The sequence below is a fragment of the Leptidea sinapis genome, chromosome 15 (genome assembly GCF_905404315.1).
Source record: "Leptidea sinapis chromosome 15, ilLepSina1.1, whole genome shotgun sequence".
Lineage (NCBI taxonomy): Eukaryota > Metazoa > Arthropoda > Insecta > Lepidoptera > Pieridae > Leptidea > Leptidea sinapis.
In genome coordinates, this window is record NC_066279.1 from 9,365,146 (window position 1) to 9,509,324 (window position 144,179).

The following is a 144,179-nucleotide window of genomic DNA, read 5'->3' on the forward strand; positions in this document are numbered from 1 at the left end:
TATAACATTACTATTTTTATCCCTCCTCCATGTATTTCAATAAATATAGTTATAAAGATGCATAAATATTTTCTCACAATTATTCTATTATTGAATATTTATATTGTTTGGTTGCATATACGTTAAATTATTATAGAATTAAATATGCGAGTGCTACATAATTAATGTATCTTAAACACTTGGAAATGAAGTAAAATAAGATTATAACTCATTCTAAGGCTGCATTTAGTGCTCAACCGATGGCCAGCGCTGACGTCGCCGTCGGTCGAGCGTAGCGCGTATCCGTACGCTGACCACGACTGCTCAGCTGACAGAAAACTAGATTACGCGTGCATGCAATTGCAGTATATTATCGCCGTAGATTATGTATGCCGTTCGGACCGACGATTCTCGTCAGCGCGGCGTAGCTGTACGCGATTCATCAGCACTGGACTGTGCGCGTTCATATTGTTTTCATTGTTATAGATACGCTTAAAGGCCTGGACACACCTGTCATACAGCCTTCCGATCCGACTACGGTCATACAGCGGGACGACTGTATGATATGGGAATAAACAATGGTTTGGAATGCAGTAGGTCTCACCTGTCCGACACGCGACCCGTCCTACTCCCACCCGTCTACGATTCCGGTATCCCGTCATGCTCCGACATTGCAACATTAGTTACGAAAGCATTGTGTTTAATAAATCAGTTTACCTCAATTAGTTTGGTAAACTGACCTTTGAAACACCCGGTATTTATTCTTATCTATAGTAATTGACGAACGTAAGTGAGTCTATGATTAGAGAGTAGACTCGATCTGCATTTGGATTTTCTGTCTGTCTGTCTGTCTGTCCGTATGTCTGTCACGCGATACCGGCCGCAATTTTGAAGATATCGACTTGAAATTTGGCAAATTTTTGCTATCTTTTGTACTTGTATTATTTCAATTTGTTTTCAATCACGATTGCTAAAATGTTTCAACATTCGCGCAATATATTCGCAACCGTTTCAACTGGCGATTTCGAGTAGACTGGGTGTCAAATCTGAAAAGAGCAGGAAGTGGGCATGACACGTGTGCTCACCCCTTTCCGATCCCGCACCGATCAGATTCTTTAAGCAATATCGGACCGGAATCGGATCGGAAGGCTGCATGACAGGTGTGTCCAGGCCTTAACTGACGTCAGCGCTGACCGTCGCGGTCGGTCGAGCAATAAATGCAGCCGTAGAGAGTTTAGCACAATAAAATAGTGGTATATATTATATGTATAAACATAATTACATTAAAGAGCTTTGGTGTCTAGTTGACGCTCACGCGAAATAGTTACAATTATTACTAACATACTTTATTATGGCAATACACTTCATCGATGCCTTCATAATCACAACAGAGATTACATATATATTGATGAAGATTTTTCAGTGTTATTACAGAACTAATTAATTTAATAATAGAACATTGTGATACAAGGGTGGAAATTAGGTTCTTGGAAACGAACAGCTGTCATTAAAAAGCCCGATCCGAAGGCGAAGGTTTCTAGTGTCGTACATGTGTACAGCCTATTAGATTTTTGACTGAACTAATTTTGATGTGAAAATAATTAAATTAAAAATGTTTATTAAATTCATATACATTATTTAAAAGAATTTTGAGAATTCAATGCTATGACGTAGAGTTTTATTCATTTTTATACAAATCGATCCTTTTTTTATTTTATGTATGAAAACTCCTTGCTTCAATTCTTTTTATAAATTAAAAACTAAACTGTAAATGTAAGATCGAGCTTCTAAAAGCCAGATTTACTTTTAGAATCATAGTTATAACCTCTGAAAGTACGCCATGTTTAACAACTGTATTGAAAATGTTATTTTTTGTTTCGCTTCGCTTTAGACTTTCATTGTCTCAACTAATGCATTAAATTACATAGAAAAATGGTATAATGAAATCACTGAATAAAGATAAAACAGTTATAATCCGTGCAAATAATGAAACGAAACTAAAAAGGCTTCGCTACAGGTCAGTCTGACAGCGAAATAGGAATGGCAGATAGATGATGTTACATGTGCGAGGGAATCATTAGTGGCTGCCATTTGAGATTCGTTTCTTTATTGGCACGGGTTATATTGATCAACATCTATACACGCACTATACTCGTGGTCTACTAAATTCTTCATCTGATTTATATGCAATCTAGGAAGCTAGTTTGAATATAAAATAGTTAATACTAATTATTGAAAAGTACATAATTGTTAATCAATGTATAACTGGATAGTAAGGCGGGGTAATCGATGGTAAGTGATTGCCACATCTTGGGAAGTTCGGGGGTACTGGTGGTAAGTCCGCTTGCGTTCCGATGTGTAAAATCAAGTTCATTCCTATCACTATATGATAGATAAAGTGACAATGGAAGAGCCAGTATCCTGGAAAAAACGAACAGAATTTTATTAAATATTATATAATACACCTAAATAAAAAATAGGGTTACTGGAAACTAAAAGAGAAACGACCATATGCAGTGTTTGTTACATCAAAAAAATATTGTTTATCAATTCAAATATTATAATTATGCATGTTTTATATTTTCGCATATATGCATTTTGTTCTTATATATTTCTCCAAAACTACTTGATCAATATATAAATAGTTTCATCATTACATTGGTATATTATAAGCTATATTCTAGTCACAGTGAAAGAAAGGAAGAAGTCAATAATACACCAAATGATTTACTTATAAACAAATTGCACTGGCAGTTAATATTCATTTTTTGAATCATAATAATAAAAATAAATCGTTAAATGTTTAAGATTATTATCTTAAGACATTATTCGTCACTAGCGGCAATGATAAAATTGGTTTTTGAATCATTACATTTTATGTGGAAACGTGGTAGAACTAACAAATATCCCTCTGAGAAATAAATAGACGGTAGAAGGTAAACTTCTGAAAAGTTCCTGATTTAAAATAGTCATTGAAAAGTATTGTAAAAAATAATTAGTAATTAAATAATCGATTCATGTAAAGTGTATATTTATAAATATATAAAAAAAGAATTAGTATTATTGAAACCATTTCGAATTTCAGCATTTTCAATACTTATCAATGAGTATTTTTACTCAGGGGTAGACCACGGGTGATTGAGATGGATATAGAGTTTCAGGTGTATCAGGATAAAAGTAAGTGATGTGGCGAATATTCTCCTCTAATCTCCTTTTAAAATAATATTAGCAATAGTCTATGCGATAGCTTATGGTGCCGTTCGACGATTTTAGTTCCATGTGGCATAAAAATTTCCGAAAAATACCTCTTAGTTGTTGGCATTAGGGTTATCATTATAACCACCACGAACACATAATACGAACAATTTCTTAAGTTTCTAAAGTGATAACCCTCACTTCTAGGATTAATACACAAATAAAATTTGAAAAACAAAATTTTATGAACGATGCCAGACTCGAACCCTCGTCCTCCGGCGTTGGCGCCCTTGTAAATAACTACTAGATTTACAAGAGCGACAACTCAAAGTCAAAGTCAAAAGTCAAAATATTTTATTGACATATAATCAAAAGACTGTTCGTCAACGTCAATCACAAAAAATACAATTCAGATACATACATATTAATTACATAAAAGTTTAAACATATTTTCAAAACAATTCAAACCAGTGAAACAACACAAGGCATATAATCCATAAAAACAACTAAAATACTATTTAATTCCATATTGTAATAGCGTTTAATTTTAAATTAAAGATTTAAATTTATTTATTGATAATTCAGATACACTTTTTGTTAATTTATTGTAAAATTTAATACTCAATTTACTAGATAAATTGTGTAAATCAGGCCCCCACTGAAGTTTGGAATCTAATGTTATACCTAAAAATACTGCATTATCATTAATTCTGTGTCATTAATATTTACTTTTGTATGTACTTGCCTTACTAATTTAAATTTTATTCAATAATAAATTATTCATATTGAACCAGTTTGATACTCCTAACAAAGCATTATTTACTTCTTCACACTGATTTTGCTGACGTTTGATTTTCAATAAGAAGGATGTATCATCGGCAAATATGGCAGATCGTTAATATATACCAGAAACAGGAAAGGTCCCAGTATTGAGCCTTGAGGTACGCCCATTGAGACCAAGGAACCAGAGGATTGCTTTCCATTTATATTAACGAATTGGATTCTTCCTTGTAAATATGATTTTAATAGTTTCAGTGAGACTCCTCGTACTCCGTAATGATATAATTTATGAACAAGAGTCTCATGATGAACACAATCAAACGCTTTTGTCAAGTCACAAAAAACACCCAAAGCATCAAAACAATCTTCCCAAGCATCAAAAATATTCTTTATTAGATCGACACCAGCATCAATTGTTGATGAACCTCAAGTAAAACCAAATTGATTTCGATGCATTAAGTTGTTTACATAAAAATGTGTCGTCAACTGTAGTAAAATATTTTTTTCAAAAATTTTGCTTATAGTAGGTAAGACTAATATAGGTCTATAATTATTAGGATCAGTTACACGCCATATTTAAATAGTGGACTAATTTTGCTATATTTAAGTATACATTCTGGTACACTTTTCTTCATCATGGCAACAGCGGAGTCAAGTCAATTTCCTAATATACAAATATTGGGGTTGAGCAGGTTATCAACTGTAAAGTAGATCCTGTAGATGAAGCCACAACCATGCATACAAGAGTTGAACAAATCATACAAGGCTTTATAACGATACGTCACCCGAACGGTTAGCTCAGTTGGTTAGAGCACCGGCACGGAACGGAGTTTGAGGGTTCGAGTCCGGCATCATTCATAAAATTTTCTTTTTCAAATTTTATTTGTGTACATAATACGAGTGTATCGCCAGAAACAAAAATTTCTGCGGCGGCCATTTTGGGTTTAAAAATGATCCTAAATTCGTTCTCTGCACCCTCGAGAACCTCGGATATTTAAGAAATTATGATTTCAATGATATCCATATCATTGAAATCATAATTTGATGAATTATAAATAAAAGCTGGCAACGGCGTCTCTATCGTCTCGCTTTTTCGTTTCATCGAGTTTCATATCACAATGATTCTAAAGAATTTTCACTTCAATAATAATACAATAATAATATACTTGTGTCGCTTTTTTGAAGTGAATTGACGAGTAAATAGTTTGACTTTTGACTTTGTGTCAACAAGCAGTTGTTGTTTTGCATACGGTATTTCAGACGTTATTATTGTGTAACTAAGATGGCGACCTGCCACCATCACATCACGCGGGGTTGGTAATAGCATTTTTTTTCATTTATTTCAAAAAACAAAATTACATTGTGATATTTCAATAGCATTTCCTAACTACGCAGCAGTGTGGCGGCAGTAATTCTCTATTATAAAGCTTAGTGTTTTAGTGACCAATTGAATAGTCCCTACCAATTTTTCTTATTTTTATTTATTATGGATTGGATTATTACCTGGATTGTCAGCTTTCAGTCTCAGAACCACGTAACCATTGTTGGGTACGGCGATGGTATCTTTGAACGGCGGCAGATCATACTGCCGGTGTAGGAGTCCTTTTCTGTCCAAGTCCAGAGCATGTTTCAGGTTGATTTTCTTGATATTTTTGTCGGGAGATCGCCCCATACCGATCACATTGTATGGCGCGCCGTGAAGATGGAACGGATGCGATAGATTTGGAGATTGAACTGAAAATATTGATAGTTTGACGATAAATAAAGAGTAAATAAAGATTAAAAAAGAGGTGCGCAGAATGCTCAAAATACTATCTACGCGCCTCAACAGAGCTACTGGAAACCTAGAAGAGCTGGCAGCTATCGTGGAGGACTAGTATGCCTTTATATATTGTTGTATTGCTATACAATGCAGCAAATGTAACACAGTAATGATAGTTTTAATTTAATGTAATCATAGGTAGTATTGTAAATATAATTATAAGATTTATTTTGCTTATATTGTTATGGAAATAACCGGTTATTAGTACGGGACTATTCCCCGGGGTTATTAGTACTCTAAAAATAACATACCTTCATCAACAAGAACAATCTCAACAACAGAGTTCAGAGGCACATCAATCATATGGGTACATCTGCAGTCTACAGGACAGTCGGCCGGCCTATTATCTCCGTTGCAGAACAGTTCTGGTGATAGTTCGTGCATTTGGGACAGAGGTGGGGCCGGTGGCGCCACGTATGATATCTCGTCAACTAAACTCAACACATGATCTGCACCGGGAGCAACTGAAATTAATTTAATGATGAATCAATGACGTTGTATACATATAGACAAATAATTTCATATAAAGACAAAGCAGAAAGGAACATGCCACTAATTACACCATAATAAGCTCCGACTGCTTTAACTATACATTACCGCATTTACTCCAGTTGTTCAAAATATTCTTGGTCAATAAGCAGCAATTTAAAATATGTATTCAGCTGACGTTTGAGTCGGACAGTGACAGTTGACACACGAATAAAGAGAGAAGTGTGCTTACATTGTCTTAAAGCACACCTGAGCGAAGTTTTAAGCGAATGCAATGTCCTTCTATGTTTCATTAAAATTAAAATTCAAATATTTTTATTCAAAAGAGGATTCATAATCACTTATTGAACGTCAGAGGTCATTAAAATATAATGCCATGTAATATCGTACAATAAACATTTATAATGATAGAGCCTGAGGGTGTTTGTCATTGAGTTTAAAGATTTATTCCTTATTCCTTTATTCCTTATTTCAAATAATACTCAATATAAATATAGTCTCAATATAACAGACACAAACCTAAAACTGCGGCAGTCTGTTTTGAATGGCTTTTGACGTTCAGTAACAGATTTTGAATCTTACGAGTATTTTGAATAAAAAATTTTGAAAAGAACCGATGCGGGCTCATAAAATTATGTTTTCAAATTTTATTTGTTATGTGATTAATCCTAGAAGTGAGGGTTATCACTTAAAAAACATAACAAATTGTTTATATATTATTAGCTTAGTATTTATTAGCTTAGTTTAGTATTAAATACGTTACAGTAATATTCTTGCTAATAATTAACGTATAATGTAACTATTGAGAAAATATTCGGCTTTCAAATTTAAAAAAGCTTAATATATGCAGTTTTGGATACATATAGAAAGTAATCTTGGAAATTTATGAATTATATTAATAATAATTTATTAATATCAAATAAAAACATTTGAATGCAAAAACGTGAAAGTATTATAATAGAGATATAGCATGATAGGCTAATCTAATAAAGAAGTAGAAAAGAGCTCTCATAGATCCAATATTGATAAAAAAAAAAATGCTATCAAAACAGCACAAGGCGTTATATCTTAACACATATTGTCTCAAACCTCATTCAGAACGAAGAATAAATTTGATTGAATCATATTTACTACATCAGTATGTTGATCTGTAACTAACGTAGCAATTAAAATTTGGAGATATAAAAAAATTAATTAATGCTTTTGTAGAGCTAACAGCAATTTTGATGGTTCTGATGTTGCAAGTTAACTTTTACCATTATGAAGACACGTATAAGTAAATAAAAATAAGTTAAATTATTACCTAAATAATTCTTGTAGGTGTTTTCCTTAAATAGATCCTTGGGCTTGTAGAAATGGAATCTAAAAGGCAGAAATATCTTGACATCTGGTCTTTCTTGCAGTATACTTTTGTCTATGTCTTTTGCTGACTTCAAATTACTGACACATACAGCGTCATTTCGCTCCTTGTCACATACTGCGTCAAGCGGGTTTAGGACCTGAATACAGAAAGTCATATTTGTAAGAAATACTGTCTTTGTTTATTCGGTCATCTTTACAAATATTTCTAGGCAAATTAATTTAACTGTTTTAAATGAATGGACACAAGATGGACCCACGATCTGTGTGAACAACACAGGTCTCATATGACACGGTACATTAAAAAAAGGACGTACACCTCATAGGCTGGTACTGCTGGTAATATCAGGTGTTGCAAAAGAGTATTTATTTCGATGATAACTTCCAGCCAGCTGATCTTGTCCAAATTTATTTAGCCTTTATGTGTAACAAAATATATTTTCAGACCAGCCAAAAACAAACGATTGACACAACATGCTAAAACATACACAAAAAACTATCGTATAGCTAAAGCATGCGAGACATAACAATATCTCCGTCTCCACCGGAGACACAGCAAGATACAAAAGGTAGGCGAATCTATTGTGACTGTGTCTATACGAGAGTATATTTAAGTCTATACTAAATCAGACAGTAAAAGTGATTTATTTACATACTAAAAATATTCAAAAGATACAACCTGTATATCCGCTTCCTTCTACGTATATGTCTCCACAGTGTACACCCGCAATGTTGATATAAGCTACTATTTATATAACCAGGGTGTAACTTACTATTAGTAATTAATATTCAACTATAACTTTCTACTTGATAACTATACTTCAACTGTACAATATTATGAATTTTTCTTATGATTACTATATTACTAATTTTTCTTTGGTAATGTTGCCTCAAGATTATACAAATTATCGGGATTCGCTAAAGTGAAATTCGAGTTCGAACGCGGTAAAATAACCGCATAAGGAAAAATCGTAAAATTTACTTTATAAATTTTATTAAATCGTACAAAAATTTACAAATTTCTTAAAATAAATTGTTATAAATATACCAACTCTTTTTACTCTCTCTCTTACGAGTGTTTTAATAATACGTTTTAAGAAATAATTATTCTTTCTATCGGTCATCAGAATTTTAAACAGCTATGGTAACTTTAACCGAATAGGTTCTTATTTTCTATAATAAGGAATACTACACACTGAAATTTAATAGTGGCATTGTTATGACTTGAAATGTGTGGACTCAGCCTTACAGTCTTGGAATCTGTAAGTATACACATGTTTTCCTAAGTGTTTTATTATGTACGTGTATTTACAAGTATTGTCTATTCATTTATATATATATTTACAATAAAGTGCTGTACTCGTGTAGCATGCGTGTTAGAATTGTTAATACAATATGTTTAAATTTAATCTAATGTATTATTCACACCGACGCGCTAAAACCATCCATCCATTTAAAGACTAACTCCATTTGAAACTAATTGACTTAATAATGAAACACACAATGCAACAAGTTGTACTTTAGAAGCTAAATTAATTATTATCACTCAAGTTATTTTAATGCACAAAATGAGATTAATTATAGAAAATGACTGGATTGTTACACACGACAATGCTTGGGTTAGTATGTTATTCACCTTTTTATAAATATTATAATTTCAAAATACGAAATGGCAAGTTGAAACATAGAACGAATAGGTACTAGGAAAAACAATATCGAAATAACAAAGATACTCAACACGATGCGACGCATCAATAATACAGCAGCAATATGAACTAAATGAATCGGTACAAAATATTCTCACAAGAATCACCTTTAAATAATCTCATGCTATCAAACACCAGTTGAACATTCGAATATAAAATTAACAAAAAGAAAACAGACTCGAGCACTTCGAATCCGTTACACATCACACAAAACAGACATAAAATTATTTTACTACACTTAGTTAACTTAAAATCAACTGGTCCACCATTGATGCACGTACAAAAAGGAAAAATGTTTTTAGGAACCGATTTAGTTTGTTGTTATTGGAGGAAGGTGATCCCCGCAGGTGGGGAAGTTTGGAGGTACCGGTGGTAGGTCACCCTGTGTACCAACTTGCAGAACAACGTTCATGCCTATCACGATGTGGAAGAGGAAATGGCAGTGAAGAAGCCAAAATCCGGGATTCGTTGCTCTAAATCTCAAAATGACATAGCCGTTATTGGGGACAGCGATCGTATCCTTCGCGGGAGGCAGGTCTCCTTGTTTCAAATGACGCTCAAGCAGACCTCTCCTGTCAAGATCGAGAGCGTGTTTCAGGTTGATCTTCTTAACGTTGGTGTCTGGTGAACGACCAATACCGACAACGTTGTATGAATACCCGTGCAGGTGGAACGGATGGGATAGGTTCACAATTTGCACTGAAAGAGAAAAGTGTAATTAGAAAACGTTGTGTGGAAATAAAATCTGAAACGTCATGCAAACAAAGATGATACTGTTCATACCTTCGTCGACCAGGACAATCTCAACAACTGCATTCAGTGGTATATCAATCTTGTGGGTGCACATACAGTTTTGACCACAATCAGCGGGCCTGTTATCGCCATTACAAAACTGGTTGGGATTAATGTCGTCATATTGGCTAATGAGAGGGGCAGGAGGGGACATGTATGAGATTTCATCAATTAAACTGATCACATGATCTCCTTGTGGCGCCACTGTGAAAGTAAACGTATTCGTTTAAAACCGGTTAAAAGAAAAGCGTTAATCCTTCGACAGCATGCATGCAACGGCAACCTTACCTAAGTATCTGTTGTACGTGTTCGGCTGGAAGAGCATCTCTGGTCTGTATACGTAGAAACGGAATGGCAAGAATATTTTAACATCAGGCCGGTCTTGTAAGATGGCAGGATCAATGTGTTGAGCGTTTTTGAGTTGGCTGACGCAAATTGCGTCGTTCCTTGGTTCACTACATCTTGCGTCCAAAGGATTCATTACCTGAATAGTTAGTGAGGAAAAGGACGTGCAATTACTACAATTACGTGCTAACTCTACACTACAAAATTATTATTACCCATTGTATTTATATTATATTTGTTTTCTACTTCTCAATTTGCTAACCCAGAACACACTTTTATTAAATTAACTGTACAAATATTTTGCAATACATCATCAAATTAGACTATACCTTCAAAAATGAACACACCATCTATTTTTTCAACTCATGATAACAAAGACAAAAAACACTTATCAACTGAAAAATTCGAATTAAGATCAATTTTTTTAGAAAATCAAAAGTCCAAACGCAAAAGTCAATGAAATGAAATGTTGTGACATAAACACACGAGTGAATTAACATAAAGATTATCACATGATGAAGAATCATTTAACAAAGTGCTAATGTTGTTGTTCTCTTTGTGTTCTCTTTGTGTTAGAATGTACAATTTTATATTTGTAATCTTTGATTTCATACACCTTGCTTATCTACATATTTATATTGTATTGTGTTTTCTGTATCGTTTAAATCTAAATATAAACTCTTGGTTACATTTCATTACTACTCCTCTAACCATTAAGTTGTCAATTATTTTTACAAATCAATATACAAATCTTCTATATTAAATGCATTATTTGCAATAACGATCTTGTCAGCGCATTTTCAAATATTGACAACCGTTTAAAATGGTTTAAATATCAATGTTTAAGCAATCGTGCGCAACAAAATCTGTAAAGTTAAATCGAAGTTGTCGTGCTGACAAGAATTCGTAGTGCAATATCCGCCAATTAATATAGGCTACAGGTTTACCCTAAGGCGCTAAGTCTACATGCACTGACTGCAGTACTTAACGAAGTAATAACGATATCTGGTTCATCAATTGATTAACTTGTATTTACATTGTTAAATTAGAAGGTAAATTTAGGGAACTCACCACTCCTTGCGGTATGCCAACGTCGTAAGTCGGAGTAGTAGTGGACGGCTGGTAAGGGCCGCGAGCGTATCGTAATATTCCGAGCTGTTGAGCTCTTTTAATGCCACATTCTCCAAGACCACGTACTTGAATCCAGTACGCACCAGGGATATTGTTGGCTTCGATCACAAAATCATATCGTTCACCTGGAATTGGTGTTGTAAGACTAGTTTTAGAATCACGTTAATACTTTTGTAATAACTATACAGTTCTGCTCATAGTTTTAACAATAAAAGTGCAGAATGTTTGTGTTTTTGTTTGTGTCTTATGATGTCACTCAGCTAATCATGAAAATTTTAGCATACATTGGGTAGGAAACTACGTAGGATACAAATTTATTCCAAGAATTCCAAGATATTCTAAATATATTATAGCCTTCCATCAGCCATTCACATAATCTGACTGCACACAAATTTTCATCAAGATAGTGCAAGCCGTTCTTGAGTTATAAAAGGAAAGACAGATACACAAAAAAAATACACAATCATTTTTTTATCAATAAAAATCATATAAAATGTCACATAATGAATGTGAGATATATTAATAAATAAAATTATTCTGTAAATGTATAATGTTGCAAGAAAATTTGAAAACAACTAGGTAAGATACAGGTACATATGTAATTTTCATTTATTTATCTTTACTTAAAAATGGAGAGCCGATTTAATCCTTCGGTTATAACCGTATTAATATACGAAAACTACTGATCCGATCGGAATAATACTTCTACCATAAGATGCAGCGTGTTTCGGTGAAGGTTTTATTAAATGAAATGTTGGTTGTTGTGTTGCTTACTCGTATACGGAACATATATTTTTATGACATAGATATATCTATATATTCGTAATATAAATAATTCAGTCACATACAAATGATAATGTACTACATATGACAATGTAATACATCATATACTAGTTCTCTCATAAATTCTGCGCTGAACCTTTTCACTTCCGTTGCCACGCTGAGACACTGATCCGAACTGTCTCTACAATAATGTTATTTAACCACAGAAGTAATGAATACGTTATCATATCGGATGATGGTCGGTTGTCTCTTATTGAACTCACCTGAAAACGAGATAATGGTATTAACTTGTACAGGCTGAACTGGTTCTCCGTCAGTTGCAATCACTGTCAGGTTGTGTCCTTCGAACGTGACCTGAGCTGGGCAGACAGACGCAAATGCGTTAATCATTCTGAACCTGTATCTTCTTCCAGGAGTAATCGTGAATACTTCTAGCGGAGTGTTGGTCATGAATCCCGTATTAGGGTCTCGGAATTGTCCTTTCCCGTTTATTAACACATTTTCAGGGTCCTGACCCGTGTTCACAGCCAGACGGCCCGGGTACCTTTCGGCAGCATCTTCGTGAAGCCAGTCACTTATCAGCATTACGTGCGTTGTCAAATCGTAATCGTATAAATGACTGTTAGGGTCTTTTGATGGTGGTTGACGGACAACAATGCTTCCGTAAAGACCGTCCAATTTCTGAAGACCCGTGTGGGCGTGCCAGAAGTGTGTTCCCGCGTTCCCTTGCCATTGGTATCTGTAATAATAATATAATATTGACACACTTTTAAACAAACTATCTTACTCCAAACTAGGAATAGAGTGTACTCGTAAACTGACCCACTTACCACAAGGCTATATGGGTCGTCCTAATGTACGAGCTATGTTGTAGCGATAAATGTGACAAGTCTTTATGAATAGGTAGTATTTCTTAACGGATAAGTCTGTGTTATGATATTTTTCATGTGTTTGAGTTCTCCCTAAAGAGAGATTATTTAAGATTACTAAATAGTGTGACAACGGCCGTTGCCGACAAAACATAAAACATACATCTACACTCTTTCTGTGCTATCAATAAAGGCAAAGTAAAGTTATTCCAAATTTAAAACTTTTTTTTGTCTTTATCTTACCTTTGTCAGTACAGAATTATATGAAGGGAGAAGTCATCTCAATCTTGGAGTAACTTTACATTGCATTTATATAATCAGACAGTTTAAGTTTCAATGAAAGCCCCAATTGTTGATTATTTCGCTGATGAAACACCTCGTCGTATCCTGAGGGAATGCTGTGCCCTCTAAGTAGAAGAACATTATTAAATATTAATTAAGTGCAGTTCAAGGAACTTTCTTCTACGTGTGTCCAAACTATGTAATGAGCTACGTTATACCGTATTTCAATACATCATATTATCGTAGACAAAGCACTGGCTGAAATATTTGTGTCTTTATTGATTCTAAGAATGGTTGCAATCAGCAATAAAGTACGTATATCTGAAGGATCTTCAGATAAAAATGTCAAACATACGAGGATAATACGATCAAAGAAAATATCGATATATTTGTAACATTGACGTTCTATACAATTTATTATAGACAAATTACGTCACACAAAAACAAAGCTCAAAAATTTGGAACATGACACAAATAACGCCATAATAAGATTCAACTACTATATCTATATCTATACATTGCCGCATTTACTTCAATTATTTAAAATATTCTTGGTCAATAAACAGGAATGTAAAACATTTATTCACTTTAGGTTACGTATATTGAATTAAGAACCCGATTCGAACAGTGACAGTTGACACACGACTAAGTAGAAGAGTGTACTTACATTGTCTTTAAGCACATTTTTACCGTTCCGCTATCAGACTGCGAATGATATTATATATGTCATTGGTTTCTAAACATATTCACGCAAAACACACTGTCGTATTGATCAGACTAATTTTTTTATAAGAATGGTATATTATCACTCAGTAGCTAGGTTACTCTCACTAGCTAATGTTGGTTTGTGAAAGCTTGCTGGTAATAATAACTAGGCGTTACATTGTTACTTCTTATGCCATCAAACGTAGGCTGATCTCACCTGAATGTATTCCCCTGCTGTATGGGGCACTGAGTGACGAAGGGCACCCCGTCGTAGTACTGCGAGCCGCGCTGAGTGATCCCGTGCCAATGTAACGTCACCTCCATCCCCTCCATGTGGTTCTCCACATCGATGACCACCTTGTCGTTCTCACACACCTGTATGGAGGGTCCGGGCAACATTCTGTTGGCTGACAGAATACCACGCTCCACTCCGTCGGCCAACACACACTGACAGTGTGACCACACGACATTTGTGGCGTTTGGTGTGCACACTTGACAGGCACTGGAAATAATAATTGATTATTTAACAAAAACGGCTAGCTAAGCAGCTTATGGACGTGTGAGATTCAAACACTCTTATCATGATGGGTGTTACCGCTTAGCCCACAATCTGGATAGCTACACGTACATATATCTCGATATATTTTTTGAAAGTCAAAGTGATATAGGCTTAAATTAGCATCGGCAGAGTCGTCATTATAACATTATCTGTAATGTACAATAACAAATTATTTGTTTGAAAGGTTCTGCATCCAATATATGACCCATGTTCAAGTCTCCAGTGGTAACTCAATAATAGCAAAATAGAAAATTAACTTGAGATGTCGCTCTTTATAATCTATGCTTTGTTTTAGATTTTTTTTACATAATAATATAATATTATTCACATTGAAAACCAGTAATATGGGAAAAACTTGAAAATAACTAATTGTTAAAACTTATATTATGACAACTAAAACCGAAAGGGCATCAGGTTGTTTGAATATTTCAGTACGAATATATTAATAAATTCCGGTGGCGATATACGATCCGCCATCCTTAAAAGTGTGAGAGTTTAGTGCAAAATAAACGAAAACCCTTTTTTAAAAGCTCTGTAGTACTTGTAGTTAAGCTAATTTTATCACATTCAGCTAAGTTTTAAGTAAAGTCTAAGTTCGTTCTATAGACATATATGTGACATATATGTTTTTATATATTTTGCGTATCTCAATTAAAGTTTAAATGATTTTGATGTAATTTACTACGGGGGTGTTAAAATGGTGAAAGCTGATCTAAGTGTTCACTCTTCATCAGATGAGACTCAAACCTGTTTGTTCTTCTTCTATAAAAAAGATGATTTCAACTCGCCTTATAGCAGTAAAAATGTTTTTATAAGTTGTTGTTACTTATAACAACACTTCATAAGACTTTTGTCTTATATATATTTGTACCCATTATTTTCACTTTATAGCTATTTGCATATCGAAGTATCATCAACATGATCAACCTTTCGACACATATCAATTACAAGCTTAAACTATGTACCACCGTATTTACCGGCTCTGAACCGAATTACTTCATAACATGCATCGATGAGTAAGACTATGATGGTCTTAAATAATTAATACGACTTGACAGAGTCTCTTGTTGATAAACAATCGATGAACACATGCCAGGAATAATAGTTCAGTGTGCGTGACAAGCTACGTCTTACACTCACGATTTGTTTGTTACTTTGTGTTAGTGTGCGTGCATTGCTCAAAATAGAGGTTAGTTCACAGGTCTTCACAGCTGTCATAGTCTATCTAGACCTTAGATCAGACGTAAGAGATACGTTATTGAAAACGGATGAAATGATCCAAAATGACAGTATCAGTTACTTAAAACGTCATAAAATTATTACGTCGAACTGTAATCATTGTACAATAAGTTGACTTGTAACTTTTAAATTGTTTGTAAATTTAAAAGAAAATCTGTTGTGAAAAAGAGAATCTTATTTGAAAAAAAAAATGATTTAAGGTTGATGAAGATGACCGAAGACGACCGGTAATGCCCCAGATATGTTTTTGAAAATGTTGTCAATGTAAAATCTAAAATATATGTAATTTAAAACCTGTCACAATTTCTTCAAATTTAAACAACAATAATCATCTGTTCCGGACAGGGTTCTCTTCATATTTTTGATGTTTTCCAGGTTGTGGAAAAAATTCATGCTGGAAGCCGTAAGGTGACCACAATTAGTTTACATTTTGGCCGCACGCTAATGTGGCGCGTAATATACAAGTGCCCAGACAGTTATCGGTAGAAATAGGTGTGTTTGTAGCACCTACTGTTAGTTTGAAATGAAATTGATCACGAATGATATATTAACTAAAATTTAGGTACTAAATAATTATTAAGATTTTTAGTCGTTTCTTGCGGAGATACTAAAAATATTTCAAATATATAGTGCTTTTTTCAATTAATTTTTAGAATTATTTAAACGTATGAAAAAATATTGTGGAAAAATAACTATTAATTATTTCAATGTTTCGGTTGCATTGCAGACTGCATCACTAGATGCAATAATTTATTTAACTTCATTGTATAAAGAGTAAAATTTAGACAAACATTCTAAAATGTATTATTTTTATGTTAGTAATGTTTCACAATATTTTTCTAAGATAGCTTTCTGTACAACGATTAGGAAAATTTTATTATTCGTTGCATATATAGATTTTTACTTAAATCGTAACTTTCTATTAAATATAATAATAATAAATTACCAAAACACACATTCCACCCAATAACATTCACACATTGTATGCAGTGGCTAGTTAGACATTTAAATATTACACAAGATGGGAAGTTGCTCGCAGGAAATGCGTTGAATTTGAAAACTGTACGGTGGAAGCAATGTATTATATAATGGTTTAAGGTAACCGAGGTAATGATGATAAGTTAATTTGTTTGTTTGATAAGCTAACGCCCACCAATTATGTGAAAACGAGTTAATTGTGTGCAGAAGTATAACTGTTAAAAACTATCGTCGCTATGCACTGCTGGGGTTATTAATAACAGTGTTATGATAATTCAACAAATTAACCGTCCAAATAAAACGAGGAATCTCATTAAAAGAAAACATTTGCAGATTTTTTCCACATAAACATTCTCACTTGTTTTCTCCTTTATTTTTTCTCCTCCAACCTCATCGCGTTTCTGTAAATAAATTGAAAATTTTTAATCTTCCTTCAATCGTAAATCAACGATAGTCAGGAATCGATTTTCGATTTGTAGCTTTACTAACATCAAATCTTATTTTTTGGGTTACTCTTAGTCCGGAATAGGATAACAAGTAATAAAATATCGAAAAAGTCACAAAAAAATATTATTATAAAAACATTTATTTTCTCATACATTTTGTATGGATTGAAATTTTCATGACATCTCGAGAATAGAAAAAAATCAATGAAGGTTTTTGTTAGTTTCACGCTACTTGAGTAATAAAATACAACTGACAGTGCACGTCATGTTATTCAAGTTGACTGGTAGGTGCAATGACGTAATATAACATTCTATACATAAGATGTATAGCAAAGCAAAAGCAAGCACCGTGTTAGTATGGGCTCGACGTTGTGTTGCAGCGAGGCAGCCAGTAAACCTCAGAGATCAACAACTAGATAATTTTCGACGCACATGATGAAATTTATGAAGTACTGATTTGAACCGAGCAGTGTTTCGATACGATTGCAGTACTGATTACCGCTTGCATACTAGCATCACATTGGGTCGAAGGACGCATCACATTGGGTCGAAGGACGTTCTTTGCAAGTATTTTCCGGAGAAACGCCAGGATTGTGCTGCCTTAGTGAGAAACTACCGAATCAGACATTTTCTAGTAAACACTCAAAAATACAATGTTTGTTTGCAAATGTCTTCATTTGGGGCAGACATTGTCTAAGAACGACGTTTTAATCCGATATTCAGGGTATTAATTTATTTATATTCTTACACACAATACTCATCCTAGCTTATTGTTAAATATTGAAAGTTCTGGAATATCATTTTTGCGAGCGAGAGGTAATGCAAAACTAAATTTATATAAAGGTGACTATGTTTCTATTATCAATGATCTGAAAACTATTGATTGGAATCGAAGGCTATGCGTCCATGATGGTATGTATGGTATCTGAGTTCTATAAAATAATTAACAATATCATTAACAAATTTGTTCCTAAAACAACAAACACGAAATCTAAATATCCGGTATGGTTCAGCTCTTCCTTAATAAAATTGCTTGCTGAAAAAGAAAAATTACGTAAGAGGTTCCGAATATATATGAATCCTAGAGATGAATTAGAGTATCACATGATTAGAAAGCGTTGTCATAAACTTTATGATGATTGCTATACTAAATACAAGCGAAATATTGAAGAAAACATTCCAAATAATCCAAAATGTTTTTGGAGTTTTGTTAAAAATAAAAAAAGGAGGCCATTCAACACTTCCCTCTTGTATGAAAATGGATAATGTTACAGCACAAAAAGCAGCGGATATTTCCAATCTATTTTCATATAAATTTTCTTCTATATACACTTGTGGTCAGCGTCGCGTTCGCAGTTCTAGTCTAGTTGATATTGGAAATGTTCATTCTCTGATGTCCCTGAGCTTCAGTGAAGCTGAAATATCTCAGAAAATAAAAGGACTCGACATTAATAAAGGAGCTGGGCAAGACTCGATTCCTCCTCTCTTTGTTAAACGATGTAGGTTTGCAATATCATTACCCTTAACTATTATCTTCAATAGATCACTTAAAGAAGGTGTATTTCCTGAAGAATGGAAAAAGTCTCGTGTTGTACCTGTATATAAAAAGGGAGATGTTACCGACGTAAAAAATTACTGTCCTATATGCATTTTGTCTTGTTTTTTCAAGCTTTTTGAATCCGTCCTTCATCCTGTTATCTCTAAAAATATTGACAGTTTGATCTCCGTTGAGCAACATGGTTTCAGAAAGGGCCGTTCAATTTAAACGAACCTCATCTCTTTTGTCACCGAAGTATGTCAAGAATTGGACAATGGGCGCCAGATTGATGCGATATATACAGACTTCAGTAATGCCTTCGATAAAGTCAGTCACCCTTTATTGATTCAGAAGCTAAGTAATTATGGAATTGGAGGAAACTTACTGAAATGGTTCGAGTCATATCTTCATAATAGACTTCAGTCAGTAGCTGTAGGAGGCTTCATACATTGCGCGATCTGGTGTTCCCCAGGGATCCCACCTAGGACCGTTGCTCTTTTTGATATTTGTGAATGACGTTAGGAATCACATCAAATATTGTAAAGCATCTCTCTTCGCCGATGATTTAAAAATTTATAAAGTTATCAACTCTGCCTCTGAGGCTGCTTTGGTTCAAAGTGATCTCAATGGTATAAAATATTGGTGCCTATTAAATGGTATGATCCTAAATGTAAGCAAATGTTTTCGTATTAGGTACACTAGAAAAAAAAATCGCTTGTTACAGTGTATGAGCTCGATGGCGCACCATTAAAAGAAGTGCAGGAAATTCGTGACTTGGGGGTAACTATTGATAGCAAACTAACGTTTATTGCACAAGTTAATAAAGTAGTTACCACATCCGCACGAATGTTAGGATTTCTAAAGCAAAACTCGAATTGTTTCGGCTCCAAAACGAAAATTCTTCGCGAGTACAATAAGTTAAACGATACCAATTCAGAACTTGATATATTTGGTGGTGGGCTGGTCAGGTTTAAAGAAAGTGTTGTTAAACACTTAGCTGGTACTCAATCTGCATTTGTCAAATAAGTAGTTTTTCATTTTTGTATGTCGAGTTAGCCCGCAAATCTTTAATTTCTGATCCGTCTTGCTTTCGCCATGATCATTAACAAGGCCTCAAGGCCAATTCTTGATAGTTTGTGGTCTAAATCTAGAAAATCCATTTACCATGGTCAATCTAATATATATAAGAGATTTCCACGTATATAGTCACTCATCACGATATCTCTGGAACCATAAGGCGTAGAGACTCGAAATTTGGTAGGAATATTCCTTTCGTCGAGTCTACTCGACGACCTCTAGGTCAGCTAAGAATGAAATTCCATCGGCGAAAGTTTTGTTGCAACAGAACAACGTCTGTCGGGTCCACTAGTATTATATAAATAAATTTGTAACTAACCTATTCATAAATATGTTATAATTAATTAATTTTGATTGAATGATACAAAAATGTTTTATATGTTTTAAATTATTTCAATTTAATAATTTAGAAGTGCTAACCCTCACGTCTCTGCTAAAATAAAAATAAACTATAGTCTGTAATATTTGTTTGGATCAGCTCTGCTAGAGTCTATGACCATGTTATCTCAAATTCATTTATGCTGCATGTAAAGTCTAAAGTATTGTATTTATGTTTTAAATTATTTTAAAAATAAACGTTATCACTTACGCTCCCAGAACAGTGTAGAACTCCAATGTGAAATGGTAATAGCAAATTCTGGGCGGTTCATTCTCTCTGCAGGCTCTAGCGCATTCGTCCGGTGCAGAGAGCGCTGGATTCCTTCGAAGTTCAGCTGTAGCACTGCTGGTGAAGTCCAAATGCTTCAAAGATAGCTTTCCATTCGCGTTTCGAGCTATAGGTGGCAATGGATTATTCCTAAACGATCCACTTAAAGGACCATTACCACTTGTTTGAACAAATGGGTTTGGTGATGGCCCAATTGTGCTGGCTATAGAACCAAACGCTGCGAATGGATCATTTCCACTTGGATGTGTTTGGACTAATCCATGTGTTGATGCGAAACCATTTGAACTGTCACGGAATGGAGTCGCTGTTCCAGCTTGCCACCATGACGCTGATGTGGACTGATCATCGAGACTGCCTATCGTTTCTGAAACAAAACAAATCATGCATAAATCAACAATCAATGCATACTTTTGCGATGTTTTTTGGCACCAGAGTATGGTTCACCTGAAATAAAGTTATCTTTTGCAACAGAGGAAACACTCGCACACACAAACGTGTTGGTTTTCGCTCGCCTTTTACGGGGGTCTATCGACGTGTTTTTGGAACTTGGCAAGAACATTCATTCAAAAAATTTGTTTGTACTTTAGAAGAAAGTTGAAAACTGCACTGTTTGGGATCCAAGTGGTGATGAAAATATTTCAATTTTTATTTAACGCGATATTGAGAGTGTCGACAGGAATCAGGTCAAACAACGCTAGCAAGTGAAACATTCCACCTTTAAGTCTCCGAGTGATTGACGCAATGCGGTCTGTATTTCTACAATGGCCGCTTTACATCAATTGAGACATATAGTGACATTATATTCCTATAAAGCAACCGAAAGCAACTCGACAGTTCTTTTTGAGGAAGATTCTTTTCATCAATTTCAACAGTCATGCTCCCTTTTATATCTGTTATCACTCTAAATTCAAAAAGGCTTACCATATACAGTCGACTTAATTGACAGATTGCTAGACACTATTATCGCTTTACTTTATTCGTCAAGGTTCTTTAGCAATATTCAATGCTGTGCAATATTGGACAGATATGTAAGATAGATAAGCCTATGGCAATTCAACAGGTGCGTTTATGTAAATTTGTGTTATATCTTAAGCAGTGACCAGCGAGTGTTGTCACGAACATTTTGAAATACCTTAATTCGGACCGTGGTTTTGTATCTATCCTTTAATGCTAGGACTTTTACTTCCTCGTTAACGCAATATGTTATACTTAGGACAGTCACTTCAGCTATATTTTATCTAAAGTCGCTCTTAATTGAACATTTTGTTGTGCGATACAATCTGTTTATTCTATTACAAAGTCTTACCTAATCCGTTTAAAAGTTACAGTGTTACTATACTCTCCGTGGACTATTTATCGGCCTCTTTTTATTAACTGTTTCCCACTAACTTTGGGCTTGTGGTGGCCGTGAACCAATATTACCTCTTACTTCCTACTTAACAAATTATCTAATACACGATTCTGATTTATAAATCTACTTTATTTAGTACTTATGTATCCTGTTTCAGTGACTGTATTGCGAAACGCATAATAAGCAGTTTAGCTTCAAACTTTTCTGCGTTTGAAATCATTCGATCAGTTTAATTATTTTTATTGGCAGTAATAATACGTTTATTACCTTTAACACAAGGGCGTATTGGTGATTGACATCTATTTTATGCCATGTAACAGTTTTATTCGGCATATGAACGATAATACCCCGTTGTTTAAATTATTGTGTTTCAAAAGGTTTTAGATACAAAATTATCAATATTCAATGCATTTTTACGATGGGCCAAGTGTCTTTAAACATAAGAAATTATTTCTTTTCTTAGATCATAAGCAGTTCCTGTTTAAATTTGTCATATTGTATTAAGGGATCCCTGTAGATAGATCGTTCATCGTTTTGTTAATAATGATAGCCGTTTCAGCTTTTCCTTGTTTTAATGATATTTCTTTTATGTTTTTATATAATAAATCATAATCTTTCAATAACTACGTAATCTCATTGAACCACAACATATTTACCTACTCCAGTAAATTTAAAATGTCAATAACTATCATTTTATTCGTATTTTATACATTTTTTTTCTGGTATAATGACTCCTTTCTGTTCTTGTTCTATTACCTTTAAATCTACTAATATAAGAATAAATATATTCATGTAAAAATTTGACGAACCTAGGTTTAAAGATCATTTATAATATTAAGTATGCACGAGACAAATATACTCTGTAATACATTTCGCTAAACGGAACTTGAATAAATTAAAAGTGTCTGCATCTTTGAAATCTGAAGATAGTCCTTTGTCCAGTTTAGCATCCTCATAATATATATTTGTTTTCAGTCCATAATTGGTCCTTGGTAATTAATTGAAGATAGCTGAATCAAAAAATGACAGTCAAAATTAATAACAAACTCAGACTGTTAATAAATGCTTTATTTAAAAATCGTGACTAAAGTTTTGCTTTTTAGTTATATTATTAACCTTTATTTGTTATTTATCGATCGCACATATGTATTTTATGACGACAGCTGAATCAACAAATGACAATCAAAATTAATTACAAACTCGGAATATTTATAGGCGATTTATTTTAAAATGTTTTGTAATATGTATAGTTTTGTATTTTAAGTCAACCATACACTAACCTTTTTTTGTTTTTTACCAAAAGTAAATAATTATGCATTAATTGAGGACAGCTGAATCAACAAATGATAATCAAAATGGATTACACCCTAGGAATTATATTTATTATAATAATAATTATATTGAGTGTAACGAAAATATTTAATGTTATAATATTATTATTACATTGTTGCACGTAGGAACTAATAATAACATTTTAAAAGAATTTACTGTTCATAATAATTGTGTAGTACAAATAAAGAATTATAAGTTATTTGAAATGATTTTCGTGTCATTTTATTAATTGGTTTAAACAATTTCAGACTTCCTTGTACTTACAAATAATTAATGTCAACGAGCCATATGGTTAAAGTTAAGTCATAAAGCGTTAGGTTAAGTTAAATAACAATTAAGATGAAACATGTTATTTAAGTTACGTTAAATAGTTTTCTCTGTGGCGCAGTAGATAGAACCGTTTACTCTCACCACGGACCTCCGATTCAATGTGTTTTTGGTCTTTCAATTCATATGTGTGTTTATTCGTCACTTTTTAAGGTCGGCAACGCTCCTGTGATTCTGGTGTTACGAGAGAGTTTGGGCTCTGTCATCAGACGACCTGAATGTATTAAGTAATGCGACTAAAGTTTGCAAGTCAAAGTACAAGAACTGCTTGAATCTACATATTATAAATACTTTCGGCGGCGTCGTGAGGCGGGTCATTCCTACCCTACAATATGGTCGATGGAGGCGATGCGTCATGCTCGTAAACGGGCGCTACTTGTGGTGGCAGCATGATACTGTTACCAGAAACTCTGTTTCATGCATTATACTTAAAGTTATTATATTTATTTATAATCGCGACTAAAATGCTCGCATAATACTTATATTTATTAACAGTTGATGTATCTACTGTTGTCAGTAGGTATCTATTGTGGTTTTACTTAATAATTTACTATTAATTACTATACTTAAAATATTTGACGCTTAATTATTTTTGTTGCTTCATATATATTGGACATACATACATACATACTATTACATATTATATTGTTATTAATTGGAGATTTGTAAATGATTATTTAGCAGTAAATAGTAGCAGTGAGTGTCTTGCCACTTCTTCTTATTAAAGCTCAACCTTTTCAGAAGTGGAAGAGTAATTAGTAAAAATTAAAACTTTTGACTTTCATGTTTCATTGCCTTGACAAACTGATACACCTGATATTAAGCGATCACCTCCGCCCACATTATATTGTAACACCAGAGATATCACAGGAGCGTTGTCGGCTGTTTTGAAAGGTACCCATGACGTATCGTCCTGGAAACACCGCAAAAGGAAGCTCATTCCACAGCTTGGTTGTACGTGGAAGAAAGTTCCATGAAAACCGCACTGTGGAGGAACGCCAGATAACTAGTGACCGCTTTCCGAGGTGACTGATTTGATATTCCTTCTTTAAAGAAGTATATCATTAACACTCTTATTTTCTTGAGAACGGGTGGTGAATGAGTTTAGTTATATTATATTAAGAGGTTACCGTGGTAGCAAGTAACGTGGTACAAAGGCGATCACGTCACACTGAGCCGGCTGTCCTGAGACTGACAGATGAAACGTATCTTGTGCTGTAGTCACGTTAATAACATGAGAACATCATTGTCTGTCCGTGGTTGCGTCAACCGTATTCTTTAATAGAGCATTGTACTTTATACCTAATCTATATAACTGAAGTACCTACTCTTTTTTACACAAACTGTCAACCATGTTTTTGTTTAGATTAAATTTCATTATTGATCATATTAAATATCTTCTAATTGTTATTAGATAGTAGTCTTATTCTGTTATCTATCATTGCACCTATTGGTGCTTCGCCTACTTTCGATGAAGGAGAGTCTCGTAACTGTCCCATGATGACAGCAACAAGAGGCCTGACTTCACCGGATCAGTACCACTTGAAACGTAAGTATTCTGTGCTCTCTCTAGCACACCCGCACAGGTAACAGGCGTGAAGCACCAGCTTAACGCTTTAATGCCTCCCACAGGTTAGTGACGGGAACCGACACCACTTCCCCATTCTTCCACCACAATATAGTGAGCAGCAGTCGTGTTCTGGGTGGCCGCGGGCCCAGGTGCTCTTTTGAAATATAAGGGGATCCACTCCAACATAAGTACAAGGTGCTAAAAAAATATTTAAAAAGCGACGTTTTGTATTTAATCTGTCCTCTTTTAATAAATACTCTTTCAATGAAATCGGATGTAATTTATGGGTTCTATGAAAACTTGCTAACTCTATTCACATCCATATTTCAATATAATAACTAACAAAACTACGAACTACATAATTATAGAGTAACGCGACTGTTATAAAGGTGCTCGAAGCTATCACTATATCTTTCAATAACATTGTTAGTAATTTGTAATCGATATAAATGAATCGGTCGTAATCCCACGTGGCTTGAAGTTAGAGATGAATGACGTTAATTGTTATATGAACTGATAACTGTGGGTGCAATTATGAGGTGATAGAACATATTGTTGTGTATCGATTTGTTCAAAGATCTTATTTTGTTATTCCATTCTTTATGAATAGCATAATGGCTAACTTAGATTAATATCTCTATATATCACTTTATTAATCTTTGCCTCAAGACATACCACAGTGTCTGAAGACGTGTGTTGTGAGTGAAAACTTACGGTACGCAGACGAGGTTGCTAACTACGGGCCTGATGAGGAAGCTCATGATCGCTTAGAGGACAATGGAGAGGGCTATGCTCGGAGTTTCCCTGCGAGATCGAAACAGAAATGAGGAGATCCATAGGTGAACCAACGTTACCGACATAGCTAGAATTATTTCGAAACTGAAGTGACAGTGGGCACAGCACATAGCTCGACAGACAGTTGGCCGGTGAGGCAGAAGAGTCGAAACGAATGGCGACCACGTACACTAAGGCCCCCCACAAGATGATCGACGATCTAGTCATGGAATACGTTGGAAGAGGACCGATTATCTTGGAGATCTTTGGGGGAGGTATTTGTCCAGCAGTGGATGTCTTCCGGCTGATGATGATGATGATGAATGATTAAACTGAGCAAAAAAAATATTTTCCCATAGTTTTACTGAATTTCCAGATATCTGATCCCAATATTAACTGAACTGAACGGATATGAGGTACCAAACGTTGAAAGTTTCTAACTGGATCACTCAGATAGCACACATTTTAATTTATGTAGTTTGTCATTTATGGCTATGTTTTAAAAATTGTATGGCGATAGTGCAATGAAAAAATATTAGCGGCATTTGTTATGGTTCTCGTTACGACGGTTCAATCTGATAACTGTGTGTATTGATTCAGAGAGCTCAGACGTGGACCAGATGATCTCTGTGATGATGTTCGAGAAGGACACCCGGCGACTGTTACCGAAACTAATATTGACACATACGACAAGTTCATACTCTATCAGATATTGTTATGAGTCAATAGCAAAACAATTTTCATGTACACTTGAAGGTTGGTGCTGAGTGATGCCGTAAAATGATAAATAAATTTAACGTAGGATAGTCATTGGCTGCATATAATATTGTCATCGATCATACAACCTGTGTATATTGCTTTGAACCTGAAAAAAATGGCAATCGGCGGAATATCTCTTTAATTTGGAAATTACCCGACGAAGGTTAAAAAATTTGAAGTATTGCTAAAATTCAAATTCAAATATTTTTATTCAAAATAGAATTTTAAATCACTTATTGAACGACAAAAACTACCACACATTCTGAATAGACTGCCTTAATGTACAGACCTGAGAAGAACGGACGCAAAAAACTCAGCGGGCTTTTTTTATTAAAAGTGGATAACAATGTAATATCGTACAATAAAAATGTCTAGTGAAAGAGCCCGAGGGAGTCTGCTACATTCCCAGTCTGGAATATCATTAAGAAAACCGTTTATGTTATAATAATAATCTTTCCCACACAAACGTCTTTTAACAATTCTTTTAAATCTCGTAACACATTTGTTTTGTACAATTTTCTGGGATCATATTGTAAATGCATATACATCTCGCAATAAAAGACTTACTAACTCGACTTAACCGTGTAATAGGCATTACAAGTTTATCTTTGTTTCTCCTGGTAACTATATGATTTTCGCAGTTTCTAGCAAATTCCTCAATGTGCTTATGAGCATATAGAATATTATTAAGAATATATTATATAGAATAGTCCTCTTCAGCAGCACAAAGATGGTATTAATATCGGCTGCACTGCCCCATAACAATAAATGAATGTTTGCTTCTTTTGTTGGCAAAAGGGGACATTAATTACACTACAGTGTAAAGACTATGATAAAGCTCTGCATTTTTAACTGCGGTACTACAGTGACACACCAGTGACGCAGACAAAATGATGAGTTTTCGAAAAAGATTGTGAACCATGTCCTCGCAGGAAAGCCATCCTTCAACACGACATCGGCTCCTCATCGTCCGCTAAGATTTTAAAGGCCTAGAGGAAATAATAATTAATGTTCAATTTTTACTTTGTTACGATTTATGTACAAAAAAAAATTGGTGTAAAATCTTGCTGAATGAATTGAGTTCCACCGAAGAATCTTTTGCCTTGAATTGGGGAAAAAATAACCAACATATTACGAGAATTGGATAATGCGGTTCTCGACGCATATATTAATGGTTGTTTCACTTCAGTGATCGAACGGTTTTGTCGGCTGACGCATTCCTGAATTATGAAACTGTTAAGCAGGTCAAGACTATTTCAAGGAGAACAATAGATAATACGTAATATATGTTTGATATTACGAATATTACTGCCAAATACGTAGTAAATATAGTGAAACGGAATAAACCATACTAAAATATCACCTTATAAGTAAGATTAAAAACAAGAAGACTAAGTCTGTGGACATCGCCAGGGCAAAATGGAACAGATGGACACAGAGGTTTCTTTCATTAGAAAAACAAAATACTTACGTAGATGTCATACGTAAATAAGAAAAAAATATATTTTTCAGCAGATATCATTTGTTTTGCCCTACTAGGATAAGCATTTGTCATAATGCTTACGATAACAGCTGCTGGCCCCTAATGTTCATGGATCATGGTAAACTACACCAATATACGAACAAAGACAAATAATGTAGCACACCGCTCACCGATCACATTTTATAAAATGACGAAATAATTTAGGATTTACCAAATTGATATAAAAATATATACTCCTCCCACGTCTTCTCCGCTTGCGTTTATTAGTCATAAAATAATGACGCAATAATGTACACTATAATCGTAAATATAAAGTTTTATTGAACAGTAATCATTGTGTAGTAAATGGAGCTTTTACTAAACAATTGCACGCGCTCAAGCGTGAACAGTGAAAGTGTCCACTTTGGCGGACATTTTGAGAACAAACTGTTGTAAATAAGCTACATAATGCTGCTGACTAAGAGATGTTGAACTTTTTTTAATCGATTCTATTTTGGTTCCAAAAAACTCGCAATTGCTTTCCAATGGCTCACGTGGTGCTTGTCTGGTACTAGTAGTGACATATAGGAATAATAATACGGGTTAAAGTATGTAATTGCCGTTTTATTGTAATAGGTACTTCGAATTAACATAGAACCTTCATGGTTTGAGATTTTTGAGTCATACTTTTTCCACATGGACCGACGATCGTAGAGATCTTTGAGGGAGGCCTTTGTCCAGCAGTGGACGTCTTCCGGCTGATGCTAATGACGATGGTGATGAGCTGGATTCCACCACCTTGCAGCTCAGAGCCTTCCTCCAACTTATCTCTTGACCCCTGGTGTTGTGGATGTCTTGGGAACTGCCTCACCACTTCCCATGAGCTGAGTCTCTTTCCCGTTTGCCAAGTCTTAGAAAAAACTTTTCTCATATTAGAAGGTTCTCATCATAGTAGTTGTATCATCTATTTCAAAAACCAATTTTATTAGATAGTTTGTTCAACTTTCTCAATAATGTAACAAAAAGAAAACGTGGATAATGTTTATAATATATTATAAAGATTGTTTCAATGTGTTTCTGCTACGGTTAATTTTGATTATGAATCACTTTAGAAGAAATATTACACAGTGAGGGAAGTTAACTTAAATACTACACGATAGATACACTGTATTTATATTTAACTATTCTGATGCTTTGGTGTGGTATATGTTCGATCAGAACACTTTTAAAACTAATCAGGGAGCATGAATAGTTTTTAGAAGACATTAATATTGACTTCACAGTTAAATGTGCAAGCAGTAGTGATATAGTATTAGATACATCACAGTAAAACTTATTATTAAACTCATTTCGAAGCTTTTGCCTTAATTGAGGTTTTAAAATTATTTAGTATTGCAAGAAATTGCGAAGAGGTGGCTGTGATCACCTACCATCAGGTGACACCTATGTTACTTTGTCCTCCTCTTTCATATAAAACAGCGGGCTAGCCTCTGATATACATCTATATCAAAATATGGACCTATCTTGGGAAACGTTTTCAATTTGAATTTAAATATTTTGTAGATGTAGGAAGCTTTTGTAAACATTCTTTGCAATCTTAAAATGATTAGCAATCACCTTGTTAGTAATTACTGTGTTATAACACTGGTCAATATATCGCATTAAGTTAGTGTAGCAAATAACTTACAAGTAATTTAATATAAGGAAATGACAATAATAAAATGCTTTATTACTTTATAAATTAAGTGTAGCAATTTCCTTATTTTTGTAACACTTTCGCGAAACAAATTGCAATTCTACAATCTATATGGAAGCTGATTCAAATGCTTTTTATATAAATTCACATAACAAGCCCGCGCCTCTCGGATACGCCCCAGCGCGTTGACCACTTAGTCACCCGTCCGACTGACACATTATCTATTAATCATGGTATGTTTTGTTCATCTCTCGAGTTGGTATCAAATAATCCCAGAAGTGAGGGGAAATCATTTAAAATAACAAACTTTCAGTTGTGTAGAATCCTCATCACGCAAAACAAAACACACATATTATATCAATTTCAAACCAATTAATTTATGAGTAATGTTAACTGTTAAATTTAATTATTGTAACGAATGATTTACTTTTTTGCTAATTCATGTGAGTACTATATAAATGTATACACATTGTAGTGAAGGAAAACTGGAGAGAACCCGTATTATGTAAATGAATTTTTTTGAAAGATCAAATCTAAAAATAATGATTTTTATAAAGGAGGAGGTTCTCAACTTGATTGTTTTTTTATGTATGTACACCACTCCGATTTCGCTGAGATTTATGATTCGATTTTCGTGATTCTTCTTTAGTCGGTGAAGAATGTTTGTCATTTGGTCCCAAAATTTGACATAGTTCGGCCCAGTAGCTAGCTGCATAATAGTACCTACACTCATCACGCGAGACGGATAGCGGATAGCTTCGTCTAGAACCAAACAACCCAAGCGTTAAAAATATTAAGTACTACTTTGTTTAGGGCTTGGCTTCCGTCTTAAACCCGTCAATAGGTAGCACATACAAATACTAGTAGGTATTTTATTAATATTAATGGTATTATATTTGCATACGAGGTGTATTAAATTAAATCTTTCTGAAGTTATTTTATACTTTATAGTTTTTGAAGTCGGTTTATTTTAAACGTAGTTTTTTTTATCGCGAGTGTTACTCATTTATTTAATAACAATAATACAACGCGTGTAAAAGTATTTTCTTTAAATAAAATGTACAAAGATTGTTTGAGTTTTGGGTGAATCTTGAGTTGCGTTACTCGGATTATTTAGTAAAGAATGGTAAATGGAACTTTTTTCATTGCATAAGTGTGCATGTTGCAGGAAATGAACATGCGAGATGCGTGTCAGATTGCGTTTATTGTTTTTTTTCTTAATTCATGCATAATTGTTTCGACATAGCCCACTTGGTTCAGTGAACGCTCGCTGGGTGAAAATCACTTTATGCTTAACGAGCTATACTATCTTTACTGCATGTAAAACTATGAGGTATTAATTATTTTTATGTAAAAGATTTTTTTAAATAATTCTTCAAAGCGTCTGTGTCGCAATAGTTGTCTCTGTACACGGAGCCTCAGGTTCAATCCTGGTCCGCCACGTGCCAATGTGTTTTCAGTTTTCCAATTCTTATATATGTTTATTGGACGTTTTATAAGGTTAACGTGCCCTTGTGATTGATTGATTGATGGTGTAAGAGGAGAGTATCGTCTGCGGTGATCACCTACCGTCAGGTGATCCCGTATGCTTGTTTGTCCTAGTTTGTCCTCCTCTTCCATAAAAAAACTGGTTATGAGGCAAGATTAACTTTATTAAAATATTCATTTCGTCGTTCTTCTTAATATTGTTCATACATTTCGTTACATAATATAAACTAATATATTAACCGCTATTAAGCGTGATCATATTAAATTATTTACATTTAAAGTAAAAAACAACTAAATGATGTATGTGTCTTTTGGCGTATTCGTTTAAGTAAAAGTAAATATACATGAAAAACAACCAATTGAACATTACCCAACAACCGGCGTAACAGGCACTTAAGTAGCACGATAAAATAATACAGAAGTCATTAAAGAAAAAATAAAACAATATCAGTTGATTACGTGCAGGCAGTGTGTACTGTGTACTGTGTACTGTGTACTGTGTACTGTGTACTGTGTACTGTGTACTGTGTACTGTGTACTGTGTACTGTGTACTGTGTACTGTGTACTGTGTACTGTGTACTGTGTACTGTGTACTGCGGGCCACACCCACACACTGATTGAGTACTTAGTTGGAGTTTGTTATTAGTTATTAAAGTTATAACGCCTTCGTTAGATATTGTAATTATTGAAATAATTGTATTACTCTGGTTAACGCGTTAGAGAAACATTAGATTTATGTACAATGTGAAATTAAAGAATCGAACTATGTTTTAGAAGGTTATTTATTAGATATGGAAAAGTTAAATGCTTTAAATGTTTCTATGGATTTGTATGAAGAGCAAAAATAACTGACAAAGGTTAATTTTATAAATTAGACGCCCCGTGTCCATTGAACTAGGTACATTTAAGACTAGTGGCATTCTTCATCTTTACTATATTAGATATCAAAATAAAAACGTATATTACAGGAAAATCAGACTGAAATATAATCTGGATATCTATAACATGCCTACTTATATATGGGTTATCTTTAAATAAGAAAGATATAGGACTCTTTTAGAAAAGACAAATTCCTTGATGTTGACCAAACCGTTTAAGAAGAGAAGACCGTGATAATTGTCATGAAGACTTATTTTAGATAGTAGTTAAATATATTTAAAAAGCAACCAACATTTGTTGTAATAATTCTTGTAAGGCGCTGTCTCCACGAGCGAGAGAATCGCGGCGAAATTATCGTCGCGCCACGTATTTCTATACACTTTCTAGAAGCCGTCTCCACATGGCGATATTATCACTGCGATGCGACGAGTGACAACGAGCGCGCGAAACGTCGTTACATCGTCGCTAGCCCGTCGCGACTAGCAGCGGGCCCGCAGCGCGCTCGTGGCGCTCTCGCGACTAGCGCGCAGCGGGCGCACTGTCAAACGCAGCGTCATTTCAGCGTTGCCTCTCGTCAAGCAAGGACATTTCGACAAGTTTTTTAAACAATAGTACAATATTTGACATTGAAAAGTTTATACTTGAAGTGAGAGAGAGACCTGCCCTTTACGATGTTCAGTTGGCCGAGTATCGAAACAGAGAAATTAAAGCAAAGTCAATACTTTGCTTTAATTTCTTACCAATGGTATGACGTGGGAAGTGCTATGTTCACAGAGTGGGATGATCTAACGATCTAATCAAGGAAACGCGGCGATACCGATACGAGTCGCCGCGGAAACGCGGCGATACCGTTACGAGTCGCCGCGGAAACGCTGCGATTCCGTTACGATACGCGGCGAAATTATCGCTCGTTCGTGGAGATTCTCCGACGATATGAGGGCGGACTCGTCCCGATTCTCTCGCTCGTGAGACAGCGCCTAAGACTTAAGCGTCAGTTCGTTCAACTTACGTTCGCGATACAAACGAGTATATAATATTATATAATACGTTTTATATTTATTAAAATTTGTTTAATATACGTTTGGAAAATATTTGTATTTTTATAATCTTTAAGCTATTAGATATTAAGATTGCAATCTGATTACACAAATGAGAATACATCCTCATGGCCAAAAACAACTTAATGATGCACACAATATACAACTGTGATTAATGAAGTGTAATTGCATATCATGATATAACTAAGCCATATAATATGTGTATGGATTCTGAATCTAGAAATCATCCTACGCTTACGATTAAGGTAAATTTGAAGAACAGAAAAACGTTTAATTGAATTTATCAATATCATTGATTTGAATTTATTGCTAAAAGGAATATTCTTTTAAGGTTTCCGACCTGACGTCGATGACGTCACATCGTCGCTTTGTAACGGTGTGCAAAACAAGTATCACTAGGATATTATTATTAATAAATTAACAACGATTTATTTTATCTGTAATATTGATCGATGTAAAGGTGTTGTGATGCTGATTATTATTATAGTTATGAAAAATTAAAGAAATAATCTGAGTTAAGTACAAAAACTAAGTATTCATAATCCTGGCAGTACTATTATAGCGACACTGAACAACAGAAACTACAGAACTATTAATAGCAAAAGAAAAAATGTAATAATGAAATTTCAAAAACAATGCAGCGATAGCACGAAAACATCACATGTAACGGTATTGAAACTGCAAACCGTACTGGTGCAACAGGATGTGCACGAGGGGGTGAAAGGGAGAACGGGAGGAGAGTTCACGTTCCAGCGAGGTTCAGACTTCAGAGATCATGTCGCCGTGTAGTTTAACAGTTATTCGCAGTTAAGTCGGAAATTCATAATCTAAGGAAAAACTAGGTGATCTACATTGTATCTGGGAAGCCTTCTATATATTAATATAATTGATAACTATGGAAATATTCTCACGATTTTTCGCAGTTGTAGTAATGTTGGGTCGGCTTCATTATGGTGTTGCGTGAACACTTAGCACTGTACTGTATTGCATGAACGTACTCACCAACTAAGAGGCTGGAGATGTAGTTAATTTTTACTATGTTTGTTGATAAACATGTTTTAATTTATATTAATATAAATATTTATAACGACCGCTATAGCTCAGTGGAGTGACCCTGCTTACTGAGCTAGAAATCCCGGGTTCGCATCCCGGTAGGTGCAAACATTTATATAATATGATTGTTTGTTTCCGAGTAATGGATGTTAATAAGTTTGTATGTATTTATTTATTAAGGCTTACCAACTAGATATGTAACTTAACAAGTACGAATAAGATGAACATATTTTATAATCGTTACTATTTTTATATGTAACTTTATGGTATGTTTAAGTATATTGTTTTAATATATCGTTCTCTTGTGCCTGTAGTACAGGCTATGTCAAGTTTTGGGGCAAAATAATAATATGTATAAAGGTTTGTCAATATTATAATAATTAATCTTAAATATTACGTCATTTTAAAACAGACCAGTATAACACGAATACTAGATGAGAATGTTTATATATAAAAAGACTAATTGTTGAAAGTTGAATGTTTATTAGATCATTAATGAATACTATATTCGGTTTCCATTTATAAGACCCGCGTGATAAGAATGGCTCAGGCAGCCATATCAGTGACGTCATAGTTAAGCCTAGACCTGCCACAGGAGTCCTAAGTGAGAGTGATAAAGACGAACAGCAGTCAACTCTGATGTTGTCACTCGTATGTGCTGATAACATTACCTATCTTTATCAGTACACCTCACAAAAAGAAGTCAAATTGACGATGACAGAACAATGGATAAACAAACCCAGAAGTTGTACAATGACGTCAGACCTTGACCTCCAGGACACTAATAGATTTCGTTATTTTAAGGTCACATTTAGTATCGTTTACATTTTACAATATAATTTTGTTCTCTAGCGAGACAAGTTAAAAATGGACAGAATTTAAATTTATTTCCTTGGATAATTTAAACGTCTAGATACAGCCTCTTGCTGTAAGGCAACGCATAACAAAAGGTCACGTTTATTACTTTAGTGTGCATGACAGCCATTCGTACGTTGCTGAAAATATAAGTTATGAGTTGGCCACTATTTTCTTCAACGTGTTCACAGCCGTCATAATATATCTAGACGTATTTATTATCTAAACTTTTTAATTTATTGTAATTTTTTATTTTTAAAGTTTTCTCCCTCACTTCTGGGATTAAATATAAAATGAATGTAACAATTAACGTTCGACTCGCCTCTGGGGATACGCCCCAGCGCTCTCACAAATTAAGCCGCTACAGCTACTAACCGTCCGCGTGATCCGTAAATCTTGGTATGTTTGTTCAACTCTTGTGTTAACTAGTCACTCAGTTATAGAATAGCGTCTATCATTTGTTCGGAGTGTTCATGAGACACGAATGGAGACGAGCTTAACTAAGAAATATTATTTTAAATTAGACCTTAATTATGCTCATCTCGAGGTCAAGTGGTAAGTAGATACCACTATTATTGAAACCATGTCCTACTTGATAGAACTCGGCGATAAATATGGTTAGAAAAACTGTTCGTAATAGTTAATGTTAGAACAAAATCAAATATAAAGTTGTCTATGTATTTAAATGTTAACGTGTCGAATTTTTATCAGCTTTCAAGCCTTGATTCGAAAGTATGAGGAATCAACGATCAGAAATAGGAAAGAACTAGAAGTTTACTGAAGAGGAGCTGGTCCCGGTCCGAGCCTGTCAATCGTCAACGTGGACCTGGTCGTGAAGTATGTCGTTTGATCCAACGTATACCGCCTGTTGACGAAAAGCAAGAGAAAGCGATAGCATTGAAGGAAAAATAGTGTATAGAAATTACATAAAACATCTTCCAGGAAATACTGGTGTTTGAGTAATGCCTACCTATTTGTGAAATAAATATATTTTTATCATATAGAATCTCCATTCAAATTCAAATATTTTTATTCAAAGGCATAATATAAGTTTATGTCTGTTCCTGGTGTTAACATTATGTTTATGACAGTTTCTAGCAAATTCAGTTATGTGCCAATGAACATACATAACATTATCAAGAAAATATTGAAAAGCAACAGTCAAGATGTTAATTTATTTAAATTTGAATTTCTTTAACTTTGAATTTCTTTAACTTTAAATCTTAAAAAAGTGAAATATAAATATGAAAAATATAACGTGTTACGAGTATCTTAAAGTAAATTAACTGACTCTTATACTATGTGCTATATATTGTTGGAGTAAACAAGCACACAATAGTAGGCTTATTATGAGGTAACAATAGAACCTACTTCTGTACAAAACAGTTTGATTGCTTCATATTTTGCAAATCACATGTGAAACAAAATGATATTAAATGACACTGTTAACAGTTACGTGTTTATATCAATGTGTGCGGTAGAATATTGTTTTAATATTAAAAGTACTGAGGAGCTAACTCCAACTTCCAGGCTGAATGTATACAACTTGTTATCACAATCAGTTACAATAGATTCATTTTGCATTTCTAACTTGATGTATCTTCGTTTCAGATGTTTTGTTAAATAAGTATAAAGTATATGTTAAATAAGATTATCAACTGCCTAGAGTGTTTGTACGAATATTGTGAGCATCACTAAAGACACATTGTAATACTTTTACTTAATATACATTTTATAAAAAATAAACAAGAAGCCCGCCAAGTTTTGTTGCGGCCCTTCTTCTCAGTTCTGGGACATATATTTACGAAATGGTGGTAGTTTATGGCATTCAATAAGTGATTTCATATATAAATCCACTAATTATAACCAGCTTCATTAAATACCGTGTCCTACTCTTATCAGAAGTATACATGAATATTATAACATCGAATTAATTACCAAAGGCCGTCTACTTTTTAGTAGTTAAATTTGTTTCACAACACTCAAGTCCTCAACCTTAATTCGCACCACGTTTGTGATACTAAACCTTTGTTTCAAATCTCTCAGAGAGAACAATTGCTCTGTAAATTGAGCCCATTATAGCTTAGTTTTGATTGAGATTACATGAAAATTGTTATGTTAACTGGTCGGTGGACCACAATAGGGAAATAGTTTTCTCTATATCTTAATACTTCGTCACTATCATAATCATAAATTGTGAGTTTGAGAGCACTTCATTTTATTTATTGAATGGATCACCAAAGTAACAAACACTATTAACAGTGTTAATGTTAATTTGCATTATTTATAAAATCTAACTTTTCCTACAGTTAACGGTAACCACAGCATGTTTTTTGTTACAAAACTTATGAATAAGTAATTAAGAAAAGTATTGTATATAATATTAGTAGATTACATGTAATATTTATATTAATTACAGTTCTATGAAGGCAATATTAGACTAAGACTCCGATGTTGTGGCTGTGTCACATCTTATGAGCTTCAATTTAAAGTTGTTAAGGCCATCAAAATCAAGTCAGTATTTGGAATGAAAGATGGGAAATGTGCGGGTCGCAGGTGTTATTCACCTGCTAGTTCTATATCGGTTTTATAGAAACTTGACTCAAATAAATCGCATAGACGTCATGGAATTGTGGCAGGAAAATAATTTTTAATTAATTTGTAATATAGATAAAGTTGCATCATTAATTTCAACTATCGCTTTAAGTACGATTAGACGAGTAGCCTATTGAGACAGATTTAAGATTCAGAGAGTGAGAGAGAGAGTGTGGGTTCAAGCCCCACACAATATTTTTATTAATGTATTTTTATAATTTTATGAATAAGTAAGGCATAGTATGTCTAATTTGTTTTCTTTTCTGTCTAATTTTGTGAAAAAAGTTTCACTTGCATAACACACACTTACTTTAATATATTTTTAATAATTATATTGATATTTAAGTAAGAAAAAACTAATTTAATTAAAACTATATGAGTCACACAGGAATCGCAACCATTTAAATGTCTTACAGGTAGAAGACATCATCTATATAGACTGTGATAGTTGTGAAAACATCAAAATAAATAGCAACAAACTGTTAACCTCTATTTTCAGCAACGCTAAAACAAAGTGACATAAGTATGGCAATAATAAGACGTAGGTTGTAATTCACAATAAAATTATGGACCTGGCCAATTTTTCTTGCGTTGCCTTACAGCAGGAGGCTCTATCTACACGTGTAAATTATCTATAATTCGATGTTATCTTCTTTCTGCATGACATTGGTAATAAAATGAATGAAATAGAAAAGAAAAAAGAGTGGCAATGAGTTTCTTGCTACTTCTTCTCATTAGCTCAACCCTTTACGAAGTAGCGGAAGATTCAATAAGAAAAATATTTTATTTTATTTTTGACATTCATAAGTGTCGTTTCCGTGACCTACGTGAAGAAACTAATTTTGATTTGATTTTTGATTTGATTTGAAATAAGCAATACAGTGGTGACAACAATCGTACTTTAGAAAACAGAAGTAAATGAATCATTTAAATGTAACAGATGTTATTTGTATGACAGAACATTGATATTATTTAAACACAATCCATATATTATTACAAACTAATAATTTGTATATTACAGTCATTGTAAAATACTCTATTGTTTGAAAAGAGTGGCCGTTGTGTTTCTTGTATGTTCTTCTCACGAGCTCTACTTTTCCGAACATATGGTTAATTCAGTAATTTGAAAGAAATACTTAAAGTGACAATACAAAATCACTCAGTTTAAGAAAATTGAATAAAGTTTATTTAACGTAAAATTCCCTCAGTAGCCTCAAATCGAAATCGTTAATATATGAAAGGTTATATAATCATCAGATGATGCCTTGATAATCCGCCAATATTGTATTGTACGGGTAAATTTGGAACCTTCCTTGACCCGCCATTATACGCTCTCGTTACTCACGGCCATCTCTTACTCGGCCACACTTTTTACTCCAGATACAATTTGCCAGCACAGTGACAAAGCGGCTTATTAATGTTACATAAGAATACTTTTGATACAATTTTATAAAATATTAATTATTTAACGCGTTATGACGTAATCGTTGACTTTCACCACAGGAGCCCCGGTTCGATGCCAATGGGGATTACGATTTCATAAGCGTACTTTTAATTATTTACGGTGTGCGTGGATTGATGGATCTACTGTTACCCAATAACTCTACATTATATTAACTTTTTTGACTTACTCGTGTAAGGCATTAAGTATTTGTTGTTTAAGTAGGTATTTCTGTTGCATCACTATACATATATTGTAATTAAAATGATGAAGAAGCCGCAAATGTTGATTTAAAAGAGTGGCAATGACTTTCTTGCCACTTCTTCTCAACTTTTTCCGAAGAGCTGGCAAATGTAAAAATGAAAAGAAAACTTTTGACATTAATTAGTGTAATTTCCTTGACCTACATGATAATGTGAGTTTGACTTTTTATTGATTTTATTAAATGACTAGCTGACCCGACAGACGTTGTTCTGTTTATAATAAATAAAATAATGTTTTTTATGAATTTGTCAATAATATATCATAACGTCAAGAATTACTTCGTAAAATATGCACCCTGCTGTCGAATTCTCTCATAGAAATTATGTATGGACACATCAAAGGAAAAACAAATTTGTTATTTTTATTTAATTCCGAGCGTTTTCCTATTTATTCACCTTTTAAACCTTCTCTGGACTTCCACAAATAATTCGAGACCTATATTTTCCAAATCGGTCCAGCCGTTCTCGAGTTTTAGCGAGACTAACGAACAGCAATTCATTTTTATATATATAGATAGGTGATATATGAGTTAGAGCGATATATCTGTTACCTTATAACTGCCAACAACTCGCTGATAAGTTACAATATCGATTTAACTAACAAAAAACTCTTTGTACCTATCATGATAAATATCGACCCACATGACAGTTGTCATAGCAACAGTTGTTGCTATTAAATTAATGTTTGACAAATGTTTGACACGACGCATTAAATTATGACTGACTTAAAAGCCGTGAGTGTTGCGGAGGCTTGTTGCTAATTTGTGAGCGAAAGTAATGTTTGAATAATATTGAATGGGCTCTTGTTCACATACAGACACTTATATAATATTATAAGGTTAAACTATTGACACAATTTTTATATAAAAGAGATTATTTTACCGTCAAGTTTCATGTGGTGTTGCTTATGAGATAAACATGTCTCACATTAGTAATTGTGTTTCACCAAGGAAAGAGTTATCAGTTCCTAACGAGGGGCGGTATTTAAGTAACGATTTTTTATCAAAAAAAAAAGTGTGTGTGTCAGCTCCGACGCACGACTGGAATTTACCCCTCAAGAACTGGTACTAAACAAAATCAAGTCCAATGGAGTCGGTTACAAACAGACATACAGCAGAAGCTAATTAATTATGTGCATAGCTCATATAAATTGGTATGAACAATATTGATAATTCAATATTTAATAAATACAATGAACACATGTTAATAATATACAATACATGTCATGTTAATGTATGAATTGTAACTTAGTACCCACGTGCTAATCGGATTTTCCGGCACTATTATTTACACCACGTTCTTCCATAGTTTATAGAATTTTCAGTTAACTTTATGAAAGTATAATAATAAATCAATTTCAATAATATAATAAAGCTTCAAAATACAAGAAAGGAAAAATGATGTTTGTTATCCGTATCTCTCAGTAATACAACCAATATACGACCGAGCGTCTAGACTGTCACGCCAACTGAAAAGTGAAAGGTGCGAGGAATGATGCGCACCAAAAACCTTATCATCCCATTTGATGAGTAGGTTTTACTCTCCATATTTTTCTCATACCGGGTGCCTTACATGAAAATCGATTCTTAAGGAGTAAACTCCAAAAAAAAAAAAACAGAAGCCCGTTTAGTTTCTTGCGCCCGTTCTTGGCAATTACTTTCGAATGGGTCTTAGTTTTTAGGTGATGAGTGATTTAAAATAATATTTTGAGTAAAAATATTTGAATTAGACAAACGAGCACCTGATGGTATGTGATCCCCTCAGTATACATCCTTTTGTAACCACCAGAGGAATCACAAGAGCTTGGGCGATCTTATAAAGTGTCGAATAAATGTAAGTACATAAGAATTGAAAAACTGAAAACACGTTGATATGTGGAGGGCGAGGATTGAACCCGGGGCTCCGTGGTGAGAGTCAACGGTTCAACATATTGCGACACAGACGCTTTCATTTTACACACATAAGTGTTATATTTGACTTCTGAACTGAACTTTTAGTTATCCTATACTGCCTTACAAATAAGCTTGGTATAATGTTATTTCTCAGAACAAGTCAAGAATAATATGAATGTTTACAAATTATAAACATTTTGCTTATGATTGGTTTATTCTCAGGTATAACTTTATACCAAGTTTATTTGTAAGGGACTAAATGTTTTTAAATAAATTATTAAAATACATAGTTAACAAATCAATGTAGTATAATATTATAATTTTATCAATGAGTGTTATATCAAATGACGTAATTACCGCAATGGTTAGGTACCATATCAGTCTATTATCGAAGTTTACGTTAGTAATTGTTATAGTATTAACGTCGGTATAGCTGGCCGTTCAAGTAAATTACAGGGTGTATGTAATAAAATAATAACTGGCTTAGATGCCAGTACAACTGCGATATAAACAGTATTTGATAGTTTGTCCCAGAGCGTTCAATAGCTCTATCTGTTATTAATATTTAGATAAAACACTGTATATTAAGTGAATAGAAAATGTTCACGAAGCATCCTTACACAAACAATGAATTCAAGCTCTAAAGGTTGATGCATCCAATATAGAAAAATAAATTATATTTTTACAGTTTATTTTTTATTACTATTTTTGAAATATTTGATATTATTTAAACACGATTCTTATATTGGATGCAGCACCTTACAAACTTATTTGTATATTACAGGCATTGTAAAATACTCTGTATTGTATGAAAAGATTGACTGTTGAGTTTTTTGCATGTTCTTCTCACGAGCTCTGCTTTTTCCAAACATATTGCAGATTCAGTAATTTAAAAGAAATATGTATAGTAATGATTCTAAAGCACTTAGTTTAGGCATAATTTAATAAATTTAATTGACTTTGACTTTGAAAACAGAGGCTTTCACACAAGTGGATATTTAAATGATAAGAATATCTTAATCAAGTGGTGCATATGTTTTAAATAAATATAATAGTTGGGTCTGGGGTCAGCGTGGCCAGACTCCTCGGTGAAGAACACGTGTCACATGTTACTGTTAGACGTGCGGGCCAGGTTTAGGTGAATAATATGTAGACTACAAAATATGAGTGGAACTAACACTTAAGATAACTAATTACATTTTGAAAATTATGGTTCTTTAATTTAGATAGTTATTCGAGATCAAATCAGAAATGAGGAAATCCAAAGAAGAACTAAAATCACCTGAAACTGAAGTGGCAGTGGGCAGGGCACACAGCTCAATGGACAGATGGCTGGTGAGGCAGTATGGTCCTGGAATGGAACCTGCCAACACTGCGTCTACCGGAACGTGGCCCACAAGATGGACCGACGATCTGGTCAAGATCGCCGAAATACGTTAGATGAGGGCAGCGCAGGACCGATCGTCGGGGAGATCTTTGGGAGAGACCTTTATCTAGCAGTGGACGTCTTCACTTTTGAAAAATTTTGTACGAACGGTTTTGAAAATTGTGTTACCAATAGAAAGCACATCATTTGTGTATATCATAGGCTTTGTATTTATCCGAAAAATGAAAAGCGATTTTGTGGAAATCGGATTGCAAAGTGAGTCAGAGAACAGGGTCCAACCAAAACATTTATTAGAGCTGCCTTTACAATGAGGGATATAATATGATTGTGTTGTATATAATATGTACGTGGCGGTATTGTAACACCAAAATATAATATAGTAAGACTGGAAGATGTGGCGTGCAAGGTGAACCAACAAGCAAAATATTACAATATTTTAGTGTTGATGTCTTGATTTTGATTGTCTATGATAAAACACTGACGTATTAATATTAATAGCACACAACGGGGTACACTGTAAATAATATTAATATTAAATCAAGCAATCAACTGAGTAATTTCTCGCCAGACAAAACAAACTCAGGTCGTGGTCACTCGTTGCGATCTAGATTCGTAAATAATAGTTGTCAATGCCATAGCTTAAGTTATTACAACAATTGGCCATAATTTCCGCAACTATTACATTATTAAAATATTATGGCCATTGTCTTGTTTGTTACCTTAAGGACACTTTTCTTACGAAATGTTTTGTAATTTTGTATATTAACTAACTTATTTGTAACATACGTGCTAATATTATAATAGTTACAAATATATTGAACCTAGAGGGCTATCACGAATATTGTTATTGCGAATTTGATTGACGGATCTGAAGGCCCTCGGCTACGTTTGTTAGACGAAGTTTTACACAAAAATTAAATTAATAATGGCTTAAGAATGTACATTCAAAATGGACGCAAATAAACAATTTGGCAACGCTTAGAGAAGAAGTTGAAAATACAATTAATTGTGATTATCACGAATATTATTTACAGGACTTAATAAGTTGATATTAATTGTATAAATAATGTTTGAGATATAATAACAAAGTAAATATAAATATATTAAATTGTCGAAGCATATCGACTAATGTGACAAAGCTGAAGAGTAAATTACACATATTATTATCATAATAATAGTTATTACTCATGGCATCATAGCATGGTTACGCTTGAAACGACCAAAATACGATATAATATAAATAAATGCGACAAAATTAGAATAATTCATGAATCATGACTATGTCTAGATAACATCGTTTGTGACAGAGTCAGCCACGAGAACACCATTTGTATACATTTTGTAACTCCAAAATATGTATAATTTGTCACACGCTACAGCTCTTGCATTGCGCCTCGTATTGTAATCATTTTGACATAGACTTGCTCAATGTGCCCCGAATGAAGATACTGGAACAATGTCAATGAATACTAATGCTACATAATATATTATATGTCAATGATAGGGCGCAAGAAGGGGGTGGGGGGGGGGGGGGTACATATTTACATTTTATTTGTTCTTTTACAGAAATATTTCAAAACCAGCTGTTACCCGTGACTTCGGCCGCATTTAACATTGTTACCATGTTAGGTGGGGTTCCAATGTTGTCACATGTGTTTACATACACATATATATACAAAATAATCATAATATAATATCTCTAATCGTTAAGGCAGCGTTCGTAAGAATCGTTTCATCTCCGACTTACTTTGAAAATCCGACTACCACGAAGAAGACTTTTCATTTTTCGTATTAATCAATTTTAATGTGGTTTTCTATTGGTAACTAACCCTGCATCCTCACACACTGTACCTATTCATAATATTACTATAAATGTCAGAAAAAACTCTCCGTAAGGTTAATATGTAATCCCGGTTGCAATAGAGTTGGTCCAATCTCAAGTCCTAATACAATAACAAAATTTTTAAACAATTTGTTATGTTTTTAAAGTGATAACCCTCACGTCTAGGAATATATGAACGATGCGGGACTGTTAACGACTTGTCAATCAAAATCGGTTACAGTTATAATAGATTCGCTTTCTATCTTGATGTATCTCGGTTAGATATGTTATTCTCTCTCGCTTGTTTGTCTATACGTTGTTATATTGTAAGTATGTGGTATATTCTACAACAGTAATCAAATTGAGTGCAGGGTACAATGTTGTTTGTAAATAGTAGATGGGTATTAAGATTACTATGGCATACATTGCTTAGGTTTAAATGATATAAGATCGTAGTTCAGTGGCTTACTTTACTATTACTATGTTATTATTGAAGAATTTTAGGTAGCAGGTAGATTGCGTTATAGGCTTTATGCAAGTTAAAGCAGATTAAGGCCAAAATGTAATATTAATTTGCTATTTATGCAATATTTCAAAATAATAGGTATTTTTGGAATGCTCGGAAGGCCCATCTGGTGATAAGCGGCATAATCAGTTCATAAATTACTGTATGATTTGAGACGTAACGCTTCATAGAAAGTCTATGACGTAGCGTATCGCGATACTACCCTGTCTAGTACACTGCATTGACAATAATTATATTTTAACAACATATTAACAGCAAAATTTAATCTACTTTTAGAAATAAAATTATGTTTTGATATTTATTTAAATATATAATTATATAAAATTTACTACATTATTTACTCTTATTTTATTAATTTTACGAGTGTTTAATAATAATACTGGTTTTAGGGAGGCTTGATGGGTGAAACTACCTGCATATTGGGGACCCGCAATAGTTAGACATTTGAAACTGTAACTTTGAAACAATTTGGCTTTACTAGGGGACGTTCAACAACGGATGCAGGTGTTGTGCTAATCATGTATATTTTTGATGCCTGGGAGGAATCGCAGAATGCACTTGGCATCTTCTGTGATTTATCTAAGGCTTTTGATTGTGTTCAACATTCAACGCTGGTCAAGAAGCTATGTCACTATGGCATAAAAGAAACTGCGCTCGATCTTTTGACTACATATCTAATCAATAGAATTCAGAAGGTCGATGTAAATGGCTGGAGATCGCCTGGAACTCCTCTCAGTATGGGGGTACCACAAGGGTCTATTCTTGAACCATCTTATAGATAAAAAATATAAGGTTGTATTGTTTGCGGACGACACTTCACTGATTTTCAAAGTGAAAAGAAACCAAGCTATGTATGACAAAGTGAACGATATTCTAACTGATATCAGGTACTGGTTTGGCGCTAATAACCTATTGTTAAATAGCAAGAAAACTAAATATAATAAATTTGCCGCACCAAATGTCAGAAATGTGGAAGGGTTTTGTTAAACGGAGAGGTGATAAAACCGGTGGAATCTGCTATATTCCTTGGCATATCTCTAGATTCCAAATTACCTATAATATAATTTAATTAACTGACATAGATACGGCGCGACTAGTATACATTAGTTATTTCCATAGTATTATGTCCTATGGTATATTGCTATGAGGCAACGCTGCCGATATTAATACAATTTTTGTGCTGCAGAATATTATATGCTATAAATAGCGCGGTAAATACCCCTTGTATTTACCGCGCTATTTATAACCTAGATCCTAAAGAATCATTGAGAGCAAAATTCGAAGATTTAATATCTTGACTGTTGCTTCTCAATATATTCTTGATAATATAATGTATGTTTATAGGCACATAAGTGAATTTGCTAGAAACTGTCATAACCATAATATTGGCACCAGGAACAGACATAAACTTATAATGCCTGCTACTCGGCTAGTCAAGTTAGTAAAGTCTTTTGTGGGCAATGTGTATGCTTTTACAACAAGATCCCAGAAAATGTTCAAAACAAAAGAATAACGTTATTCAAAAGAATTGTTAAAAAGCTTTTGTGTGGTAAAGGTATAATGTGAATGACTTTCGTAATGATACCACAGATTGGGAATGGAGCGACCACTCTCAGGCTATTAAATAATAACATTTTTTCGATGAAAAAAAATAAGCCCGCTGAGTAGGTTGCGCCCATTCTTCTCAGGTCTGAGGCATTCGTTTTGGAATGAGTGGTAGTTTTTTTCATGGCATACATGACCTGCTCTGGTATTGCAGGAGAATGTGGTTGGAGTGATTACTTAACATCAGGCTACCTTCGTATCTTCCCCTTCCATAAAAATAGTACTGTCAACATAAGTCAACATAATTTTTCATAGTAAAAAATATAACATTGCGTAATATTGAGTAAAATATTATAAATTCGATAATATAACGCAATGAATTATTTCTAATGCTTACTGTACATACTTCACGCCTTTTAACTATACCAACGGCAGTTTCCTGCTGTTCTAGAACACAGCACTTACACATTCCAAGCACCCGGAATAAAATTATATATACTCCAAAATAATTGGTGCAAACATGTTATATAATACAGTTGTGCTAATCACTCGTCAAACAACAAAATCACCAATCGCACGCATCACAGAACACGTGCTAATCAATCAGTTTAAATTTTGCAGGCGGATAGCAACGTTCCAATTTTTCGGTGGCGATTAGAAATTTTCGTAACATTTTTGCAACAAGATTTAACGAGCAACAATCATCTTATGAGCAATTAAAATTACTTCACTTAATGAACACTTCACGCATCAGTAACTACGTTTGACTAAACTATATACAGCATGATGTATGATGTATGACCAATAATGTTGGTACTACAATATATATATATATATATATATATATATATATATGTATATATATATATTTAGTAGGTCTGCATATGCAGAAGGTAGACCCTCCTTATTCATCCAAGAATTGGCTACAACAAGTATAACTAGGAAATCTCTTTACAAACAACTAAAAGATGACGGCCTTTCAAAATATGTGTCAATTATTTTCTAGAATGATGAAAAAGCTGACCATTTACTGTTTCATTCCAAATTGGCCTACTAACATAAATAAGTTGGGTGTAGACCTGAGTCTCAACTCTCTGACAGACTTTGGTGCCACACGCAATCTCCTAGCAAATCCTTCAATTGTTGGAATGATAAGAGCTTTGGCTAATAATGGTCGGTCGATTAATCGTTTCGCTTCCCCTCTGAAAATTTTAATTTACATTAAAAATAACCACACACTGAAAGAAAATTTTTTGATCACGGGGGCTGTCGAGATACAGATTTATTTTTTCGTATATTTTTACATGGTTGCCATCGGCAGTGAATTTGTTGCTTACAAGAACCTTCAGTTACCAGTGCGTTCATTATGTGAATTCTACCTATTCTGTCCTCAAATCATGTAAGTCATGCCCATACAGTTTTAGATTATTCTAGTTTAAGGTGTGATTTTCTTTATAGCTTTTTTTCTGATCTATTTTTTACTAAGAGATATCTGGATGAAATTCGTACTTTAATAAAAAATACAGAGCCGCATGATACTCAAGCTTGAGTAGGAAAAGCAGGAAGAAGATGTCAGGGGTATATAACGGAGCTATCTAACGAGTATAACTAACAATTACGAGTTATTAGTAACGAATAAGAAGAAAAAATAAAATAGAACCCTTAAATATTTGACAACTAATTAAATTTTGTAGAATGCTAGAACGGTACTGAATTTAGAAGAGTCCTGCCTGGAGCTGCCAATTGTATGCCAATTGTACATGGCTAAGTTTAACTCGGTTCTCAAGAACTCATTAGCTGATCAAATTGATTTGAAGCAAGAGTTTGAAATTCAACAAAAATTCATCGCGTTTCATTAATGCAGATAATTCTATACTAACACTTAAGTATCGTTGAAACACCAATTATAAGCTACTAGAAGTATTGATGGCTATCTTGCGTTATACTTAAACCTGTGATTATCTCGTCATTAACTTCCGTTGACATTAAGCATACTTTAATTTCAAGACCGTCTATTACTATGTGTTGAAATAATGCGGTATTGGAGATGTATGTATTGTATATACATGTTTATCTGTATATTTTGGTTTAAGTTCACTCATTAATACAGTAGTGTTTTTAAAAAACATACCTTTAATGAATTTTTACAAAATGAACATCATATTAAATGAATTTGCTTATTGCTTTTGAAAGTTTAGCATACAACATATATTAACATACGATTGTTGCAGTAAATGTGAGATCTGTTAGCTGAGATAATCATTAATTAAAAATGGCTAATTAGCCTTTTAGAAACCCAATTTACACTTAACATAAGATTTGACACCTGCTTAGTGGACTGTTGCATTGATTGGCCTATCGGAAACGGGGGTTTGTCTTAAAAATATCTAATTGGCTCTTTGTATTGTTTCCAAAAGACGGCGCTGATTTTTAACCGACTTCAAAAAAGGAGGAAGTTACCTCAAAACTTTGGACTGGGTGAACCGATTTAGATAATTCTTTTTTATTTGAAAGCTTGTGCTTTCCGTGTGGTTCCATTGTATTTTGGTCCAGATCTGACAATGGCATCTATGAGAAACCCGTAAAAGTCTTAAATCTGCTGTACATAAGCATAGCAAAGTGGATGATAAATTTACGAATAACTCAATATCGCGCCAACCGATTTCGATGATTTATATTTTTTTATGAGAAAGGATACACTTCAAAGATTGTTTGGTGAGAGTTTGGTTAGGTTCTGATTACGGAATCCATGACAAAGTAACGGAACTCTTCAATTTTTAGGAGCAAATTAACGATACTCGGCCGAATCTTATTTATACACATATTAAGACAAATTGTTAGTGTACTTCAAAACTAAAAATAAAAAAAAAAAATTTTAAGAAAAAATAACCGACTGCAAAAACACTATTCTAAAACAATAGATATAATATGCACTAAAAAGTATAAAATAATTGCGTATTTTTATGCAATCTCATTAATGAATCTAATTCTATTTACGATTGTTGTAGTTTTTGGAGTCAGTGTCATCCAAGATAGGTTTGTAACTACATACATAGTTATAGGTGAGATGTGTTTGAGTTGTGAGGAGGCGAGAGGCGAGAGCGGGTCGCAGCGGAAGGACACCCATTCCAAAAATAACAATAACTAGAATTAGATTAATTAATTAGAATGTATAAAAATACGCAAATATTTTTTGACTTTTTAGTGCATATTATATCTATTGTTTTAGAATAGTGTTTTTGAAGTCAGTTGTTTTTTCTTGAAAAAAATTTTGTCGTTACCTTACTAGCCGTAGCTCATGTTCTAGGTAATAGGTTAGACTACTTTTATTAATATTAGAGTTCTTCGAAAATATTACGTCGGATTTGCCATCAACCGGTCGTTGATATTTCAAATTATTAGCTTAAGTCATTGCTTTTGACAACCTAGTGTAAACCTCAGGCTACGCAGATGTCGGCTTCACCCACTGAACATATCTCGTAAGCTTGATAAATTATTAACTTAACTTTACTTGACTTTACATATTTCACTTAATGTTTTGTCATATACGCAAAGTTCAAGCAAATTAACATTTGCATCATTTTCTTTATTACATTACGACGAAAATGAGATTCATTACAACGTACAGTTTCTAGCACCTAATTAATATAATCTATGTATACTACTATTATCTTTTGGTGTTTATACATTTACATATTTTTTATTTCTTTCAGTAACTCCATTAATATATTTTTGTTATAATTTAACAGTATCTTCATTATTTTTAAAAAGGTATAGTTTTCTATTATCTATACCTTTTTGTAATACATGGAGTAAATATACATATTAGTAAAGATTACTGATTATATTATATAACATAACTAGAAAAGTTATATAAAAACACGACTGAACTCCTCTAAACTTAAAATAGGCAATATTTAAATATACCCATTTAATTTGAGTTTGAATTTGAATTAAAAATTTCATGCCCGACAGCATATTATTGGTATTCAAAAACACTGTGTAATTAATGGACATTAAAAACGAACTTTTATAATTAGTTTTTGAAAGAAGACTATGCATACAACACTTAATCACCTTCATAAGCATCAGGAGGTTATTTATACTATATATCTACGTTATTTATGGCGGTATTATTTTTAAATTTACTTTTCTACTATTATTATATTATTCAAGGGTTGTTATTTTGCCCAAGTTATTTTTTATATTCGAGGACAAATAGCAAAACGAATAATTATAGAGTTAATACTATTCTGTTAAATATACTCGTACATATTTAAATATCTTAATATTATAGTGATATCTGAATATTTATGCTCGAAAAGGAGCCGTTACTAGGATTTAATACATTATAATTATAGACTCAGTGTTACGTATTTATCTCAGCAGCAAGTAAATATTAGTGTTACAGAGTATCGTTGTTAACTATCACTTTGTATGCCGCAGTAATTAGCAAGTGAAATTGAGATACGATAACAGAAACTAATAACAGAGGAACATCAAACATGCGGAACACCGGTTTATTGCAGTATTGTTCTATTTGCTCTTCACACTTACACTTTCAAGAGCGAACGAACTTCTCTTAGGACGAGTTCAGATGCGACGCAAAAAGCGCGCCTTAATCCCAACGTACTCAATAAAGTAAGAACCGTTGTGGCAATTTTACTATTGCGATATATTTAAGAGTTAAGCTTCTCCGTCATGTTTTTTTCTATACAGTTTTTGTCGAAAATTTCAAAGAATGGAGAAAGTAATAATTATATACTTGGTTCTATAATATTCTTATAGAGAATTTAAATGAAAGAGATTTTGAAATTGATAGAATCGTAAACATATTATTGGATTGATATTAATCGTAAAAAACATATAAGAAGACATTATTCCCATAATTATAAATTTAGTTGTATTAACAAGTTACTGCCGCAAACTTAATTTTTAATTTAGTTCATAAGAATATTCTATTATGTATGAAATATTACTATATAAAACTGATTAATTAGAATTTTTAAACATTTATTTATGGAACCTACTACATTGACAGATTGTAGGGCAACTTGTTTCGACAACATTTTTTAAGACATAACTCCAAAAACAAAATAAGTTATCCATAAACTTGACTTAGATCATTTACGACAGATAATAAAATTGGAATATAGCACGACTAAAAGATAAATATATGGAAATATAAAAATGATACCCATGACTTAAGATAGGTTAAAATTAAGGCAAGAATCTTTATTACAAAAACTTCCTTTTTCATAGAACGACTTGTCTTTAAAGTAAAAGTATAATTAATTTTTTCATTGTTTTATCGATCTTTTTAAAGAAATATTTACACCTAGATCGATAAGGGATTCGGGATTGATTTCTTTAATAGTTCAGAGAATGGGCAACAGTTGACTTACATAAACGGAAGAAAACAATGTATAGGTTACTGGTATATAGAGAAAAACAATGCAACAGAAGCGATACATTTATGGAATACTTTAAAACGGTACTCAAAGCAGTTTAGAACTGAATTTCTCTTAGCTTAATCCAAATTTCTAAATTCGAAAATGAAAAATAGCACAAATAGAATGAAAACAATATGGGAAGTTATTAATAATGAAACAAGACGGTAAATTTGAGTAAATAATATGCATAATAAATTTTAATTTTATTTTCATATTTTGAAATTTATTTTTCCAAATGTAAGGAAAGTACACAAAAGTAAAATATTAATGACACAGAATTGAAAATTGATGATAATGCAGTATTTTTTGGTATAACATTAGATGCCAAACTTCAATGGGGGCCTAATTCAGACAATTTAACTAGTAAATTAAATTCAGCAGCTTTTGGTGTAAGAAGGGTACGAGAATTTACTGACATAGATAAAGCAAGAATTGTCTATTTTAGCTATTTTCATAGTGTTATGTCGTATGACAGTATACTATGGGGTAGTGCAGCGGAAGTTAATAATATCTTCATACTTCAAAAAAGAGCTGTAAGTGCCTTATACCAAATGAGCCCAAGAGAATCCCAAAGGGAAAAATTCTAAGAAATTCATATTATGACCATGATCGGCCAATATATTTATAGCAATCTCCTGCACGTACCGTACATAAACATTATAAATTATACAGTAAAATAAGTGACAACCATAATTTAACCACTAGAAATTACTTCAAGCTTATAATGCCCCGTACTAGGCACTGTAAGATAAACAATTCTTTTGCACGCAATGGTATTAAATTTTACAATAAATTACCTAAAATGTACCTGAATTACCAATAAATAAATTGAAATCTTTTATTAAACGCAGACTTTCGTCGAAGGCTTATTCTAGTATTGAAGATTACGTAAACGATATTACAATGAGTAATTGAATAGTATTATAATTGTTATTTTTTATAGATTTTATAGTTCAGTCTTGTATTGTTTTATTGGACTGCATTATTTTTATAATTTAATATTGTGTGTAATTAGCATGTACCTATTTATTTCAGTATGCAATCATTTTATCAATTTCGTTGAACGAAAAGTTGTGAAAAAAAAATGGAAGAAGTGGAGATGGTGGTGTTTAAGCATTCATCTTAATAGAACAAAGTAAATGTACCTATCCAAGTAAATTTAACTTATTATGTAATCCTAGTTTATTTGTTACATAGTATGTGATATATACAGTGAGCGAAGCTAGTGCGTCACTCACCGATCGTCGCGATCACTATGACGAGGACGATGATCGATAACTAGAAACGAAAATGAAACCATATATGTAACAAATTCATATATTTTCTATAACGCCACGACTTATTTTACTGAAGGTATGAACACAGCCTAAGAAACGTGTATTTGTATTCAATGCACGCTTATAACAACCGGTTTCACTGTTTGATAGAATTACATTATTTTAGTATCTGGAGCGACCGCACTTTCGCTAAAACATGATTAGTTATCAACTGTCCGTATCAATCCTTTTTTACGTCTCTTTTACAGCTAGATTTTTAAATTAGCTGCGGTTGGTTTTTGTTCGCTTTTGGGTAACATTTACCGTAATCGATTCTATTGTGACCATTTTGATAATATTTGATTCCATTATAGTTAAGGTAGATGGCGTAAATTTAGAGATTGGACTGGACAAAGAAAATAATTAAAATGATTGAATAGGCTGGGTGGCTCAATATTTTAAATATATACAGTACGCAATAATTACAGACAAATTCATTGAAAATTACACTTTTTGCGAATTGAAATTGACATAAATTTGAAGAAATTATCTATAATAAACAAAGAAAATTAGCCAATACTGACTACAGATCTGGTTTCAATAACAACAAATTCAACGATAATTTTGAGAGACTTCAGGGTAACTTACATTTTAAGTCACAATTGGAAGAGTATTGTGAAGAAGATAATGTTTACAATAGCTTAGAAGGTAAATTTAGTTATTAATGTTATATTATCAAGAAACAGATTAAGTAATAAATAATTAGAAAGGAACAGAAGAGGAAGTAGGTGTTAGCGGTTGCGTCCGGGTACCGTATGTAAATGTGTATGAGAGCCGATTGATTTGTTCAGGTCGGATGTTGCCGTCTCTGAACATTGTCGCTAGTGCCAGAGTGACATACGAGATAATTATATTGTATAGCAGCTTATCGCTTCAGTTTTTTAGACAAATAATGGGCAATGGCTCATCTAATGGAATGTTAAAAAAACAGCTGTCAATGTCAACATTCGGAACATGAAATACAATGTCGACTTTGAGATGGGAGTATGCTTTAGACTTGAAGATCACTGAACCAGTTCGGTAATACAGCACTAGGCAGGCTGTGCGAGACAAAACGTGTCTGGTGAACGCGTCGTTCCTTGGGACTTTTCTACGTCTGTAACATATCTGAGCATTTCCTGTGATATATACGGATTTTAGATGTAGATCTCTACGCAAAGCCAAAACGCAGATGACTTGAGGATGATTCAAACTGCTCTTCTTTGTATAAAATTAAATATACATAAAATGCCTCACCAACATCCATTACATATGTAATCGCTGTATATAGAGGAGGGGGGTTGGTGTCCGCAGATTACGAGCCTTTAATTGCACTGCCCTGGATGATCTTACATGATCAAATCACTTTATCAATCCTTTTTAAATAACTTTTAAAGTACTTCAACGGAGAGGCGCACAATATCTTCTTATTCTTTGAACTTAAATAATTTACTTACAAATATTAAAGAGCTGCCACACATAGTCTTTTCTCTGGTAAACGCACTTGCCACCTGATGTCCACTGAAATTAAACATGAGCTCATATTTTCTGAGCCTGTGTTCTGTTTAACATAAAATATGTATATCTTTATGATTCATAAATAACTACACTTCAAGTTCTTTACCTAATAATCCTTGCATGTTTTGGTGCATCAGGTTAGCAATTTTACAATTATTATATTTATTCGAGTACTTGTATTATTGCAATGTGTTTTTACACCGCGTGGTATCCCTATTGTATTATTGTTATTTTTTTTTAATATTACAAATCTTTACCTTTTTTACTTAGCTACTATACTGTTCTGCTCAATAGAAGCAGTGGCTATGAACAAGTAAACTGCTGAAAAGAAGCAGGAGAGAGGGCATTATCCCTTTAATACAAGCCTATCAATTAATAATAGATAAAGTTTTATATATACTACAGAATACATATTGATATTGTTTAAGTAACCTTATCTTAAATATTCTTAAATTTCATCATCATCATCATCATCAGCCGGAAGACGTTCACTGCTGGACAAAGGCCTCCCAAAAGATCTCCACGAGGATTGGTCCCTCGCTGCCCTCATCTAATGTAGTCCTATTCTTATATGATTTACTGTCTCTTTATTAGTTCCTTCAGAACTAATAATTTAGGAACTGATTTGGAACTCAATTTAGTTTGGAAGTGTGTTTCTTTTAGTTTCGTACGCTTTATCAGAAATGATGGAATTTAAAAGTAGTTGAAGGAAATCCTTAATTTTTTTTTTAAACTTACTGAGAATGTACGTCTAAGTTACCAGCAAAGAATGTTTGTCCATACCTGAAACAAAAAAATTGCATTATTTAATTTTATTAATTAGGCTGAGAATTTATTGAATAAGGCTTTATTTTGCGGGAATCTTTAACTATCGACTTGACTCGCTGGTATCTTGTTCCCGAGTGCGGCCAGTCCACATCTGAAGATACATCAGATACAGAGGACGTCTAACCCTAAGTTGTGCGGGCAGCCTTTAGGTGGATTCTGCATGTTGACTTGATAGTCAAGTAAATTTGATAATTTAAGCAGAATTGACATTAAGGAAACTCATAATTATCCAAATGTTACCTTAACGTTGTCTTAAGTTTGAACTCTGCTAACATTTCTCAAAAGCAAAATGTAACTCTTAGTATCCAGTTAATGTAGATCAGACGTGAGCAATAAGAACCATTTTCTATGAAAGTATTTTTATTTAACTGACATTATAGTTGCAGTTCTACTTTAGATATTATCTTTACGACTTTCTGGCACGGTTGGGTTTTGGCCTATGACTTTAGGTCAACGAGATTACGAGTTTAAAATATTATTATTAACTCGTTTGGTTCAATTCAGCTCAACTCGACTAAGGATTCAGTCAAAATCAAAAATAACTGACATAGATACGGTGCGACTACTTAAGTTATTTTTATAGTATTTTGCCTTACGGTATATTGTTATAGGGCAGTGCAGCCAATAACAATGCCATCTTTGTGCAATGCAATTGCTAAAAGACGCTTATGTGGTAAAGGTTAGGTTAGGTTAGCTATAACATAAATGACTTTCTTAATGGTACCACAGATTGGAAATGAAGTGACCACCCACAAGCTATTTAATAATAAATTTTATTGTAACGAAATGGTTAAAAAAAGAAAAGTTTCTCGTGCCCGTTCTTCTCGCGGGCATACCTTTTTGAATGTGTGGTACTTTTAAATTTTTTATAAGTGATTTAAAATCCTGTTTTGATTAAAATAAATATTCAAATGTTTTCAAATTTAAAAAAGGGACCAAGAAAGAGCAAAATTTACAATGATAATTATATAATATTTTATATAACAAAAAAATTTAAGCACACACCGTTTGTTTGTGAAATACAGATACATTGGATAATCAGCCTATGTTAAGATTTGAGAAGTAGGCTTATTGGGAGGCCTTCCTTTTTTTCCTCTTGGGAGGAAAACTTGAGTGATGTCATTGATGATGATTAAAAATAGGGTTTCACTGACGGAAAATGCGAGGAGTGATGGAACCGTGGAATTTGATGAAGAGATGTAACATCTTAAGTCACAAGATGACGGACGCAATTAGATATAAATGGGGTTCATCACATTGTAACTGTAATTGGCAGATAATGACAATTTTTAAGGATTTTTGGTTTCTTACGCCAAAGAAGTACCTATGACTATTTACGCGCGTACATTACATAAGTACATATAATTTTTTGTATTTCATTTGATGAATGTTGATAGGAATTATACCCTATCATAATCCAATAACCCTTTTGAAAGTATCTTTAACATTAGGTCTATACGTTACATTTTTACTATTATTTACTTAACCCGATGTTTCGTGAATTTTTCAGTATCACGTTTTACTAAACCATGAAATAAATAAATAAAACGTTTAATATAACCACAATTATGAATGCATAACAACAGGTGACTAAATAATATTCTTTTGTTCCGCGTTCCTAGCAACAACTAATAACGAGAATAAAAAATGAACAGTTAATCTTATCTAGTTATATCCGGTTTAGCATTTCATTATTAAATCATTCAAATTCAGTTTGACAAATTGAATAAGACAGACAGCTCTTGTTATACAATATTATTATGCATGGGTTTTTCTCAATTATAAACAAATACTCTAAGCTTAGTGGTCTACTTCAACGTCAAGTAACCTAATGTGACATTAGGTTACTTGTGGTATATATATCTTATATGCAGTAGGAAGAATTGAATAGAATATGAGATACGATCGGGTAATATCATTAATTTTCACACTGTGTGTGTGGATTTTATTTAAAGAAGGTCTTACTCAAACATTCTAATGTTTTTTTTTTAATAATTTGTATTTTATTTTTTAACTGTTTTTAGTCTAGTTTGAAGTGAAACTTTGGTTAAGAAACAAGATTCTACTGAATCTTAAGAGATAATTCTCTTGTTTCGTGAATCTGGTCAATAAATGCCTAATGGTCACGACTTGAATAAGGTATTAATTTATTTTTATTGCCATTTCAAATAACATACTGTTATTAATGACTAACAATTACTAAGGGCCTGTTGTGTCCATCTATCTTAGTTACATACATCTATTAATTTTAATTCTAATTATTATTCAACTCATTTATAATGCCACAAAAGAGAAAGTTTTTATTATTTATATAAAATGCTAACACGTTTACGGTTATGAGTAAATAGGCTTTCTCGCTGAAGCAGTATCAAAACTTAGTTTATTTCACAACTATTTTTCTTTGACTAGCTCAAGAGTTATTAATTTGAATAAAACACTCTTTTCATGGATTAAAACGCGTGTAAATGCAAATGTGTTTTTACATTAGTTTTTGCGTAAGAGTTATATTTTTATTATTATTTAGGCTTACCCGATGTTTCGTGACCTCTCAGAGCACGTTCCCGAGGGACTGAAAAGGTCACAAAACTCGGAAAGCTAAAACAATTATAAAAATGTAACTCTGACACGTTTAAAAAAGTGTTTTAATTAAATTATTATTAGTAATTGGTTTGAGGAAATCCATTGCTATTGAACAACCTCGTAAAGAAGAACATATGTCTTAAGGTACGGACAGACGTGCTCATTACTAGCACGAAAGCATACTTTTATTGAGCATGTGCTTATTAGTAGCACGTGTGTACTGTAATGAGCATACCTTATTTAGAGCGTGCTTAAAAATCAATCGACGTTTGATTTTCGAGCATGCTACCTGAGGCGCGGGTAGAAGGCGCGGCGGGCGACAGTTTTTGCGTCAAATTAAAATAAAAACGAAAATTGAACCCTCAATATGTCGCGTTGGGGAGAAGAAAAAACTTTGCTGTTTGTGTCACATTATCGAAGTTACGAATGTCTGTGGAACACACATTCTCCTTTACATAAAAATAATATTGCACGAAATGCTTATTAATGATATGCTTAAGCAAGCATGCTTATTGCTGGCAAATGTGAACAGTAGCATGAGCATGCTAACTTTAAGCATACTTAAAAGCACACTTTTTTTGAGCACGTCTGTCCGTACCTTTACAGAAAAACCGATAGAGATAAGTAGTGTAACAGTAAATATTACATCCATTAGTGACATTTGAGAGTGGAGTGTTCAAATCGTAATAGACGTGATTAACTCGTACTACCAATATAATGTGTGTTAGCTAGTAGTAGGTACGAAAGTGAAACAATGCCACAACATTATCTCAGTTATAATTACCCGGCCATATGTAGAACGATACTGAACACAACACTCGCACGATCTTATATTATGGCTGTTATGAGGTGCCAACTCATAACACGTGCCCTTATGTAATATTTACATAAGAGATATGTTCGCTACTATAATAATTCTCTCTGGGAAGTTTATTTTTACTTTAGACAAAATTAGCTTAACCGTGTGGTTTAATAATATTGGTTGTATTTAATACCCACTTTATTATAATATTGTTCTTTCTATTTTTTATGGATTTCTGTTTTGTAAGACCAAAGAAGTTATCTTGTTGCGTGCGTACATCAGTACTATTATGTACAAACACTTTTCTATGTCTAAAACTTATATTATACAATATATGGATTTTAAAATATTTGAATTACTTAACATTATCAGATATAAATAATATTTGAGCTGGGTTAAAGGAGCTTAGTAAACATAAAGAGTAGATACTTCAAATCAATCGTTATCCACATAACGTGAATAAAAAGTAATAAGTTATTTCCACAGTTGAACTTTTAGACATAGAAAAGTGTTTGTACATAATAGTACTGATGTACGCACGCAACAAGATAACTTCTAATTATATTTAATTAATATATTGTGAAGTGTAGAACTTTGTTGTGGTTTTTTTTACTTCACGGTTTATTATCTCTTGACTGGTTCAATAATGTTTTAATATTAAATTGCTCGAATATAATTTAACTAATATAAAATAACTTCAAAACTGGACATTGATTCGCGTATTACTATAATTGGGGTGACAACAATAAAGATATTTGTTTTATTTAACAAGAAATTGTTTTAGTGCTTATCCTGTTGGCTTTATAAATAAATATTTAATTAAATAACATTTCAAAATATGTATTTTGCACTGATCTCTCACTAAAACAGAACATATTCCACGGAAACGTCAATTGTTATAGCAATAGTCTTAGATCTAGATTAGACCCGTGTGAACAATTCAAATTGGCTTAATTATTGCCTAAAATAATCCTTAAATTAAGTACATTGTTATCTTACCTCTAAACCTTAGATAGTTTATACGTCTAGATACAGCCTCTTGCTGCTAGACAACCGATAAAAACAGGCCAGGTTTATTACTTTAGTGTGCGTAACAAGCTATCTCCTACACTCGCGATTTATTTGTCAATTTGTATTAGTGTGTGTGCATTGGTGGAAATAGAGGTTAACAGTCAACCTCGATTTTTTCAACGTTTTCACAGCCGTCAGAGTCTATGTAGACGTAACTATATATGATCTGAGCTTCTAACATAAACTTAAGTAACATATGTAATCAATAACACATATAGTCGCCAGATCCGACTTTGTTCGACCTGTATTCGGCACCTGCTACATTTTATTATCAAGTTTCCATCTGTTGTAGAATAGTTTCGTGGACAACATAAAGGGTAAAACGCAGACTCTGTCACAGAATGCTACAATAAATAATAAATATTATGTTTGTACATTTCCATTTTGAAGTTAAACTACTTTCGGTGCGTCAAGGAAAAATTATCATCAGAGTGATTTAAAACGATATCATCAGAGTGACTCGTACAGTCACCGACACTACACATTGTCATAATTAGTTGGTTACCTAAACCATTTGTATCATACTCCAGCTACCACAAGCCTCCTGTAACTTATATGTGTACTGAACCACAACCAATGGACGACAATTAAATAAATTTCAAAATGTTTAAGTTGTAAAAGAAATTCAATTCTTTCTTATTGTATAAAAATAATTTAATAATATTTAAATAAATGTTCTTTAAGTAAATGTCGTTAATTTATTCAATTAGGTTAAGTCATTTCAATATTATATCTCAGCATTTTAAAACTTATTCACTATGTTTGGAATTTGGATATAGATTCTAATTAATCTTATGAGAGCTCTACTGTGTACTGAACCACAACCAATGGACGAGAATTAAATAAATTTCAAAATGTTTAAGTTGTAAAAAATTTCAATTCTTTCTTATTGTATAAAAATAATTTAATAATATTTAAATAAACGTTCTTTAAGTAAATTATGCAGCACAATATTAGATTTATTGTTCTTCCCATATATTGTTGTTGTTTTGTTACGCCAAACAATTATAGTATTTTGGGTGCGTACAATACATTGTACGTGCAGTACACATACACTTTTTTATTTAAGGATATGTCAAGCCCTAAACATTGAACAACAAATGAGTGAAACGTACTTGAGTCATAAGTCTGTCTGTATAATATAATGTGAGAATATATTGAATGTAACTGGTAATAAATGAAGGTGGCTAACAAGCCCGCCACACCACCAGACATAACAGGTTGACAGTCACACACGGCGGACATCAAAATGTAATTTTGAAGTAACTTTTACAACATCTTCGTGTTCTGCAACTTGTAACTCGCTCTCTGATGATATTTTCTTTTCAGCGTCGGTAAGAGTTGCTCACTTTGACATCTGTCACTTTAACTGACATATTATTTATTACACCGACATTGCCCCACTTAAGATAAAGTTTAGTAATACCTTTGTTAACAATTATCGAGTTTAAAGTGATTGACTTATGGATAATTGTTTTCTTAACTTAATTGAAACGTGTTTCTGTTAATGTTTAAACTGTGTTAACTTTACTGTTTACCAACTATTAAATTAGATTATTTAATGAAACATTTACATACTGTCGTTAATTTATTCAATTAGGTTAAGTCATTTCAATATTATGTCTCAGCATTTTAAGACTTATTCACTATGATTGGAATTTGGATATAGATTCTAATTAATCTTACGAGAACTCATCAATTTTGAGATATCTCTAATTAAAACCTAATATTATTACACGTGTATGGAGAAATTTGTTCACGAAATACGTTTAATACAGATGAGATAACTTTGATACGGTTGTCAGTGCCATTCTATATATATATATATATTTCGTTTAGACAACAATATGTAGTAGCAAGATGTTTTTTTCATAATAATGCATTTTACATTTAAATTTGTATTTATACTGATAAACCTTTACATGATGACAGGCCTTACTTAAATGTTAAAAATATGTAAGTATTTAACTTAGTTAATTTATACGTCTATATTGATTGTCATTGTGAAAACGTCGAAAAAATTGCGGCGAACTGTTTGCCCTCTATTTTAAGCAATTGACGCACACTTAAACATAGTGACTAACGTAAGTATGACGGGTGTTAGACGTAACTTTCATGCACACTTAAGTAATAAACCTGACCGGATTTCATGCGTTGCCTAACAGCAAGAGGCTCTATTTATTTCTTTTACCAGTGGGAGGCTCCTTTGCACAGGATGCCGGCTAGACTATGGGTACCACAACGGCGCCTATTTCTGCCGTTAAGCAGTAATGTGTAAGCATTACTGTGTTTCGGTCTGAAGGGCGCCGTAGCTAGTAAAATTACTGGGCAAATGAGACTTAACACCTTGTCTCTAGGTGACGAGCGCAGTTGTAGTGCTGCTCAGAATTTTTGGGTTTTTTTCAAGAATCCTGAGCGGCACTGCATTGTAATAGGCAGGGCGCATCAATTACCATCAGCTGACGTCCTGTTCGTCTCGTCCCTTATTTTCATTAAAAAAAAATAGACGTATAAATTACTTTTTTTTTATGAAAATAAGGGACGACACGAGCAGATGTTCAGCTGATGATTATAATGCAGTGCCACTCAGGATTCTTGAAAAACCCACCAATTCTGAGCGGCACTACAGTTGCGTTCGTCACCTTGAGATATAAGATGAGAAGTCTAATTTGCCCAGTAATTTCACTAGCTACGGCGCCCTTTAGACCGAAACAATATAATGTATACAGATTACTGCTTCACGGCAGAAATATGCGCCGTTTTGGTACCCATAAACTTGCCGGCATCCTGTTCAAAGGAGCCTCCCACTGGTATAAAACCTTTTGAAAATCACTCAATAATGAAGATGACAACAAACTAATAGATTATATTTTAGAAAGTGTAAGGTATCGAATGAAACAGATTTGGCTGTCACAAACATTATAGCATATATTTTTGACAGCTTTCGAAATTTCGATCTTTGAAAAGCCATAAATATTAATAAAGCCTACATAGAAAGTTCACTTGTCATTGTGTAAGTTCAGAGAACTATTTGATATTCTTGCAATTCATCAGTCTGTTGAATGTCACACAAATGTGGTAGGGTCGGCACATTAATGATATTATAATAGTTTATAGTAGTTACCGTGTGCAATTGTTTACCATCACAATTGAGTAGTAATTTGATATGATTACAATTTGTGTATCTGTGGGATGTTATTACGAATTCTTATGTCTTTAGAAATTTGAAAGGGAATATGTTGATTTTTATAAGGAAGGACGTATCATTTTTATTATGAATTATACCTAGCAAGCAGGTAGCAGCAACTAAGAATATTAAACATGAGTATCTCGGGACGCCTGACAGAAATAATAACTTAAACTTATCTAAGTTGAACTATTTAATATTGAAATTGTTTAACTTGGCAAAAGCTTAGGTTATTACTTATATTTCATGTATATTAATGTGATAATATGGCAGCGTTGTTTATTCATAAAATCTTTTATTGATTAAAGAATATATTTTATAGTTAGGTAACAATTGGTTAGAGTGAGAAAGGAAGAGCCTGCCTACCGCTGCCGTATTCGTGAGAGAAAGGGAAGCCAGACAGACGTTAGAACGTCCTATAAGAAGTTATCACCTTAAAATAGCATTTACTATTGTTTGATAATATGCTTTATGACAAAAGCTACGCTAAACGTCATTATAAAAAGGCAACGCTTTTCACCGTTGTTTCACTAATATATAATTCCGCTCATAAGTCTGAAATACACGATTTGAAAAAAACCGGGAGTTAGAATTATTATTGGAAATTTTCACCTCTTAAATATAGATGTAACCGAATACATATATCGAAATAAGGAATATAAATTATTTGAATAAATACATATCTGTGGTAATTATTAATTTAATCTTGTTTCTATTCAGTATGTTGATTTCGTATTTACCCCACTTTACTTAGCTAGTACATTACTCCATCATTTCGCAAAAGTGTACGTTGTCACTCGTAGGCACAGTCTGTGCAGGTGTAATTTGTATAATTTATGTATGCAAGACTGTGTGTTAAAAGGATAATTTAAATCAATCACAACGCGGTTCGAAGCCTACGAAGTGATCATAAAGTCAATGTGGTTATATCAAATATCTTTGAAACATTACGAGGTGGCTTGCGACATAAATTCTCTGCATAAAACTAGCAATTAAATTTTATTTATGTATAATACGTACTAGCTGTTATCCGCGACTTCATTCGTATTAATCACTGTTACCATATAAGGCAGTTTTCCAATACTATGCATGTGCATGTTTTCAAAACAATCATATATCTCTCATCATTAAGACATCATCCCCACCATCTGGATGTGTGGCGGTCCTCCACAGTGTGGTTTTCAAGGAGCTTTCTTCCGCGTACTACAACGCTGTGGAATGAGATTCCTTGTGCGGTGTTTCCGGGACGATACGACATGGGAACCTTCAAAAAAAGCGCGTACACCTTCCTTAAAGGCCGGAAACGCTCTTGTGATTCCTCTGGTGTTGCAAGAGAATGTGGGCGGCGGTGATCACTTAACACCAGGTGACCCGTACGCTCGTTTGTCCTCCTATTCCATAATAAAAAAATAGTTTAGGCAGCGTTCGTCACAATTGTTTTCGTTTGACCGACTGAAATCTTTGAAATCCTACTACCACGAAAAGTGTTTTCATTTCTCGGGTAAGTATAATATAGCCTATGAAACTAACAAATAATATGGCTATGCTCTCTATGCTCAAGTGAGCGGCACCGCATTGTATGAGGCAGAATGAATCTCTTTACACTAGCCGTAAAACTTGCCAGAAATAAATAACCCTATATTATCATAAGTACGTAGGTGTTCAACCTATACCAAACCCCTAATCATAGCCTTCACAAAAATGCTACGCATGAGGCACTAGGGTTAAAAATAGAAAACATACGCATAACCGGGGCACTAACGGGGCACTGCAAATAAAACAAGAACCTCTCAATGTTAAGCCTCAGAGACTGCAGAGCGTGTAGATTCCATAATTGTACAGATGAAATCTCGTTAAATATTCTCTCTGAATGTGGTCCTTTAATGGGTAAAAGAAAGTCTTTGCAAAGTCAACTACTTCAACCACTTGAGATACGTAATCTCACTGCAAAAGATAGAATAAGATTCATGAAAAGAATCAATCTTAGCACTGACCTATAACTAATAGTGACTATCACTATAGATCACATTGGTCCCAGTGAAACAGGCCTGCACCGAACTGTTTATTACAGCCGCTTTGCCAACCATAACTTTAAGTAAGTAATAGCTAAGAGTAAGGAGTTGCTGAAGAGCATGAATACTTCTGATCAATCCATATTGCTGAATTAACTTCGTATAAGAAGCTAGTGGAAGAAATGATGTCTGTTGACATACTTGAAATAATTTATCATTTAACAAACTTATTGTCATCGTAAAACTATTTAAAATAAAATAAACATACCCAAAGAATATAGTTGCCTTAACAGACAAAGTAACACAGACACTGTTACATATGTGTTACTAAACTTATTATGTTAGAATCAACGCAAGAAGAATGTGGGAAGCAATAATAGAAATGTGCCAAAAAAATTATTTAATTTATAAAAAAGGAATTTGCATACAAGTATTGCTTCATGTTCGTGTTTCTTCTTTCTCATTTACACCGCCTTCTGTTCCGAAGAGATAATTGACCTGATTCTTTCCGCTAAATGCAGGTGGCATTCACACGACACTCCACAAATATAATACCCACCTGGATGTGTGACGTTACTTATAGTGCGGTTTCTTTATTTATCATTTAGTTATAGTTATCTTTAACATACAACCAAGTTGCGAGATTCCAGAACGATGCAAAATTTGTACCTTCAAAAAAGCGCGCACACCTTTTTAAAAGGCCGGCAACACTCCTGTGAACCTTCTGGTGATGCAAGAGAGTGTGGGCGACGGTGATCGCTTAACATTAGGTGACCCGAGCGCTCGTAAACCTTCTCTTCCATAAAAAAATGAATAAAATTTAATGATTTAAGGGAACATATATAATAAGAACTTAAATTGACTACCTACTCTCGATAGAAAGGCTTCTTAACGGCATCATAAAGATAGGTATTGCTGGTTTCAATAAACCACACTAATAACCTTTGATAGAAAGCTCATGAAATAGGCATTGAAAATATAAATCAATTATATTCTGATAATATCAAGGCTAAGATTGTTTCACGTTCTATTAATCAAATGATATTTAGAATTATATTATTATAATTTATAATAGGATTGTTCCGTTTACATAATTAATTATTAATAAATATTACGAAAACAGGATTTTAGTGCTATATTTATAATAACATCAATGGTCTGCAGCTCTTTCCTAAAACTAAATTAATATCTTCTTCAGACTAATCGCTAAGATTTGAAGTTAAAATAACTAATAATTAAATATGAAATTAAACTTTCTTTCTTCGTTAAGTTTTAAGAACCGATATAAGTTTAATGTCTGAATTCAAATAAAAACTTTGTAATTTTTAATGTTTAAATACGGAATCTCTTGTAAGTTTATTTTTTTACTTTAATTTATAGGTAAATATACAGTATATTATGAATAATATAGTTAATGACACTCGCTTAGTTCAATATGATATGTTTTCGCACTTTCTGCTATTGTTTCGCAAGCGTTGAGCTGCCCCCGACCACTTCACTCAAACAATGACATTTCATTCTTATTGGTAAATTGTTATCGATTTGCAACTTCGACAACAAGGGCGTTGTCGACATCCGACTGTGTTATTCTAAATCAATTAGATCCGCTTTTAATCATAACAGCATTTTAACAAAATAAACTTTATGACCTGAGTAGGAACAGCGAAATTAGTGCGCACAGTCGGACAGAAGTAATATGGAATGCAATTGTCGTGAACCGTGTTGGTCCATACTCCATTCACGCAGCTGGCCTTGCCGACAGTAAGGTACCATTAATGGTCCGGAAATAACAAAGGTTTTGTCGTTCGTTTGCACTGTTTCGGATTCTGGTGGAATATAATTAAAGTTTTGCGGTTACGCTCGCTTTAATGAAACTTACGAAACTTTTGTGCAAGCATTAACTTGCGTGGTTTATTATGTCGGTAGATTGTTTAAAATATAAAGTAATCTTGTTGTTTATAGAAAGAGTTATATCTTGAAGGTTGGCTGAGATTTCGGTTCTGATATAAAAATATTTATCGTAATATATATTTTTAGTGTTTTGCACGTGTTTCATATGATGTTTTGATGAAATTTTGTTTATTTAAGAAATATTTTTTTACAGACATTAATTAATGTTGATTTATTTGCCTACTAAGAGTGTAATTGTCTTCGGCAATGAGACACAGAGAGGACAAGGACACCTGAATTTGAATTCTTTTATTTGAATGACGTTCATACACTCATAAGGACATAATTATCATTCGCAATCTGATAGAGGAACTGCAAAAGTATGCTTAAAGACAATGTAAGCACACTCTTCTACTTAGTCATGTGTCAACTGGCACTGTTCGAATCGGGTTCTTAATTCAATATAACCTGAAGTGAATAAATGTTTTACATTACAAATTATTGACCAAGAATATTTTAAAAAACTGGAAGAGAAAGAGTAAATGTGGCAATGTATAGATGTAGCAGCCGTAGCTTATTATTATATTTAGTGGCATGTAACATGTTACAACTTTTGTTCAACAATGTTTCAACTGTTTTAATATGACGTTATTTGTGTTTAAAAATAGAACGTCATTGGATCTATGGAATGGTACAACAGATTGAAGACTGTTGTCTTGACAGTTCAGTCAAGGTGTCATTATTGTTTGACAGGAGACCCGATGTTGATATTATTATACAACTGTCACAGAACACGTTTAGCACTACAAAGAGGTAATGCTGCCAGCGTCGCAGTGTCAAAATTACTACGATTTAAAAGTAGGTTTTGGTTTAATTTTAGCTCTTTTTTTTAAGAATAATTTTTGATGATGTTTCTTGCGACGTTAATTATTTTTCAGAGGTTCACTTGTTTCCGAAGCGGTGGTGATTTAAATCAAATCTCAATCACAATTTATTTTTAAAAAACGAACGCTTTAATGTAAGTATGTTAAGTTTCACCAAACAAACAATTACATGCGTTTTATACATCGAAAAGTTTTAAAATTAAACGTGTGATATTTACGTTAGTCAAAGCAAAAACATGCCTCAAATGACAGACATTTTAAACAGCTTCTTTATTTTTTGGAAAGTATCTCATCTGAATGAAAGTGATTACCGTCTTCAAAGGACATCTGTACAGAGGTCAAGAGGGCGCCAGATATCGGCGCTGGTTATTAAATAGAACTATTTGTATGCCTTAAGCGTGAAGCGTGTCTTACTAGAGCCTAAATATCAACGTATTGTCGTATAAAATCGTATTTAAGAATTATATTTTACATCTGAATGATATAAAAATCACAACGTCAGAAAGATAAATAATTGTTCAACATATACGAATTATTTTAAAAAAAATTCTATTTTTACATAAAAAATGATTTTGTGGATTTATAGAGTCCATATGGCGGGGTAAATAAGGTGACGTCGGCGTTGGCGTTGCGTAGAGACGTCGCTTCATTGTGTGTCTTCTACTGCATTTATCACGTGGAGTGTTCCGAAGAGCTGTTTAACCTGATTCCTACCTCCGAATTCGACCTTCGCACGACACGCCACAAATTAGGATATCATCCCCATCATCTGGATGTGTGGCGGTCCTCCACAGTGCGGTTTTCAAGGAGCTTTCTTCCACGTACTACAAAGCTGTGGAATGAGCTTCCTTGTGCGGTGTTTTCGGGACGATACGACATGGGTACCTTCAAAAAAAGCGCGTACACCTTCCTTAAAGGCTGGCAACGCTCTTGTGATTCCTCTGGTGTTGCAAGAGAATGTGGGCGGCGGTGATCACTTAACACCAGGTAACCCGTACGTTCGTTTGTCCTCCTACCCCATAAAAAAAAGATGACTTCTGAACTTTTAACCCAATATTCTTTTTAATCTATTCATTAACTATGTGCGAAGCCATGGAATATAAATGGCGGTATAGTTTTGATTTAAGAAGATAATGAAAATAAAAATTATTTCAACAAGTACAGGGCTCTCTAACGAAAACAATCGGTATTGAGTAATTTTAATCTTAAATAAATCAACTTTCAGACACGACCTTACAGTAAGGCTTTTAATTAGTTAAATATATCACCATTGCTTAATCCAAAGTAGTTCAAGCATCGTGGTCAGATCAAGATATCTGTCGTAATATTATACGGTGGTCGGTGACAAACATTAATTATTAAGAGTGCGTAAGGTAATTGGTTGGAGGTGAGGCTTAGAACAGTGTGTTGACAGTACTGTATAATAGACGCTTCTAAAATATATTTATGTACATTAAAAACGATGTGACCTTACGACACAAGTGAAAACTTAACCATGGCGAAGTAAAGAATACAAAATACAACTGTTTTAAGTTATTTATTCATTAATTCTAATTCAATAATCTATATCAATAATTATAATAAATCTGTAGGGATGTAAGAAGAGTAATAGAACAAGTCCCGTTTTTAATTTCGCTGTCTGTTTGTACAGGCTAAAACTGAAATTATTTGAACCGATTTAATTGAAATTTTTGCATGATGGTACCTTAAATCCCCTGTCGACACCTTAGACTCTTTTTATCCCGGAAAATGAAAGAGTTCCCGTGGGACAGTAAAAAACCTATAGTGATTTGTATAGCGTGGTACAACTAAAAATATATAATATAATAAATTTGGCACGTTCATACCCTATATTGCCGGTTAACTTCTTGAATACTCTTCATCCGGGTAAATTAACGAGTTCCCGTGGGATAGTTAAAAACTAAAGTCTCTTATATAGCCGTAGGTAGTATCTTATGTAGCAGTCGGTCAAACAAGTGACGGGTTCCCGAGAGATTCATATTAAATCAATTATGTGTGGCTGACATTATTTCCACCTGAATCAAAGAGTGACAACGATAAGTCATTTACATCAGACATAATAAATAGGTACATCGATACATACTAAGCTAATAGATAATAATCGTACAATCTTGTCAAAATCTCAACCCTACCTTCTGGATTTCCAAAGTAGTATAAATTTAAGAATTGGCTATTATAAGCCTTTTTAATTGCCTAATTATTATAGTTTTCAATTTCAAATATTATTATTCAAAGTAGGTTTTTACATTACTTAGGCGTTTATAACGCCCAAAACTATGACCTAAACGGACAACTTATGCCTCAGACTTGAGAAAAAAGGTCGCAAAAAACTCAACAGTTTCTCTTTTTTCAAAAAAAAATATTATCAAAACTATGTAATATTGTACATACTTAGGTAAATTAACGGGACACTGCAGGTTAAACAAACACCTCTCAATCTTAGGCGTCGGAGATTACAGAGCGTAAAGATTCTGTAATAGTGCTGATGTCACACAGACACATCCTCTCTGAATGGGTAAACGTAACAACTCTTTGGGAAGTCCAATTTGTCAACCACATAAGCTACGTCAGCTCACTACAAGAGATATAATAAGTTTTATGAAAATAACAAATATAATAGCAGTGAGCTGTACACACGGCTAAGATTGTATTTGCATTCTTTATAATTTACTAGCTGACCCGACAGACGTTGTTCTGTATATAATAAATAAAATAATGATATTATATGAATTTATCAATAATATATCATAACATCAAAAATTACTTCGTAAAATATGCACCCTGCTGTCGTAATGAAATTGTTTCACAGCAGAACTGTCAAACCGTGCGTCAATAAATTCTCTCATAGAAATTATGTATGGACACATCAAACTAAAAATAAATTTGTTGTTTTTATTTAATTTAGCAGCTTTTTCCTATTTATTCACTTTTTAAACCTTCCCTGGACTTCCACAAATAATTCAAGACCAAAATTAGCCAAATCTGTCCAGCCGTTCTCGAGTTTTAGCGAGACTAACGAACAGCAATTCATTTTTATATATATAGATTTATTTAACCCGACGTTTCGTGACCTTTGCAGGCGCACGTTTTCAGTGGGACTGTGGTTGACAATTGTCCACATTACCAATTCTATCCAACATATCCTTCGATCTATCCTAATGCACAAATAAAATGAAATGGTAACGTGAGTGACAATCATGAGTCATTCTACATTTATAACAGTAAAATCCTTATACAAAGTAACATCCAACTCACTAATGACCTCTCATCGTAAACTTCGTAATGTCCAGGTAATTCCCCTCACTTTGAGAATGTTTCTTATTTTTGTTATTTAAGTAAACATGTTTCCATGTGTCTTGAGTATCCAATTTGGGATTGTCAATGTATGCGTTACTTAGTTTCATATTCAAAATGCTAATGAGATTGATCCAAACGTGGCTGATGTTTTACGACCTATCAATAGGTTCTCATACCATTTATATCTTCCTTATCTCCGTTACAGATGCGCCTTTCTATCGTTCACTTTGTTTGTTATTACGCCAGTATATTGTAAGTACATACATTATAATATCATGGGTTATTTCAAGCAAACGGGATAAAAGTCAAGCTAATACATCCGTTCCCAGAAGCTCTAATTATTGACGTCATCACGGCGTAATAAATATCAAAGAGAAATCTTTTGAATGTATTGAATTGAATGACAACTTATTGCATAATCAACCCAAGTCAAATCACATTTCTTAATATATAACATATACTGTTGAGTTTATTGATAGAAATGTTATTTGTATATTATTAGCTCAATAACTAGTATTAGTAACAAGCAGTATTATATTGTGTCATTGAAACATTAAATTTATTTTTACTTTATATATTTAATTATCTAGATACAAACACTTTATTGTAATAAAATAAACAGCCCTAAGTGCGGGATAAATACTCCACAAATGGTCATAAGATTTTAAATAATAACCAAATAATATGTTTTCATTAATGTATTTACTTTTCATATTCAAAATATATCATCATATCAGCCGGAAGACAGAGGCCTACCCCAAGGATCTCTATGAAAATCGGTCCTGCGCTGTCCTCATCCAACGTATTCTGGCGATCTTGACCAGAAACTCGGTGCTATCTTAAACCATAAGACGTCATATTAAAGTCACGGTGATCACTAACCATCAACTGCTGTTCTTTTCCATAAAGTGGTCGTGCGACATTCAGTTGGTAAATGTTATTATATGATCAACCTTGTTCGGTTGCTCCAGTGACCAAACAAGTTTCCCTACCAGTTACTGCGCCATGCTCCAGTTAGGGGAAAGTAAACTCAACATCATTGTCACACCACGTGATATTACGAAATAGTATGTTTATACGAGTACAGCACTGAACGGAATGATATCAGCAACAAGTTTTATCGATAAATAGGCACAACACTACTAATACTTAACTGACTTCTATTTATGAAGCTTCAGATATATAATTAATTAAAAAATTAATTTGCCAGAATAACTTCTATTTGAATACATAATAAGGGAAAGCCACAGAGCCAAATAATGACTTTAATTAAAATACACATTCGAATATGAATGCAATACATCAGAGTTAGTCCATTTGACATGACACGATATCTAATATATAAAATTCTCATGTCGCGGTGTTTGTAGTTAAACTCCTTCGAAACGGCTTGACCGATTCTCATGAATTTTGAGTGCATATTGGGTAGGTCTGAGAATCGGACAGCATCTAATCTAATCTAGTCCACGACAAATTTTATTTTTAATTTGTTTGATTATGAGTCGGCATTAAAAAATACATACAACTTAAAATTTTCACCCATCTCCGATCAACAGTTACTTTTGTATCGCGATTTTCGTATCGGCAATACAACATTTGCTGGGTCAGCTAGTATAATATATAACACAGACTTGTTACGTGATATATAAGTTCTCGATTATTGTTATTATTGAAGTGGACACAACAGGGTCAGCCACTTGGCAAGGTCCAATTTGAGAGCAAGTTGGATACTAATTAATTGATCAATATGAATCACAACCAAGATCTTAATTAATGTAAAAAATAATTATGTTTTTTGTTAATACATAAATAAAATGTTTGGTACATCGGTGCCATAATTCATCAGAACGTTAGGAACTGAAGTTTATATACAAATGTGATTTGTACTGAAATTTATGGAAGATGCGGGTCAGGTTGCATCGCATCGTACATAAATAAAAGTGCAGATTTTACATGGTGCATATGATTATGTATAGTACAGAGTGTATGATAATATTATAGTGGTTGTATAATATTAAAAAGAAGGTATTGTATCGAATAAACCATAGGACACTTTCGAGACAATTTTGACATTATAAGTTCACGATATATGATTGCTTTTTGCTTAAACGCTTCAAACATATCTGTTGGCTCGGAAGTAGATCGGCTCCTAGCCAGTACCGACCCTCCTACGGACTTCACAAAGTTATTTGATCTGGAGAGATCTCGAGTAGGTAATATAATATATTATATAGGAAGAATTTAAAATTTTTTGTCCTAAACCAACTTTCATAATATGATTTTGACTTCGATTAAGGATTGGTCTCCGCTGCGCTTCAGTTAGATGCCGCGCTGACCAAGAACAAAAGCTTTTTTATTTGTGCAACTATTTAAAGGTTGTGTGAGTGGCATCTTGACACAGAATGGCACCTTTCAAAATTTTGTAACATATGCTTCGTGTTATTTTACATTGAAATTAATAAAATACAAAATATTTACTGATGATATGTGATCCTAGTATCTTAATTCTTCTTATATTCGAATATCGTATAAAAAGTTTTGTTACGCAACATGTGGCACGTGAATGTCACACATTGATCGAGACTGGCTCAAGTACGCCCACTTGGGCGTAGTATTACTTTCCGCACAAAACGACTACGCCTGTATTATCTTGTTAGAGCGCAGCGGAAACCAATTCATAATCTAAGGATTTTCGTTAAAGCCATAAATTGTTATTGTTAGTATGTCGATGTTTAGTCAGAATATATTTTATATTTGTAGAATTCAAACAGTGCAGTGTATAAGTGGATAAGGTATCTAAAAGTATATTTGTGGAAGTAGATTGAGAATAAACTGGACAGAAGGACGAGTCAGACCTCAAGGAGACAGACAGTCATGAAAATAATATTATGTCACAAAACTTGAAAAATATTAAAGTTCTCATTTAAGTATAAACACACGCAGTATACAATAGCATTTATATCATTTTAGGAAGTAAATTTTGGTTCAAAACATACTGAGAGTATAATATATTTGCTTAATATGCAGACATGGCAAGACATTAGCGTTAGACAGATATTTAAGATATTTACTGAGACACTTATTAGTAGCCAATAATGTTTTATTTATAGTAGCTATTAAGAAATAACCACATATTATTATGAATGAAACAAGCTACATATAAAACGTACGGTACGGTACTCAACTTGCTTGAACAATATTATTATAAACCTCTTTTATTTAGTTAACTTGTTCCTGGATGACATCTCTTTAATTATTCGTCCAATTTAATGATACACTTTCAAATGTTTTTGAATTAAAGTACACAAAAATATCAAAAATCAATAACGATATAATAAACAAATTTATTGTATTGTATATCTGTTTCACCTGATTCCTGTCGCCAAATTCCACCTTCGCACGACACGCCACAAATTAGCATATTATCCCCACCATCTGGATGTGTGGCGTTCTTCCACAGTGCGGCTATCAAGGAACTTTCTACCACGTACTACAAAATTGTGGGATGAGTTTCCTTGTGCGGTATTTACGAGAAGATACGACTTGGATTGGATACCTTCACAAACATCGCGTACACCTTCCTCAAGGGCCAGCAACGATCTTGTGAGTCCTCTGGTGTTGCAAGATAATGCTCGTTTGTCCTCCTATCCATAATATTCATCCTGGATTACTCGCATAGATAGATAAGTGATAGAGATTTTAGAAAACGCCATTTATAATCGGTTTAGTTATATTATTATTCCAGTGTGACAGTTTATTGAGTGCGAAGCGGTCGCAAGCAAGTTAATATATAATACATTTCGAAGACGAAGATAACATTACGTAATGTATTTAAATAAACCATTCCTAAACGGACTATTAAGAATTCACTTCATGTATTAATCTGAATATATAAAATGAAAACGACTTTTATTTGAAGCTCTGTAAGTATGGGACGGTGACAATTCAATGCGAATTTCATTGAAAGTAGAACTATTATTAGAATAGGTTGAAGGTGAAACATTAATTTCAGGTTCTACTTTCATGTCAGGTTGTCCGAGAGCGACAATGACTTTTAATATTACATTATATTTTTATTTTATCAATAAGTGAAGCATATATTTAAAAGTTTGTATTATTTTGTGAATAGAAGTTGCCTCCTAGTTTCATCTTTTTTTTCGTTGTTTAAAGGTTACTTTTTGGTTCTTATTATATTGTGGGTTCCACTGCTCCTTTGTCATTGTATTTTGATACACTTTTGTTAATAAAACTATCAGATCGCGCCACAGCGACGTGCGGCCGCTTATAAATGTGTACAACTAACTGGATAGTGCATATTATGTATTCTGTGCGTTTTGTTTATAATTGGCAAACAGCCAAGTGACTGGTGAACCCGTTGAAGTTTGGGAGGTTAGGGATTACTACAGTTAGTAAGTGAACCGAAGAGAAATGATAATGTAGACGGGATCTCCGTTAACGAAACTCGGTGAATACTCTTAAGCAACTCCTTCCAAGATTCGCCATGATATATGCAGTAGAAGATGCAGTGAGACTTCAGTACCTACTCTACACAACAAGGAATTAGTGGATCGTCGAATCTCACGCTGAGATATAGAGAGTGTACGTATACTTTGCTTTACCGGTCAGTCATCTGCTCGTACGTTCACTAGATTAAAAATGTCTTAGAATAAAAACTATTTCGAAATAAATAAAATAAAAGTTACTGCGGTACATTTTCAGACTGCAATTAAAATACTTTTGCTCGATTTAGACGCTTTAAAGTTAACATGTATAGAACTTGTTAGGCCATACAATTAATTACAACTTTTTTTCTTACTGATAGTGCAATTATTAGCAATACCTTCTATGATAACGATACAATAAAAATGTGATTTGGTATTTATTGATCCAGTTAATAGTTTTATTAACAGATGGAGTCTATGTGATCTTATGACGAAAGCTGACTCGAATAATTTCTATATTGTGGAAGATGGAAAAATTTATGAATCCTCACTGAGCCGACCACACCTTAAAAACTCACAAAGAATCTGCTGTATGAAATACGAAGATGTCGGTTCGTCCGAAAAAAACGTGTTAGGAATCCCTAAATAAAAAGAGCCCCAGTGGGCCCAATACTGCAGTCCATACACGTGTGGGAAACGACCGTGATGAAAAAAACATCTGTGAATACTTTAAAAAGTCATAAAACATCAACAAATTCCCACATCAATATATTGTTGGTTTTAATAAAAACTCTTAATAATTATTATTTTAGCGAATGTCAACACGAAATTATAGAACTGGACTTCATGGAACTTTCTGCAACGAACAAACTAACTATGGAAAGAGCTTCGATGTTCGTTATCGGTGATCCAGTGGGTTGTGAATGGCTAGATGACTTGGTGTTTGGGTGAGACGTCGCGTCATAGTGTATCTTGTACTTTTATCACGGGGTGTGTTCCGTAGAGCTGAGATATATAGTGGAAGAATTTCATTATTTTTGATTCAACACAGTTTTGTAAATCAACGAACTTCTTTTTCTACCACTCTCATATGTAGTTACAATTTGAAACAACCAAAGTTCACAACGCAATCAAGCAAATAATTCCCACGGTATTAAAGGACATAATACGACCTTCATGGTGCAAATATCTACTCTAAGTACTGAGTAAGTAACATACACAGAAGCCTGATCAAGTAATTGTGTGTATAATTATATGTCAGTTGTTATTATAGTGCACTACAAGTCTACAACAAATATTGATGGCATTTTTGGCTTAGGAGTTTTTTAAGCATTATTTGGACAAACAAGAATACTTCCTTATCAGAGGTATTTATTCCCGTTGTTTAAGTTAACCCAGGAATATTTGTGCGTCGTTCCAAACTACTGGTACACGAAGTAGTTCCACGTACTGAACGTTAATTGTTATTTGTTATTATTTAGGAAAATTTATTGAATTAGGCGTTATTTTTGCGGAAATCTATAATTATACAATTTGTTTTTGTGTATTCCGCTAAGATTTGTCTTTTAATCAAATCGACACGTGTTTAGACTGTACACGAGGCATTCTCAGGAGATGTAATCTTGCTTAATTCTAGCACGATTCTAACATCATTTATTATTTATAAAATAGAAACACCGCTAGAAGTCTTTGCCTTCGCCGTATCCCCTCGATTCGAGATCACTTTCATAACCGCCACAGCTCGTATCGTAATACTTATATCTAGCGCGTTCAGTTTCATGATCACTTGGAAGAGCGAAGACGAGCCAGAACTTCACTTCAATCCAACGCTTGAAACTATATAAGGCACAATTGTGGAGCAATATCAATAGAGACCTGTTCGCACATTTGCACAGTTACCTTTGACCGCATGCAACGAAGAGCGGCTCTAATAATTGAAGATTTTCAGGTTGATTCCAGCAGCCGAACTCCACCATCGGACATCAAATAAGAGCTTTCCGCATCATGTTGACGTCCGACATTTCACAACCGTGCGTATTGCGACAAACTTCTTGTTTCGCACAACCACTTTGTGGACTCAATCACCGGCTGCAGCTTTCCCAAACCGATACGACTTAAGGATCTTCATGCCTTAGAATATCAACATTTCAGCCGGAAGACGTCCACTGCTGGACAAAGGCCTCCCCCAAAGATCTTCACGACGATCGGTCCTGCGCTGCTCTCATCCAACCTACTCCGGCGATCTTGACCAGCTGTCCGTCGAACTATGTCCCTGCCCAATGCTACTTCAGTTTCGCAACCATCTGGGCTATGTCAGCGACTTTGGCTCTCCTACGCTTAGAACATACCACCACCTTAAAGGCCTTCTTAGCCCGTTTTGCCCCCTCTTATAACAAAAAGTAATGCAATACATTAGTTGTGATGTTCTAAATCCGCTCAAAACAATACTAGTTCTATCTCCGCAATAATATCCTCGATTTAAATTGTTTGGTCATAATTATACTATAAGTTCGATGACAGCTCCAACTGTGTTTAGATGCCACGGTCACTTTATTCTTGACCTAAACTCAGATGAGTAAATGATTAAAACTATCGAGATTTGATCACGGTCACTCGGAACGATCTCTCCGCATAATCAATTTATCATTCGAATTTAAACCATAGGCCCGGTGATCGCTTTCTATTCAAACTCAACGTATTTCGATAATATTACGCAATATACCGAAACGTGTGACATAATTACGTATGCAATTATATCGCTTATTAAGTTTCCTACACGATCTTTATGCATATAAAAACTTATACGTAATCGGTGAGAATACTGTCTCTTGAATATACATAGTTAACTTGAACAGATTTCGTCATAGCGGTAAAATATGTTAACCACGCCTAGATATTGGTTCGGCTGAGAAAATATTGTAGTCCACTTAATGTGTATAGATTTAGATGTTTATGTTAATGTAATTTCCTTATTTTCTGATATCGACTAAGTGAACTGTTTGATAGTTGACAGTGTTAGATAGATAGCTGTAGTGCAAAGTACCAATGACAGTACAATATTGTATATTTTATTAAAAAGAGCGCAATAAAAAAGAATGCTGGGAGAGTTTCTTGCGTCGCTTCTTCTTCTCTTCTCTCTCAGAGCGCCATTTGTTTCCGTAGCGGTAGTAGTATGTAGTATATTAGAAATGACATCAAAAAGCATTCTAAAGAAATCAATATATGATATTGTAATATTAATAATATTAGATCAATATATATTATGATTGGATCACCCGGGGACTTGAATATGATATTCGTTAAGTTGTCAATGAAAACTTCAAGTTTGCATTGTAGCGCTTAATGACATATTCGGTTTTCATTTGAAAATTTTGTAATTACTTCGTAATTAAAAGAAAGAAAGATCGAAAAAAAAAATTAATTCATTTAGGTCACAATGACACTTACGAATGTCAAAAATTTTACCACCTCTTTGTACAAGTTGTGCTTTCACGAGTAGAAGTGGTAAGGAACTCATTACCACTCTTGTTAATATTATATACAGCTTCAGCATTTAACATTATACGTTACACAATTGCCGGCCTCTTAGATGTACCTGCGCACTACAGTGACATTATAATCTGAATGGTAACGCATCACAAAACAGCTTCAGATGTAGCGAGATGCTATACAAACCCACTATCCGCTCCAACACTTCAAACGTACCAATAACTAAGGACGATGCGTTAGATTAGATTATCGGTTTCGAAACCCGCATTGTTGAAATATATATTAAATTTGAATACATTGGTGTTATATTGCGACAGAAACAAATAAAAACACAAACCTACTACCCCGGAACAATTGTAAGTGTCAAATAAGAAAATTGTTTATCATATTAATTTATTAAACTTTATTGAATGCGACATTTCTAACAAGTCATTGATGCGTTAAGTGTCCGTGGAAATGGAAATCCGACCAATGGCAGAAAGAGTAGGCTTAGAGAAAGTTTTAAATTATACATCGCAAGTAAACTGGTAACATTACTTGTGACAACTTGGGACGGATGTGTCTGCGGTTTTTTTTAATGATTCACATTTTTCACACGTGCTGTCTAGTAAAATTAATTGAGTCAAACTTTGTAAGACAATGTTTTAATTAGAGGTTTTAGTAAATATTCATCGGCTCAATTAACTATTTTTAATTTACTAATTTCTTATATATATATCAATTTAATAAGATATGATTGTTTGTTTGCATTGAAGAGCCTCCGAAACCACTGAACCGATTTGATAAATTATTTCACTGTTGGGAAGCTACTCCTTCCTTCTCTCCTTCCTCGGTTGACATAGGCTTTATTATATTTTCAAAAAAATAGGGATGCTTACTAAACTGAAATAATGTAATGTAAAATATTCTTTACATCGCGTGCGCTGCGAAAAGTATTGATGATAGAATAAAATAATGTACTCCGACATTGAACAACACATCATTATTTAAAAAAGTGTCGACACCTTATCTTATAAATGTTTCTTTTATTTTAAAAATTTTCTTGAAATCTCACGACTACATGCTCAGTCCTGTGTGTACGCAGAAGTCGCGGGTATTAGCTAGTTTATACACTAAACGACTCATAGGAATCATATCTCGAGTACGTTCTTAAAACCGATTTAGACGTTGTGGTGGTTTATTTTTTTAATTACATTAGAAATTCTATAACATATATTAATTATTTTAAACTTTTATCTTAATATTTTGAAGAAGCAAAACTTGTAAGTTCGGTAATAGGAGGTATAAGGAACAGTTTATATATTTAAAAATAAGATAGTTAAAGCACTGATTTATAGCGGGCTCAGAACTCATCAGGCTTGACTTGTGAAATAGCTATTAAATAACCCAATCTTTAAACATTTTTTTTGGATGACGTATCACTGAACTAACTGAACTGAATGTCTTGAGCCGTGACAGGCGAGTATTGTGTGTTATACCTACTGATGTGTGGAATTTTTCCATCATGGACAAATTCCATCCATCCTCCAACATCCATGGACGACTTGAGTTCCAGACTGGTTCGTTCTTTATTTAAAACTGTACATTTTGTTTATTGTCTGTCTCTTTTATAAGATTATCTAAAGTCATTTATATTTATGTGTGTCTATTTACTTACTTTACGTTTCCAATAAACATTTTCCTTTCCTTCGTTTTCTTTTTCTTTATTTAAATAAAAAAACTACAGGAACACATGATTATTAGGTTTTTTTGAATCATTGAAGATCAAATTATTATGTGACTAAAGCTATTGTAAATAAATAATCGTCTCAGAAACAAAATTTGTATCGATGTAAAATAACTGACATAAATATTAAATGTAATATGTTAGTAAAGTTTTATGCATACCTTCTGTGTGCACGGGAGAGACTGACGGTCGAGATCGATGGAGAATTTGACACACTTACAGTGTACAAGGGTAGTGTACAAGTAATATATCCATTGTTCAATTTATTTCTTATGTTATAAGAAGCGAGTCGACAAGGACGTTCACTTGATGCTAAGGGATCACTATAACTGTACCACTATTCAATCCAATACTATATTACTGAGAATTGTCGAAAACAAATAATTGTTATCACGTGAGACATAAGAAGGTTAGTTTCAGTAACCTAGTAATTTAAAAGCAAACATGGATTACAATATTGGGCTTGGATAATACAGCAGATTGTTGTTGTCAAACTAGCCGATATTATTTGAAAAATAATCTAGGCAACACAGACCAAATATTTATCCAAAATAAATTTGAAATATATTACTCTGTCAATAACTATTTTATAATATCAAGCATAAATGAGTTCTTCTCACTGCTTCATATTCAAGCTACAAGTCAAATTAAATAAACAAATGAATACTTTTGAGTTTTATTTTAAAGATTGCTTAATAACATCCACCTATTACAGGAAGTCGATAATACAGTCTCAAATCAGATACAAAAGGCATTAGAAACTTTATTGTAAATAAAAAGCGAATTAGAAGAGCTTCACTTACGAGACACGAATAAATAAGAGCAAGTATTTTAATAGCCTACTTATAATTCAAAAACAATAGTTACACTAGCTAAGAGATTTAAGCGCTTAAGTAAAAGTGAAAATACCAATAACATGTTGCAATTACGAAACGAGAGAAATACTAACAATATGCGAAGTTATAACTAATGTGAGAGAATTATAGAAACTTCATAGTTTAGGCTATCTTATACGCGTGAGAAATGATTGCAGGACTTCCTGATATCAGATAACGAAAGGAACTGTAGATGGCGTGTAAATTTATTAATTCTATGAATGTGCAGCGCCCGTTTGATACAATAATTGGACGTAGTTCCTTAAAAACGTTCCAAGCTACAAACATCACATTTTGACGATTTCGTGTTTAAAGTTTAATAAATAATAGTGTATTCCATACATGTGGGTTGGGCTACCAAGTCATGATGTCATTCAAAGTTATTTGTGTTTTTAACTCAATTTCGATATGATTGTGGTTTGGAACATTTTTGTGGAATTACGTCCAATTGCATTTTTCTTCTCAGGTTCTCAGGCATAGTTTTTCGAATGGGTTTTATTTAATATCGTAATTTGAATAAAACATTTGAATTTGAGAAGCCGATGCACAATAACTAATTCACGGATGCGGACTTTTCTGAACTTTTATCCTTTATGGGTCGGATAAAATTATACATGCAATCAAATATTTCAATTTTGGACAAAACAAACGCTTTAGTTTTAAATTTAGCATGATAAATAATTTAGAAATTAATAATTATGTTGTTATTCAAAATAAATTCGAGAACATGATTATAGGTGTTAACAAGTTTGTTCTAAATACCATAAAGAAAAAGATGTGTTGTATTTCTATAAAGTCTTTAATAATTAAATATAAAATGGGATTGTCTATTATAAATTAAAATATTTCTGTATTAATATAATAATCTGACTGTTCTTTGATTGCGCTTATTGGTTGATAATTACAAGAATTTATGATCTCTTTGAAAACAGGTTGCGCTCAGAATCAAACAAGATTGAGAGATGTAATAAATAACGGATAATCTCACGACTAATGATTCACTAGGCTTTTTAAATAAACAAGTAAGTTAACCAGAATGTAACTTTTAATTATTTCTCTCCTGTATGCTACACGTCGCTTTACATACATTCACGGATAGCAAAATTAGAACAAAACAGTTTTTGTACTTCTATTTAACCGTTATTTTACCAAAAAAATCTGTTAATTATTCCTAAAGTTAATTATAATTTAGTTTTACTTAATCGTCTTCAATCTTCAACTTTTTTTTGCTCTATGATTCATTACGATTTTTATTGTAGCCTTAGTTAAGAGCAAAATAATGATAAACTTGGATTGTGATTTGAAGATGAAGTACCATCATGTGGCTTTGTTTACAACTGGTACAATGAGTATAAACGTAATAGTTGTACTGTTATTGATGATCTGCGGGACGACGTGTAGCGCCGACAACCTCACCGTGATGTTTTCATCGGTTCTCTAGCAGCAAGAGTCACAATCTAGACGTATAAATTATGTAAGGAATACACATTGGTACGTAGCGGGCAAGAGCGAACCGGAGAGCTCCGTGCTCGAAGACACATTATAAGTTGAAGTGTCGAGTCACATTGCAAAGATAACAACATTGCCTACCGACTGAATTCATAATAAGCAGTCTCGGTACTACAATCAGAATACGTTTAACACATATTTATTGAATTATTTATGTTGTGTGCGTGAAGCGACAAAATGCGGCTGTCAATAGAATTTCTTTTAATTGTGTTCCTACTTTAAATATTTGCTTTTTAATAACAACAACAGGTTTTATCGACCGACTTTAGTATTCATGGTTTAGGACTTATGGAGCGTGGGGCTTTGGATTAATTGCCATATTCACATAATCATTTTATGGAATACTTTTTTTTGACAACAATGTATCATGTTTTATGCATTTGTAATTGGAACATAAATTTGAAGATGATTATTATCGATATAATAAATACATGTTAATTGCTTAGTGGATGCTTTGAATGGTATTGAAGTGGTGAAACAAGCGCTTATGATCATTTGTAACACCATGTTTGCGTGTTTTCTGCTTACTCTTCGCCTTAAGAGATGCGTTTCTGGTCTTTAAGTTGGGAGATTCCTGTAAGCCTGCAGGTCCTTTAGTTGTACCTGTTTGCGATAATTGCTACCACACAGATTCCACAAAGTGGCTGTGCGAGGTAAGAAGTTTCTCGTAAAACGCGTGATTTGTAGAATGACAGACGTCAACAAAAAACTGGTGCATTTTGACGTAATGTCAACTAAATGAACATGAACAACTCCTGTGAGCACTGTCCGTGATATAATATGGAGTAGCAGATGCTAGGGATAACTCACATCTGTACAAAACGACAAATAATGAAGGCCAGCGGAGATAACTGGATCGTCAATGGCTAAGACTGTTTATCCATTTAAGTATCAATCAATAGCTTCATAATAAGACGAAAGTCCATATATTTTTTTACAAATTATATTTGTTTAAATATTTTAAATAGTATTTATATCAAAAGCGTTGAGAAGTTTCATAGATTTTTTTGGCTTCCATTCCATTATATAGTTGCGTTTTTTACAGCGTTACCAGTCTGTTCAAGTTTACGCACTTTCCGTGTGCTGGAAACACCGCAGGAGGAGCCCCATTCCATAGTTTGGTTGTACGTTGAAGAAAGTTTCTTGAAAACCGCAATGTAAAGTAACGCCAAATATCCAGATCGTAATAATGACATCGTATTTTGGGTTTTGTCATCGATACCTTCGATGACAAGGATTCAGGAATCCGTTAAGTGACAAATACGGTAGAAGACAGACAATTATGCAACGTCTCTACGCAAAGCCAAAAGTTCTAGCCGTTCACAGAGACAGCCCAAGCAACTCTACGTTTAAAGCGGTCAAATGTTTTCCAATGTTTTAAAATAATTTCACCTATTGCATTGTTATGCTAATATTGATGGAACAAATAATATTATTGAGTCATTATAGTACGTAAGTCAATGTTCCAAACTTATGTTCAATAATAATATAATACTTATTTGTTCATATCATTACTTTCTATTTGAGTAAAATGTAATACGCATTATGAATCAACACAACAGTAAAAAGTAAATATCATTCCGTTGTGAAATAATTTAGAGGCCTATTCTCATATTCTCGTAACAATATGAAGTAACTTTACGAACCAATTGAGTTTTCATAACAACTTAATTGACCTCTTTTTAAATGTTTACGAACCCAATTAACAGTTAGTTAATTAAAATATTTTTCACGTTTATAACAAAAATGTATTTCTGAATGATTCATAATATCGTATTTGTGTAAAAAGCTTTTACATAACCGGTTTATATTTGCCAATTTTTTTAAGGTATTAAAATGGATATAGTATGCTAACGCGGACTTTTCTATAGACCTATATAAGATACACAATTCCACCAACCATTATTTTGTTATATCTCAAAGGGCTTAGACAGCGTATTCGTCGAAAGCTCACCGACGGCTTATTTTTTTCCGTCATCTCCATTTTTCCTTGAGAACCACGCTATCCGTTAGTTCACTAACGGATAGTAACAAGTAGATACTAACAAAATGAAAATCGATGCAGTAGTTTTTGAGTTTATCGTGAACAGACGGACGCGGCGGAGGACTTTGTTTTATAATATGTAGTGATTATTGATTATATATACTTTACTATACTATTTTACTATAGGTACTATTTATAAGGTGGCTTTTCTATAATCTCTCAAATATTCTTTTTTGCCTATACTTTAACCCTGACATGGTGTGTGTAAAGTTTGATAATGATCAGTTGAGAATCAAACACACTAACATAGTATTTATAATTTTAGTTCGTGTTTTAATATAGTAAGGTAAGAACCGGTCAAAACGAAGTAAGACGAAAGGTTTTTTCCAACTACAATATTGTAAATTTAATGACTCAAAGGTCGATAACCTTTGATGAGATAGAACTACTTGTTAAAGTTCTTATTCTGACCTGGAAATACCATTGGCAGTCATACTTGACACTTTTTGTATGTTTACTATAATGCTCATTCTTAAGCACTAACGAACGGTATCCTAATAGCTACCAATCCAAAAAAAACTGCGGTACATATCACAAAGCTCATACAAATATTAAGGACCCAACCGTGATGTTGAAATTACTAGAATTTCCACCCAGTTTGCCATAGAAGTCTTTTAATATATCCTTATCTAATTGCTAATGGAGATATGTATAGGACCGGCCAAGTGCGAGTTCCGTACCATTATCTATAAAAACGGCGATAAAATAACTTGCCTGTTGTATGCGAGCCTCAATTAAATATTGAATAAGCAATAGGTATTAACAACATAGTAAAATTTTATGTTCTTTAGTACCTATTTGTTCTTATAGCGGCAACAGAAATACATCATCTGTGAACATTTTCAATTGTCTTTGACAGTTCATGAGATGCAGCCTGGTGAGAGACGGACAGAAGATGGAGAGAAGACGGACAAAAGACGGACAAAAGACGGAGAGAAGTTGGACAGAAGACAGATGGATTGCGGAGTGTTGGTAATAAAGTTATGATTTTACCCTTTGGGTACAGCACCCTACAAATCAAACAAACATATGTTTTTAGAAAACAAGATCATTTTTAGTAATGATGAGTGAATTGTACATTCAGTTGATGTCATAATATTCATTTTAAAAGCAGGAAGGATTGTATCAAGTGTACGTTGAAATACTATTATTAATACGTTTCCACGTCACTAACAATTTTGATGTTTTCAGTTTGTTTATCTTAGTTACATTATCAGTTTAGTTATGTGAATTATGGGCATGTTATGAGTTCCTCATAAGCTGACAAAATTTTTGTAATTCCTCTTATGTTGCAAGACAGCATTTGTGGCAATGAGGAAAATTATTATTAGCCAGAAAAGCTGCAGAAAGACCATTCATAGGACCCTTAAATAATAAGTTAAAAATCACCCTGGGAAAATTGTCTTTAGTAAGAAACCAGATAGAAGTACTAACCAGGATAATACTAAACAAGTACAACTGGCGCTAACACTTACTGAATACATAGTTAATACGTATCAACTTATAGTATTAGGTATTTCTTGAAATGTCCAAACACAAAACAGTAAAAGTACCTAATTATTAAATAGCCCACAACAAATCATTGTCTACGTTTTATTTTTATACGGGATGTTATATATCAGTATTGGTTAATTAATTGACGTTTCAATATAAACAAGTTGTGTCATTATACAAATAGTGATATTGAACCAAGAGACGAGAGCACAGACTGCGCACCATCCGGTCGCTATGTCAACACTTGTAACTGGATTCAAATAATAACTATGTTGTACCACTACATAATATCAATCTATGTGTATGATAGTTGTCATTGTCAGCTCCGTTTCGTGATAAATTGTATGTACTACACGGTCACATAATCTTTGGAACGTGAAGCCCTCTCCCGTTTCCCTTTCATCCACTCGCGCTCGTCCTGTTACGTCGGTACGGTTTGCAGTTTCATTACCGTTAGGTATATGTCGTGATATTTTCGTATTATCACAGTTTTCGAAGTCTTCATTGTTTCGTTTTGAATTTTGTCGATAATAGTTCTGTAAGAGAAACTCTCTTGTTGTGTGTCGCTATAATAGAAGTGCCAGAAAAATAAATACTTTTTTCTTAACCCAGATTATTTTATTGATTTTTCATCATTATAGTTATAATAATTAGTATCACATCACAACAATCTATAATACTCAATAAATAAATCGTAGTTCAATTTTTAATGATAATATCTCAATGATGCTTGTTTTGCACACCGCAACAAAGCGACGATGTGACGTCATTGACGTCAGCTTGAGTGATAATATGACCGTAGGTTAGGTACTACTGACAACATTATTTTACAAGCATCCAAAATTTTGTTATTTTTATTGAAAAAACTATTGAGTATGATTTTTTACGAGGCGAGCAATTTCACAAGCTACGGCACCCTTCAAATACAATTACTAGAATACAATTTCACATTACTGCTTCATCAAGTACCCAGTAATGATCCGGCATTCTACTAACAAGTGTACAACTGGTGATTTTTTATATAAATCAATGATTTGCTAAAACCGAATTTCTTAATGAGTTACGAAATGTGAAACTTGTTTGTGTTCGTTATGCTCACACGTGAAGCTGTCACCGAGTTGCTTTTAACTTTGCCCTGGTTTCACTTCAACGAGAAATGGATAGTTATTAATCCATATCTACAACTGTTTCATTTTAAATATGTTTAAAATACTATCTATGCTTGTTATGATACAAAATAGTCAGATTTCAACTTTCATACTTTCTCACGGCAGAAATATGCGCCGTTGTGGTACCCATAATCTAGCCGGGATCCTGTGCAAAGGAGGCCCGCACTGAAATCTTATTAAGTTTAGGTGTGAGTACAAACAAGGATAACGACGTACAACTAATCTGCAGCACAAACTACAAAATGTTCTTAAGCAATCATGTTAGTTTCGTCTGTAATATGTGAAGATATTTCTAAATTGTTATTTATAATATTCCATCAACGTCTGTAAATTAATTATTATCGTAAAGAGACGCATTACATCGTCATAAGTGCTCATTGGTAAACGGGTTACAAGACTAATAGATGATCGGCAGGACGTAGATAACGACGCACCTCTTGTCTTGGAATAACCATATTATTAGTAAATTGTCGCTCCAACAATCTAAGTTATGAGTTTCTATTACGATTACTTCAACTGATTTTTTTATTCAGTATGTATGTTCATCTATGTTATGTTTCGATAGAACTTTTTTTAAATATTCTTTGACAAATTGCGACGAGTTTAAAACATACATTACTTACTCAGTCTTTGAAGTAACAGACAGACAATGATATTAAATTTTTAAAACAAGAAACGACTTCGTGACAATCGTTCTCGATACTTTGAAAGTGTCGGTGGCACAACAACTGTAAGATGATCAGCTGCTCAACATGACGGACGAAACATTGGCGCCACTTACTAATACTTTTTCGGTTTTCAAATTCATCGCCGGCAACGCACTTATGATTCCTCTCCTTAAAGACATATCTGAGGATTGAAACTCCAATACAACCTAAATAAAATATTAAACATAATATCTCACAAGAAATATTCTACGAGAATTTTGCGTTTACATAATAAAATTTGGAAATTAGTTCGTTCATATCATAAAAGCATACGTTTTTGGATGAAATTTTTCAGATATCTGCTTCTAACGGGAAGGTTATGATGAATCGTATTACTAAAAACTATTACAAACATTAAATTCTTGATTTAACTTATTTAAAGAACTAACTTTGTTGCAATATTCATGAATCCATATTATGTTCTGAATATTATGTTCTGAATATTCTTTCTGTGTTTATTTTCATTACTGAAGACATCAAAACATAAAGACACTTTGAAAAGACCTCGAAATTAACAAATTTCTACCAGAGTAATACGCCGATAAAATAAATATAAAAGGCTGAACAAGGCTATCGAATCAATTTGTTAGAGTTTTTTCTCTCTTTATTACTCGGAGTAACTCGCTGATACCGTTACATTTTCGTTCGTTTTCTTCTGTAACAGTATTACTAATAATACACAGCATGAAATAAAATTATTGTTAATTCGTATAAGTACTGTAATTCAATTCAATCAATTTATTTTACATTAGCGGTAGCCCATATTTTGATTCTCCAATTGACTCCTCCTTGGCTTAGTGATGAAACATGTTAACTTTCATTTTGATGTAAAATTAATAGTGTTTTTAAGTATTTTGTATGTACTACTAGGTAAAATACCTACCAAAATTTATAAGATTCAATGAAAAATAGAAAAAATTCAATTCTGTTGGAAAACCAGGCAGCCTTAAAGTCCATAAATTCCATCCTTATAACTCAAATCGAAAAAGAATTCGTACTGGCACTCAAACCTGTAGGGAGTTTAATCCATTTCTGGGTGGATGGGTATCAGGACATAGCGGAGTCAAAGACAGAAATAGCGGGCTGTGTCGACCCGTCCCACGGCGCCGTCACAAACATTCAAGCTAGCATGACGAAGAATGTTCATCTCAATTAATTATTATGCCATTCTTATTAAATAGCTCTACTTACAATTCGACCATTATGATTAAATTATCTCGCTGCTCATCTTTCCAATTATCTCATCCAACGTTATATGTTAGTAATAAGACATATTAAATTCATATCGTACTAGCTCGCATGATATCTTACTTACCCTAGACAGGGGATATGTTATCATGTTACTCTTAAAATTAATTAAACGTTTATCCCTGACCCATATTTTAGAAAGGAATTATCATTAAAAGGAGAAAACATTTTATGTGGGAGAAGTGAGGGATATCACTGAAAAATAATAATAAACTATTTAGATTTGAAAGAGCGACATCTCAAGTCAATTTCCTAATATGCAAATATTGTGGTTGAGCAGGTTCTCAACTGTAAAGTAGATCCTGTAGATGGAGCCACAACCTGAGAGTCGAACGAGACATACCAAGATTTTTGGATTATGTGGTTTGCGGGCGGTTGCTGGAACATAGCCCGAGAGAGAGGGTTCGAAACCCACATGGTACATAAATTTTGGTACAAATTAAATTTGGATAGAAAAATTGTTATTTTAAAGGCAATAAAAAGCTTACGAAATAATCTGAACATTTATACAATCTGATAAACAAAAGATATATACGATATGATTGAAGTGAATGAATTATGTTGAAGTGGAAGAACTATTTGTATATGAACTTACGACTACATGTGAATATAAAATAAAATATTTCACAATATATTCTTGATAATATTATGTATGTACAAAGGCACTTAAGTGAATTTGAATTTACTTTTTTGAATGGATTCGATGGTAGTTTTGACTTTCAATAATTGATATATCCTATTTCGAATAAAAATTATTTAATTTGAATTAAGTAGTGCCTCTACAATAGTAACACGCTCACACACACAGGTGTATGTGTGTGTGCTTACAGAGAAATATCCTGTTCCTATAATATTTTTCTTTCGTTATATATTTTTTATAGATTTAAATTGTGAACCTAAGATTTTTGGTAATGTTAATATTAATAGATATGGAAGAGCGTGGCCTTCTGTCACAGGTGTTCCTCATAATAGAAGGTCACATTCACTATTATGTTTGTACAATTTTTTATTTAAATAAATATAAAAACAATAATAATGTAACGTAATAACTTTAAAATCTATTATCTTTTGTTGTTTTACTTTAAAACACTCCCAACGGATGTATCTGTTTTAATTGAGCAATCCTGCATTATTATAACTTAAGTTTTACTAAAATGTAAGTGCATATACGAAAGATATAAAATATAGATATGCAGTAACTATTTTAATTTAATTAATTGAATTAGGTTTGACTAAGGTTAACAAAAGTGTGGGTAAATGGCACAGATGGTTAATAACAGTTTTATTAATTCATTGTTTCGGTAAACCCATTCTGTGAACAAACCGTTAGCTCTGTACTCGTTATACAGACTAACAGTATTAACATGAAATTTAGTGTGAAATTATTGTCATAATCGTGGGAAATTACTTTTAGATATTATGTTCTAGGTCGTTTTAATTATCAATTTAACTACATTAGCTGAATTATTACTTACATATTGTATAGAATACTTTCTCCGGAATAAGTAAGAATGATTACTGCTATAATTATTCGTCGAATAACAATGTAGCATATTAAACATGCTACAGCATATAAATAAAAATATATTAAATTACTTTGTACGAAAAATGAAGGTGAATTCAAAAGATAACTTTGACGTAATATCAGTTATTAAACATGTTCAATATTTCCGAACCGAAATATCTCCAAGATTAATTAGGTGCATACCCCCAAATATATCGTCGGATATGTCTTGATGAGAAAAGATTAAAATCGATGAGTTTGGGTTTCTAGGAGGTCGAGATCAAAACCTATTCAAGCTTCAAACATTTCCCATAGAGGTAGTTTTAACTGACATTTCATATGCTTGACCAGGCATGTATACCCGGGCAGGAGACACGCGAGGATCGAGCGACTCGTCACCTTCTTGTATGATCGTGGTGATAAATTTTGATATTAATTTTCATTTAAGAGATTCTTAATTTAATTATAACTAATGTTGTGAGGTTATTGCATTGCAAACATTAGCAGCTTGGACAATTATTTTGGATTTTTATAAGTAATTCTTTTTACATTTTGGTACCAATTATGATTAATTTATAACGCTTAAAAATAATAATTAAAAAAAAAATTGTTTCAAATTCAGTAATTTTTTTTTAGAATCTCCAAGATCCTTTATTACTACTTTTGTTATAAATAAATTTTGACGTTTACGACATTCCTTAGTCAATAACAACGTCATATTGACATGTGCATTTCTAACTTTCGATTTCTTCCTCTCAATTATTTTATGACTGATTTTTTTTTAAATGTGAAAGTGCTATTAATAAATTTTGCATAGAACATAAAATTAAATAATAATAAGTTAAATGAAATGGTGGAGTCTGTAAACGGTATGTGTTTATTTTTCTTTCATTGTAAAACTAATTTTCTGACATCATTTTTAGTAAAATATACAAAATCTCATTTGTGAAAATAAAATCATAATACAGGATTTTTTTTACTTTCGATAGAGAAAATGCCAACGCTGCTCAAAGGTTATGGTCAAATCAGCTATTCTGAAAAAAAAAATGGCAAAAAATCTAACAATTCTCCTAGCTCTCCAACTATGTCGTTGTTTAGTTTGTAACACGGCTTTAATTAAAAATAATATAATGTATATATTTAATGATATATCTACATTTATTCTTCTTGTTTTTCAATTTTTAAGAAGAATACAATATAAATATATTTGATAATTATTCCTAAAGTTAATTAAGATTTACAATTTTTTTTAATCGCACGTAAAATTACAAGTACACACTTTTTTTTCTTTTGGAAATTATTTTAGTTAACACGTTATATTCAAATATTTGCATAGTAATTATTTTAAGGTATTCAAAAAAAAACGTGTGAAATAAATAAAACTTACAAAAAACGAATTTCACCGTTTAATAAATTCTGACGCAACTTAATATTGAAACTTTTTTTCGAACATACGATCTTGGAAATAAATAAAAACTCTTACCTTTCTTTCTTTTGGGCATGACTCTAACACCAATTGCCTGTTCAGTCACTAGGCACAATGACAATGTCAATAAACAGTATCTTCCACTGAAACCCATCTCCGCAGTGTTCCCGGGGTCCTGTCGACAGTATTATCCAGACACTACAGGTCGCGCATCTGTCCCGTCCGTCAGTAAACCGCACGATCAGTTCTCTATGTCACGACCGCACACCAAAACTGCAGCCCGCACACAGAACACAACTGTCCAACTACCCTATATTTTGAATTATACCAATTTGGCTGTGCGAATTCCACTTCTATATAAAACCTTTCGCTGACTCGGTGCGGTCGGTCATTGGTTGTGAGACAGCGCGCGTACCTCAAAGGTGAAGGGAGCCAGTAGTGGCAGCCCCCCACTCAAGCGAGAGGGGGGGGCATCAGGGTCGGTAGTCACTTTTGCTATCGTTAAAGCGATAGCTATCACAGCTTGAACCTACCGTTTTATCTTACGTCACTTCTTATCGACATTCTCATGAATTAATCTTGTACACTTAAGGTCACTATGCACCATGCTTATAATTTATTGAAATTGGTTCAAACTTTTTACCTTAAGACAAAGGTCAGAGTTGGGTACGTTTAAATCGCTTTTGATTTGACCTAGAGTTATTTCGTGACAGCAAATACCTTTTGTAATTTGATACGAGTATGACCTATTTCTAGTTGTCCAACTCTATACATAATAATTATAGAGCTACTCAATTGTTATTTATAGCAAGCAGTAAATATTAATAATGTTTACCAAAATATTTGAAATTACTTTACTCTTCTTATGAAAGAATATGCGAGGTTTTTACTTTTTATAAAACTTATAATCCCTCGTTTCATAATGGATGGTATAGTATGGAACACTGTTATAAAAAACTTATTACAAAAATGTCGATTAACATAATACACGCAATGCTTAACACATTTATTTACTTATTAGCATCGCCAACACAATAATCACTAACTAATTACATTAAATATATTCTAAATGAACCTACATCTAAGTGTTATTGCACATACAACCAACAACCACGTGCAATTATTAAGAGTTACTTTAGATAAATTAAAAAATTTAAACACATGGTCTGTTCAAGCTTAAAAACAATTTTTTCCTCCACTACACTAAAGAAGGTGCAAGTTAGTCATAACTATACCAACATTTAAATAATTATATCTATACAATGTCGTAATAAAACTGTAGGGATAGTTAACTGTAAAATGTTTCATTGACGACAGTACCCCATTTAGAGGGTCAATTCCAAAACCAGTCTGCAGCCACTTTTATTTTTATCTTAGCAAAAATTACCTCAATTTGTAAAACAATGGCGGTTTAAATTCTACGTCCTGTAGGGGCTCAATGTTGGTCTTAATTTATAGGCAAAGGTGTAGAGTAACTAATACTATAAAAAAAGCTGGCAAATAACTGTGTCAACTTGTGATTGCCGAAGGGAGAAAGTTATTTTTTTTTACAGTATTTGAGCACAACTGAGCGCTTTATTTTAAAATTGTGCAAAAACTACATTATAAACCCATGTTTTTTTTCCAACGCGCAACTACACGCTAATTCCCTTTGATACGTGCCCGAAAAACAGACAAGACACCGATCGTCTCGATCACTATGACGATTTTGATCAGTGACTAGAAACAAATAAGCCCTACCACGATGTTGCTTGCGTGTAATCGCCTTTAATCGCCAATTGTGAAGAGGCGCCATAAAGCTTAACATCAATAGTTGGTGTCGTAATTGTAAGAACCATAAAGTCTCACCACAGAGCACTTCTAGTTCAATCCTCACTCGTCACGTATGTATTTGTTTTCGGTTTTCAAATGTAAATGTGCGTTTAATGGACGCTATATGAGGGCGACCTCTATGAAGGCGGAGCAGGTAATGATTGAAGTTACAAATGTAGTAAAAGCATTCCAATAAAAATGTGTTTTGAGTTAAAAAGAAATGTTTACTGTTAGACTAATAATTATAATATAACCTACTTAAATATGTCGCTGAAACACATATTTAGATAGCATATTAAGGTTAACTTTGAGAGATACATAATAATGGTGTACTAAATTCATTTCATTAAGACTTTAATTAACAATTGTCTCACTTATCGCTATTAACTCATATCATTATTAATGCTAGCCAATTAAATTATTACAGAATTCCTAGGCATTAATTTTAATTTAAAACATAAAAAGTCGATCTACATAGTTTTGTTTTTAAATTTATGAGTGTGCCAGAAGTATTCTATATCTTTGGTATAAATTACATCTACGCCATAATATGCGATGACAGAAATCTGCAAAATGTAGATAAATTAAAAATAATTTGATCAGCACTTACTGATATATTATTGAGTAACTACCATCTTGTTTTGTACGTTTCTCAGTCTATGTCAATATTAAATATAACGTACTTAGATTTTAAGTTCTAATGTTAGTGATTTGTAATTGTTCTACATGGGAATAAATATCTTAAGCTGCATTGTTATGAGAAGGGCGTATCAATTACCATCAGTTGAATGTCCTGCTCGTCCCGTCCCTTGACATAAAAAAATATTACTGTTTTTCCTTAAATATAAGCTGGGCGTCATCAATAGAGCACGGCAATACTTCAAGCCGGCCCACATTCTAGCGCTCTACAAAGCGCAGGTGGCCACACATGGAGTATTGCTGTCATCTCTGGTCTGGCGCACCCCAGTATCAGCTCGATCCATTTGACCGCGTGCAACGCAGAGCAGCTTGAATTGTCGGGGACCCAGTGCTCTGCGAATGGCTGGATCACTTGGCGTTGCGTAGAGACGTCGCTTCATTGTGTGTCTTCTACCGCATTTATCACGGGGAGTGTTCCGAAGAGCTGTTTAACCTGATTCCTGCCGCCGAATTCCACCTTCGCACGACATGCCACAAGTTAAGATATCATCCCCACCATCTGGTTATGTGGCAGCCCTTAACAGTGCGGTTTTCAAGGAGCTTTCTTCCGCGTACTACAATGCTGTGGAATGAGCTTCCTTGTGCGGTGTTTCTGGGACGATACGACATGGGTACCTTCAAAAAAGCGCGTACACCTTCCTTAAAGGCCGGCAACGCTCTTGTGATTCCTCTGGTATTGCAAGAGAATGTGGGCGGCGGTGATCACTTAACACCAGGTGACCCGTACGCTCGTTTATCCTCCTATTCCTTAAAAAAAATAAAAAATTGTAGGGAACTTTCGGCATGCGAGTTAGACTTACACTTTGACACAAACGATTTTTTTTATCTGTATGATCTGTGTATCCAGAAAAGGTTTTCACGCTTTTAATGCTACCTATAGTAACGACAGATGCGATTCAAAGTCCTATGAGCAATATTTTTTTTTTTTTTTTTATTTAACTTAAAAAGTACGGTCATAGACCACTTCCACTAATAAAAGATATAGGTACATACATATAAATTAAAATAATTTCCTACATTATTTTCATAGAAAGCCAAAAAATACATAATAAAACACTCCAGCTATCTTAAAATAAATCTTAGGATTTGTAACAAGTTATTCATTTAACAAGTAGAGTATGCGCGGTATTGGTGACTTACTTCGCGCATCAGTGTGAGACAAAGGAACAACAAAGTTTATGATTTCCATTACGGAAGTCGTTGTCAGGTAAATATAACAGTAACAGATCGTTGTGGACATCAGGTGCATCGATATCACATTTTACAGACTGTCAGACAACCGAGAAGAAGAGGGGTTGGATAAAGAAAATGATAGTAGCTTTAGCTTCTGTTATAAAAGTACTTAGGGAAGGTTCTTTGCACTTTCACTACGAGTAGTGAGTAGCTTGCTTCATGCGGGGTCCCCAGTCGCAAGCGGCGGATTCTATGTAGATCGTGACAGTTTCTTATAACAAATCCCAATCGTCGAAAAGATTCCTTTGCCAATGTAGAGATATATGGTCATAGAAAGTTATCTTTCTGTTGAATGTAACGCCCAAATCTTTGACATTGATGGATTGAGTTATCAGAGAAAGAGTTTTCTTTCCGAAACTGATAAATTTGCATTTGGACAAATTGAATTCCATTGTATCTCTGGCTCCATGAGTAGGCGGAATCAAAATCACGTTGGAGTGCAAGACAGTCAGATTCAGATTTTATTTACAGATAGAGAGAGCTTGAGGTCATCTGCGTATAGAAGATACCTGGCATTAGCACAGACGGTAGTTCATTGAACATTAGTACGAATTATAAGGGCCCTATAATCGAATCCTGACTCACCTGACCGAGTGTGGTACGTCTGTGATTCGTAAGTTCCTAGTTTGACCTGCTGCTGGCGGTTTCTTAGATATTCTGCGGTTAGGAGTAATAATTTAGGGGCAATACCTATGACACTTTGTTTCTCAAGTGTCTTTGTCAAACATGTCAAATTTTCTCTAAAAATCGAAATAGAGAACATCTACTTGATTCCCGCGGCCAAGACATTTGGGTATGAAGTCAGCAGCAGAAGGTTAGTGTTGACTGATCTTTTCCTTCTGAAACCATGTTGTTCATCACACAGTTGCTGTTCAACTTGTTTGTAAATATTCATATGAAGTATATTGTCAAAAACTTTTGCGGATGAGGACGGAATGGCGGTGGAACTATACTCCTCGACCAAGAATTTATTCTGGTTTTTGGGTATAGGCGTGACTCTAGAGAGCTTCCATTGCTGCAGGTAAGAACTGCAACTTACAGAAAGATTTAATATAGTATGTGAGATTGGATACTTTAGCAAGTCTATGCCTTGCTTCAGGAACCACGATGGAACCCCGTCAAGGTCTATGGAGATTCTCAAGAGTTAACCTAGGTATGACAACGAGGTTACTGTTTTGATGCAGATCTATTGAACTGATATGCTCGACATATCAATTGGGATTGTTAGGCTGGAAAACAGTAGAGAAATGCGTGGCAAATGCATTCACAGCTTTAACAATGTGAAAAGTTTCACCTTTATAGGATACGTCGGGCCCGAACCTACCCTTTGATCTTAATTTTGTAATGTATTGCCAAAATTTTAGTGGTACCTCACAACCGCAAAGAGGATATAGCCTGCCTTCAGATAGTGGTAACAGCTCCTTAATACCTTTTAAAATTATGTTAAAGTCATATTTGTGACACGTAGTGAGCGTGTTACTATATTGTATCATTTAAATGAATAGTCGTGAAGACGAGCTAACACTGCGGATATAATCTGATTGTGTAACCGTGGAAGTGACGCACGACGGTATATAATTGATATACAATTTAATATTATTGTATGAAACCGATAACTATTAATATTATTAGCCATGCTTTCGACTGTGAAATATATGCTTCATTATTTTAACATAACGAGATTATATTTAGATAAATAATGTTATGTAGTTTTAAGTATCTGAGTATCTTAAAAGCTTTCGTACTGCATCCGTTAAAATTTAGACGATCTCCAGATCCAGATAACCAGAAGGTTGTTTAAATTTTTCTTATAAATGTATTTGTGAAATACAGATTGGTACTTGGCTTTAAACTTGCTTACACAATATATAAACTGAGTTTAACGTTGACTGATCGCATTCTACTACTTCAAAGTCAAAGTGAATTAACTTGAATTAGACTTAAACTAATTCATTATAAATATTTCTTTTAACTTACTGAATTTACCATATGAACATACAAGAAACACAATGGCCATTCTATTTAATCAAATAGAATATTTTCCAAATGCTTTTTTATGACAATAAGGGACAAGACGAACAGGACGTTCTGCTGATGATAAATGATACGCCCTGCCCATTACAAAAGGCATAAAAGGCATTTATTTTCTCAAAATTGATTCCTTTAGAATTCTTTTTGATGTCATTTCTTATACTACTAGATACTACTACCGCTTTGGAAACAAATGGCGCTCTGAGAGAGAAGAAGCGGCGCAAGAAACTCTCCTAGCATTCTTTTTTTGCGCTCTTTTCAATAAAAATATACAATATTGTACAGTCATTTCTATCGCTATAAAATAATCACAATCTAGTCCCAGGCTGTCCGATCATTTAGATATTCAGCAGTGGAGTAATAGGATTTACGACAGAGCCATTTTTTTATAAAACATTTAAATTTATTTATAGATAATGCCTGAACAGTGGCTTTATTATAGAAGTGTATGCTTTATTATAGAAGTGTAGGCTTTATTACCCTTAAAGCTATTATGTATCTTATGAAGCCTACTAGAATTAGTTACAAGCAATCCCTTATTTCTAGTGTTATAATAATGAAAATCACTATTGCAGTGCACGAGCAATGCAGTGCTGTCAGGATTCTCGAAAAACCCAAAAAGTCTGAGCGGCATTACAATTGCAATCGTCATCTTGAGATATAAGCTTTTAAGTCTCATTTGCCCAGTAACTTCACTAGCTACGGCACCCTTCAGACCGAAATATAATACCTAAGCAATTTTGAGAAAATAAATGCCTTTTATGCCTTTATATGCCTTTTAAGATTATTCAATCTTAATATAAAGAATTACTACTAGGTGGACCAGTAGCATCTATTTTCCATACATCTTTATCCTCTATATATTATTTAATCATATAGTCGGATTTTTGAATAAGGTGGTTCTTTATAACTTTTGTGAGTTAAGAAGGTGTTAGACATGTAATGTAATTTGGAATTTTATAAAAGGACTGCACACTGAGACAAACAAACGAATTATATATTTTATTGAGTCTCGTTTTTGGAATAGTAATTTTATTTTATTTCTTGTATTGAAGGTATCTATCTAAGTGACGTCATAATTCACAACAAACGCATCAAACATGACCAATTAAAAGTAGTTAACACAGTCAAGACTAGGTTCCAACTCACAAGGTTTATTAAAAGTCTAAAACTCATGAAATTGTGAACAAAATCCGTTTAATGAAAGGATATCAAGCCCTAAATACTATAATTGTAGTAAATTTATTGTATTCTTCGGCACAAATCCATCCATTCACAAATCCAAATGTTGTGAGTTTTATTGAGTGTTTATTCCGCCAAAATATTGTCTGGCTTTAACCATTTGGACACGTTTTTCGCCTCTACACGAGGCATCCTCAGGAGATGTTGACTCGCCGAATTCGAATTGGTTAAAGACAAATTTTGTCACGCTCAAGAAAGTTGACAACATTTCGATAAGCTTAGTATTAGTTTTATTAAAAGCTCAATTATATAATGTACATGTTGTTAAATTATGATTTGGTGTTTTCGGAGTGAACATTTTTTAGGCATGCTGAGCGCTTTCTTTAATGGATATTGAATCAGACTGAAATGTCACGCTTGGGTATGTAATGCGTGTTTGTATAAAGTCGGCCGGAGTTGAAGAAGGGATCACGATTAGTCAAGCAAAAGTTACCAAAGTAATTATTACACAATTACAATTGCATATATTGTAAATGTTATTATTGAATGAATAAAGGATACCAATAATAATAATTGGTTATCGTATTATAAAGCTCCACTTGATAAAGATTTCACTTCTGTTGTTTAGTCTTAATCACACACACTATTATTTAATTATCTAGTACATGTTAATGATTCTTTATCTAAAGATAATAGATGTAAGCAAAGTAAACACCGCTCTCTATGTAACTTTTATATTAATATTTATATTATCACCCACACAGCTCAGAGTAATATATTTCATTATAATAATTAGATATAAAATAAATCTTATCTCATATAATAACAATTTCGAACTTTCCTTCATACTTTACTTTCACGTATATAATAGCATAAATATTTATATTTAAACAACAAAACTATTATGAATTTCTTTATTTTTCTTTTACTTATTAAGTAATATAAGTTGTGCACTCAATGTGAAATATTATTGTTTAAATAGCGTGAGAAGTAATGTTAAGGAGGCTCCTACGAAGATGTCTATACTAATTAATGGAGAACCGTATTCTCCTTCGATTATAATAAGAAATACTGAACCGATCAGAATAATACTTATGTCACAAGATGCTGCGTGTTTTGGAGAAGGTACTAGTATATAATTTATAGCGATCCTTTATACCGAACCTAAATTTTATATAACCTATATTCAGGGACGTGCATATCATATAGGCAATTATGCAGTGCCTACCTTGTTATAAACTTAAATATATATAGTACCAGTGTTAAAGTTAATTTTACTACCTACGGCGGGCAGTCTGCCGATTGCATATACGAAGCAAACAGCGTTTCAAACAACTTATGTCGTACTGTTGGACTGAAGTTCACCAGTGGGAAGCTCTTTTGCACAGTAAGTCGGCTAGTAATGTGTAAACATTATTCTGTTTAGCGTAGCTAGTGAAATTACTGGGAAAATGAGACTTAACATCTTATGTCCAAAGGTGACGAGCGCATTTGTAGTGCCGCTCAGAATTTTTGGGTTTTTCAAGACTCCTGCACTGCATTGTAATGGGTAGCGCGTATCAATTACCATCAGCTGAACGTCCTGCTCGTCTCATCCTTTATTTTCATTAAAAAATAAAAGTACAACTACAATTTAGTTAGATCTGAAGTGCCTACCTTGCTAGTGCGTGTGTAATAGATACGAAATGTAAATGTTACTTACTTATAATGAAAAAGCAACTGTTTGGGCAAACTAAATCAATCAGCTAAGATTGATAATTGATTGATTGATCAGCATTGATCTGCCTTGAAACACATGCTTGCGTCATCTACCTAGGTCTGTGCATAAATATCTAAAGCTACAGATTAACTTGTACGAATTAAAATCAATACAAATTGGTGAAAAACTTAATGTGGAAATATAAATATAATATAAACTATCGTTACTTCAAAACTAACTGAAAACTACTTGACTTGATTTTGTTACAACAAAAACTCGTGTATTTTTAGGCTTTAGGTATTTTAAAATCAAAAATGATCTGTTAAATATATTTCGTTTGACTTATATTTTGGGGGTCTCCTTGATAGTTAAAAATATTTTATCTGTGAATTAATCGTAATTTAAATTTAACTTGAAATCAAGGTGTAGAATGAATATGATGTTTGCATAACAGATATGAAGAGCTGCATGTTGAAGTAGACCAGTCCCTCTCCCGTCAACAATAGTTGCTGGTGTGACTTAGATATAATAAACACGAGGAGAGAATTGACTCTTGTATCAGCCCACGTTTCCCACTCGGCAGAGTAGATATCCCAACTCAGTTCTTCACCAGACTGAAATCAAATAAAGTTATAAACACCAACAAGAATGATTTTATAAAAGTTACATTCATTTGATATGTAATTTATTTCAAACTAGCTCATACCCGCGACTTCGTCCGCATATACACATGATAAAGCACGTAGTACTTATAAAAATCTTTAATTCTTAACTTAAAACTTTATTAACTTTATATTAAATGAATATTTATAGATCTACATTAATGTAATCTGATAGATAGTTAACGACTGTATTTAATCTACCAACTGTAGTTAGCTAAAATTAAGATTATTTTATTCCTCCTGAGAAAGTAAGAAACATATACAAATTCTAAATAATTATTCATTTTAAACTATGCTTTCAATTTGATTTGGAAACGACGGGGGACACATCAAAGGAAAAACAAAATAGTTATTTTTATTTAATTCCGAGCATTTTCATATTTATTCACCTGTTAAACCTTCTCTGGACTTTCAAAAATAATTCAAGACCAAAATTAGACAAATCGGTCGAGCCGCTCTCGAGTTTTAGCGAGACTAACGAACAGCAATTCATTTTTATATATAAGATGTTGTAAAGTGTGTGTGAGTGATTTGAAATAATTAACATTGTATAGCCCATATTTGTAATTAAATAGATTTTCATTCGTACTAATGCAGCAATCTCAGATTGCTTAAAGTGAAATTTTATTTGAAAGAAGAAAAAGTGATAAATTATATAAAAACAACTCAAAAGAGGTACTAGTACAGTATATGTTTCAATTCGCATGCATTACAAATAAGTAACATGATTATGGGAGCAGTTATATACTAATAACATACAATGGTGCGTATAATATTATCCATACAATTAAAAAATAAAACTCCCCTAAGGCGGGTCCGAGCAGGCACCATCTTGATGATACAATGAACGGAACTGATCACCTCTCATCAAACTAAACCCATGTTTGTTTTGATTGATCTACGTAAAAATATTCTGATTTGTAAAAAGCCGCTCAAGTTCCATAAAAGAAGAACTTGAATTGTTTTGGGTTCAATCATTGAAAAGATGAATAACAATAGCTCTAAGGCTACTTTCTCATAGGATGAGATCACACCACGTCCATACCAAATTATTGGCCAACATCTTTTATTTAATTATAAAGCAAAGAATGCGGTAAAATATTATGAAAAGCAAATTTCCCCAGAAATGTTAGCAGTGGCTAAGCTTCATTTCAACAGTAATCAGTACAATGCAACTAATTGTTGGAATAATTTACAGCCACCAATTAGAAGATTTAAAAATATTCAAAAGTCCTGGTCTGCAATGTATCGAATCAATAAATATTTTTTTGTGTTAAAAATGTACAAATTATAATACATATAATCACTCCTCTGTCCCGTAGGGGAAGGCACTTTCATTCACACTCGCCTTATACACTTTTTTCGTCATCGTTCTTCATTCATTCTCTCGACATGGCCAACCCATCTCAGCATACCTTTCTCAATTTTTGTCACTACATCTTCTTTCAGACCACTACGTTTCATCATCTCCTTCTTATCCTGTCACTCAGTTTAACTTCCATCATACTTCTCAACGCTCTCATCTCAACTGCATTTATTGTGCTTTCATGTTTCTTCTTCCATACTCAACTTTCACTTCCGTACCAAACGAGCCTTGCTAGACAGCTTCCGACTGCTGATATTGGAGTGCAAAGCTCCATTCACCATTGTTCCCTCATTCACTCTTCTTTCAATATTACTCCCACACTTTACATCTCTTGTAAAGTTTGAAATCAGATACACAAACTCATTCTTCTGTTCAATTTGTTCATCTCCAATCACGACATTGCAGTCTGTCACTGCCTCATTTCTTTCCAACACCATCACTTTCTTTTTCTTTTCATTCATCTTAATTCCCTTCCCTATCTTACAAAAGCAGTATGAGTGGATCATCGCAGTTACCATCTCCTGCAAAACCTCGGCCCAAGACGCAAGTAATACTTGGTCATCAGCATAGAAAAACATTTGACGAGTAACATTTATTCTCACGAAATTATAACTACTACTAGCTTGTACTAACACAACTATGTACTGAGTATGTAACTTTTAATTTGTATTACGGATTGCTGGCTGTATGTGTTTTTGTTGTTACTAATACAATTCTATTATAAATCAATAAATAAATTAGATATTTTACCTTTAACAAATTACTGGCAAAGTGACATGGCGTAAACATGTGCACCACTCCGCTGATTGCAAAAATAGTATATTTGGGATCAATACGATGGCTCAAATGATTCAGATACAGGTTGAGAGAAATGAGTATAGAAGTCATTAAAAATACCGCTAGTAACCATCCGCCATACACATCTTGCAAATCTTTGTAAAATTTCAAGGCTTCCTGATGATCTCGTATTCCTTCCTTAACACGTGCCTCCAACTCATCCCTGTTCTTAGACTCAATGAACGCTCTGCGAATCTTGTGACTGACAAGCTTCAGCTTAAGTCTAAGATGTGTCGTTGCTATACAAAACGATCCGTCAAATCCGGCAAAATTTGGAGATAAAACGATACATTGAACAAGATTGTAAGCAAACATGAGCTCATAGTACGGCGTATCATACTGTCTGTCTTCTAAATGTTTCAATTGGATTTCATGAATCATGTGCCGTCTGCCGACATCGCTGATGATACTCTCATAGATCGTACAGACTCCGGCGTATATGGGGAATTGGGAACTCAACAGAATCGGTATGAATATCCAACATGTTTGACCGAGCTTCCCCAATTTTATATAGTGCTCGTAGATGCTTTGATAATCCTCATCTAGATAGTTTCCTTTTAAGAGATCACTGGTTATCTTATTTAAAAGTTCAGCGAAAGTTTTTGCCTTCCAATTTACATAGAAGGATTTAAAAAAGAACAGCGCTGCGAGGATGGCAATAGTGATGTTTCTTGATAGATTATACATATCAAGTTCTATCAGACATTTGAATAGATATATAAAGAACCAGTAAAGGATAAGGGAGTTTATTGCGACTACGATAAGGAACACAATTGCTCGCTTATGGAAGTTGTGTTGGTTTGGATAGATGAGAGCGATTGCCAACGCAAAAGCACAATGAGGAAAAGTTTCATTAAATGATTTAAACTTTTTTGTTGGCATTTTTTATGACCCACCTGCAGCGTAATAGAAGCAACGAATGTAAGAGACGTTTTCTAATGGGAAAGCTTGGTCTAAACATTAACTCAATCACGGGAAAATTGCTTACTATTTTCGAATCATTATATTGGAAGCACATGAGTAGACAATCATCAATACTATCGTAAGAGTTGATAAAATTGGGTTTAGGAAATGGATTGGCTAATAGTTTAATACCTCTTAGATGGATATGTTTATCACAATCAAACATTTAAGTAGTTTAAGAGTTTATTTTAGTATTTTTACTTTCTAGAGCATTATAAAGCTTGTCTTGGGTGAATTTAAACATTTTTTAATAAAAAAATTGTATTACTTCCACTTTTCACAGTTTTTTAGTATTGCATGGGCACTAAAATGCTAAAAAATATTTAAAAAATATATAATATTTTTTCTTTAATTTTATGTGTTTTTAATTTATCACTAAGTATTTTGTACTCATATGGATAAAAATTAGGGTTATACAATTTGTCTCTTACGTCAATATTAACAAATAAATAGTAAGCAATACGATACGATACGATATTAAATAGGCCACGGCTATTTAGCGACGTCAAGTAGAAAATAATAATTACAATGTCACTGGCGCGGCGATGGGTGCGGAATTAGACATCCCCAGACCCGTGTACAGCACCATTGTAACGCAATAAATATCGATGATGTTATTGGACACTGGCGCACTTAAAGATATCGTAAGTATCAATATAACATATAAAAGTAAATTTTATATTAATGTATAAACTGAAACAGAATTCTATGATTATATATATATATATATATATATGGCATATCCAAATCAAAAACATAAATCGCTTATTTGTTATTTTCGAAGTTTTTCGACATTAACAAATCTATTTTGTAGAAATTTATTTACTTATTATACTTATTTCATAGTAACATTTAACATATACAGCTCGAGACCAAAACCGCAGAACTATGTCATTGGCGTCGTTTTGTAGTATGGTACGCCATAAGTCTTCTTGTGATGCGTTATGACTCGGATCGCATTGTCGCTGTTTTGGGCTAAGCTGATGGTACCGCCTACCATTCTTTCACTTATTTCATAAAACTATGAAAGTAAAAACTAAATAAATTAATTAACTTCCGCGATACAGGCGTGCTAGTGCGGAAAGCGCTGCTAATTTTGTATTTTTATGTATCCATTTTGTCAATGAATATATTTTCTTTCTTTCTTTTCTTTTTCTTTCAATTACTGTAGAACTGCAACACTTTGAAATAATTAAATTAATCATAACTATACTGGCTTCTTACTCATACGCTACTGCTAATCACAACATATACTAACCCTTTAGAAGGCTTATCCAGAAAATTGAGTAAGTGGAAGTGAATTAAATACCTCATCATTTTGTAAAGGAGCAATTTACAAGTCTTTAAGCGATAATCTACGTTCACTATGCTATTATATACCAAGATATACAATAATAACTTATTTATAAAACCATGGGCTCTCACCTCACCTACTCCGGTTCAGTCATCGCCCGCCGAATATAAATTTATAGAAAAAGGAGGACAAACGAGCGTACGGGTCACCTGGTGTTAAGTGATCACCGCCGCCCATATTCTCTTGCAACACCAAAAGGAATCACAGGAGCGTTGCTGGCTTTTAAGGATGGTGTACGCCCTTTTTTTGAAGGTATCCATGTCGTATCGTCCCGGAAACACCGCACAAGGAACTTCATTCCACAGCTTTGCAGTACGTGGAAGAAATCTCCTTGAAAACCACACTGTGGAGGACCGCCACATATCCAGATAATGGGGATGAAATCCTAACTTGTGGCGTGTCGACTCGTGGCGGAATCAGATGAAACAGCTCTTCGAAAACTCCCCGTGATAAATGCGGTAGAAGACACACAATGAAGCGATGACTCTACGCAGCGCCAAGTGATCCAGCCGTTCACAGAGCACTTGGTTCCCTCACAACTCGAGCTGCTCTGCGTTGGTCACGGAAATTGGTAATCGCTCGAGATTTCGAGACCCAGAATTCCGATACTAGGCGAGGCTTTAAGGAAAGTGTTGTCGAAGAGCAGTAATACGCCAAATGAGTTTTATTGCGGTAAACGTGCAAACTTGAGTCTTCTCGGGGTTAAATTGGACAAGGTTCCATTTTCCCCATTCCGCGACCTTCTCGAGAGAGGACTCGATAGAAGATACAAGTTTCTTCCGGCACTGGTCAACGATTTCCCGAGAGAGACCTGCATTGGCCGTGTATACGGCATCACCAGTGCTGTCGTCTGCATAGCAATGTATGTTGGAGGTGTCCAACATATCAACATATTATATCAAGAAACAGCGTGGGAGATAGCACACAGCCTTGGGGAACTACAGCGTTCACGGGCTTCGGATTCGATCAATAACCGTCCATAACGAACTGTATGCTGCGCCCAGTGAGGAAGATAGAGGTCCGCTTGCCAAAGCTCTCGGGAAGCCCAAATGATGGAAGTTTTGAGAGGAGTGCCATACACGATCAAAGGCCTTCGCTATATCCAGACTAACTGCCAGGCCTTCCCCCTTACTTTCGATAGCCTCCGCCCATCTATGTGGTAGGTATACCAGAAAATCACCTGCCGACCATAGCGAAAGCCATACTGTCGGATGTTGATCACCTGGTGAACCCCTAGGTATACCAAGATTTTGGAGAGGAGGGATTAATAGCTATGGGCCTGTAGTTTTCCGGATCCGAACTGTCTCCTTTTTTTTGGATCGGAAGGACAAGGGCTGACTTCCATGAGTCAGGGACTACGCCTTTTGTATATGAGTGCCAAAATAAACGCGTTAGTACCGGCATCAACTCTGGAGCACACGTTTTAAGCACGAGAAATGCCATCCGGCCCGCTCGACTTCCTCATGTTCAATGAAAACAGAGCTCGCCTAACAGTACTGTACTTCAGGCATAGTGCTCTGACACCGCGGGATGGTTGGCGGTGTTTTCTCGTTGTAGTAGACAGGGTAGGGACCCTCAAAATTGCCGAGACGGCGACAGTAGATATCCTCCCTAATGTACACACGTACAATATACATATAATACACGTCCGGTCCTCGACACTAACCTATGCAAAACATAGAGGCACTAGGCCGCTACTTCACGCCAGTATTCTGTGCAAGTGTGGTAACCTTGGAAATGGGACTACCCTGTTCTCATAACACCCGGGGAAGCACAGGGCAATGCAACAAATGTTTGCATTCATATTATTATGTACAACCCTTCGATGTTTTACAAGCTCGGCTTGGCTCTTGTTATTCCACTAGTAATAATTTCATACAACCCGGTAGCCCTTATACATAAAAAATAATAGCAAATGTATACTAAAGTCTATCCTGTTGCGTAGCAACGCTGCAACGTAAATGACGAGAATGTCAATCTTCAAGACATTGTTAATTTCAACAGCTCCGTCAGCAATACTCGTAGCTCAGCGGAAAAGTGTTTACTTTAGACGCTGTAGACCCGGGTTCGATACACCTACCAGTGTATGGAATTTTTTGGGTTTTGTTAAGTTAATGGAAATTTCTAGTAAGTTCAGGATCAAATCGAACAGAAAAAAAGGGATGGAAAATGTGTAAGCAGGATAGAAATAGTTAAAAGAATTTTCTACTACAATATAAATTTAAAGATGGAATGGGAGAATAATTTTAAAAATAGAACAGATCCGGGGGTATATTAGCCGTACTAAGCGTGGCCTACAGCAGTTCTAGTTCTGACTCGAAAGTGTAAAGAAGAAGAAGAAGAAGAAAAGAAGAAGTAGTGAAAAGTGGAAGTGTTCCAAGAAGAAGAAGATAGAAGAGACTTAGTGTTCGGTGCGGTGTGACACGTTGATGGTACTGCCGCCCACAAGAGGAACAGCGGCAGACCGGCGAAGTGAAAGTTCAGAAAAAGTGAACGCAAATAAAAGACTCGTTCCTATAAGCGGAGTATTATTTCCAATCCCTGACCCACTCACGTGTCAATATTAAAGGGGATAAATATTATATACAAACTTACACACACACATACAAACAGAGAGAGAGAGAGCATATAATGATATATTAATAAAAAAGCATTAAAAAATCTAAAAAGATATGGCAAAAAAAGGAATTTTAATAAAAATATAATTAAAATAACAGTTAAATTGTATTGCAGCAAGAGTCCCTATTTTAATAGTTGCGGTATTAATTTAATTAAATTAAATGATTGTATTTAATTCCGCTGAGTGAAACTCCTGTACTTATATTATTATAATATATTGTGTATCAGAGACTTGTCTTGGTACATATACCAAGTGGCATGTACTAATCACAATCAGCATCAGTAAATGCTCTCTTCGATAGAGTTCCTAAAGAGTGATATTATCAATATCCCTTTCTTTTTATTGCCTCACAAAATGTGTGAATAGCATAGAGTATTCTCTCTTGGTTTTGGGCGGTTTCTTTCAGGATTCTACGTAACTCTGATCGAAGTTAGCTCTAGTTCCAGCTATTAAAAGTCTAGCCTTATTACATTATAATGTGATAACATAGCATGCAACAAGGAAAGCAAGAATGTTTATTATAATTGACAATCATCTTAAACGTAATTCAAAATATAATGGTAAAGATTGTCCATAGGTAGTTAATAAAACGAAACTAGCAGAGAAAAAGATCTCTTTAATAATTGAATTCTTAAATCAGCTGCGATTTATCTTTTTTATTGTTTTGATTTATATTCAAAGCGTACTATAGCGATTTAATTAGCGAATCGATCAGGGTTAGACCCCAACTCAAATGTTGCATTTTTCTGTATTTAAGCAATAAAAAGTTTTCAATAATTGATCCATTTTCATTGAATACACTCTGGGTACAATTTATATTATGACGTAACACAGTGCCATATTCTTTAGTTTAATCTACTGTTATGATAATAACCCATTATTAAATGCTTATTTTATCAACAGCACTTTACAGGTAATGATAAGGTGTAGCCAGATCATTAGAAACTATTTTAAATTATATAAGAAAAAATGCAAATTAGAATCATAAATCATCCGATAGCGCACAAGTGCCAACATCAATTTCTTTATAGCACTTCATAATACGTCTATTTTGAATGATATCAGTAATGTCTGGGTCTTTATTTACATCAAACTTTCCGGCCCCACTTCGCCTCGTTTTAATAAAATAAAGGAGAAAAATATGTTTGAACAAATCTACAAAAAAGAAATGTTTTAAAGTCACAAAATGAACAAATTTAGTACTTTCAGAATGGTTATGATTTTTAAACGATGATCATTTCTATAGATGTAATTGGAAAATGTACCTATCATATGTTCCTGTCTCCTGTTATTTTTTATACATAATAGAGGGGTAAATGGGTAAGACGCGGTAGTGATAAAGTGGTGAGGTAACTGCTCAAGGATATCCGCAACATCTAGAAGGTCCCTAAGTCGTATTAGCTCGGGAAAACTACAGTCACTTCCACAAAGTGTCTGTTCGAGGAAATAAGTTACTCTCAAAACTCGCGGCTGTAGAATGTCTGACGACAACATGATGCGTGGTATGATGGAATTTTGCATTCTGACATAATGTTTGGTGGTGGAATTCAGCTATTGGTAGTATCCCGCACAGCTCCTCTGATCACTCCCCGTGGTAAGTACGGTATCCCAATGTGGTTCGTAATGTTTAAATAGGCTTGTTTACTGTAAATATAACTGCACTGTTTACCAGCAAGGCTACGAGTAACGAAATTATAAAGACCCGTGTTTCATAAGCCTAAAATTTTAGTACAACTTATTAAATAAAATGCCGCGATTAAAATTTCACGAGGTTGTTAAGAATATATTTTATGTTTCAACATTGTTTTCGGATAAAGTTACGTAGACGGGTGATTGTAGTTTTTATTTTCGTGAGTATTGAGTATTATCTTGACAGGATACACGTTGATACAGTTTGGAGATTATGTAATGTGACCTTTTTATGTATTGGTAGCTTCTGGGCTTTTAGTCTGTCAATTAAACGTTACACTGTATTAATGTCATCGCGTACTACGAGTATCACCCTTTAAATAAAGTTTTTGGAGTACTAATAAGTTTCTGGACGTCCACAATGCTGCTCTGCATCCTTCTACTCTGGAGGAGGAAAACTCTGCTAACTCGAGGCAAACATAGCAAGAGGCTCAAAATATCCTCCCTCACGTTAAATGTGGATTTCTATAATATCAGGGGTAAGTTCTAATCTAAATGTCGTCAATTTCCAGAACCTTTCCAGAAATGGTCAGACTGTGCATTAAAGCTACGGCTCGTTGAGCACATCCAAATGGCTACAGATTCCATGTTGGAGCAGACTTCCTCCGCAGAGATCGTCACATGCATTTTCGGGTTGCCGCTGCTTGTAACTCTGTTAAGGTGCGTTCCTTTTTTGCGTGAAAGGCGAGAAATAGGAGACGTGTTTGCGGTTAGTTCGGACATAGCGAAAGAATTCGATTGAGTGTGACCGAAAATGATTCTAGTAAACTGTCTATTTGCGAATTTCCCTAAGAATTATGGAAATATTTGATCTGATCGGAGCATTAGGTCTGTTATCGTTGACATTACAATTGTATTCCTAGCAATTGTGTTGTAAAAGGTAGGTTGTATAAAACTAGTGTGTAGCGATTATGACACTATAAGTTCCCTTACTATTGCGAGTATAACTCATTGTACACACTGCAGTCATTTTAATTTAATTAAATTACTTGACTTGCACATAAGTTTCTTACATTTAGTAATTTATTTTACTTTACTTTATAAGTGTATTAAGGTGGGTCCACACAAGTGCGTCAGAGCCGTGCACGTTACTCGCCGGCCGGACGGTCATTTCGACACAGCAATACCCAAACTTCAACGATAATCACAGCGATACTGTGACTTTTACGGCCTACAGCACCAATGATTTAAAAATTAGATCCATACCGCCGGTATAGCAACCCGGCGGCATGTGGGGACCCATTTTAAGCCAAAATATTTTTTTGTTACATACACCTTTATCGTGGCGTCACCAATTGGCCCAACGGAAGCCCACCGCTGGTTGTCAAGGATGCAGAGTTGGGACAACTTTGTTACGCATACAATTTATATTTCAGCTTTTTTTGTCCGTCTTATAGTATTTAAATCGTAAGTACGTATTATGAATATAATATATTTGTTTGCACTATATTATGTTTAAAATAATCATTTTTTTCTTTGTATCTTTTCTTATCGCGCTCGCCTCACCTCGAGCGTAGAGCCCAATAAAGTACACGTATACAAACAGCTGTAATGTATAATTGTGTGAATCTTCAACGAACTAGCGAGAGGTTCAGTAGATGGTAGGTGATCACTTCTGCTTATTGACATCATTAATAACGCTCTGCCTATGAGATTCTTCAACTTAGATCCAATAATATACATACTTAAAACAGTTCGGTAAAAAACTGTAATTAGACTTGATAAATTTTACACGAAACTATTTTGTGTGTAATTAATTGTAATTTGTAATTAAAATACAGTGTCATTGTACTTTAATACAAATTAACAAAGAACAAAAGGTAAATCTGGCGCAGAGATAACAATACATTAACATTGTTATGATATTTGTTTGATAATGAACTTTGTAAAACAAGAATGTGGAAACCTGAACTTGACGCTTTATTTTGGAACAATGTGTTTATTAATTAATTTGGGAATTATATTTTCTCTTTAATAGCACTATTTTAGATATAAGTGACCTTCTCTTAAGTAAAAACAATATTTTGATAATAATTAATATTACTATTTAATTGTGTCTCATCTATAACCACGACCGTACCGTATCATGTGTATCATTACTCATTAGTACTGCGGCAGGCGTTATCTCATAACTAATATCATGGTAATTAAAAATCGTCACTACAGATATCTCCTTTAAATTACTGAATCTACCATATGTTTGTAAAACGTTGAGCTCGTGAGAAGAACATACAAGAAACTCAACGGCCACAATCAAGTAGAGTATTTCCAATGGGTAATATACACAACAAATTGGTTTGTAAGGTGGTGAATCCAATATAATATGAGTCGTGTTTATAATAATAATAAAATAATATGGAGAAACTGGGAAAACTTGGCTATTTGCTATTAATTAACCTAACTTAAAAAAGATGGACTGTAACAGACATAATAATATCAACAGTCGTCAAGTGTAGAATACAGAGTTGGTAGGTAGATGTAGTTATGACAGGATGTCAACGTTAAACAGGGGGCTACCTACAACGTAACATGATACCGAAAATAGGTTATCATCTAAGTGCTCCAGTACATTTAGTAGATTGTTTTAAAGATTATTTTAATGAATGTAATGATATGGTGACTATAAGTTTATAGGTTGCACAGTAGTGTATTTTTGAAATTTATTACTAACAAAAATTTTGAGAATGTAGGTATAGGAGTTGTGTAAGTGCCCATGACTTGTGTATTGTGTTTTATAATAATAATTATTATGTAGTAAGTATTATTGTATGTCATAGTGTTATAGTGACCTTCACGTTCAGAGCATACTTCCACATTAAAGGCTGGCCACGCCCTCCTAGTATTGCGGATATCCTTGTGCCGCTGTTTCCCCCCTCTAATTTATAAAAGTGATTTTGTAAATCATTTTGCAATGTACAGCTTAGTATTTTGATATGACTAATAATTGTGTAATACAGGTAGTAGTTTCCCTACAATTTCAACATCGGAAAATGATATAATATTGAGTAATTTAGGTGCATCACAATGTGTAATATATTATAATGTAACTGTAACTGTAAATATAGATTATAAAGAGTGGCAATAAGTTATTTGCCACTTCTGCTGATTAAACTACAACTATTCCGAAGTGGTGCTGAATTCTTTCACATTCACAAGTATCATTTTAACCAGCCTCCCACAAGATAGACCGATGATCTAGTAATGTTCGCCGGAATAGGTTGGATAAGGACAGCAGTGGACGTCTTCTGGCTGAAATGATGACGAAAGAATTTGGACAAATTGAATATATTATTTTTCTCTTCTATCTACAGTAGAGATCAGCTGATTAAACATTCAAACAAAGATGACATTATCCTAAATTAAATATTGCGTTTATTTAAGATAAGAGAATAATTAAGTTTGCTTATTAATATGTTACCAAATATTCCTGTCATGACAAAAACTAAAATTCCCTGACCTTAAAAACACTCGAAACTTGAACTAAATAAAAAATGTAAAAATAATAGATTCAAATGAATTAAGTAATGCTGTAGGGCAGTGCAGTGGCGCGCATAGAAGTGATTTTAGGGTCGAGGTCGTTGACGGAACGATCAAATTGTTTGAGTCTTTGAAAGCAGGAATCAATGTTTACTTTGGTAGGTTCTGTAAGTATGTAAACAATGAAATACATATTTTCATTGAAAATATAAGGAGAATGTTTGACACTTTCAAGTTTGTTGTTATCTGTAGTCTTTACCTGACTTATAGTCCTGTATATCTCAGAACAAGCACAGAGTTTCACTTTATTATAATTTTGTTTTCTTTTGTAATGACTTGTTGTTTGTTGCCAGGTCTGACTAGAGTGCTCATTATTACAATTATTTTGGGGATTCTTATATAAAACTTACAAAAATATTCTATAGGGATTCTGATTATATATCAAGATATATAATTAGAATCCCTTCGGAGTGTAAGGAAGTTTAATATTCTGCGTTTGATCTGCTGTGGCCCAAGCAGCGCTTTAGTAAAGTCCTTGAGTCCTTTATATGTTTTGACTCAGGGAATCCTTGAAGTTATTGACTGAAGGGCACCCCACTTTCATGACATTGAACTAATGAAAACGATAAGAAGTAAGAACATTTCTTATTTTTTTCAGTAGCCTATGTTACCTCATACCTTTTTCTTTACACCTTAGTCTTCTTGGAAATACTCTCCGGTAAACGTCGTCTAGTTTGGCTTGCATAGCAGCGCCTGTTTGACTCAGCTGGTCTGGTGCACTGTGATATTAGCTTGAACATCGCATCCGTGACGTTTTGTATTAAAATATACTTATGACGAAATAAATTGCTTGCTTATTGTGACTTATTGGAGTTTTGAATTCATCAATTAACATCTTTTAAATTTGTTATCTCAATTGAGTTTAACTTTGAAAAGAGTAAATCACAATTTAAAAAACCAATGGCCAGGATATTGACGACTATTTAATTAACACATTATTAAATCGCTAAAAGAATGAATGAATCAGGCTCCTGTTATTTATTATGTAAGTAAGGTTCCGCATTAATTAAAACAAGTCATTTACATAATAACCCTCAAAGTTTTAATATATAATATAATATAATATAATATGATATGCTTGGGAATAGATTAGCTGGTAATTTGTCTCATAAAGTGGCTGTGCGAGGCAAGAAGTTCCTCGGAAAACACTCGGTTGTAGAATGACAGACGTCAACATGGTGCAAGACAAACCTTTCTATATTCACCTGAACACATATATTATTCATCAATAACAATGACGTTCTATACACATTGAAATATCATTCGCAGTCTGATAACGGAACAGCAAAAGTGTGCTTAAATACAATTTAAGCACACTTTTCTCCTGAGTCGTTTGTCAACTTGTGTCAATTAACAAGTCAAAGTGTGCTATAAAAAGTGCTTAAATAATACATTAACGACTCAAAAAAAGTTGGTGTGACTTATCATCGGAAGGTTATTTTATTTATATAAGATTGATATGAAAAAAGCATAAGTAATTTAATAAAACGAATATTTTTTCATTAAATATGGTACAATATTATTGACAAGTCCCCAGACAAGACCCGCTTGTCAGAATGGGAAAATGAATGGACACAGTCAGAAATGAAAACAATACAGTCGCACTTTGTAACCGACTTCAAAAAAGGAGGAGGTTCTCAACTAGTAGGTATCTTTTTTATGTTTATTACCTCCGAACTTTCGACTAGGTGAACCAATTTTGATAACTCTCAGCAATTTGGTCCAGATCTGATGGCAAACATAAGAAAACTATAAAAGTCTTCAATTTGCTACAAGTATGTGAGCAACAAATTTACGTATTACGTCTTTTTTTATAGCAAAGGATATACTTCAAAGGTAGTTTGGTTAGGTTAGGTTTTGCTTATAGAACTCATAACAAAGTAACGGAAGTCTTCAATTCTTAGGAATAAATTAACGATTCTAGGCCGAATATTTTTTATGCTATCCGGATATTTGAGTCTCCTGCCGTAACGTCGTTATGGTAACTGTTGTAGTCGAAGATGATGATCAATGGAACTCCTTAACGACTTACAGTAAGGGTGTGATCTGGGGCAGAATTTCTGTCTTTAATAAAATTGTAATGCGCTTTCGTTTATTGCTGCATTGCAAAATTTAGTAGATCTACAGAAAATTAGACAGATTATTAGTTATTGTGGTTGATTCACAAAAAATATAAATATTAAAAAAAAAACTGAGTTCAAAAACGCTATTTCAAAACAATAGATATAATATGCACTAAAAAGTATAAAAATAATTACGTAGTAGTAACGATTATTGTTATTTTTGGTTTTGGTTGTTTTTGGTAAAAAAAATTTTAAAGGCCTAGTGAACAATGATTAGCAATTTTGTATATTGTGTAATGTGAACAGCTTACAATACGTGAACAATTACTAGTGCTATTTACTCGTTATCACGGTAGTATCTTTACCTAGTGATAATTGATACTTATTTTCAACGCAAATATGTAAAAGCGAATATTTTTAAGCTTTCCCGTAATAATAATTGAGAATTGGCGCCATTTGGTAGCAAGAGGGAGATGTGAAGAAATTTACAAACCAAATAGGCACATTTATATTTAACCACTAAAGCATTTAAGTTTTTTGGATTTAACCACATTAAAATTTTACAAAAGCTGTCCTTCAAATATATGTTGATGTCCGTTTACACTACATATACCAAAAAGATACCCTGGAAAAGATATATAGGTCTAAAAGACATATTTTATATAATTCAGGGAACTTAACATTTAAATAATTATTTTATCTAAATAAAAATATTATATATGAGTATACGTTTCTCTCATTAAAGGTTACCTTAACTTATTAAATCCAAATCCGTTCAGAACGCATAGAAGTAGCAAACTCTGTTTTGAGCTTACAGTCTTAGCTTCTGTACATGTCAACTTTGGGCGAAGTACACCAGGCGCGCCATCAACAACATCAAAGTGCAATACAATGACGCGTATAATATCCTGATGAAGTTGACGGATTTCTACGCGATCTCATGATTGCAAAGAAATCCGGTACTCTGGCCTCGCCGAACATGGCCGAGGCGCTACAGTACCGGATTTCTTTGCGATCATGAGATCGCGTATCGCAACTTTCTGGAGCTGATTGCGAGAATCCGAGAATGAGATCCTGAGCACGCTAGCCGGGTGTCTGGATTGCTCAATTCACAAGCATTGCCGTTCAGTGCTCCAGGAGGCTAATAGGAAATAAATAGACCTGAATACAGAATTCTATTTTCATTTATTTAATTTTAAAATTTAAATGTATTATATTAGTTTTCTGTGTACACATATTATTGTAATTTTAACTGGGTAATAATAAAGCCAATAAATAAACATGCAAACTTTCCCCTTTATGATGTGATTTTTGATTAAAAACAAAAAAAACCTCCGACTGAACAGATCTTGATCGGAAAAAAGGGACAGATTGACGAACGTCAAACTTATAGCAACCCACTTTTTCGTCTGGGCCTAAAAAAATACCTAACTGCTACTCTACTGATGTCATTGTCCAAATCGGGTTCTAAATTCAAAATACGCAGCTGAAACTGAAATTGTGTTTACATTGCTGCCTATTGACCAATAAAATTTAAAAAAACTGGAGTAAACGCAGTAATGTATAGACATACCAGTCGAAGGTTATAATGATGTCATTTGTGGCATGTGCCATATTTCGGCTTTGATTTTTTATGAGGTGCATTTTCTATATGCATAGAATGTCATTGATAAACAATCTTATTGTCATTAGTAAAACAAAGGCCATTTCATGTTTTAAAGTCCTCTGAATAGCTAGCTGGCAAACATTGTACAGAGACAACCAGTGATTTACATCAGATTGGAATTTTAATTTAATGTTCATAACGCTAATGTCTTGTAGAAAAACTCTGCTGGTATTTAGTTTCAAATTGGAAAATGCAATTACTTATTGAAAGTTGGATTCTACTAAACATAGAAATAGACTTGGTCACGATCTCGTTATTTTGATCATAATATAGTTCATTACATTAATTAATTAATTAAATTAATTAAAAAATTAATTAATTAAGAGTTATGTATCCAAACACTTGATGCTGTTTTGTTGACCTTTTAGGGAATTTATAGTGTAGCTTGGAAAATCAGAGGTTTAATTTAATCAGGGAAAGAAACCCAGTTTTTCTGATTTAAACATACATACATATACAATTAAAAGTATGTTCAAACATTAATACAATGACATTGTGCATGTAATTGCCATATAATTACCTCATGCGTATTTCTCAGTCCTTGGTGCCACGTTTTATTAAAAACATTCATTTTTCGCCTTTCACCAGAGTTCAAACTCAGTATTGATTTATGATTAATTAATTGGGCCTTTTACACTAATTGGCCAATATTTTGAACTTACGTTCATTATTTGTTGTGATAGGTTCGGTATTGGTAAAGTACATAGTAACGTGAGGAGTTTGGAACAGATATAATGTGTTCCAAAATAGGAACATTAAATTGACCTCAGTCTTTGAATATTTACATTACGAGAGGTATCGGAAAGACAAAATTACAATCTTGTATATCTGTCTGCTTTTCCAGCTAATGCCGTACATATAAAACTGTAGGGATCGAATTTCTGTACAAAGAAACAAAATGCTCAAAATTGAGTCAGGGGGATGTAAGAAGAGAAATGGAACAAATCCAGATTTTTGCAAATTTTTGTTGCTCTGTCTGTATGTACGGGCTAATCTCTGTTGCACCGATTGCATTTTTTGCATGACAGTACCTTACATACCCGGTCAATATCTTAGATCATTTTCATTCCGGAAAATTAAAGAATTCCCATGAGATAGTTAAAACTATAGAAGCTTATATACCTTAGTAAATCCCATAAAAGTAAAACATCACAAAAATTTAAAGACATAAAAATAGCGTCAATATTATTAAATCAATTATGTGTGACGGAGACAGGTCATTCAGGTCAGACATAATAAATAGGTGCAGACATCGATTCTTACTAAACTTAGTCTTACAACCCTGTGAAAATCTCAACCATAGCAGAAGGTTGGGTTGAGATTTTCTTGGGAAGCCAGAAGGCTTCCCAAAGTAATATACACATTATAAATTGAAGTGTTGGCATAGTTTCCAATTTCTAATATTAATTCAAAGTAGAATTTTAGATTAATTGTGAACGTCTAAAACTACCACCCATTCGAAAATTTATGCGTCAGACCTAAGAATCAATACTCAAGAAACTCATCGGGCTTCTTGCGTTCCTTTTCAATAATATGTCGAAGAAAATGAAATTAAATATTACTTGAGGGGACTCATAGCACTTGTCTAAATATGTGCAGATATACTAAATTTTTCAATGCAGCAATGAACGTAAGCGCTTAATTATTATATTTAAACATAAGTTTTGTTTTTGTAGATCCGCTTGTGTGGATGGTGGCTTATGAAAGCTCATCCTCTTTAGAGTTGGGTTTCAAGAAGCTGCCGTGTGTGGTTGCCGTAAAGGTTATTAGAACATAAATGATTTTCTTAGTGATACCACAGCCCATAGTAATCAAGCGCACCCCCTCAGGATATTTAATTATAATTTTAAATTTTTTACTGTACGATACCTATTACCTACAATGTAACCCATTATTTTTAATCGACTTCAAAAAAGGAGGAGGTTCTCAATTGTCAGTAGGTTTTTATTATGTTTGTTACCTCAAAACTTTCGACTGGGTGAACCGATTTGTATGATTCATTGTAATTTGGGGTCCAGATCTAACAATGGCATCCATGGCAAAAATCATAAAAGTCTTAAAATTGCTATACATACGTATAGCAAATTGAATGATAAATTTTCGAATAACTCAATATCGCGCCAACCATTTCGATGATTCTATTTTTATTGGAAAGGAAAGATAGTTTGGTGAGAGTTTGGTTAAGTTCTGATTCTATGACAAAGTAACGGAACTCTTCAATTCTTAGGAGCAAATTAACGATACTCGGTCGAATCTTTTTTATGCTATCCGGATATTTAAGTCATCTACCAACACATAGTCCTTCATTGAAGGTCTAATATAACATGTGGCAGTACTTATTAATTTCTTCTGTAGCTTTCATGCAATATGTCTAGCCCATTTCGATTTGAGTTGTGTCATTTTATTCATTGGAAACGACTTTACTCACGGTTTGTTGGAGTTGGACTAGTTTCAGACCATTTGGAGGTCCTTTATCAGGGTGAGTGTAGTGGGTTCGCGATAAAACCTTCTAAAAAATGTATACACTTCTACAATAAAGTCCCAGCCACTGTTCAGGCATTGTCTATAAATAAATTTAAATGTTTTATAAAAAAATGGCTCTGTCGTAAATCCTATTACTCCACTGATGAATATCTAAATGATCGGACAGCCTGGGACTAGATTGTGATTATTTTATAGCAACTGTACAATATTGTATACTTTTATTGAAAAGAGCGCAAAAAAAAAGAATGCTGGAGAGTTTCTTGCGCCGCTTCTTCTCTCTCAGAGCGCCATTTGTTTCCGAAGCGGTAGTAGTATCTAGTAGTATAAGAAATGACATCAAAAAGAATTCTAAAGGAATCAATTTTGAGAAAATAAATGCCTTTTTATGCCTTTTTTATGCCTTTTTAACCTATCCTAACGTCCCGTCTCATATTACGGACTTGAGCTGGTAGAGCGCGGCTGGACAGAGCGGAGAGCGCGGATGGCGCCGTTGGTGATTTAAATAAATAAATACATACATATATGCACCCACGCCTTGTTACAGTCGGGGTAGGTAGAGACAATAGAATACCACTTGCTTCTATCCTTATAAACCTCACGCGCTTCCTCTACATTCATTACTCTTTTCATACATGCTCGCCGGTTGCGGGTGCTTCGGAGCTTTCCTTTTCTCAAAACATCCCCAATCTGGTCTACGAATGTTCTACGAGGTCTCCCGTGATCGACTTGCCCACACACACTTGCCATATATATTTGATGCGCCATTCTTTCTTCACTCATTCGCTCCACATGACCAAACCATTTCAGCATTCCTTTTACACCCCACACATACTACGCAGTGATCGCATCTCAACTGCGTTAATTCTGCTTCTTTTTTTATATGGAATAGGAGGACAAATGAGCGTACGGGTCACGTGTTGTTAAGTGATCACCGCAGCCCACAATCTCTTGTAACACCAGAGTAATCACAGGAGCGTTGCCGGCCTTTACGGAAGGTGTACGCGCTTTTTTTGAAGGTACCAATGTCGTATCGTCCCGGAAACATCGCACAAGGAAGTTCATTCCACAGCTTCATTTCCATTCGTGGAAAAAAGCTGATTGAAAACCGCACTGTGGAGGACCGCCACACATCCAGATAGTTGGGATGATATCCTGACTTGTGGCGTGTCGTGCAAAGGTGGAATTTGGCGGCAGAAATCAGATTAAACAGCTCTTCGGAACACTCCCCGTGATCAATGCGGTAGAAAACACACAATGAAGCGACATCCCTACGCAAAGCCAAGTGATACAGCCGTCCACCCAGCACTGGGTCCCCGACAATTCGAGCTGCTCTACGTTGCACGCATTCAAATGGATCGAGCTGATACTGGGGTGCGCCAGACCAGAGATGACAGCAATAATCCATGTGTGCCCGGACCAGCGCTTTGTAGAGCGCTAGAATGTGGGCTGGCATGAAGTATTGCTGTGCTCTATTAATGACGCCCAGTTTCTTCGAAGCCAATTTGGCTTTGCCCTCCAGATCACCACGGAATTGGCAATCGCTCGAGATTTCGAGACCCAGTATTCCGATACAAGGCGAGGCTTTAAGGGAAATGTTGTCGAAGAGCGGTGATATGGCAAATGGGGTTTTTTTTAGTGGTAAACGCGCAAACTTGACTCTTCTGGGGGTAAATTGGACAAGATTCAATATACCCCATTCCGCGACCTTCTCAAGAGAGTACTCGATAGAAGACACAAGATTCTCCCGGCACTGGTCGATGATTTCCCGAGAGAGACCTGCATGCCCCGTGTATACGGCATCACCAGTGCTGTCGTCTGCATAGCAATGTATGTTGGAGGTGTCCAACATATCATTGATTTGCAGAAGAAACAGCGTGGGAGATAGCACACAGCCTTTGGGCACTCCAGCTATCACGGGCTTCGGGGTCGAGAAATATCCGTCGTCAACGACCTGTGTGCTGCGCCCAGTGAGGAAGCTGGAGGTCCACTTGAGCAATCTCTCGGGAAGCCCAAATGATGGAAGTTTTGAGAGGAGCGCCTAGTGACATAGATCAAAAGCCTTCGCTATATCCAGGCTTACTGCAAGGCCTTACCCCTTGCTTTCAATAGCCGCCGCCCATCTATGTGTTAGGTATACCAGAAGTTCACCTACCAACCGACCATGGCGAAAACCGTACTGTCGGTCGTTGATCAACTGGTGACCCTTTAGGTGTACCAAGAGTTGGCGGTTGATTATGCTCTTCATGATTTTGGAGAGCAGGAATGTAATAGCAATAGGCCTGTAGTTTGCCGGATCCGAACTGTCTCATTTTTTTTGGATCGGATGGACAAGGGCTGACTTCCATGAGTCATGGACTTTTTTATAAGAGTGCCGTAATAAACGCGTTAGCACCGGCGTCAACTCAGGTTCACACGTTCTAAGCACGATTGGAGAAATGCCATCCTGCCCACTCGACTTCCTGATGTCCAATGAAAACAGAGCTCGCCTAACAGTTTTCTGTCTGAACTGTACTTCAGGCAAAGAGCTCTGACGCAGAGGGGTGGTCGACGGTCTTTTTTCTGTTGTCGTCAAGAGTCGAGTTGGAGGTAAAAAGAGCGCACAAGAGATCGGCTTTCTGTTTCGCCGTGACACCCTGGTGGGCCAGGTTGTCATTCCTCATGTGCAATGGCGGCAGGGACGTCTGGTTGAAGTTACCAAGAGCAGCTTTCGATAACGACCAGAACTTGCGTGTTACGGTCGGGTAACTGAAAAGCTGCTCACCGATTTTCACGACGTGCTTCGATGTTGCACGGTCGATTTGCTTATAAAATCTGGAGGCACGGTTATATTTCCTCTTAAGAACTTTGCAGTTCGGATCCTTTGTGCCCAGCGCCGCAATCCAAGTTCGATAGACTTGTTTTTTGCAGTCATATGCTGCTTTAACTGATGCATCGATCCAGGGCTGTGATCTACCACCGATCGGTACAACAGAGCTTGGTATAAAAATATCCATTCCTTGTAGTAACACATCGGCTACTGCAACGGCACAGGCACTAGGATCATCCGGATGGAAAAAAGGAACGCATCCTATCCCAATCTGCTGACTTGAAGTGCCAAACGCGGCGGGTCGCTGGTGATCTGCGACGTTGGCGTTGGATAGGCACTACACTCTTGACCAGGCAATGGTCGGACGTTCCAAGAGGGGCGTTGACAAAGACCTGGTAACCATCGTTATGTGTAGACAGCAGAAGATCTAATAAGGACGGAATGTGGCTATCCACATCCGGAAGCCGCGTTGGCGACTCAACCAAATGGCACAGACCACACGCCAATGCAAAATTATGCACAGATCACTCTGCGTAGTCTGTGGTTTGTGAACCAAGCCATTCGGCATTGTGCCCGTTGAAATCACCCAAGACTACGATTTCAGCGGAGGGGATCTGTGCGAGCACGTCGTCAATTGCCGCTTGTACGCAGCCCATGACATGATCGGTTTCTGTGTTACCACTATGGAACCTGTAGACACACGCATAGATGCGGACGCGGTCCTCTAAATCTACGCGGAGCCAGAGAGTAGACAGGTGCCTACCCTCAAAATTGCCGAGACGGCGACAGCAGATATCCTCCCGAACGTACACACGTACACCGGCATGAGGCAAAAAATTGTGCTCAATTTTGTACCCGGGGTATGTTAAATATGACGTATCGGTAAGTCGAAATATCTGCTTCTCCGTAAAGAAACACAAAGCCGGCTCCATATTAAGCGTGGAGCGGGTTGTCGTGGTGTTGCTGCCCTGTTTGTCCTTGGCGCGGTACTGTGCCCTCCCCAGAATGCTCAGGGAGGGATTCTCCGGCTATGGTATAGCCGGTACCCTCCTGGGGTACTATCTCTTTAAGCACCGCTCTCATAATCTTTGTTGGGGAAGGGGGGGGGGGAATGGCCACCGGTCCTCGACACTAACCCATGCGAAACATAGCCGCACTAGGCCGCTACTTCACGCCGGTATTCTGTGCGAGTGTGGTAATAACCCGGACGAGTCTGGCCCGATTGTGCTGACGTCATAAGATGGCACCGTGATTCTCCCACTCTTACGACACCCATGGGCCTGAGACTCCCCTATTCTTTTTACGCCCCGGGGAAAGTACAGGGCTTCTATGCTTCTTCTACCATACCCAACTCTCACTTCCGTTCATTAACGTGGCGACAAACACTCAATTATGGACAGCCATTCGCCCTTCTTTTGGCACAGTCTGGCTGCTCATAAAGGCGTGTAGCGCTCCATTCACACAGTTTCCCGCTGTCACTCTTCTTTCAATATCTCCTTGATATCTTCCGTCTCTTGTAAACATGGTACCTAAATATACAAATTCTGTAACTTGTTCTACCCTTTCACCTTCAGTCGTAATATTACACTCAGTCAACCGTTCATCCTTCTCAAATACCATCACTTTCGTCTTTCTTTGATTCACTTACAAACCTCTTTATTTAAATAAATAAAGTTAATAATGTATCACGAAAGCTTAAACAATTTAATTGAACTGTTTGAATTGTCACTGATTTTGATTGAAAAGTTTATAAATTTATTAAATCTTGGAGGGTAGTAACAGCTCACGTCTGCAAGCTTCATAATATAAGAAAAGAAACATGGTAGCAAAGCAAGAAGAGAATTTACCCCATGGTACCAGAACTTGAGAACCCCTCCATCCGCCGAGCTCAGGCTATCCCTCGAATTCTTAGGTGGGGCGAAAAATTATTCATTCAACCTGAAAAAATTACAATTGGTTATTAATGCTATAGCCGTATGAATATATGTTAACAAGATTTAACCGCAACTTAGTTCGCATTAGGCCTTCTTGTACCGTCGTTCGTTAAACGCGCTCCCTCCGGAACTCTTAAAGTTTTCGGTACGAAATATATACTTTGTGTATCCTTTCTGTATTCCTGACAAAGTATTATTATCAAAACTTTGCTTGTGTAGTTAATGGTAAGAAACAAACCAAATCACATTCGTATAATAATATTATCTAATATGATTATCTCAAACTGAAAGATGAACTTTCATATTTCAAATAAAATTTCAGATTTGATTGATAAGACTACTTCATATAAATTTCAATGTCAGGCAAACTGTATAGTCAGAGGTCTCACGGGTCAACAAAAGATATTCTATTTTAATCCATTGACTGATCGTGGTGAGTCACTAACACGAACAAAAGGTACAATACAATATACTTATAGACTTCCAACTGGAACGAGATCAGCTTTTAACAATTATCTAGTGATTTTTTTAATGACAATATATTTTTTTATGTTTTTAAAGTTATAACCCTCACTTCTAGGATTAATACACAAATAAATTAAAAAAAAATAACAAAAAAACCGCCTGCAAGAACACAATTCCAAAACAATATATTTACGAGTGATGTGCACTAAAAAGTATAAAAATAATTGCGTATTTTTATACAATCTAATTAATTAATCTTATTCTTGTAACGATTATTGTTATTTTTAAAATCGGTGTCCGTCCGCCGCAACCCGCTCTCGCCTCCTCACGACTCTAGCACATCTCACCTATAATTATGTTTGTAGTAACAAACCTATCTTGCATGACACCGACTCAAAAAATTACAATAATCCTAACTAGAATAAGATTAATTAATTAGATTGTAGATGTTCATAAAATGTTGTTGTTTTTCAAATTTTATTTGTGTATTAATCCTTAAAGTATCACTTTAAAAACATAACAAATTGTTTAGATTTACAAGAGCGACACCTCAAGTCAATTTCCTAATATGCAAATATTGGGGTTGAGCAGGTTATCAACTATAAAGTGGATCCTGTAGATGAACCCACAACCTGAGAGTTGAACAAAGCATACAAGATTTTATGATGATACGACATTCGAACGGTTAGCTCAGTTGGTTAGAGCACCGGCACGGAACGCCGGAGGTCGTGGGTTTAACAGATCTTTTGTAACTCATAATACATTAAATAGTTTTGAACATTTTCTGGGACCACCTTGTAATTTATTGCAAGATGGTCCTATGACATCAAATATTAAACTTTTATTATTATAGAGAAATGTCCGATAGTTCCACAACAACTTATTAGCCCATCTTAGTATTACAGGCTAACAGATCAATAAAATAATACTGATCATCAACTATTGTCGAATCTTCTCGAAACGAACTGTTACATCGAGAGCAACTGACTTTCTCCGTTTTTCCAAATAAAAAAAACCGTACAAGTGCGAGTCGGAGTCGCCGACCGAGGGATCCGTATAATATAATATTATTAGGTACCTACCTATACTTATAACAATAGGGAGGAGACCTAAGACTATACATTATAAAAACAATAAATCTTGTGCTAATAAAAACATTAACGGCCGTTCCCAATATTCAGTCTATCTCTTACTTGAGATAAAAATCATAACTATCGTTGACTTTTCTGTCCCAATAAACTTATCGACGGTAACTCACCTTACCTCAGCGGTGTCAATGAGACGACGTATAGCTTACCAGCGATAGAAGTTTGTATGGAAATTTCAATTCACGCGTCCCAATATAAGGCGATAAGAATGACTTATTGGGTATATTGGGACAGCTTCAGATTATTGACTGCTAATTACTGACAGTAAAAGGTAGTAATTTATCTGTATATGTAGATAGAACAATGGGAACGGCCGTAAATCTGTTTAAGGTTGTGTCAATGAAGTCTTTTCACATGATACCCTCCGCATGAGACGATTAACATAATTTACAATTTGCACCGCTGTTTATTGCATAAAGACCCTGTTTATTTAAGATTTAGTTACAATTGTAGAGTTTTCTGACCTTTGCCTATTCTTGTAGTATAAGGCGGACTTACTTACTAAAATTCATAGTTGCAGCTTGCAGGTCAACGAAAATTCCATAAATTAAATATAAATTTTGATTCCCTTATGATTGTTGTAATCAACGTTTTTTAAACGACCTTATCTTTATTTACGTTAACTAAGAAGTATCATTTCTTCACCGTTTCAAGAGACTGATACTTGAGTATATCGTTTTAATTTCTTGGTCTTCACAGACAGACAGATGGACGGAGAATATAGTGTTCCTTTAAGACTACAATTTATTCCTTTTGAGTAAGGGATCACTAAACCAATGAGATAACATCAGTAAAGTGAGCGAAGCACGCCGGAGCTACTTATATTACCGCTACCGACAACATTCACTAAATAATAAGAACTGAAATTAATATTTATAACAATGGCAATAGCTTAAAAAAAATAAAACGTAGTGATAATATCTGTAATGTCCGTTTTAAAACTTTCAAATCGATTCTATTTGAAGAGTTGTAATGAGTTTTCGCAGGCGTGGCGCGGCTCATCGTTGCGTCCGGTTCCTATTATTTAATTATATAATTGAAAGAGAACTGATAACTCGGTGTTATGTTGGGGAAATCATTTTAATAGCATGCTTAAATAATCAGCAAATTGAACGGTGTCTAATAGGCGTGCACCCACGAATGATGAACGGTGAAGGAAATATAAACGGAAACTTAAATTAAATTCTTACATTTTTTAGATAGTCCTATTTATTTTATTCTCACTTTTTTTAAATATTTATAACTGTTCAGTACTGTATAATATAAATCATCTTATTTCCAGCTACCTACACATTATATAACCTATCTTTTGGGGGAGGCCTTTGTCCAGCAGTGATGATAACAATGAAATGATGACAATTCTATAGTTATATTGAAATGTTTAATATAATTGCTTATTCTTCTACAACTTAATAATCAACTTATTTTTAGAGTTCCTCTAATTAAATTTAATGAAAAATATTAGAATATCTAAAACTCAATCAAATGTCAATGTTGTTACAATTATTGTTATTTTTGGAAGTCGGTTAACAAGAAATTAGGTGTAAGGGTGACAATTACTGGTGCTATAAGAAAAAATATATCACAATAAATATTACATTGTAAATACTTACGCGTTTCATATTATTGGTTACAAGCTCCGTTTGTTCAAAAAAAAAATCTTTGTCTTACAAAGATCCAGGTCAATTGGCGAGACCTGCTATATCAGCTTGCTCGTAAGATCCTTTTCAAGCTGGAAATAATTTCGTTCGAGGTCAATCAGGGACGAGATTTAACAGTAGTTGGACTATTTATTATTACTATCACTGCTAACAGAAGTTCTTGAGTTTTTGCAAATTTCTAGGAGAAACCAAGGTTTCCAAGGTGCCAAGGCCATGGAATATGAAAACATATTTATTACTGCGAATTGACAACATAAAGGAAATGGTAAATCTGTCACTTTTGTGAGTAAGCATCTTGAAAAGGGTGCACTTAGGGGTAGATATAATTATGTATAATGGTTTTATGGTAAAAGTATTTATTTACTTAATATACTAAATTAATCTATGACACATGGTAAATAACTATAATTAATGGTTCTACTTGTGATTACGCGGATCTCTACTATTAATTGGTTAAAATGTTTAAAATGGTTACTCGGACCAGTCCTGTAATGGTTACAGACAAATGTTTAATGGTAACTAGGAACGGACCGATCAATCCTCACACGCGTACTGCATCTCTACTATGCATTGGTAATAATTATTAAAATTGTTACTCGGGCCGGTCCTGTAATGGTTATAGACAAATGGTTAATGGTAACTACATAGACTGCACTAAAAGTATCGGGAATGGAATATTTCCACTGTTCCTGTCATATTAAAATATTTTTAATTGCAAAACTCCTTGGTTTTAAAAATCGAATACCATTTATTTATTTAAAAAAAAGATTATCGGTCTTGTCAAACTTGTTTAGTCGTTGAGAAAATTCAAGAGCGATGATTTGTGTTGACTTTCGAAGTGGTTTAACACAAAAACAGTGTGTTGACCGGATGATTTCTGCATTTGGTGATGAAGCCCCATCCAAAACCACAATTTATCGCTGGTTTGCTGAATTTCAACGTGGACGTGTCAAGCTCAGTGATGATCCCCGTCAAGGACGTCCAAAAACTGCAGTCACCAAAGAAAACGTTGATGCTGTGCGTAAGCTGATTGAGGAAGATCGACATATTGTGACATACCGCGAAATTCAGGCAACTTTAGATATTGGCATGAGTCAAATACAAATAATCTTGCATGAACAATTAGGTGTAAAAAAGTTGTCTTCCCGATGGATACCGCATTTGCTCTGTGAAGGGCACGAAGCGGCTCGCGTTACTTGGTGCGTCAGAACTCTCGAAAGATTCCACGCAGGATCCTCAAATGCTGTATACAACATCGTATCAGGTGACGAATCCTGAATATATGCGTACGAACCCGACACAAAAAACAAGTCACGAGTTTGGGTGTTCGAAAATGAGTTAAAGCCAACAAAAATTGTTCGTTCACGGAGTGTTGCAAAAAAAATGGTGGCCACATTTGTCTCCAAAACCGGCCATGTTGCAACTATTCCTCTTGAGGGACAAAGAACGGTTAATGCAACCGCCGCATCATCTTCCATCACGACAATGCGAGTTCTCACACCACGCACAGAACAAGAGTTTTTAGAGCAAGAAAAAATAGAATTATTAGACCATCCGCCGACCTAAGCCCTAATGATTTCTATACTTTCCCTAATATAAAGAATAAATTGCGTGGTCAGAGATTTTCATCACCTGAAGAAGCTGTGGATGGCTACAAAACGGCCATTTTGGAGACCCCAACATTCGAATGGAATGGTTGCTTCAATGATTGGTTCCATCGTATGGAAAAATGTGTTAAATTTTGCGGAGAATATTTGTAATATATTTCAGTTTGATGGATTTACTTCGAACGCATCTTAAAATATTATGTAAGGTATGTTGTCTAGATAGATATGTGATCAAAATTGTAGCGATCTGTTATAAATGTATCAAACGTCACTTCCTCTTGAATAACGTAACAGTATGCCCGGAGCTCGTCACGCTAACTCGCGTGCGCGCGTTTATGTATACGCCTTCAGATTATCAGTAATGATTGAGATTGTGATATGTTATGTCTTAAAGGAGCCAGTTACCGCCGCGGCCGCTTAGAGGCTCATTGTGATAACGTTAACTTTCATTTATCAAGGATAGATTAGCTCGTGCATTGTTGGAAAATGTTCTATTTAGTTTGTATGTCCGGCTCCGATTTATCTATTTTTAAGAATTGATAACTGTGTAGAAAAGACTCTATATGGCAATAAAAAACTAGAGCGTTTAAATGAATCAGTGCTACCTTTCATTTTTTATAATATACTAGCTTTCGCCCGCGATTTCGTCGATGTGGTACACAAAGAAATTAGACATCGAAGAGACAAAAATGAATAAATAAAGATCTGACTGTTTGATAGATCAACGCTTTGTTTCATAAGAAAGTCTATACGACAATACTTTTACATAAACAACATTCTTAACCATTTAAGTGGAAGACGGTTAAATACGTACCGTATACGTATACCTTACGATTTAAAATCACGACGTTGTACAGTTGCTTACACGTTTCAGAATAGAGATAAATATTTACAACGCCATCTAGCGAAATTTTGAGAAAACTAGAACCTTTTTGACCTGAATTTTCATCCACGAAAATAAGTTGTTTCATTCAAATATTGCAACCCATTTCCACCTTCTTAGAGGTTATATTTTCAAAAATCCTATGTAAGCGCATACCTACTTAAGGAATATTTGTGCAAAAAATTGATGTTTTTAGACCCAGCGGTTTCAGCTGTTCTTTGATCCATCAGTCAGTCAGTTTCTGCTTTTATATATAAAGTTGGATACAGAATGAATTTTTCAAGTGGGTTTGGATGACCAATTTCAAAATTACTTAGTAAAGCGGAGTGTACCAACAGAAGTTTCTTGCCCAATTTTCATAGAAAGTAACACTGCTTCATTGGATTTTCAAAATCGGTATTCCTAGCCAGGATTAGAACCAAAATTGATTTTTGAAAATCATTTAAAAGTCTACCAGGGCTTTAATCAAATAATAAATTAAGTTATTAATAATTATTTTTCCTAGTGGGCTTTTCATTATTAATTTTAGCGGTAATTTAGTATTTGTTTTGGTTTTCATGTTAAGAAAGCATTATTAACTATGCGATAATAACTGTTCAAAGTTTATTACTAACTGCTTATAGAATATTTCTGCACCATAAAGCACTAAGTGTTCATGATATATTACGAAAAGCGCAGAGATAGTCGTATGTACCACTTACGCGTTTCCGATTCAATATTATATATCGACATGACTTCGTCCAATTAATACAATTACAAACTAGTACACCTTTTTAGGAAATCTTGAGATATATGACATGATATTGGACATTCCGCAGTCAACAAGAACGAAAGTTGATTAAATGATATGAATTACTAACAAATATAACTACATAGAAAGACTGGAATGTTTTAAACTTTTTTAATTGAGTTTTTTCCTTATTTGCAAGTTATGATTGGAGTTGTTATTTTATTGTAAACATCTCATTGTTCACCTCAAACAATATTATTAATACTTTAACGCTTACTTTTTTATATAACAGGTGGCAAATAGACAGCTCACGTGATGGCGAGTGGTGAGACAACCACCTATGGGTATCCGCAAGACCAGAGGTCAAGAGATCTTTTGCGGGCTCTAAGTTGGCAGGATGCTTTAAACATACTTGGTCCTAGGACTCATCGAGCACAAATTGAAGAAATATAAAATTATTAAGGCTTCTTTTATAAAGAAGCCTTACTATAGTAGAGTATATTACATAGATGATAATGATGCATGCTACGCATACCAAGATGTACATATTATAATACGTCACTCAAACGGTTGGCTTGTTGGAAGAGCGCTCGGACGGAACCCGAGAGGTCCCGGGTTCGAGTACCGCATCTTTCATAAATTTTGGTTACAATTTTAATTTAATGATACATGGTTTTAATCTGGTTCTGCACGGGCCACCTGAAATGTGTATCTAATGTTTCCCGATACATTCAATCTACAGACACAATGTAATATCAGAGTACGATAAGCCTTGATATTTGCTGATAATGCATAAAATATATTGGGTGAACCGATTTCGGTGATTCTTTTTTTCTGGTGCTTCCCGTGTGGTCCCATTCAATTTGGTCTAGATCTGACAATGGCATCCATGAGAAAACCGTAAAAGTCTTTAATTTGCAATTATTATTATGAGCGCGACAAATAGGTGAATAACTCAACATTTCGCCAACCGATTCCGATAATTATTTTTGTTATTATAGAGGATGTACTTCAAGGATAGTTTGGTGAGAGTTTGATTAGGTCCAGATTATGGGATCTATGACAAACTAGGCCGAATCTTTTTTATTCTATCCGGATATTTGAATGACCGTAACGTTATTAAGGTTGGGTTAGGTTAAGTGATTTGCATAATTTTGTATGTCTATATAATATTCAGACAAATAAGTCATGTACCTACCTCAGAATCACTAAATATAAAAATTAAAAATAAATAACCAAAAAGCAACCAACCTCAGAAAAACTATACCAAAACAATTATTATTGTTATTATATATATTATGTATACATAATATGTACTAAAAAGTATAAAAATAATTGTGTATTAATTATACAATCTAATTAATTAATCTAATTCTAGTATTATTATTCTTTTATTATTCAAAACTTTTCATTCCATTACATACATACAGCCCATTTATATACTTTTTTTTTAAATAATTTATTCAGATACGGAACACCAGTCCTAGGAAGGATATTAGATATTATCTAGATATAATTATTATACTATGTGGGAATTTATTCATGATTTATAGGAAGATTCATAATTTTATACATGGGGCAACAGACATAGTTTTTTGTAATAATAATTTGCTAAATTGGCTGGAATAAAGTCGAAAAGACTTTAGAGCGATGAATTTTTATGATTTTAAAAGTTCTCTATCTCCGCAAGACTGTGCCGTTCGTATTCAAAATGGGTCTTTTGGGAGAGATGCACCTTGCTTGAGCACCGTGAGGCGATGGTTTGCTGAATTCGTTTCTTTACATGACGAATTTCGTGAAGGGCGGCCTTCAACTGCCATCAACGAAAATAATGTGGCTACTGTTAAGCGGCTAATTGAAGAAAACCCGCGGATTAACTATGAAACAATTCCAGGACTATAATTGGGGATCGGTATGAGCCAAATTCATAAAATTTTACACGAAGAATTGAAAGTTCGGAAACTTCGTTGTCGTTGGATCCCTCATGAACTAACAGCGGAGCAGAAGAGGACTCCGAGGTGCTATTGAAGTACGACCACGGACATTCTAATGCTGTTTAGTACATTGTCACATTATTTTTTTTCTCAGCTACGGGTCCCATCTGCACAATTCCATTTGAAGATCAAAAGAGTGTTAATGTCGAGTGGTATACTTTTATTTATTTATTTATTTTTATGGAATAGGAGGACAAACGAGCGTACGGGTCACCTGGTGTAAAGTGATCACATACTCTTGCAACACCAGAGGAATCACCAGAGCGTTGCCGGCCTTTAAGGAAGGTGTACGCGCTTTTTTTAAGGTACCCATGTCGTATCGTCCCGGAAACACCGCAAAAGGAAGCTCATTCCACAGCTTTGTAGTACGTGGAAGTAGTACGTGGAAGAAAGCTCCTTGAAAACCGCACTGTGGAGGACTGCCACATCCACATGGTGGGGATGATATGTTAACTTGTGGCGTGTCGTGCGAAGGTGGAATTCAGCGACAGGAATCAAGTTAAACAGCTCTTTGGAACACCCCCCGTGATAAATGCGGTAGAAGACACAATGACGCGACGTCTCTACGCAACGCTAAATGATCCAGCCGTTCACAGAGCACTGGCTCCCCGACAATTCGAGCTGCTCTGCGTTGCACGCGGTCAAATGGATCGAGCTGATACAGGGGGTGCGCCGGACCAGAGATGACAGCAATACTCCATGTGTGGCCGGACCTGCGCTTTGTACAGCGCTAGAATATGGGCCGGATTGAAGTATTGCCGTACTCTATTGATGACGCCCAGCTTCTTCGAAGCCAATTTGGCTTTTCCCTCCAGATGGCCAAGGAATTCGCAATCGCTCGAGATTTTGATACCCAGTATTCCGATAGTAGGAGAGGCTTTGAGGGAAGTGTTATCGAAGAGCGGTGATACGACAAATTCTACCATTTGTTTACCCAGGGTGTTAGAAAAAGTTCGCGTAAGTCGACCAAAAAGCCCCGTTCTCCTACGTTATGACAACGCTTCTTCACACACGGCCAAGTCATTTTTAGTTTCCGAAAAAGTACAACTCGTCACCCATCCTGCACATAGCCGACCCTGTGATTTCTGTATTCTTCCCAAAATCAAAGATTTGATGAGAGGTTTCACTTTTACCAATTCCGAAGACACTGCCTCTTCGTAGCGTTCAATCAGCACGTAGAAAACACGCCTTCAGATCTGTGGTCCTCCTGTTTTAAAAAATGGTTCGATCGCATAAAAAAATGTTTAAAATGTAAAGGAAAGTATTTTGAAAAGCAATAAACATAATATTTTGGTTATAACCTGATGTTTTTAAGTAACGCAAAACTTTTAGTGTGACATACATATAATATATAATATATAATAGAGAAGAGTTTGTATGATTGAATGCGCTTATCTCTGTAAATAATAATGTCGGCTATGAAATATATTTTGTATATGATAGCCACATATGAATCACAAAGTGCTTGGGTGTGCCTAACGTATTGTTCTTTAGTAAGTCCTAAGAAAAAGCACTATCGAACTGAACTATCAGCGTCCTCTAGCGCGAAGTGCGTAATGGCTAATAATTATACGTGAGTACCTTGTAGTACAAATAATATATTTGTTATTAGTCAAATTAAATCGGTGACTATCTAAAATAAAAAAAAACATAAAAGCAAATAATTTACTGAAAATATATTAGATAAGTTTTGAGTATTATTATTAGTGAAGCATATTGATCCTTACGAGCGAAACTTACTTCATCATCAAGATATTTTTATAAAGATGAACTGTGGGATTTAGGACATGTTGTATAGACATAAAGTTGAGGAAGAATTTTAATATGATAATAAATAATAAAAAATCAATAATAAGTATTTACCCAATTACCGAACAGGCGTGGAGGACGCGCGAGTCGCGACCGCTGTAACTATAAAATATACATATAAAGGCATTTTAGTGAGTATTGCTATAATATGTAAATGAACATTATCTTTTGTTATTTGGTAGAGTTCTCGTGACAGGCATCGTCATTTTCGCTTAATGCCACTGCTTGTGGTGGCGTCGTGGGGCGGGTTTTACCCATCCCTAAAATATGGTCGAGGGAGGCGATGGCTGGTCGATGCGTCATGCTCGTGAACCGGCGCTACTTGTGGTGGCTGGATGACCCTAGGTATAGGTATAGGTATTCACGGGCTACTTTCCGCAACTCGACGATTGCTGTGCGCCTATTTTGCGTCATAGGGTTGGGTTGCTAATCTTGCCATCCCAACTCCTCAAGGAAGTTACTCAAACCTCTGATGTCACCCATGACCTCGGGGAGAGTCCTCGGTGACCCCAGGTGTTTGGCCCGCTATGTGCCCGCAGCACTCCAGGATGAGGTGTGTGGCCGTTTCGTCTGTCTCCATGCAAGCCCTGCTCAGGGGACTGTCAGTGACACCTATATTAAACAGATGTTTGTTAAAGGGGCCGTGACCCGTTATTACATGAGTTATCTTACGTAATCTTGATCGTGTGAGTTTCACCAGCTTACGAGAGAGCCTCTGATCTATGCATGGTAGAGCCTCTTTTACTTGTCTGCATCCACTCATCTCCGTCCACTATTTATTATGTAGCTCCTTGGTGTGCTGCCGTATGACTGATGTGGGCCAACCAGAGGGGAGAGGGGCTATTGGTTCCGGTCCAATGTCTATCATCTCTGAACCCCTCCTTGTTAATTCGTCAGCGGCATCATTACCTCTAGAGCTCTGTGACCCTTGATCCACTGCAGAGTTACGCGATTGTTGTTATCACATACTTCCGTCAGGGAGCAGTAACAGTTGTATATAAGCTTTGAGGTGATAATATTGCTTTGTAGGGCTTGTAGTACTGATTTGCTGTCCGTAAGAATCCGGATGGAGTAATCCTTTACCTTACGTGTCAGAGTCGCCGTAGCCGCTTCGATGATGCCCATGCATTCCGCTTGGAAGACCCTAGCACCGGGAAATCTTCTTCATGTTTTTTTTATTTCTTTATTCTTTTAAATTGAAGTTATTATATTTTTTTTTGTATTTAATAGTTAATAAAATGCTCGCAAAATGCCTTTATTTTATTTATGGTATGCTTCTACTGTGTTGTACTATATGTATGTACTCAATAACTATAACTTTGTTTTACTCATTTATTTATATTTTTTGACTTACCTTCATGTAGGGCATTTGGTAATTGACATTTGAGTATTTTTGTTGAATCACATTGTATAATATATTGTAATTAAAATTATTTGTAAATTTAATTGAAAATAAGAACCTGTTATACCATTCTGTTTTGAAAAGAGCAACCTTAGAGTATCTTGCTAGTTATTCTCTAAGGAAGTATGAAACAATTATTATAAATATATATGTAAAGTATTATTAATAAATTAAAGTGAAATTTTTATTACATCGTCTCAAACTTTTGCCTTAGACTATTTACTCATTTAGTTGGAAACATAGTCTTCTTTTATTATTTCCCATAATCATTCCAATTTTTCAAGTATAAGATTAATAAAGTGACTTTTATACCCTTAATGGAATATTATTCCAAAAATTTTTAGTTAAATGTCTATAATGTGAAAAAAGTTTAACTTTTACCGTGGTTTCATAAAACCACACAATCCTTTTATTTTTATTTTATTTGATTATAAGCAAAGATATATTCTACGTGAACCGATGAAAACAGGCCAGGTTTATTATTTACTTTTTTTATTTTACTTTTTGACAGTCTATCTAACTATAAGTAATATGGAGCATTCAGAAATACGTTGATAATTTTATTACAATTATTCATTAAAAGCGTTTATTTAACAATCTTAGTTAAGTCCCTACATTGTAAAATAATCTATATATATAAAAATGAATTGCTGTTCGTTAGTCTCGCTGAAACTCGAGAACGGCTGGACCGATTTGGCAAATTCAGCTTGAATTATTTGTGGAAGTCCAGAGAAGGTGAAAAAGGGTGAATAAATAGGAAAATGCTGCTAAATTAAATAAAAACAACAAATTTGTTTTTCCTTTGATGTGTCAATACATAATTTCTATGAGAAAATTTATCGACGCACGGTTTGACAGTTCTGCTGTGAAACAATTTCATTACGACAGCAGGGTGCATATTTTACGAACTAATTTTTGATGTTATGATATATTATTGACAAATTAATAAAAAAAAAATATTTTATTTATTATATACAGAACGTTTATCGGGTCAACTAGTAAGTTATAAAAAGAAGGATTTAAATGTAATCTTAACAATAATAAATCCCACTTTAATACTTTTAAATAAATTAACACCGGTATCTTAAGATTGTCTTTCGTTCTCACGCAGACCTCCCATAAGTGAGATGCTTGCGATGGCTTTTGACAAATTAAAAAAAACAGCACTTTTTTATCATTTTATAACTTCGATCGGGTCAGTCAATAAGTAGTACATAAAATAGTTTAATGTAGTCGTACACAAATTTCCCACAAATTTAGTCACAGAGCGTTTTACTTGTTATTGTTTAGTAATAATTTACACGCTTTCTAATGCACAAAATTTTATCTAACAGTATTTTAAACAAAGTACACAAATAAAATTTCTTTCTGTTTAATGAATCATCAAGTGATCTCTGTATTTCAATTGTTGCTACTCGACATGTAATATACAAAGTAATTGTTTGACTCTTGAGAAAGCTCTCAACGTTTTCTTGTTTAAGGCTATCAAGTATAATCTAAATCAGATAACATCACAGTTATATCTAATTTTGAGAAAATTAACTCTTGTGAGTTTTATTTCAAAGCATTTCATCTTTTCATTGGCAAGTAGAAATGAAGAAGAGATCATATTATGTACTGGTATTTATTATGACAATAAGGGACGAGACGAGCAGGGTGTTCAGCTGACGGTAATTGATTATAAAGCGAAACACAGTAAAGTGTACACATTACTGCTTCACGGCAGAAATAGGCGCCGTTGTAGTACCCATAATCTAGCCGGCATCCTGTGCAAAGGAGCCCCCACTGGTAAATTTGGGACTTTCTTATTCTCTTTATGCCTTCTTTTTGTTAAAGTAAGTATAAAACCAAGTCGCTTGTTCCGACACTTTTATATCATGATGAGAAAAGGTTTAATATATAATAAATGATACTTAAGGAGAAAAATTAAATGTTTCAAACGAGTCGCCAAGTGCAAATTTAAATAATATGGCTTACATAGACACCTAAAGATAGTGAAGAGAAGTGAAGACAGAGAGAAGACATCAACATTACTGGAGAATACGTTAATAGTGATTCTGGCCCCATCTTTTACAACATATTTATATATTTAAATTAGAGGTGCCCCCTCCAACCTAAGGCAATACCATTCGCTCACGAAAGACGGTAATACGTAGGTCACACTAAAAGTTTTGCGTAACTTAAAAAAACAACATGCTTTAATCAAAATAATTGTTTAATTGTTAGTGCATAAGTTAATAAATTGTATTTAGTTGGTAAGCCTTTATGAATAAATGGATGAAAATATTATATTTATTGCTTTTCAAAATATTCTCCTTTACATTTTAAACATTTTTTCATGCGATCGAACCATTTTTTAAAACAGGAGGACCACAGATCTAAAGGCATGTCTTCTACGTGCTGATTGAACGCTATCAATGCCTCTTCGGAATTGGTAAAAGTGAAACATCTCATCCAATCTTTGATTTTGGAGAAAATTCAGAAATCACAGGGTCGGGCTATGTGCAGGATGGGTGACGAGTTATACTTTTTGGATGCTAAAAATGACTTAGTTTTGTTGGCCATGTGTGAAGAAGCGTTGTCATGATGTAGGAGAACGCAGCTTTTCGGTTGTCTTTCGCGATTTTTTTTTTACAAACTGGGTAAACAAATGGTAGAATACCACTCGGCATTAACACTCTTTTGATCTTCAAGTGGAATTGTGCAGATGGGAGCCGTAGCTGAGAAAAAAAATGTGATATTTTTTTTAGCAATGTTTCTCGCCTGCGTTGCTTTTGCTGGCCTGTTCTCATTTTCAAACACCCATTCACAAGATGCTGTTTTTTTTCGGGTTCAAAACAATGAATCCACCTTTCGTTTCCTGTGACAATGTAATAAACCGTGGTCGTACCACGGCCATTCTAATGCTTTATTAGCATCTGTGAGCACCATTTCACGCGAGCCTGCTTCTGCTCCACTGTCCTAGAATTGTCTCATAGGGAATCCGCGGGTTTCCTTTAATTAGCCGCTTAACATTGGCCATGCCATTATTTTCATTGACGGTAGCTGTTGAATGCCGCCCTTCACGAAATTCTTCATGTAAAGAAACCCGACCTCTCTCAAATTCAGCAAACCATCGCCTGACGGTGCTCAAGCAAGGCGCTTCTCTTCCAAAAGCATTTTGAAGACGAGCGGCTAAGTCTTGCGGAGAGAGAGAGAACTTTTAAAATCATAATAAAATCATCGCTCTAAAATCATTTCGACTCAATTCCATTTTCGTTGCGTACATAGTACTTTGATGTGTGATAAAAAACAATTGACAAATGATTTCCCGCCAATTCTTATTTTTCATTACTAACAAGGTTGCAACGTTTCAAAAAATATTACATTCGAAATTATAATAGTTCTGATTCTAGAAGTACAAAACTTTTAGTGTGCCCCATGTACCAGAGATCAAGAGTCTCGTTTCCGGCCTTTCAGATGTTCAGGGAGAATATTCTACACTTGAAGTCATTCTAAGTTTTACTAAGTTATTTTTTCGGTTGAGGAATGAAGTTTAAGTAAGTAAATAAGTAGAATAAATCACGGCAAATTAGTTTGCTTATTCAATTGTAGTTCTGCTCTCAAACTTGAGAAATTACTGCGAAGACAGACAAAGAACGAAGGAGGTCAATTGACAAAATTTTCATTATTTTCGTATAAGGATTAAAATTATTTTTTGCCTTCATTTAATGTTAATAAGTATACCTTCGTAATGTAAATAAGTTAATTATCATTAATTTTATTCAGTCTGTGCTATAATTAACTATTAACGTTGACTTCACAACGCGGTGTATTACATAAAATGAAAGCCGTTTATTTCGATCAATCCCCAGGCTTGAGTACATTGAGGTCAGCCCTCTATCGCACCTGATAGTGTACTTATTATCTTTTCGAATCAAACCCAAAATATATCAATTAATTTACAGTCAAATGCCTTCTTGGCTGATGCATGAGGCACTAGACCATGATTCCTTATCTCCATGCGACGGGAAATTTTGGAACCTTTGCATCGCTTATTTACTTTCTAACATTGAATTCCTCAGTAGAACACGTAAGGGATTTAAACCTAGGCAATACCACAAAGGACTCTTATCACCCTTTTACCCCTCTCTCAGAGCGCCATTTGCTTACGAAGCGATAGTAGTATCAAGAATATTAGAAATAACATGGAAAAGAATAGTAAAGTAATCTTTTTAAAATTTTGAGAAAGTAAATGCCAGTTATGCCTTTAGAAATAATTTAGGTTTATAATATATGTATGATCTTACGTAAATATTAGTAATGACATGAAAATCGAATTTTGGTGTAGGTAAATGTGCAGCTATAAAATACGAACACGTTATTTCTCAAATCCTTTGTATTCATTGGTGTACAATAAACAACTAGGCTAGCAAAACTCTGCACACGCGTCTTTTAGGCAGAGACTTCGTTCAGTTTGTTTTGAAAACGCTTTGGATACAACGTGTACGTATACACAACGGCGCTCGGACATTTTTAACGATCTTTTAATATGATTGGGAGTCTAGATGTTTATAATACGTCACGTCAATGTTGAAATGTTAGTGTCTCGGCTTTTGAGACATTTAAACATGACTTAAAGAGTCTGGTGAAAACAAAGTATATACTTTAAATTACTGAGTAATGCCAGAGAATACATAATAGTACAGGTAGTAATGTCCCTATCATATAAACTTCCGGAATAGTAAAGTGGACTCAGACCGAGCTTAACGGAATGGATAGAAGAAAGGTCCGCAAACCTCTGACGACATTCCGTCCACGATCATCTTTGATAACATTATATAGCCCACGGACATGTGGATGTCGCGGCTTTCTAAGTGCTAAAATAACCGTGAGTTCTTTAACCTCAGGGAATATTTAAATATTGCAAATTTTCAAGTAAATCGGATGTCTTACAGCGAATAATATTCATTGCTAATGAGTACTACATAATATATTTTAGTTATCCTGATATTGCTGGTTAGTATATAAACTTAAATATGTTATGTAAATATTGTATCACCATCTTTCCCACCAATACTCAAGTATCTATCCAGCCACCCGACCGTAAGTGATAACTACCGCCCATACTCTCTTGTAACTCCAGAATCATCACAAGAGCTGATCTTATAAAGCGTCGGATAAAAGTAGATATGGATACAAAGACCGAATCCTCAACGGTACGTGAGGGACAACTGGCGAGGGCTGCGGTAGGATCCGGACTCCGGCGGTAGCGTCCGCATCGTGAAGTCAACGACATGGAAAAGATATGTAATATATTTTTACAACAACATTTTGAAGCTGTCAAAAATCGCCAAGTCTCAAAAATCGTGGTATTAAATTTTAACCCGGAAATAAATCATATGTATAACTATGTTAATTACCTTTATGCCTGGGAATTATGATGTAAGTCAAGGTAACTATCTACACCGCCATTAAATGTTTGTTTTACGAAACACCCGCTCTCGAACTGAGTTGATTATCATAATGAAATGACCATTAAATATTTATTATTTATTATATTGTTTCTGTATAACCTATATACATTTCACCTGGTTCCTGCTGGTTAGCTTCGAGTGACTTTAGTAGGTACCAATAGAGATGTACAAGACAATTGATATAAAAAGGGCACCGATGCTTAAACCACGACATTATAAAGTAATTAATAAAATATTACAAACATTACCGAATATTTAAAACAAGGTAACTACATATAAATATAAGACACAAAATGAATATTTAAAAAGTTGATGTCAGGTTCAACGTAAAAATTGTGATACCAGCTCGAATATAATATTCTTATGTAATGAGATTGGTAGCATGTCGTGCTAATTAACACCAAGTATTTTCTTTGATTACCGCGAGTGTTACACATTTAAATTGAACACTTTTTAAAGGATTAAAACGCGTGTAATTGTTACTATGTTCAATCCTTTGAAAAGTGTTTTATTTAAATTAACACCTACTTCTACCAAATTATCGATATTTTTAAGCCCTTTTGTTAGTTTTGTATGTATATATTTATGTAATGGAATTTCAAACGTGAATTTTTCCCACTTTAAAATGTCGGATTGAAGTGAAACTTTGCACACTTATCAAAGTATTTTAATGTTTATAATTTAATCGTAATCATTTAAGTAGTCTGTCTTATTTTCATTAGTTTTATAAGTATGTTTGTTTGTACTCCCTGTGACACCTCCCACTTTAGCTCACACGGCTCCAAAAACCGTTTTAACTCTACAGAATGTATCTTTCATCACTTCGACACGTGTTCACCTCTACACGAGACATCCTCAGGAGTCTCGTGCCGGAATTTGGTCAACATCTCCTACACAACATTAAAATACATAAAATGATGTCATACTTTAACCCTTAATATATTATGTTTGTCACTTTTTCTGCTTACTAGTCAAGTATTATAAATATAATATTATCTCAGAAGAGAACCAAACAATGTCATCATCAACATAACATTTTATTCGTAACCTCAGGTCGATTGTGTCTCTCTATCGCTTGTTCTCCTCTCTCATATAAGACG

The 144,179-nt window shown here is 34.3% G+C and overlaps 2 protein-coding genes and 1 pseudogene across 2 annotated transcripts; all 3 read right to left on the minus strand.

Annotated features, from left to right (window-relative positions):
• Window positions 1-1,149: 1,149 nt before the first annotated feature.
• Window positions 1,150-8,496, minus strand: LOC126968488 (uncharacterized). The gene is made up of 4 exons (XM_050813561.1): window positions 7,569-8,496; window positions 6,028-6,240; window positions 5,458-5,688; window positions 1,150-2,400 (listed from the first exon to the last, which is right to left on the minus strand). Exons 1-4 carry the CDS (start codon window positions 7,780-7,782, stop codon window positions 2,234-2,236), a joined length of 825 nt encoding a protein of 274 aa, XP_050669518.1. The 5' UTR covers window positions 7,783-8,496; the 3' UTR covers window positions 1,150-2,233.
• Window positions 8,497-8,601: 105 nt separating this feature from the next.
• On the minus strand, window positions 8,602-93,584 carry LOC126968459 (uncharacterized). The gene is made up of 8 exons (XM_050813507.1): window positions 93,345-93,584; window positions 20,663-21,104; window positions 14,455-14,739; window positions 12,645-13,120; window positions 11,539-11,723; window positions 10,411-10,606; window positions 10,114-10,326; window positions 8,602-10,029 (listed from the first exon to the last, which is right to left on the minus strand). The coding sequence occupies exons 1-8, from the start codon at window positions 93,439-93,441 to the stop codon at window positions 9,641-9,643; spliced, it is 2,283 nt and encodes a 760-aa protein (XP_050669464.1). The 5' UTR covers window positions 93,442-93,584; the 3' UTR covers window positions 8,602-9,640.
• A 39-nt stretch (window positions 93,585-93,623) lies between these two features.
• Window positions 93,624-105,690, minus strand: LOC126968195 (uncharacterized; annotated as a pseudogene).
• Between the last annotated feature and the right edge of the window lie 38,489 nt (window positions 105,691-144,179).

Coding starts and splice junctions, on each gene's coding strand:
- LOC126968488 (XM_050813561.1), bottom strand. CDS start 7,782: ATGACTTTCTGTATTCAGGTCCTAAACCCGCTTGACGCAGTATGTGAC. Junction 6,241..7,568: donor CACCTACAAGAATTATTTAG/GTAATAATTTAA, acceptor AATTAATTTCAG/TTGCTCCCGGTGCAGATCAT. Junction 2,401..5,457: donor ACTGAAAGCTGACAATCCAG/GTAATAATCCAA, acceptor CGTTTTTTCCAG/GATACTGGCTCTTCCATTGT.
- LOC126968459 (XM_050813507.1), bottom strand. CDS start 93,441: ATGGGTTTCAGTGGAAGATACTGTTTATTGACATTGTCATTGTGCCTA. Junction 14,740..20,662: donor TTCTACACTGTTCTGGGAGC/GTAAGTGATAAC, acceptor TATTATTTCCAG/TGCCTGTCAAGTGTGCACAC. Junction 10,327..10,410: donor CACGTACAACAGATACTTAG/GTAAGGTTGCCG, acceptor TTACTTTCACAG/TGGCGCCACAAGGAGATCAT.